This window comes from Columba livia, chromosome 2 (assembly GCF_036013475.1).
Source record: "Columba livia isolate bColLiv1 breed racing homer chromosome 2, bColLiv1.pat.W.v2, whole genome shotgun sequence".
Taxonomy (NCBI): domain Eukaryota; kingdom Metazoa; phylum Chordata; class Aves; order Columbiformes; family Columbidae; genus Columba; species Columba livia.
This window is the reverse complement of record NC_088603.1, coordinates 132,279,604-132,411,108: the sequence shown is the minus strand read 5'-3', so window position 1 is coordinate 132,411,108 and position 131,505 is coordinate 132,279,604. Positions and strand designations below refer to the sequence as shown.

Below are 131,505 nucleotides of genomic sequence, written 5' to 3'. Positions count from 1 at the left end.
TTTGCAGCTTTCAGCATATTTAAAGGGCTACAATTACCTGCTTTGTGGATTATCTTCGGAAATTGCCATGGCATTTGATTCCATTATCTTTGCTAAAGACGCTCTGCTCCCCAGTCGTTGCCGCACCACTCTGTCAATGGCAAGACTCTCATCTGTGTAGAAATACTTTGAGAACATCCTGAAACGTTTCAGAGGCAGCTGAGTTTCGGCCACAGCTGAATACGTAATACAGAGTGTGCATGTCAGTCTAACACAAGGAAATACCATCTTTTCGGCGTGCCACTGGAGCAAGGCTCCTTTGTAGACTCCAGCACGGGGCTGAAATGGAACCTGCCTGCTGGGACCTGCATCCTCCATGAGTTGCACCTTCCCCCTCATTTTCTTTATTACAGATTAGAGCAGCTTTACCCACTTAATACCAAATAGTTACTGATGAGCAGGTCCCTGGAAAGTACACAGTGCAGACACGGATCAGTTATGCTGAGCTGGGAAGCTGAAAAATCAAACCGGTACAGAAAAACTGAATCTCTTCACTGTCAAGGTGGTGGCTCTTTAGTGGTTAACCTTGGTAAATATATTTTAGTACTCTAAGACGTAAGGGTATAGGCCAAATAGAGGACTTGTAAAAAATAAGGAAAATTGACATGAAAAATCATTCAGGATCTGATAGTTTAAAACAAGATTGCTTTTTATTGAACATTTGATCATAGACCAAGGAGCTGAAAAATTTGAAATTTGGTATAATTTTTTAATGATGTGACTTGCCAAATATTACCCAATACAGGCTGTTCTTCTCAAAAATGCATGCATTATTATTATTATTATTATTATCAACATAATAGTATTACAGATACTAATTTATTTTAATTCTTAATTCCATACAGTTACTATCAGCCATAAAATAGTTCTGTTACAATGGCTAGCTTCAGGTTTGAAGCCAATCACACAGAACTATAAATGTAGCTGGTTGAAATATTGAACAATTTGCCCAGATTCTGGCTAATCATGTAGCTGCATGCACACACTTGGGAATAGAAAGTACAAGTGTCTTTGTTCTCCACTGATCTTTGACATCACTTAAAAGTAAAGCTTTAACCTAATGGGAGCTTGGTATGCGATCAGGAGTATACTGCAGTGACACCTGGTGTTTAAAATAGAATTTTTCCCTGTGAAGTGTGACTGTCAATTTATTTTTAATTGGGTACATATTCACTCAAAGACTCGCATTTCACCCTGTGTTCATGGAGCATAGCTTTATATTGAACTAGAACGCGTTGGAGCTAAAGAGTGGCTTGACATTATTTGGTAGAAAATGTATCTGACAGATTTGTTTCAAAAGCTCAAAATTGCAGAGCAATGATCTTTCATGAGTGGCTGTTCTTCCCGGCATTCTCGCTGACGCGACACTTTGTCGCTACTTCTTCTCAGTTGGTTATTACACAAATGAGGTTGACCCTTAATATAACTCAAATAACTGGAATTTCCGTGCAGCCTTTGTGGAAGGACTGATAGGCAAGAACAGAGAACTGCCAGTTCAGGCAGAAACCAGGGAACCCGTGTGTGTCGTGGTGCTGGAAAGCAAATGAGAGCTACGACAGATACTTCTGAAGTAGTCTCTGCTGAAGAGATTATTGACCAAAGTAGTCAAGACCTCTCTGTTTACAGATGTAACTGAAACAGAATGTAAATCACATCATCACTTAATACAATTAAGGATTATTAGGGTAATATAATAATTACAAGGGTCATTATTATTAGGGATTACACTTTGCCACAAGATGAAGAAAAAGTAAGGAAGGTCTGGTAACAATCTGTGCATTCAGATCGTTGGGCCATTTCTATTACGTAAAAGTGTTTTGTGACTGGTTTGGAAAAGCACGTATGTGCTCTACATTTATGTAGTTCATCTTTGAAATTTGGCAAGGACAAAACTCTTAAGGCTGGCATTGTCTTTCTCCTGTGTCCCATAAAACTCTCCAAGTGTTTGGCTGAGATAAAAAGCTAGATTACCCTAAAAGTCTTTGTTTTCCATCTTTATTTTTTTGAGGGAAATGATGGGAGCCTGCAAAACAAACAAACGAAATAAAAAAATAACATAACATAACATAACATAACATAACATAACATAACATAACATAACATAACATAACATAACATACCATAACATAACATAACATACCATAACATAACATAACATAACATAACATAACATAACATAACATAACATAACATAACATAACACACACCTGAACCTGAACTTTAAGGCTCCACTTGCACCTCAAGCCAAACAGCAGAGAACGAAGCCTTCTCCAGCTGATACTCAAAGGCCAGCACTCAAACCAGCACTCAGAGGTGTTTTACCTCTCTTTCCCGCAGCTTGTTGTCAGCAGCAAAGTACAAAGAAAAGAAAACCTGGGCAAAATTAAATCTGGATGGGCTATGAAGGGAACAAGCAGCTGCTGCTCCTAGTAGTGTAATCAGTCTTGTGCTTTTACACTTCGAACTGTCAGAGCAAAGGCCTATAATGAAAACTGTCAGAAAAGGTAGCATGAAAATGAGAGAAGAGCCTCCCATCCTGAGAAAGATTTATGGTTGTTGTGGTCAGTTCTGCGTGGTTCACAGAAGAGCATTTGGAAGTAAAGAACTCAAAGAACTCTCGCGCTGAAAATGTGTGAGCTGGAGGCAACGCCATCATGACATGCTAAAGCAATAGAAACCCCATTCATGAAAGGAAGGTGTCCTGCCCCCTTCAGGCATACATAGGACAAATTTAAAACAAACATGACTATCCTGGTGCCTGAGGTGGCTGGACAGGCATGTTCTCAAGTAATTTTAGGTTAACCTAAAAAATCTTAAAAATATGAATTATTCCTCTTTGGACCTGAGCCAAACAACTTTCCATTTAGTTTTAAAACAAACAAACAAAACAAAACGAACAAACAAAAATCCACAACAAAACATGTACGAAGGACACTTGTGAGGATATTATAGCCCTAGATGCTTAACACAAAATAAGAACTGAGTCTCTGGATCCCCTGTACCACTAGTAGATGCCTTTGGAGGAGTCTCAAAGAGGCAATGTACTGAGAACAAAATGCTTGAAGTAGTCAGGGAGGAACGCAGAGGACAATAGGACAATATGAAGGGTTTGCTGGCCCATTTCAGGGACCAACCTAAACCAGGCAGGTATTTCTGGCAGTCATCTTTCACAGATACAAACCATTCCAGTTAGTTCTGACAGCTTGTGTCTTGAAACCTGCGTGTTGGGTGAGATGATGACAAGTATTATTTGCAGCATGAAAAAATTAGCCTGAAGGAATACTTAGCACATATTCGCTTCTGGAGAAGTGCAAATATGAATTCATTCAGAGACGAAGCAACCATGACTGCATCCATATGGGGAAAACATGTCCTTTCTGTTAAAAATGTCTCTATTTGTGCACCCTTGTCCTCTTGGCAAATCTGCATAAATTCAACGCTTTAAAGCACGTGTCACCTTCATTATAGTATATTGAAAAATGTTGAATGCTATGTAACACTTTTGTCAGCATTGAGAATTGATGTAGAGGAGTGCTTGAACTGGTCAGGCCATGACATCCCTCACTGATTTCAGTAAAGTTTAGATTTCCCTCTAGTGTTTCAGAACTAACAACAGAAACTGCATACTCAGGGACTTGTCTCCAGTGCTGTGTGTGCAATTTCAATACTGTAGGAATAAGAAAGTTGCAGCACTGAAAGCCAGGCATGTGATGAAGTTAAGTCATCTGTTCCTCTGTAAAGTACATTTTCAACAGAGGAAAAAGAATGGGAATGCTATCACATCACAAGGGCTTTTTGCTACTCTGACACTTATTCTTCACAACCAGAGAGAAGAGTTTGAGATAGGTGAACAAACTATAGGAATTTTCTTCAGACAGATTTTGTTTGTTTGTTTAAGTACTCATTCACTGAGGGGGCTGCTAACCCAGCAGCTCCTGTTCTTGGCTCGAGAGATCCAGTTTGGTAGACTTCAGTCATGTTAGGCTTGGGGCCAAGGGATGACCTAGATATCAAAAATCACCTAAAATCTTTTAAGTGCAACCCAGACCTACTGCTGTTTAGTAGCTGCTTGGTTAGCCCCACAAACACATGAATTCACTACATTCCCCACTGTATGACCTACAAGTCCTCTGAGCACTTGTTTGCACACCAACTGAACCATCCCAGCAGTAATCAAATTCAAGTAATTAGGTGCCTGATTTAATTATGTTGGTGCCATTAGGATCCTAGATAGATCCTGTTCTGAGGGCACCGATCCAGCAGGCATGCTCTGAACACACCTAATGCAAATCAGTATCATAGAGTTCAGCACAAAAACAGCCACAGACACATTCAGAGAAGGCAGGACATTTTCTGGTGAAATGCTGGGCAAGGTGATGAGCTCTGTTCCCAGGCAAAGAGACTTTAAACCCACCTCCCTGCTGCCAGAAGACATCTCCAACCACTCTGTTACTTGACATGAGGGAATGTTTTACCTCTCCTGTTGAAAAAGGGCCATGTTATTACATCCACAGCTTGTGGATTTGATATTGCAGGCCTAACCAGTAACTGCTGTTATATGTTTGCCTTTACTTACCACATTGAACAAGTGTTCTGTCTTTCCTAGACAGGTGAAAGCCCTTGGCACAATTGGCTCTGAATCCATCAGCGGTCTCGACAGGGTCCAAGACTTCAACTGCTCTTCTCAATGCACTCCTGAGGGTAGTATCATCCTTGTTCTGTAGGTTTTGGGGCCATGAAGTAGCTTTCCTCATGCACTAGAAAAGTACCTTGGGTGCTTAATTCATGAACTGCTCTCTGCATCGGGGCAGAAATAAAAAGCTTGCCATTAAGTTGCCAATAATTCCCTAACCCATTTCTGTACCTGATGAACAGATTCTGTAGCAAAAGGATGATAAGAGAGGCAATCTCCAGAGTCCATGGTCTTAGACAGCTTTAGTGTACTTACTGTTTATACAACATACATCCACTTGTAATAACAGCAGCTACTGAACAACTTCTGGTCCTCCCTATTTTATTGTGAGCAATATTTCTGCTGCAAGGGATGTAACCCTTGCTCCACTGAGCACAAAATAAATCACATATCCCAGAGACAATTTTGGACCAGCATGGCCATCCAGGGAGACTGCCAAGTCTTTTGCTGCTAATGGGAAGAAGGTGGGTGCTGCAGGGCACAAGAAACTACTGTTTGTGTCTGATGGGGTGGAAGAGCTGGGAAGGGAGGGAAAAGAACAGGAGAAAGAACACGGTTAGGATTTTCATTTTTAAGATTCCAAAGCTGAATCTACAATTAAAATGTTGGTCTTGGGTTCTGGCAGATATGCAGGGCAGCAAGTACCCTCCATACAGATGTCTCAAGAGTTCTGGGAGGTTTTAAGGTCAAAACACTGACTTCAGTTTTCAATAGCCCTGGCAAGTGTTAAGAGGAAAGCCCTGGCAAGTGTTAAGGATCTCAAAAAGAGGGGGAGGCAGCCTACTGCCAAAAGCTCTCTGTTTTGAACTCATTTTCTCTCAGAACCTCAGTTTCTATTGCTGTTCATTAAAGCCGCTATTCCTACACCTGGAAAAACAGCGAGACAAAGGACAGGGATAGGTTGAGGCTCTTCATGTAGAACAATGGTCACTTCTTGCAATCCCACCCCTAGGTTTTCGGCTGTCCAGTTGTAAGTAAAATAATTATTGCCTATGCTTCCCAACTTGAGTTTGTTTTAGGCAGTAACAAAGGCTTTTATTGGCAATTTGGCTTAATCTAGAAACTGAAAACAATGTTCAGTGTTTCTTAAAAACAAACAATGTTCTTACTGTTTGTTAAGGGTTGGGGTTTTTTTTGTCCTCTGGTGCTATTTTGAGTTCTAGCATGTCTATTGTACACAGGCTGGAATGCTCACTCTGGTTGTTTACAATTTCCCTTGTGTTGCCAGGCTTTTCTTCTATGAAGCATAATTTTGTAGGCAATGTACAAAACAAGCCACAGTGTAAATAAACTGAATATGTGTGAAAAACGTTGGCTCAACACCCTTCAGAATTGTCTCTAGCCCTAAAACTGCCATGGGAGCATGAAACACTCATGGCAAGTCAAAAGCACAGTAGGTACATACTTGGATTCAATATTAAAGAGTTGTTTTATTTGTGCAAATCAGGAATTTAAAATATGTCTCTAATTTCAGTGTCTTTAGGATAGACTCTGAGGGTTACCCAGATTTCACTGTGGCTCTGCTGCGCTCACTGCGGTCACAGATGTTGTTGCCACCAACAAGACTGAGACCACTGATTTCAGAGCCAGAGGAGATTTTTTTGGCTGCAGTAGCTAGAAACCAGTTTTGTGGGGCAGCCGTGCCCAGCTGGCCACATCTGGGAGTGAAAAGGGGATAGAAGCGCTCTCTACCATTGTGCTCTCACATTCTCCACAAATGGCTTATCTAGTTTACTCGATGCACGCCTGGGTGTGCTTTATGGTCATAGGATAAATCAAGTAGTTTGCTGAAATTTTAATTAAACTTACCTGGGAGAGAGTTCTCTGGAGAAACAAGCAGAGTGAAGCAATGGTGAGTCCTCTCAGTATCACTTCCCTCACTCTCAAAGTGGATTGGCAGGTGGTGACAACAAAGCATGTCCCCAGCCAGGTAATCCACCACACACACATCAAGTACTTCTACCAGCCCAGTCCTGCACGGTGGTCCCCTCAGCAGATAACTCTTCTGCAAGGAGGTTAGAAGAGTGTGGCCAAGAAGACAACCATAACCAGTCTACGTGAAGAGGGCTGCTACTTAATGGATGCATTATCCTGACCAATGAAAGCTCTAATTCTTCCTATTTAGGGGGCATTTCAACATAAATTTGTTATGTGCATGCAAGTGTATATGTATAACACAAGTGAGATTTAAGAGAAAAATATTGCACAACATAATGTTTAAAAAAATCCTTAAAGCACCGAAGCATATAGTTATACTGTAAATTCCCCCTTCTAGCTTCATGACCAAAATCAGGGTCCAGCAGACAGGAGCATGTGTCATTTTGCTGTGTGCCCCTTTCACAGTTAGAGTTGTCACACGCTCATCCCTGCAAGCCTGGGGACAGCTGCTGAAATCCTCACTGACGGCTACTGCACAGATACACTTTCATTTGTTCTCATAACCACACAGGTGTAAAAGTTCGCCAAGACACACGGCTCTTGTAAATGAGTGTCTCGTCTCTTCCGCATGCTCAACGCCTTCTTCTCAAAGAAAAAATTGACTCATATGTGCCACCACAAATGGACAAGAACACTGTCATGTATTTAAGACCTAGGAAGGTTGTTACAAGTCATTATTAAAACACAATGACAAAGGAAGCTATTAACAAGGCTTATACATTTCTCATTGGGATGGATGTCACTGTCCCCAAGGTAAAACTGCCTGAACTTGAACAGACACTCAAACTCCTTTGAGAGCAGTTTCTAAATGCCCAGAAGTAGTCATTGCTGAAATTACCTCCCCCTGAATCTGAAATGATCAAGACAGCCACAAAAATGCTTAAGTAACTCACACATGGTGCTTTGGCAGTTTGTATGATCAAGCAAGCCATCACAGAAAGCATGGCTTTTTATCTATTTATCAGTTGATTAAGAGATGGTTAATAAAACTGCCCACTTTTCTGATGAGCTGGTGAAAATCATTGTCCAGAACCTCTGAGAACTGGCAGTTGTAGAGTATCTTAGATCTCCTCAAGAAAGACGTCAGCTGCACTGTGACACTGAACACTAGAAAGAACTAGGGCTGCTGCCATTGTGATTTCCCAAACAGAATTTGTACACATGTGATGTGGAACATAGGCAAGATAAATTCAAAACTCAACATCTCCAGTTTTCAGGAAGGCTGCAACAGATCCTGTGTTTCCTAGAGGTGTCAGAGGCATTATCTGTACCGCATGGCTGATCTGCTCACATGCTGGATAGAACTGACTTTGACCACAAGAAGAGATGCTTTGTTTAGCTCAAATTGGTGCATATTTGCTCATGTTAGTCCAGCTTCCTAACCATAATTCTACTCATCTCCCCAAATGCAACCTGTAATTTCTGTTCAATATGCACTTTTCCACTTCAGTGGAAAGCTAAGGGGGATGCTTTTCTTTTAGAGAGGAGAAAGCTTTCCAGGAAGAAATTGCAGTGATTTGCTCGAGGAAGCCACTGGTTTGCCAACTGGCTTGCCAACCTGATGATTTCTAAAGGGAAAGAGAAACGGATTCCTCCTCCTTTTTCTTTATTCCTATGTCTAAAACAAGAAACTTCTAACTACAGTGAGACAACATCAATTTTAAGTCTATCACTGAATCATTCTCCTATTTTTTCACTTGTTAAGAGCTCCCTAACTAGCAGTGACATAGTAAAATAACATTATTTCTCCAGGTACCACTTGGTGTGGTTAAAGAATATGGCAAAACTGAGACTAATTTGCTGTGAATGCTGGTGCACTAGACCATAAGGTTGTGTGTCAGTAGAAAGCTGCATGTGACACACAGATTACAAGCTATTTTTTATTGTCAAACTCAATCCTTCATTCAACTGAATACATTGTCAGAGCCCTAATTATTTCTGTTAGAAATGCTGCAGCTTATTAAAAAAGGGGCATAAAGTCTTTCTCTGTAAATTCTTCATCATCGCATTACAACTCCAAGCCATTTGTGACATATTCCCTCATTTAATTTACAGCCTGTTTCACCCTATGTGGCTCTGATTACAGAATCATCAATCATTATGCAGTATTAGACCTGTGATGAACCATGCACTGGATTTTTTTAGCTCTGGCTTCAAAATAATGCTACTAGTTTCTTCCTCATTATCTCCTGTTCCTCCTAACTGCTGACAGGCAAACTGGAAAATCTTGCCTTTTACTCAATCATCTTTCTCCTTTTCAGCAGTGGGAATTTGGGGCAGATTCAGTAACAATCCTTCTGCCTTCAACTTGTGCTACCAAGTTTCAGGGAAAGGTTTTAATATTCTTCATTATCAAGCAAATGTTCTCTGCATACATTGAAAGCTGTTTCCCTGATTGTAACTCTGAATGGAATTCAAGTTTGATCAACACAAATGTTTCAACAGGCCTGGTCCCTGTTGATGCATGTCTACATACAAAACTTGGAGCTTAATTATACTCCAAGGGAACAAACACACCATAATAATAATATCTCTTGGCATTGCTGGTATCTTCAGGCCAGGTCAGCGTACTAGAATCAGGGTGGCTGGAGCATAATTAAAACTCAAGGATTAGAGACCTGTATTTTCTACCTTGGATAGAAATGCTGACAGCTGAAAGATGGTTTAGGTGCCACATGACTTGTGCTGGAAGCTACGTAAATCCGTGAAGGCGATGTGATCCCAGTGGAGCACAGCCCAAAACAGGTATGTGGAAACACTGGGTCTGGCAGGAAGAGCTGGAGATGGCTACCTGAGTAGCAAAGACCGGGGTCATGCTGCAGGGAAATGTCTATTTGAGTACAAAAAGGCACTGTTTTTAACACTTTATAATGATAGAATTATAAAGCCCACCGAACAAGATTTAGTCAGTCCCTGGGCAAGTAATGATGCGGGAGCAACCTCACATTGCTGGGTGGCAATTCAGACACTGCCTTTACTGAAACCCTGCCCTAGGTTTAACAGCCCAAGGCTATGGTATCTTTCCCACCCAACACACAGGGCAGGTGGAAGCAACCAGTGGCTCACAGCTCGGCTGATGTGGCACATCTGGAATATTGTGTCCAGTTCTGGCCCACTCATTTCACGAAGGACAGGGAACTGCTGGAGAGAGTCCAGCACATGGCAACAAAGATGACTGATGGAGTGGAGCATCTCCCTTATGAGGAAAGGCTGAGGGAGCTGGGTCTCTTTAGTTTGGAGAAAAGGAAACTGAGAGGTGATCTCATTAATGTTTACAGATATATAAAGGGTGAGTGTCACGAGGATGGAGCCAGGCTCTTCTCAGTGACAACCAATGGTAGGACAAGGAGTAATGGATTCAAATTGGAACACAAGAGGTTCCACTTAAATCTGAGAAAAAACCTCTTCTCAGTGAGGGTGACAGAACACTGGAACAGGCTGCCCAGGGGGGTTGTGGAGTCTCCTACTCTGGAGACATTCAAAACCCGCCTGGATGCCTTCCTGTGTAACCTCATCTAGGTGTTCCTGCTCCAGCAGGGGGATTGGACTAGATGATCTTTTGAGGTCCCTTCCAATCCCTAACATTTTGTGATTCTGTGTCACTTGGAGCCAGAGGGATGTGACGGCAGCTTTCCCAGGCAGGCTGCTACCAGCAAACACGTTCTTTGTTGCTGATTGCTGTGTGCCTAGCACAGCACTGACGGAGCTTTCTTGCAAGGCTTTTACACCACTACCCCTGGTTTTGTGCTGCTGATGTCAGAGTGTGTGTTATGTACAGAAGCAAATGCCTTGAGTGATCCACTGGATTAATCAGTGGGAACTTGTACCTCAGAGGACAGTAAAGGCCTTTGGAATCCACATAAAGATACTGAGTAGGACAGATCTTCAAAGATTTGCCTAAAGAAGCCTCTGAGATACGACAAATAAATTACATCATTTGCTGCACATAGACTGGGAGTATAAGAGCCAAATCCTGAGCTAAGAACAACTTCCCTCGAGGTCTGGTTTTGGTATGGGATTTTGGGTGTTTGTTTTTGGTTTTCTCCTAGCATTACTTAATACTTTCTACTTCTCTTTCCTATTTTATGTCTATGTAGGTGGATCTGGATTTTCTGTGAACTAAGAGCTCAGACCTCTTTTGCTTTTATTCTTTTGAGAAAATCACTTTAGTAAATTTCTTTAATTTAATAAGGAGTTCACTGTGCTCATCCATTTTCTGAAACCAAACCCAGCTCTGAAGACCAATTGCTGTTCTCCTGGAACAATTAAAAGAGAAGTCTAGAGCTCAACCTGAGGTTTGTTTGCTTCCATAAATTTAACATAGTATTTTTGAAGGGTTTATAAATTTCTGTCTCATACACAAAGATAAAATAATACTGCTTGTCTTAAGAAATTTTCAGGAAGAATAAAGAGGCTGATCAGTTTTCTTTGAGAAAATTTAAAATTTGGCATTCCAAGATCCTGCTTTATTATACAAGTTGTTGCGTTCAATGCATTTACGGAAGTAATGTGATAAACATCAATATAAGATATTGTTTAGCCACATGGTATTTCTTACTAACATGAATGCAAATAAACCCTAAATTGCAAATACTCTTTCAAAAAAGTTTAACTTGTGGTTTTACTTCTCTATTACTGCCTACTTTTATTCATTGAAATTAATGAGCAATATAAGGCCCTGTTTCCATAAGGGATTTCTCCAAATGAACATATTTTCATTATTTAAGTGATGGTAATGGTGATGTCCCACTCTAACTGGAGTAAGAGAAATACACGAATGGAAGATTTTTCATACCTAGACCACCATCCCATCCCATCATTAACCATTAGAAGATCTTACCTGTGTGGCCATTTTGCAGTGAATAGTATAAGACAGAGATGAGTTTCCTAATAATTGTTCTATTTTTAAATGTAAGCTCTTCATAATCACTGAGCTCTGACTACACAAGAGCACTTTACCTGTTAAGTATCTTCATTTCAGAAAAGAAATACATCTTAAACCTGGGGGCAAGAAGGACTTTAAAACCCAAATGTTCTCGTGGTCATGAGTCCCTAGAGAAGAATAGGGACTACAAGTATAAAAGAAAGCCTCTGGAAGTGGCAACATACAGGGTGGCTCATGCCCATGACCCTAACTGGTAAATTAGAAATTAAGATGATGGAAGTCTCCAATGTTTCCAGATTTCACTGCATGTGTTTTGTGATTACATCATGAAAAATAAATACACACCTAATATCTCTCTTTCTGAGTAACCCAAAGTTGGGACATGTGTCTGGGAAGGAAGAAGAATATTTTGTTATGTTTCAGTGGAACTGAGAGAAACCTTTACAAGAAAACAATATTGAACAGATAGATGATTTGAAGAAAAATTATCCCAGTTTTAAAAACATGCTTGGCACAAACACTTCAGTCAGACTCAACAGATAAATGATATCTGTATGTGTTACCTGCTAACAGCTGAAAAGGTTAATGGAGACATCATTGGCATGAAATGCCAATGATCTGATCTGGTGACACCTAAGGTTGTATTTTCACCCATTCACTAATTCTTGTGGCCAAATGTCTCATTTGGCCACATCAGCACATGTAACTGGGACCCTCCTCCTTTAAAACCGTCCATCTCTTCCTGCTCAATTAAAGAACTATTTCTGTTAATCTTGACTTGGGAGAGAAAGCTTTATTTGTTTCTACCATGAAGAGGGCTATAATACACAGATATTTACAATGTTTTCACCCAAAATAAAATCAAAGAGGTGAAGGGGGCTGCATTCAAGGACTAAAACCACAAATAGATGTGTTTATGTATCACAAAGAAGCAACACAGAGGAAAGAGAAGTTTTGAATTTAAACCTTTTTGAATGGGATGGGGAATCAAAGAGCAACAGAAAGCAGAACTACTAAGGTATTATCCATTCAAAGGCAAGAACACGCATAAAAATGACTACTAAATCCATTGTCACAAATGTCTTTGAGATCAGTGAAGCGGAGATATTTAGTGAGTTGGCATTGCTCAAAACCCACTAATCTCCATGAGCAGACTGAGATTCAAAGCAGACCAGAGAGCAACCTTTTGTTAATCATAATAAAGAATTTGCTGTATTCAAATGAAGTCACAGCAAAGTGGATGTGTGCCAGTGCAGCACCACTATTCCAAGAGAAAGGCAAGCCAGGAAATTATAGACCCTTCATCTCAATGTCTGCAATTTGCAAAATAAAGAGTACAACTGCAGAGTAAGTTTGTGAAATGCATGTGCAAACGGAGTATCATTCTCTCTAATCTAGTTGCAGATAACTAATAGGGATCGATGGCTAACTAACCTCCTTTTTGAAAGAACTGTGCTACACTTTAGTTATTAAATTTAAAATAATCAAAATAATAACTTGTGTGGCAGGCTGCTCACCTAGTGTTCTGTGGCAGAAGGGCTTAATTCTTCTCTAAAATCAGTACCTGTTATTCTGTAAGAACAACTTTGTGCTACTGTAAGAAAATGGTAATACAGGTTCCAAGTCTCCCAAGTTTGGGCTTTGCAGACAGCTGAACTTGTGAACAGCATGAGGGGCAATGTGACCAGAGAAACAGCAACACAGAAAGAAAATTACCCAAATTTTTAACAAGAGCTCTGCCAGGTATCTTCAGGACACTTACCTGTGTCACATGTAATTATCCCAAGCCTATTTAACAAGGGCGTCATATCAGTTTGATTACCTGTTTCTCCCCTGTCCCAGTAAACCGGCAATGAAGAAGAGTTGTGTTCAAGGGAAAATTGCAAGGAAATAAATATTAGAAGCAAAACACTTGGTTTCACCAACATCTCTGCTATCATTCACTACCGTGGCTTTTCCAAGACTCATTTATCAAGGAACAAAGTCATGGGCACAAGGAGTCTCACACGTGCCTTTCCCACCATGTATATGATCTGACTGAGAGCCAACCACTTTATACACGAATATAATGGCCTAGGTGAGTTATTCTTCGAGCTCTCCCTGCTGGGCAGAGTGGCTGTACAGAGGTGATATCCCCTTGAGCTGGGACACCTCTCAAGGTTGCTCCTTGGTGCAGAGAGACCTTTTACCAACCACAGATCTTTGGTAAGTGACCAATATTGCACATAACCTTGTAGTATGGTAACTTTGAGTTTGCCTTGGTAACTACGCTTGCATGTTGAATTGATACTAAGGAAACATTACCAATCCACGTAGCTATTCAATATTAATTATAACCTCTGTATGTCCTTATCCTTAGACATAAACCATTGACCAAATCTGAGACTAAGTCTGGATCCAGCTGCACCAGGACTTCTCTCTGAGAAGTTTAGAAAGCAAGGCAGTCCAGTCTGAACCTCGTGACTCAACAGGAGGGTCTTCCTTGCTCTGTTTCTCTTCCTTACCCTTAGACATAAATCATTGACTAAGTCTGGGGCTAAGATTAGACCTAGCTGCACCTGGGCTCCATATAGAGTTTAGAAAGCAAGGGGGTCCTTTCTGAACCTTGTGACTCAATGGGAGGGTTTTCCATACCTTTTGTTTCTCCGGTCCCTATGTGAAACATTCTAACTCAATTTTCCTCTGTGTATTTCTTCCATGCAGTAATTAATAAGGTGAACTTTGCCATCAAACTTATTGAACCTTGGCAAACCCCTGTTAAACCCAGTTAAATTCCATCAAATTCATTGAACCCTGACAATTTATTATTTTATGTCAATAAAACATGTTGCTACTTCACTCTTTTGAGTGATGTGCATTCCATTCATCCACTACAGCAGCTCAACCAGTTTGTTGTATAAACCCTGGAAAAGAACACTTTGTATTTAGTAACACTTCCAGTACCCAAGGTTTTCTTTTTGCTTACACTAATTAAAATACAACACACCTCTACCAAAGGAAGCCAGCAAAACAGAACAGTTCTAGTGTTTCTAAACAAAACCCAACCATTTAGAAACCAAAATTTAATTAAAAGAACTTAAAAACTCAAGCCAAAACATTACACTTGGGAAAATAATCACAAGAAAATGCTTAAAACACTGCCACTGTAAAATGCAGTTTTACTAGATCTTCCCTCCCAAACCAAAGTCAAAGCCCTGCCCACCCACCAGAGAATTAAATGAGATTTAGTATTTGCAATTTAAGAGGTTTTGCTGTTTCCTGAGGGGGTTGTTGCAGTTGAAGAATTGAACTTGCCACAGCAATTAGTTGCTGCTTTCACTGCATTTTATACCAAGTGTATTCTACCCAAAACCCACAATGTGTTTAATATTACATGCTTTGTGTTGTCTGTAGAACAGGTAACTGCTGGAGTACAAATTGTCCCAACCTAATTCGAGTAACGGGTTCCAGTTAATCAACTTTAGCTCAACAATCATGAGGTGTGCCAAGTTTGGGTCATTTTATGTATTTGCTTATTTCTGAGCTGTTTACTTGTATGAGGTTTCCAAACTTATTTTTTTTCCATCACAGAGGAGGATTACAAAGGTTTTGTGTATTTTTTAAGGAAGCTGAAAGTCTTACACAATCCTCCGATTTCAGCAATGAGGGCTTTAAGATGTTCATTTATAAACCGCTATAAAACCGATTATTGCGGAGGCCGCGGCTCACAGGGGACACGGCGGCCTGCACGGACGCAGCGCCCGGCCACCCCCGCCCGCCATCGCCTCGCAACTGCGCACACAGGGAGGGCGGCGCGACAGCCCAGGCCTTAACGACTCCGCTTCCGAACGCCCGGGCGGTGCCGCGGCCGTCCCGCCGCCCGCAGCCGGGCACTGCCCGCCCGCCCCACCGCCTGCTCCTCGGCGCGACGAGCACCGCCCTCTCTTCACCGCCCCCCGCCGCCTCCCGCGCTGCTGCGCAACGAGCGCCGGGCGGCCGCCGCTGGGCCGCGGTGCGGAGGGCGGTCGGGCGGGCATGGCCACACATGTTTACGGGCCGTGCTCCGCCGGCTCGGAGGAGAAATCTGAGGCAAAAGCTGAACAGGATCCCGGGCGGGAGCATGGAGCGAGGCGGCGGGAGCTCGCCCGGCCCTCGCACACCCGCGGCCGGGTGACTGACTGAGCCGGCGGGAGAGCGGCCGGCGGGTGTCTACCCCGCCTCGTCTTCGGAGGGACGGCGGAAGGCACCTTGCTGGAAGGGAAAAGTCTGTTTTCCAAGCGAGTTCGCCTTATTTCTGCCCTTCCAGCTCCGTGGGGGGGAGGGTTAGAGGTTTTTATGTATTCGGGGTTTTTCACGCGGGAGACCGGGGTGGGAGAGGCAGGAAGAGGCCAGCCGGATTTCCCCGCGGAGAACGGGGCAGCTCGTTCTTGCAAGGGACACGGGAGAAAAGCAGAACAAACAATCCAGAGGTGCCTGTTACAGCTTTTTTTCCTTTTTTTTAATTAGCCCCTAATTAAACGGGCCATCAAAATCCTCATTTTTTTCTGAAGACGCCTACGGAGCTGACTGGAAGGAGCAGCTCCAGAGAAACTTCTATCAGGGAGCTTCCCTGGAAAAAACCCAAAATAACAAACCAACAACAACACAACAAAAACAACGCCCCTAAAAAACAAACACCCCAAAATTAGCTTTAATTAAGTCACTGGAAAATAGGAACATGTACAGCATGGAAAATGTCTCCTACTTTACAGCTAATGACCTTTCAGATGATTAATTAAAAAAAATCTTGGAGGTGTGGGTGGTCCTCAAGTTACCTGGCTGGCTGGTGTATCTCTTACATTTTGATTACAGTGGTATTTACTTAAAGAGACTTTATGGTTAATGTCAGTGGGGTATGCAAGCCAAAAAATGTGGAGTACTGTTTCCAGACCAGAGCATTCATCTCCAACATTAAGAATTTATGTAGATAAAACTACCTTGTCTTAGGTAGCGACATGGTCAAAATCAAATTGTACCTGTTGCTTCATTTACTGGAGTAAATATTCCTGCCACTGACTGACAGATACTTTTTTTTCCTTGGTTCCACAAGATTTACAGTGGAGCTCTATGTGAAAAGTGAGCCTGTATGTAGTGTTTTATGTGGTCTTGTAATATTTATGTTTTCCTGAGCGGCTGGTTTAATTTGTTCTTTCTGAAGGGAACAGCTAGTTATTTTCTTCATAATTGCTGCCTCTGCAAATTCAGCCTTGACTCCTAAGAATCGAGCTGAGTTCTTTGACACTTCATTGACGATGAGGCAGTTGATGCGCCAATCTTACATTTTTGTTAATACATGTTTAACTTGTAGATGAAGTTCTACCTAAATTAAGACAATTAATAAATACACTAACTTGAAATAATACTTCAATTATCATATTTATTTTTCTATATCCTTCCTTTAATTCCAGTGTCATTTTAGGGGCCATTATTTACCACTTTGCTGTTACTGCATATGAGTGAGCACGGACAACTTTGAAACTCCCCCAGGTAGTTTTGTTTTCTTTTGTAAAAAATATTCTAGTGTGTGCTCAAACATTTGCATGCCAGAGGCGTGTGTTTTCTGTGTTTATGCCCTCAGTGTAGACTGATCATGGGATTTTTTTTGTCCTGTGCCGCTTTTTTTAAGGAAAAGTATTTTCTCTCTCTCTTCCCACCCCCCCCCCCCCCGGCCTTGTAGTGGTCATTCTGGGCTAATTAAGTAGGAAATAGTTAATCTTATTTTTTCAAATTTGTCCCTTTGCCCTTCTCAGACTACTTCGTTTGAAAAAAAGGTGAACTGTAATCATTGTATTAGTACCAGCATGAAACTCTGATGAGCTGACCTGTTTTTCTTGGAAACAAAGCCTTTTAGGAGCCATAAACACATAAATTGTGTGAAATTACTTATTGACAAGAGCAAAAGCTTTGGGGGAGGGGTTTTAAAAAAAGCCGTGGTTGACGTTCATTCTCTCAGTCCAAGGATGGACTATGCAAAATTCCTTTATTCAGTTTATTCAGAACTAGTAAACATCCCAGGGCAGTAACTGGCATGATGGCTGTATGAATGTTGCCGCCTCATTCCAATGCATAGCTGGCACTGGAACCTCTTTGGAGCAGAAGGCATAGCCTTGTCTGCAGGGTGGCATTGTGCTGCACAACAGCCAGACGCCCGGCTGACCTTGTGCTCCCTGCTCGGCTGATGAGCGGGGCAGGGGCATGTCGCAGAGGCGACGATTCGCTTGCTGAGAAGGGGGTCAGGAGGTTGCCACCTCTCCTTTTGAGCGGCATCTGGTAGACAATTTTCTGCCTAATATTGTCAATCATTCCCTTGTTCTTGAAGGTGCCTGACTGTCCTCCCAGCTGGAGTGAGAACTTCAATGATCACTATAAAGCAAAACAAATGCAAAGTTTACAAAGGGGGTGTGGAGAAGGCAGGTCCTCAAATAAAGAAGTTGGCAGGGGCTCAAATGCCTGGGATTGTGAGAGAAGTGGAACACACACATGGTTAGTGCACATGCTGGTTTGAATACTAAAGCTCACACAAATACATTTGTTGCACATTAAAAAGTGAAAAGTGAATGACTACTGGAGTGGGTTATGTTTAAAAAAATTGTGGTGATTAAGTGCACAGAACATCAAGGGTTTCTTCGTATTGCTGCTGGACTTTTTTTAAAAGGCATCAGTCTGGGAGGAGGTAGGAGCAGAGGGTATCTTGCCTCTAGTGATAAAAAGCTGGCATTCATGGACAAGGGCAAAACATTCAGAGACTAAAGAAAATAAATCAAGAAATATTATTTCCTTGCAGGCACATCAGGGAAAAAAAAAAGGGGGGGGGGGGCAAACCAGAGCTAGCCAAGGCAGGATTCTGGGTGGTCCAGCAAAATGCACACTGCAGTGTACCTGCCTGCTCCTGTGAGGCGAACTGAAGCACACCCGTACTAGTTAGCGCTTGTTAGCCATGACTAGTGCTTGTGGCTGCTGGCAGCTGCATTGCTGACTGGTTGTCCCTGATGGAACCAGTTCTGGCATCAGCAAGCGAGGAAGTTACAGAGTAGTGCCTCCCTAAGCATCATGGAAGAATCTCCACTTTTTGAAGCAAAAGGGACTCTCTCCCCAATTTGGTGTCAGGCAAGCTTTACCCGCAGTCATGATTACAGGATAAAATAGCAGCAGCTTAATGCAACAAAATGTCAAACAGATAAGTAAATAATTACAGTAATACACTTAACTGAGAGATGGACTGTATAAAATGTTTGGAAAAAGTACGTATCATACAAAAACTCCACCAATTAGTATAGACTAGTTAAGGCAATGCCAGGGAAGGCGATATTTTTTTTTCTGTGGCTGGTGTACAGAACTGCCCAGTGGATTTACTGAAAGAAGGTAGACAATGATTATTCAATGTGAACTGCAAAGCTGACACCATAATTCACCTTCACAGATTGTTCTAGAAGAACTTCTGGAGGGAGATATATATGATTATGTTACTTATCATTCAAATTATATGTCTTTAGAGAGAGAGACGTTTCTTTTTTGGAAATATGAACTGACTGCTGAGGTCAGAGGCGAAGAAGCGTCTGAAACACTTCTGCTGTGTTGGAAAGCTGTATACACAAAGGGAGTGCGAATGTGCACATTAACTTTTAATAAGCTTGGAAATCGTTGACATGTAAACAGTTATTATTACAGCCGGAGCCTGTACTTCCGTTAGAGGCACATTATGCTGTAGTACAATTATGAGATATCTCTGTTTAGCTAAGTGTTACCATATTGCCCTGTATATCACAAGACTTTACTCAATGTCAGGATGTGGCTATGGGCCAGAACTGATCAGCAGTTCACCCCAAGAGTGCTAAGACTAAATATCAGGGAAAAAATGTTGATGGGTGGTATAGGATTATGGCTGGTGTTTGACTCTTAACTGTTTGTAATGTAAAGATACTTGAACTGTATCTACGACTCCTTGACTGTCCTTAGGAAACTTTCTCCACAACTTAACTCTTCTGGGAAGCATTGAAAGGGTAATATGGGTTCAGCTTCAGCTCCATTCAGACTGCAAGTCAGACAGACTGGAAGAAATGGAGCAAACAGTCATTTCTATCTCTTGTTTGTATCAAATATTGTGAGAGAAGTTATTCTTACTACAGCTCCAATCTGGCTCGCCTGGGAAGTGCTAGAAATCTTTAACCAATCTGTTGTAGAGTTGTCAACACTGGCTTCTCATTGCATTTGATAACCCAGCAGGAGTAAAAAGCATTAGCAGCTCAGATTACTAATCAAAAGTCAGCATTCTTCCCTAAACCCCTTACCCGGGTTGGCCTCCCCGCCAGCCCCGTGAACTCTGGACTGCCATTCCCTTATCCCTCCTGACACCAAAACTATTTTGCCTCCTTTCCTTGCACCAGAATTTGCTTACACCCTTCCACGTCACCCTGCCCAGCTTTTCCAGGGCTCACCTGCTGTCCTGCTCTGCTTTGGAAGCTGAGGGGCCATGACACGCTGGAGTCCAGGGGGAGAAGAGGCAGCATCCTGGAGATCCTGGAGGATGGAGCAACCTCCTGCAGGCGGGCAGGCAGGCCTGGGATGTGTTATGTGTCCTTAAGAACCTGTCCGAGCCTCTCTTCTCTTCCTCCTGCCACCATGCTTCCAAAACAGAACACCCCGTTAGTAATTTTTAAAACAATTATTGTTGAACTGGCAACTAAAGGCCTCATTATTGGTCCACAACCTCTGTTCTTTGTTCACCCACCAAACCTCAGGGCAAGAGGCGTCTTGTCGGCTGTACCTGTCAGCGGGTCCCTGACGTACACAGGCAAAAGGGCTGAATAAAGAGTTCAACTAGAGGCTGCAGTGTGACGTGTCATGGAGGTGAACAGACGTGTCTGTGCAAGCCCAATTATCCTTTATCACCACTATTTTCTAGAAGACATCCTTTGGTCTCCATTCAGTGTTTTGCAGTGTTCATGCTAGCACATATAATCCAATTCAGTGTCAACACATTCGGTGCATTTAATTTCTAATTCTGATTCTGTTCTTGCTACAGTTAAAACATACAGGCCTTTGAAAAACTCAAGGACGTCTCTCAGCATTTGTCCCAGTGTGCAGCAAATAGGAATGGAACCGTCAATAAAGTGATTATAATTCCTGTAACTGTGAACACAGGCCACTACAGAAGATCACCATTAGATGTAGATGGTATTCAAATTATACAAAATATTTCAAATACTTACAATACTAGGAGGTATTTGAATGATTTCATTTCTATGCCCTTGAGGTATGAGTATGAAGGAACTGAGAATACCATTTAAACTCATGGTGGAATTCATGTTTAAGGCAAAACTGAAGTGTAACTTTTCGTCATACCTAAACCTTAATTCTGAACATTGTTTAGAAATAAAACTAAAAAGCATTTACTCTTGTTTGGTTTTTGGTTGGTTGGTTATTTGGGTTCTTTTTTGTTTGTTTGTTTGTTTGTTTGTTTGTTTATTCTTTCTTCCACAAATCTTTTATGCAACATCAGCTTCAAAAAATATGATTGATCCACTAATCAGGTATCAAGAAGCTACATACTTGTGCGGTGGCAGGAAAAAAGACTGAACATCTCATGGCAGCATGTGTCAGCAGCTTTGAGTGCTGTTCTGCTGTGAGAGGGCTGACCCACCAGTGCAGCGCAGATGATCAAAGCCACAGTAAAGCATCTGGAAACGTCACTTTTAGATGCATGGAGAAATGCTGCTGGAAGATCTGATACACTGGAATTTGCCAGTGATGCTCTTGTGGATTTTCCCCAGAGATGCAGAGTCTCTGGAAACCTTGAAACGGTGAATGATAACAATGGGCTTGTGGAGTTGGGTTGGGAAAATTGAAACAAATTCTATAGTTACACATGGAAAGTAACTTCATAATTTCATTAAGAATGTGTACTGTATTATCTAGAATTTCTTGCACAGAAAGTACTGCATGCTATATTCTAAAATGAACTATTACTTTTTGACAGGGACAAATAAACCTAGCTTTAGAGGTGAAGCTTGGCTCAGTGCTGACATATGATGTGTACATTTGGCCTGTTGGCATGTCTCTAAACCCGAATGGATGGAGAGAAAGGTATCGAACACTGAAAAGGGCATTACTGTAATTCACTTGTAAACGTAAAAGAATCACAGAATGTTAGGGACTGGAAGGGACCTCGAAAGATCATCTAGTCCCCGCTGGAGCAGGAACACCTATATGTATATATATGGCTCAAAAATAACATATAAATGCAGACTTAAAACTTATTTATAGAGGAAAAAGTTAGGAAAAGCATATGACAACCCTAAGAATAACTAAATTAATTTCAGGAGGCTTTAATAAATGGTACAGAAGCCTGTAAGAAATGTAAATGGTGACTGCAACAACTTCAAACTTGGTTTTGAAACAAAGTGATTTAATTTAAAAAACTTTTTAGAAAGGCATCTTAAAGCTTTAAGTGCAGTAGTACTACAATTTAAACTAGAAATTATTTCCCTACCACTCCCGGGTAGATTTCTCTGCAACAAGCTGTAGATACCTCTGCTTCAATTTTTCCTCTCGAAAAAGCCCAGTCTTTTCTCAGCTTCCCCCCCCGCCCCCGCTCAAGAAAAACAAATAATAATAAATACAGGTTCATTTTGTTTCCATTTCAGATAGTTTTGGGGAAAGGCGAAATAATTTCATGTCACCCAGGCCCGAGACGTCTGGCAGCCTGTCCCGCATGCGGAGGCTGCCGGGCAGCCCCGGCCCTCCCGCTGTTTGAACAGCCGACGCGCCGGCGGGGGCGGGCCGGCAGAGACGGACCGGCAGCCCGCTCCCCGCCGCCGGGCCGAGCTGAAGCAGGTGGGCGGCGGGGGCCGGCGCCGCTCCGCAGGGAAACCCGCCCGCGGGTGCGGGCGGAGGCAGCGCGGCCCCGCGCAGCGCCTGGCGGAGTCGCGGTCGGCGGGAATCCAGTCCGGGTTTTGGTACCGGGGACCAGCGGCAGCGAGGAAGGGCGAGCGGGAGCGGACCCCACGCCGCGCCCGACAGCCGGGCCGGGCGGGCAGGCCGGCGGAGGAGGAGGAGGAGGAGGAGGAGGAGGGCGGCGGGAGCAGGTGGGCGAGCGGCGGGGCGGCCGCGCCGGTACCGGGCCCGCCTCGCCGCGGGCCCCCATGGCCGCGGCGCGCCCGCCGCACACACCCACCGCCTTCCCCCGGTGAGCGCCGCCGCCGCCCCCTTGGGCTCGGCGCTGCCGCTGCGCGCCCGCGGCGGGGCCGCTGCCCGCAGCCGGGGCTGAGCGCGGCGGGAGCCGGGCCGGGCGGGCGGAGGCACCATGCAGGCGCGGCGCTTGGCCAAGCGCTCCAGCATGGGCAGCCGGCGGTTGAGCGCGGGGCCGGCGGCTGCGCAGGCGGACGGGGTCCGGCCCCCCAAGCCCGAGAGCGCCTGGAGGCCGCCCCGGCGGGAGGGCTCTGCCGCGGCGCTGGAGGAGGAGGACGAAGACGAGGACGTGGTGGTGGAGGTGGAGGAAGAAGAGGAGGAGGAGGAGGGCGGCCTGGGGAGTCTCCCCCCGGCGCTGACCGGCCACGGCAAGGGCCCCCTCCGAGGGAGCCTGAAGGTGCGTCCCGGGAGGGAGCGGGCGGGAGCGGGGCGGTGGCGGCAGCCGCCCGGCCCGGCTCGCTGCCGGTGAAGGGGCCCGGGCGGGGGTGCCGGGGCGGTGGGGCGGGGCAGGCCGAGCCGGCCGGTGCCCCGGGGTGGTAGCGGAGGCGGCCGCTGTACCCCGCCCCGGCCGGGCGGCCTGCGGCTGGCGGAGGGGCTGGGAGCGGGCTGGCGGCGGGGCGGCCCCGGGCGCGGCCGGGGTGCTGCGGGGGGGGCCGGGTGCGCACGGGCCGCGCTCGACAAGCCCCACGGGAAGCGCTGGCTGCGGCGGCGGGCCGGCTCCGGAGCCCCAGGGGCTGGCGGGGCGGGCAGCTGCGCGGCTCGAAGGGGGCGTGCGTGGGGAGTCGCTGGTGTCTGAAGTAGTTTGAGTGCTGAGAATAAAAGACTTGGCAGCGTACGATGCGCGGCAGGGGGTGTCCAGGCTGGCCGTTGGCACGGAGGTTTTTTTCACAACTAGAGTCGCACCTGACGGGGTGTGCGGGTTACCTGGTGTTGGGCAGGGCACTGGAGCCTCCTGCAAGGCGGGTGGCCATGGTGAGGACACCTGGATGGGTGAGTTGGGAAAAGTTTCTGGAGGCAGCAGTGCTGTGTGGGGCCAGATTCAAATCCCATGGATGTGTGTGCTCGGGCAGCCTTCTGAATTTGGTGCTTTGTGGAGAAACCTACTGGATGCTCTCAGGCTGAGATCCTAGGGACTTAGGCTTAGTTATTTTATCATAAGGGAACCCTCTGCAATTATTTTTCTTTTGGGATAACCCGGATAGTAGGATTGAGTCCATCTGTAGGTCTGTGGAGGCTCATGTCATAGGCACGCACTGGCTATGGAAGATAAGTGTGTGAAAGTTTAAATGGTATCCATTTGCAGTGATGTTTTGTTTTATAAATCTAGATAGCAATTCTCAGTTAACAAGATCAGGCTTGACCTAGTAGTAGAGCCATGTTACTAACTAAGGTCTTCCCTGCATCCATAGAAGAAAAACAGAAAAGGAAACCAAACCAAACAACAGAAAAATCCCTAAAAGAAAGCAGCAGCAGAAATACAAGTTATCCCCATATTGCTTCAGAGCAAGTTTGATATAGCATTAACAGGATAAATCTGACCCAGGTGGTCATTGGGCCATGTCCGTGTAGCTCTTCAGTGAGTCTGTCAAAGGCCACAGGATGTGGTTGTGGTCTGGATGGGTCACACCGTCCATGCTTCTGTGGCCTGACAGACTGGGTAACTTTGTTGCTGCAAAGCCTTTTGCCACTTGACCCATAGCCTAAGGATAAAGGGCACCATAATGGGCTTCTTGTCCCATCAGTCTCCCCATTGCACTGAAATTCCAAGTGGTAAAGAAGTTTTAGCAAAACTTGCCCTGTGTTTTTACCTACATAATAGGTAAAAAGTGCAAAATTCTCAAATGGAGCACAATAATGGGAAATACTAGCTGGATTACATAGGTATAATCTTCATATAACATGGGTTTTGGAGTGTAATCTGTCAGCCCTCAGCATGTTTTCAAGTAGTAGGTATGTTAATGAAATTAAGGTCACTGGTATTTCTTGCATTTAAGACTAAATGTACATGCAAGAACATCATGCTTGCATGTATGTACTTCTCTGGACGGTAAATCTGCCTCATAAATAAGATGAGTGGAGTAATGTCTATTGAGATACTTCTAGTACATAATAAACTGTCAAGTCACCTGCAGCACTGTAGTTCAGTAACCAGATGCAGGTATTTACACTCTTCGGAAGAACATTTCTAACCATCATGACATGCTTATTTTTTGCTTCTGCTGTACTTTGAGTACTAGAAACTAAGAAAAGTGCTATAATTTAACATTAAAAAAAAAATTCTTTGCTTTCTGTATATTTCTTTAGCGATTGTTAGTGTAGGAGTACATAAAGCTTAATATAAGGATTCTTCCAAGGCAACAGATTAAATGTGAGAAAAGTGGCCATGAGACAAACTTGGAGGACTAACCGCAGTGCTGCAGGAGGGTAATAGGGCTGGCATGGTCTGGCTGTGGTTTGTCAAATGGGATTCCTGCCAGACAAAGAACTGGCGTGGAGTCAGCAGAGTTTTACTCCTAGACCTGCCCTTCTGAGTTGGGTTTTGGGAGCAAAGGGAGTCATAAATTGTTGCCAGTGTCCAGTCCCCTTCAGAACAAGAGACATCCTGAAGAGCTCCAGCATTTAATCAGACTTGAAAGCAAAGTGGTCTAGGTGCTGGTTTGCCAGTATATGCTCTTCAGATAATGCAATTAAAAAGCAGCATGTGAAGTTTTGGTGTGTGATATAGATACAGATGGCGCACACGTACACGTGATGTCTGGCCCTTGGGTGGAATGGCATTTTAAAGCTGGAGGTTTCATGTGCTCTTCATAAAATCATTCCCATGGAGTGGCTGTGATACACAGATGAATGCATCATAGGGTCTGCAACGGAATTAATATTTTTAAAAAGTGCCTGAGAATTCGGTCCACTAGTAAGATGAAAAAGCTACCTGCACCATCAGGTCTCATAGCCGTGTTGTCTCCACCAGAAAGAAGTCCACTGTGTGGTTGGACCACTGGTGGTCTGGTTTTGACCCTCACTCTTCAGCATGGGGGTAAAGGGACAGAAGTATTTTCTAAAATCTTGTTTCTCCAATTTCTAAAGTTTTGGAAGGAGGGAACAGATACCACAAAAAAAGAGAGTGAGAGGGACTGTTGGTCGTGGGGAAGATACAAAAATTGCTTCTTTGTATTGCTGTAGCCACATAGATGTCCAAGTGGAGGACACACTTGTTGCTGTCTCTTACTCCCTGCTGTTCTACCATGAGGCTGGAAGAGGCATGAGTGTGCTGTGTAGCTGGTGGGTAATGGCAGGATAATGAGAGAGACTTCGAGAGCCTGTAAAGCCTTGTTGAGAAGTTCTGGGATTTCTTTTTTTGTCAGAACTAGTTCATTCATCTATATAGGAAAACAAATAACACCCAGGTGCTGATTATACAGATTAATTTTGCATGTGAAACTCTTTCTGTATAACCTGTACTTGCTGTTTTGGCTGCATCTAGATGTCCAGCCACTTGAAATTAGATGAAGAAGAATAAATAGCCTAGTTACCAGTACTTTGTCTTGAAGTGTGGATTAGTTTGCAGTCCTGTTTATTTCATCTTTTGTATGGAGCTTGGTTCAGATACCACAAGCAGCCACGTGAGTACTGCACTGGGGTTAATTTCATCTATGAGAACTGCTCTTTTTGGTGATATGGAGAGAAGGTTATGAAGTGGGGTCCATCTGTGATGTGGAGTTTGTCTGGTACTTACAAGTAAGCCCCAGGGTGAGCCCCAGAGCTACGCTAATTTGCCTGTAAACCACAACAGCGATGTGGCCGAGGATTTGGGCTGGTAATGAACATGGGCTTGTGATAACTTCCCAACATGGTGCAATGTTTTCTCTACTTTTATAAATAGTACATGGATAAGTGTTTTCTTCTGTTTAGCCCAGTTGAGCTACCATGTGATCTCCAGCCCAGTTTCTGTCCCCAGGCTCAGAGTACGGACACAGGACATTTCTAACCCAGCTGACTATGGGGACAGCTCCTGTTCCTCAAGCATTATGTTACTGTGGTCTCTGTCCTTTACCATAAACAATCGTGAAATTAGCTATTCCAGGCAATGGCTTGTGTGCGAGCACTTCTTGGTGGTTCAGAAGGATGCATTTCCTGCAAATGAATTTGTTTCTGCAAATACGCAGCTCCCACAATCATGGGAAATGAGCAGAAGAAATATCTGAAAACTGTGACCCTGACAGCTGTGCTGCAACTCTGGAGGAGCATGAAAGCCCAAACTATATAAACAAGGTTTCAGCTTCATGCCCATTCGGCTCAGTTTTGCCCATCTTGTGAAGTGGAATTTGCACCAAGTACAAAGTACAGAGCACTTGCAAGTCTGTGCTAAAGATTTTGGAGCAGGGATGGCAGATGTTGGTAGAGTTAATCCAGTAATAGGTACGCTCTTGGACATGATGGGGTTTTTTAGGTTGGTTTTGAGTTGTGTTTGGTTGTGTTTGAACTGTTTTGTTGTTGTGGTGTTTTGTTTGTTTGTTTTAAGTTTCAGAGTTTGTCTGAAAGAACTCAGTTGCCTGTTATTTGTGTGCATTGTTTGGCTGGGTTGAATTATCTTTTTGCTCCTTGGAGCCTTTTCTCTGCATTCTTTCTGAAGCCAGGTGTGAATTCATTGTCATCATTTGAATCAAAGTTTCATCTTTACTGTATGAGTGGATTATAGGTTCGTCTTGGGCAAAACAAGCTTATTTTTTGCGTGATTAGCGATGTGCTATTTAATTTAGCTTTCATATGTGCACGCAATTATATTTTAACAGGCAATTTGCAAAATGCACATTTCAAATACTAGATTCACTTAGTGGTGGAGAGATGTCAAAGGCACGTTAGAAACTTGCATACTAACCGAAGAGTAAACTGAAATGTTCCCTCTCAAGTTAATAATGATAAAGGTATTTTTATAAATACTACTAGTTATTATAACACTAGGACTCATGTTCTGGTCTTGGAGCCGGATCCTTTTAGGCTAGGCTGTGTAGTGTAACCCTGTGCTACCCTCTTCTGTGAAGTTGAAGAGTAACACAAGAGGTAACAAATGGATGCTGATGGACTTTGGAGAGCAACTAAAGGGCGAGATCAGGGAGGCAGTTTAACACTAGCAGTTTAGCCGTGTTTTTGTAAATCGATGAAATGTATTAATTTTTATATTTCAAATTTCATTCAGTTTCTTATAGTCCTTGAGTGAAAACCTGGCTGTGAAGTTGGTGTGGAAACTGGACTAGACTTGGGATTTTTTCTTCCTTATTAAAAAAAAAAAAAAAGTTTTATACAGTATAGATTAGTGGAGGCAGAGCTGAGGGTGGTCAGGTTGTAATACGTTTTTCTTCTCCACTCTCCCATAATAAAGAATGAATGGGAGTAATTTCTGAGGATATCTGATGTAACTTTTTTGTTTGTTGGACACAGACCAAGCATAACCACTTTGCCCTTAAAAGGAATTGTATTAGAAAACTGTAACTATGTGAGAATGAAGAGGTAGAGCAGAGCCATTAGCAGTTTTGATCCTTGTTTGCTAGACTGTTTTCAGTGTAGCCTGAGTTCAACTGAGAATGATCAATTGGCTGCCTTGAGGTGTGCAGTGTGTACCAGTAGAGATGTACTGCTCAGTCTTTATCACAGAATCACAGAGTGGCTGAGGTGGGAAGGGACCTCTGGAGGTCTTCTTGTCCAACCCTCCTGCTCAAGCAGGGACACCTGGAGCTGGTTGCCCAGGGCCATGACCACATGACTTTTTAAAATCTCCAAGGATGGAGAATCCACAGCCTGTCTGGGCAACCTGTGCCAGTCAGTGCTCAGTCACCCTCACAGTGAAAAAGTGTTTCCTGACATTCAGAGGGAATCTCCTGTGTTTCAGGTTGTGCCCATTGCCTCTGGCCCTGTCACTGGGCACCACTGAAAAGAGACTGGTTGTTTCTTCTTTGCACCTTCCCTTCAGGTATTTATAGACACTGATAAGATCCCCTCTGAGCCTTCTCTTTTCCAGGGTAAGCAGTCCCAGCACTCTCAGCCTTTCCTCACCATTGCCATAGTCCTTTGCTGGACTTTCTCCAGTATGTCCATGTCTCTCTGGTACTGGGGATCCCAGAACTGGACCCAGCACTCCAGGTGTGTCCTCACCAATGCTGAGCAGAGCAGCAGGATCACCTCCCTCCATGTGCTGGTAATACTTTGTCTAATGCAGCCCAGGACAACACTTGTTGCCTTTGCTGCAAGGGCACATTGCTGGCTCATGTTCAGCTTAGTGTCTACCAGCACCCCCAGGGCTTTTTTACAAAGTTGTTTTCCAACTGGGTGGCCCACAGCATGTACTGGTGCCTGGGCTTGTTCCTCCACAGGTGCAGGTTTTTGTACTTGGTGAACTTCATGAGGTTCTTGTTACCTCATTTCTGCCTGTTGAGGTTCCTCTGGATGGCAACACAACCCTCTGGAGTATGAGCCACTCCTCCAGTTTTGTGTAGTCTGAAAACTTGCTGAGACTGCACTCTGCCATGTCATCCATATAATTAATAAAGATGTTGAAGAGGTCTGGATCCAGTATTGACCCCAGGGGTGCACCACCATTTACTGGCCTCCAGCTAGGCTTTGTGCCACTGATCAACAGCCCTTGGGCCAAGCCACTCAGCCAGGTTTCAGTCCACCTCACTTACTGTTCATCCAGCCTGTGTATCAACAGTTTGTCTGTGAGGATGTTAGGGGAGATGTTGTTACAAGTCTTCCTGAAGTCTAGATAGAGGATATCCACTGCTCTCCCCTCATCTACCAGGCCAGTCATTTTGTCCTAGAAGTTCATCAGGCTGGCCAAGCGTGAGTTGCCCTTGGTGAAGCAATGCTGACAACTCCTGATAATTTTCTTGTCCTTCATATGCCTGGAAATGGTTTCCAGGATTCATAGAATCATATAGTGCTTAAGCTGATCCGTCACCTTCCTGGGGATCAAGGTGAATCTGACCAGCCTGTAGTTCTGTGGGTCTTCCTTCTTTAAGATAGAAGTGGTGGGTTTTTTTGTATCTGAAAACTAAGTATCAAGAAAGTGCTTTTCATAGTCTGGTAATTAACATTTGTAATGTGCTCTATGACAACTGCGGATGCATGGACCATCTGTGCCTTTCCTGTCCCTGTACTGTTCCAACCTTGCTTCTGACCCAAGGCTACAGAGATGCCTAATGGTCCTGTAGGTCACCTTTGAACCCTCTAGTCCTACTCTGTGTTTTCTCAGCTGCTAGGTTAGAAATTTCGGTGATATGAGATCACTAAAGAGATCTTAGCATATTGTGGGATAAATTTGTGCTTCAGGCCGTGCCACTTGGCTGTCTCAAAGATGCGAGTTTTGCTGCTTGGGCAGGAGGGAATGTGCTGGTCCTGGCTGGTGTCTGATCTGTAAGTACTGCTGTGGGTGGAGCAATGATACTTTTATTTCCCCCTCAGAATGAGAGTGCCCATTGGCTTTGTAATAGTTTTGAGTGATTTATTGAATTGCTTATTTCTAAAAACGGTGAGCAACTTGACCATTCCTGTTGCTTGATGCCAGCCTAAAGATTGCAGGATGGTAGGCTAAGAGAGAAATGCTTTTTAGTGTTTTTGTTTATTTTCAAAAATTGAACAGAAAATGTAAAGTGAATAAAAATAACGTGCACTAGCTCCTATGGTGATCAGCTTCAATTTCATGGACTTGTGTTGACATTTTTCAGGGTAGCATGTTGCTTAGCAGAGTGTGTAGGAATTGAATGTTACCACCGCTGCTGAACAGTTTGTGGTGGGATCACTTTCACTGGTCTGACACCGTGCCAAACTTCCCAATCGCAAACCATGATTGCGGTGACATTTGTCTCATTGTATTAAAAAGTACATGTGTGGGTGGTATTTGTTGTTTGACAACAAAACTAAAGAAGGCAGGAAACTGAACAACTTCTGTTGCTTGAACTTTGGATAAAAATACAGATCTTTTAAATCTTATTGTTGCAAAAGATAAAGAATCAAACTTCCATAAAATCCTGAGCCAACTGGAGTTGATGGGGGAAAAAAAAAGGAATGCTAATTTAGGCCAATTTGGGATTTCAGCCTAATAACGTAACCACAAGTGTGAGTCCATTAGTGTTGCAAAACTTTTCCACAACTATTGTAGTAATGTTTAAGTATTGCTTCATACTATAGGACTCTATACACTGGACACAGAATCAGAGAGAACGTAAATGCCTCAATGATTAGATACTGAAGGGTGAAATTATATAGCTCATCATTTTACTATCTTTAATGTATGTTTTTAATATAGTGGGTAAAAGGTAACTTGAGATAGGCAATGCAATTATGACAAGCAGTCATAAGACTGGATGGTTACTTAAATTTTCTTTTTCTGCTTCAGCAGATAAAGTGGCTAATGCCTGCATCATACTGACATACAGAACAGATTTTATGATCATCTTCTATAAACCGGACTGTTTAAAGCTGGTGAGCAAAACATTTGAGCCAACCCAATCTTTTAGATATACATGCATATCCCTTTGAAGTGGCTCGAAAGAGCTATCTTTGAATGAAAAAATGCTTTTGACCTCATATTTCTCAACAAGTCGCTCCTTTTTAATGTAATTGTGACAAATGTAAGTACTGCCAAAGGAAAAAAAAATCTGTTTTTTCACTGTAAAATACTTCTAAAGAGAATACTGCAATGCAGTTCTTGCTGCTTTTACAGTCTAGGTTAGTGGTGGTTCCTCTGTAGGTCATGGTTCATAAAGCCATGGGAAGTGGTCCTCACCTGGCTTACAGAGCTATATGGAAAAAGCAGAAAAATGAACAAGAGTGAAATGGTGGTTGCCAAGGATTTACAATGATATTTTGCTTCAACATGCATGGCCACCACAATTCTCGACAGTTGTCCTTACTTTCTCAGGGCCAGAGGGAAGTGGTTTTTCTTGCAGGTGTTTCTATTTCCACGTGGGTTGGTCCCGCTGCTGGAGCAGCACAGCGCAGCATGCTTTGTGCCTGGGCAAAACGAGACTGTCTTTGTGGAGCCATGGTGGGATGACTTAACGTTTCAAAAAGGGTTAAGTGTTTCCCTGTCCGTCCGTCCTTCCTTTCTCCAGCTGCCAGCCATGCACTGGCTACCTTGGGCTTGTGCCAGAATGCGTTGTGTGTTTCTGTGGGCTACTGTGGGAAACATGTGCAGCAGAGAGGCTGTAGGCTGTGTAACTTCAAGAAGTTCAGGTGCTTGTCAGACATCTCAGTAGTGCAGGGGAAATGATGGGATATCACAGCTAAGACGTGCATAGGGAGGAAAAGGAAGGTGAGAAAGGGAGCAAGCCTTTCTCCTTTAGAGGACAGCATCCATTTGACTGGTTGGCCTGCGCTTGACTTTGAGCTTGGTTGTTTTTCAGGTTCTTTGTGAAGGCTCTTCTCCCTTGAGACATCGTTGTATCCCTCTAGTTTGCAAGTGGTTTGCTAGAGGGCTGGTTTCTAGAGTGGCTGAGGAAAAGAAGGTAATGTTTGGCCTTCACAGGTTTCTACTAGTGTTATTTCATTGCTTCCAGGGATAATGAGATGAAACTCTGTGATACCACTTCTCCGCATGGTCAGACCCAAAAATAAACTCATTTTTTGGCACCCCTCCCACTCTGAACAGGAAAACTGGTAAATGTTTTTGTCTGGAGCCTAACATAGCTTTGGGAGAATCTCTTTACTGGGGGAAACACTCCTTGCTTGTTCATCTCCTCTGAAGGACCAGGCTTTCTGCTTCCAGACTTGAGATCAGTTAGAGGAGATAAGGATGTGTGCTTAATTATGACCTAGTAATAAATATCTCCTCGAGGCTCTCAGCTTCAGGGATCAGCACTGGCCCTTGAAACTTTCATTCACAGTGCCAGTTTCATTCAGAAGTTACAGCAGTTGGATACATCTGTGAACTGCCTTGGTTTAATTTCAATTAAGTCCCATAATTTAAACAAAACAAAACAAAGTGAAGTCTCTTTATTCCCAGGATGCTAAGGCAAACGGATTACATTTCCGTACCCTTTAAACTGATCTAAGATCTGCATTGTCTCATCTTGGCTGTCTACATCCAAAGTCAGACAATTGATTCTGACCTTAGAAATCTGACACCTCTCTGTACCTTATTTGCAAGAGATCTTGAAAATAAAGCAAATCTGTTTTTTATTTTCAGTAGGCGTACTCTGCTCTGTATTTCTATCCAGACAGAGCAGGAGGGCTTTCAAATGCAGATGAACTGAACAAGCTTTTCTTACTGAGGAGCAGTAAGGCAGCATTTCCAAAACCTGCTAAGTGTGGGGAGTCCCCCACTGCTTCTTGTATGTTCTTGTATGTTTTTTGGGAGCTCAGCTTGCTTGATCCTGAAAGAGATGAAAGAAGTGATGATATTTCTCCCTTCGGCTTTGAAACACTTCCATCCTTACTGATCCCAAACCATCAGCAAATGAAAAGACAAACGAGCTGAGCTTCATACATCTTCACCAATGGTCTTGAAATAGTTGAAATTAAATATGTTTTATTTGCACATGAAATTTGGGAAATACAGGCCAGATTGATATTTCTGTCCATAAGACAGTCCATACACAAGGCTGTATGAAACTCCTTAAATCCTGAACTGTTGTGTACAGCTTCCTAATGTAGACAGAATCAAAATTAGGGGCAGCAAAACCAAGAGATGCTGTTCCACTATCTTGTAAGACTTTCTTTGCATCTCTTACAGTTGGGAAAATTGCCATTTCAGAGGAAATAGATGTTCATAGGCGTACCATAGAAAATACTCTGATGTGAGGTTTCCGAGCTTCAGCCAGTGCAGTAATAACATCTGATATTGTTAGCAATCAGGACACATAACCACGGGCGTAGTTATATGCGGTGCTTTTATTTCAGCGCTGGGAAACCAGGGGTTCGCACCCAAAGCTGGCTTCGACCACTGATTCAAACTCCACTACATTTATACAATTTGGTTACATACATATTCATTAGGGTTACAACGTATGTATTGCATATTCATCAGATTACATCGTTATTTCACAAGATCAATTACAACACCTTGGAACTACTCTAAGCATGCGCAGTGTCCTCTGGTGGTCGTTCAGGGGGTCTTCAGGATGAAGTAAGGAGTCTTCTTCACTCCTGAACTTTTCACCTTTTGTCGCTGCACATGCGCACTATTCCTATATTCATTATAAAATCATGTAAAATACTCAGGTTTCTTAGATGCGCATCCTCAGCACATTCTATCCGTTCAAGATAAGATAAGGACTTACTGAGAACTAACAGAACTAATTTTCAGTTCTCTACTCAAACTAAGAGATAAAAACTTGTATACCACCTGTGAAATTTCAAGATAAGGTGAGAGTCTTGGATACAGTTTACAAAAGCAAAATACAGCCAACTATAACATTTTCCCCCTTTGAAAATGCTTTTCTATTCCTAGACAATGCATTTTCAATATGATGATGCTCACTTATTACAGCTTGTAATTACAACCAGTAACCTTATATAAATAAGAACAAAAATGTTAGTTTGAACTTCCCTGCTACCCTGCATTGGCACATTTGTTTTTTATCTCCAGTTACGGGTTTTTTTAAACTTTCCCAGAGGTGACCAGCAAGACCCAGGTGTGTCCGCCTCTTGTGTCCCTCAATGCTCCTCGGCCAGCCCAAGGCACATGTTTCCAGTCCCTCCCCTGTCCTGTGCCTGTCCTCAGCTCGCCCCGCCAGCACTGGGCACCTCTTTTGCCACAGCAGAGGCGAGAGGACCCTTCCCGCCTGCACCATGCTGCCAGAAAAGGTGATAATTGGTTTAGTTCATTTTAACCTCACCGTTTGTGAAACCACTAATTGGGAGAGCAGTTAGGGCTGCCCGTTCCTGGCCAGCCAAGCCCTTTTTAGCCTGGTGCAGTACCAAGGTACTGGGTGTTCACAAAGCTTGAAGTGCAGCAACAGGAATGCTAATGAAAAATGAACCTGTTCTTTGCAAATATTCTGCTTGCCTTCTGTTTGAGGCTTTCCAAGGTGGCTTCTTAATTTTCAGATGTTTAGAGGCAACGTGTTTCTGGGCCAGTGGGATTTGCAGGGCGGTGATGGTAAGTCATCCACTTGTGTGCACAGCATCCAAAATACAGGGCATGGGTTATTTATTTGAGACTTAAATGTTGCAACTAAACTTTGACAGTGTACGTGTTCAATAATTAGTGTTAATGTTTGGTAACTGTTATTAATTGGTGTCTGATTGTCTTAGAAGACATGTCCTGTCCTTTTCTGTATGCACTTACTGGGGCTGTGTATGGGATGGGAAAGGGAGCTTCCATGCTTTCACATCTTCATCCCTTTGTTCATGTGGTGGAGAAAAAAGGGCTCAAATATCTCTGAATCATTTTTGTTTAGACCTGAAAAAGGTGTATGGCAAAGGCCATGGAGTCTCCGTGTTTCTTGTTGTCTCCCTCTGTAATCTTAGAAACCAGTTTTAATAACATCTGTGGTTCTTGTACCAGTTAGTGCAGAATTTCAGATGTCACAAATTGGTCATTTTTCTATTTAGGTTACAACAGGTACCTGGATGGGTACTGAATTTCAAATATGGGAGTGAAAGTTTCTGTCAGTCATCTGCATGGATGCTGTATAATTCAGAACCACCTTAGGCCTGTGCTGGGGTATACGCTTTTTTTGTAGATGGGTTATATTTAGCCAGATAAACAATGTCATACATGTGATAATGAAAGGGTAGAAACTTCTTGCTGACTCCAGTTCTTGCTGCCTAACACCATACCATGAATCCAGGCAACATAAATGTTTAGGTTTGTATTTTAATATCTAGAAAATAAATATTCTGAACAGTTTTGTATATTCAGTAAATTGGTGAAGATAGGGACTTCGTCCTAGCCTGGCTGAATATGAATATTACCTTGCTATATATTGTAAAGAACACTTAGAGCTACCTTAAAATGCATTATCTTCTGTATTATTAGAAAGCAGCAGTTTACAAATGGTTAGAGTGATTAGATTGACATGGCTTATGTATAATGAGCAGCCGCTGGTGAAGCAAATAATTAAATGCAAAGTATACTTGAAAATGCAATAATACATTGAAATTCAGGGCAGGTTATTTCCAAGCATCATTGCAAGAATTTGTCTTATCTCTTTGTATTCCAGTATGAATAGAGATTTCTGGTGAACTGGAAATTCAATGGATTCTTTCCTTCTGGTGAAGATGCTGTTTTGGGATGGCAAAGATTAGAGCCTTTTTACATAGAAGCTCTGTTACAGGAACTGGAAATACTGTACGAAGCAGTGAGAATAAACCAAAACATCTGTCCTTTGGGGAATTTAATTTAAACATCTTTTACTTGTAGGCTGTTATTTTGGTAATAAGTTCAGTGTTTCTCCTTGCTGTTTGTTGTATTTCTGCTGTGAACTTTACTCCTGATTTCTTTCTTGTTCAGGAAAGTGGCTTATCCTTGTCCCTAGAACACAGCCTAGCTGTTCAGGCTGGCCTGAAAAGAGTCTTGCCATTATGGAGCTCTTGTTTCAGCTGAACTTTTAAAATGTGGATCATATTAAATATATACATTTCATGATTGTTTTCTATTAATAGGCTAGGCTAAAATATATTGATTCCTTCTTTTGTTTTCCCCATTGAGCTGCATGGATCAAAAATGTTGCTAAAGCCTTGTTTAAAAAACAATCCTGTGACTTTTGTTTTCTTACCAGATGGGAGCTTTATTGGCAGTCCCTAACACTTAGCATGCTTACATCTATTTCAGAAAACGGAAAGAGATGGTCACAAAGTCAGAATGGAAAAATTGTTTATTAAAAAACAACAATTGTACTGTAGATAGGCTGTTGCTAAACCATTTTGTAGCTATTGGTGTTTAATCAAAGTTAAACTGATAGTAAACATAGTAAATCCGATGGAAATAAAAAATGTTCATTCAGAACTGTGTCCTACTGAACAACCATATCGGGTTAATATTGTATTTAGGCCTAGGACTCACAGTTAAAATTATGTATCTAATGACAATTCAAATTTATCCAGAATTGGAGCAGTGTGTTGGGTGACTGCTGTTGGGGTGGGGTTTTTTGTATGTGTTTTTTAATTAGCATGTTCCGGCCTCCCCCTCACCCCTTCTTCCCCCAGCCTGGAAAGCAGCCACTGTGGCCTGTGGGGATCCTGTTGTTCTTGGAATGAACTGACACTGGGGTTGAGTCCATTTATGGTGGCTCATGTGGCTTATGTAGCTCAAGTAAAGGAAGTATAACTTTACAATTTGAGGGGGAAGAGGAAGTTTGTACAAAAATGGAAACAAGGCAGTGGCATCAGGGTTAAGATAAGGTGGGTTTTTTAACAGCTGGCTTCCAAAAGCATATTCCCAGGGGAATTTTTTTTTTTCTCTTTTTTTATTTTTTATATAGGGAGTTTTGGATACAGTCAATTTTTGTACAGATACTTCCCTCCACCCTCATAAAATATTTTTAATGGTTTTTAGAGATACTTTTTATTGTTGTTGTAAAACAAGCTCTTTTATCTGTATGAACAAAACACAATGGCACTGAATAGGCCGTAGTTGCAAGATTATTTAGCTTACGCAGGCCTCTGGCAATCAGACTGCACATAGCGGAGATTTTCTCAGACATCTCAGTCCTTCCAGACTCCCAGCAGACACATGGGGAGAAGCTGGAGAAGCTGGTGTCCCCTGGGCAGACGAGGGGAGCTGGCTGGGCTCCGGCTGCCGTCCTGCCGCCTGGCAGCCTGACACAACTAACCCCTGTTTGCTGGGCCGCTCCTTGGCAGGCAGACGTGATCACACACCTGGCCAGATCTTGTTCAGTTGGCGTAAATTGCTGTAGCTTCGTTGAGGACACTGCATCGAGTCCCAGGGTTGGAGACAGTGCTGCTGGGCTGAGCGGTCACAGAATCACAGAATGTTAGAGACTGGAAGGGACCTCAAAAGATCATCTAGTCCCATCCACCCACCGGAGCAGGAACACCCAGATGAGGTTACACAGGAAGGTGTGCAGGCGCGTTTCGAATGTCTCCAGAGAGGGAGACTCCACAACACCCCTGGGCAGCCTGTTCCAGTGATCCAGTTCACGCTCACCGCGAAGAAGTTTTTTCTCAAATTTAAATGGAACCTCCTGTGTTCCAGTTTATACCCGTTGCCCCTTGTCTTATCATTAGTTGTCACTGAGAAGAGCCAATGGTCTTTTTTATTGTTGTTCTAAACCGAGCGTAGCTCAGTGCTGGGCAGCTGCCCTCTGCTGGTGTGCTTCCATCGCACCCAGTGCCCCTGCCCAGCTCCTCATCGGTGCCTCGGCCCCCGAGTTGTTCATAAAACCGACAGTGAATTAGGCATGGTGTGTGGTGTGGCAGTTTTTTCAACAGTTGTTGCCATCTGTCTGTGGAGACCATTCCAAAGCCTGTTAAAAATGAGGTCTGTGCTTCTGGTGTGCCCACCTGGATTCACAGGTGCTGCACAAAAAATAAAATAAATTTGAGAGAATGCAGGTGGGAGTCAGTTTTAACATTTGAAGGCATAATTCTATACATTTGGGTCACATACAGGTACATTATGCTAATATTCTTAGGCATTTAATACTTTCCATTGTATAGAAAACAGAGACATCTTAATGCCTGCTAAGTGCTAGTGAACTAGTTGAAAATAAATAACTTCAGTTTTTAAGCAGCAATGCCCAAGAAGCAAGGGAAGATGCTAAAGCCCAGTCAGGTTGTACTCAAGAGATGACATACATAGTCTGTCTAATGTAAGGCTCTGTATTTGCATATAAATGCGATAGGTGCTGATCATTTGACTGGGCAGTTCAATACTGAGCTGTCTGTTTGATCAATATTTTTTTTTTTTTGCTGTTTAGAGCTAAATACAAGCTGAAATTTAACTGAAATTAGAGAAGACTGAAGTTTGACTGCAATGTGAGCTTCTTATCAGGATGTACTTCTGGGCATAACAGAAATCAACTGCAAATAAGTTAAGGCTTAATCTATTGAAAAACTGCAGTCTTCACATAGTCTGTAAAGAAGGAAGAAAAATGTTTCTAAATCCTCAAAATTTCTGGCAATGTTGAGTGTGCTTTAATCTGGGCAGGACTTCATTGCAATGCATGGACTTGATTGAGGTGTGTGGAGTTCAGAACTGGCAACTTGATTTTGAAAAGATACCATCAATACCAGTTTCTTTAGGCAGGTTAAGATGGCTTTTGCAATTAAAAATTATTAATTTTGTGCTGAAAATAGTAACTGTGGTAATCATTTAGCTGCCATGTGGAATATTAAACTTCTTGATTTAAATAATAATAATGAATCAACCCAAAACTTTAAGTTAGAAGTAAAACCTTCAGCCTAAATATATACCATTGTCTTGACAAGTTCAAAACATAAACTAAATCGCTCCTGTTTTAGTTTATTTAAGTTTCTGCTTTGTTATAAGCAAGCAATGACCTTCAGTTTTTGCAGGAAGATTGTCAGAGTCCTGGCTGAAGCAGCCCCTGTCTGTGTCTGCCGGAGCAGGGCTGGCACAGGACAGTGCTGCTGTGCCCCGTGAGTGACTATTTCAGAATGAGCAAGGGAAGACCAGTCTGTGACCCAGCTCTTGCCTTTGAAGAAATTCATAGAAATGGTCATGCTACTAGGTGTTGAAAACACAGAGGAGAGTGAGTGGGGAGGCCAGTGCTTGCTGAGAAGCGGTGGAAGGATTAAAGCCAGATACGACCCCAAAGGTGAGATCCAGGGATTCCAAGCACCAGCATATCGGAACTTTCCTTTGCTCAATGGTGATGGGAGGAAAGTTGCCAAAGGCAGGTGAAGGTAACTGCAGACAGAAACAAAGCTAGTTTTTTAAATCTGTGGATCCTTTATAACTCCTGTCTCTGTGACTGAACCTCCAAGTGATGTTGGTTGCCTGAGGCCAGGTTGCAAAGGACTTGGTTGAAAGTAAGATGAAGGTTGCTAATGGCTTAAGGGTGAAAATAGGCAATGAATTGCAGAGAAAAACAATTAGCTTATTATAAAATGGCTTGTACGAGCAATAATTAATCAGGCGTATGGAAAAAACTCTCTAAGTTTTTATCAGCAGTTGATACCAGGAGCAATAAGGTGGCAAATAGGAGGTGTGATGACAAGAAAAGCAATGCCATTAGGGAACAACATAATCGTGGAGTTTGAGAACAACTAAGGAGAGAAAAATGTGAAGTGTTGGAAGTAAGCTGAAATAAATGGATGTTACGGTGTTAACAGCTGGCTGTCTGCGAGACAGGCTGTGTCTGCTTGAGCTAGACCTTCCAAAAATTTTACTCTGAAACGTGATGGACTTTAGAGGACACTCACAAGCCCTAAAGTGGTTAAAAGAATATAAAGGATTGGGATGAGGGGGTGGAGGGGGGAAGTTAGTGATAAGGTGTGACAGAACAGTTAACTTATCTGGAAAGACATATTGGCATTTGTCCATGTTATCTCTGAACTGTGAGTGATGGAGAAGCAGAGCCTGAAAGCAGAGGGGTGGTGGTCGTTAATCAATGTGTTTGCCACAAAGGGAGAAACCTGATCAGTCCAGTGGCTGTGGCCCTTGTCACTCCCCTCATCAAAGGCTGCTTGTGCAGGTGGTTGGATTTCCAGCAAAAGACCTTGTTACTCTTCCAGGTAAGGCAGGTATCTCAAGTGGAAATGGCTCCTGTAGGCATGGATGAATTGAAATAGAAAAGCTGCCTGTGGAGCAGGAGAAAGCTACTGGAGAGTGGCCACCAAGGGAAACCTGTCTTTCTCACGTGATCTCCTCCTTTTAAAGCAGAAAAGATTTAGAAAGAGGTTAATGTTCCCAAGCATATGTTGAAACTGAGGGAGAAAAAGAAGGTTAGTACAAGCATTGCGTATGGCTGTTTCTTGTGATGTAGCCAAAGGACCTGAACTGCTTGGCAGCAGCTCTGCAACCTGAGCACTTGCTTCTGTGGTATTTGTCATTCCTCACTTCCATACGCTTGCTTGGGGCCAGCTATTAATTATGGCACGCTGACATATGAAAACCAAGCTGTTATTTGAATATATTTGAACTGGATGTGAGTTAATTTTGATACATATGAATAGGTTATCTGGTATCACATTACGAGTATTATGCTCTTTATGTTTGTGGGCTTTATTTGCACAGCTGTAGTCTGAGTCTGCAACCTTTGTCATCACTATTTAGGTCTGTAAAGAACACTTAATAATGTATGGCACAATATGTTTGCTGAAACTGAGTAAAGTATTAACAGTTTCATAACTTGAGATTTTTTTTTTTCACCCTTTGGTAAAGTAATGGATTTAGTGAGTTAAAAAAAAGTCAAAATCACCCCTATGATTACCATGTTCAGTCTGATATTGGAGAGTACGGGAGGAGAGAGTTCTGCTCCTCTCCCATGCTCTCGGTGCTTTCTCTGCTGAGAGTTGTACAGAGGGAGGAAGAAACAGCTGGGTCCTGCTTTGTACGTGTGCGTACCAGCACCCTAATAACTGTGCACCAGCACCCTACTGCGCACAGCGGGTATAGCTGCTCTTGCCCGGTGCAGCTCTGTCCTCTGCACCAGATAAAGTGTAACTCCTGGGGATGGAGGAAAAGATATGTGGTCATGGAAGACCATATGGCAATGGAGGGGATGGAATTCAAGTCTTATACGTACCTTCTTTTGGCATTATATGATTTTTAGGATCCGGATATTGGAACTTGGCTAGTTTGGGGCTTTTTTTTTTTTTTTTCTTTTTTTTGCTTTAGTGCATCATTTCTAAGTCAATTTTGACGAAAACTGAAGGCAGCTCAGCATCTTAAGATCCTCAGACCCTCAGAAAAGGGCTTACTCTGAGCCTAAGTTTTTGAAAAAAATAATCATTAAATCAGAATTAAATTTATATTGTTCATATGTCGTCTCCTAATCCTGTGCGATCACATGCTGACTGTTTTGTCTTCCATGCAGATTTTCTTGGTAATGTGTCATCTGTTTGTGTGTGAAGAAGTGTAAAATGACTAATTCTTCCTACTATTTACATTCATAAAGTAACAATTCTAGTTTTGTTCTTGAAGCAACTGCTAAAAGCCCTTCTGTGGAAACACTAGAATGAGACAATTAAATCATCGGTCCTAAGTATTTGTGCGTTAGCGATGACATGTACTTTACAGAAAAAAACCCACAGAATTACCTTGGCAAGATTCTCTTTCCTGTTGAACTCTTAAAATAGTTTGCAGCATTTTTATGCCTGTCAAGGTTTGAAAGCTATAAACAGGGAGATTTGAAGGGAGAGGAATATATTTTTATTTATTTTTATGCATAAACACACCCATTAATTTTTCTGGACAATGAAAAGGAGGAGGCATAAGCTGGAAGAGTTCACATAGGAGTTTCAGCTTCTTGCTGCTGTTACTATCTGAGGGTGACACAGCCTGGAATTTCTCCATTGTAAAGATCAGCAATAACTTACAAGTATCTAAAAATCCAGTTTGCAAGTCCTAGAAGCTGTCTGAATTTCTCCAAGGATGTGCATGTGGCATGGAAGTGTCTCTGCTCAAGGTGTTTATAAATATCTGAAGGGTGAATGTCAAGAGGATGGGACCAGACTCCTTTCAGTGGTGCTCAGCGATAGGATGAGGGGCAACGGGCACGGACTGAAGCACAGGAGGTTCCATCTGAATATGGGGAGAAACTTCTTTACTTTGAGGGTGCCAGAGCACTGGAACAGGCTGCCCAGAGAGGTTGTAGAGTCTCCTCCTCTGAAAACATTCGAGACCTGCCTGGACACATTGCTGTGCAGTCTACTCCAGGTGAACCTGCTTTAGGAGGTGGGTTGGACTAGATGATCTCCAGAGGTCCCTTCCAACCCGAACCATTCTGTGATTCTGTGGGACAAGCAGTCATCTGGTTGGGATACATTTGGGTTGGCTGTTGTGGGTCGGGTGGAGAGGTTGCTGCCCTGGGGCATCTCCTGGACTTCTGGCAAATTAGCAGTTCAGGCTTCTGGTATTAAAAGCACAGATATCTAGAAATAACTCTGTTAACAGATGCTTCTGATAGGCTTTGTCTCTTCCACACGTGTTCCCATGCATGTGAGAAAGCTGGGGGTCTGGAAGAGCTCGGCTGATGTACAGCAAGGGTGGAGGCTGGTGATGGCCTATGAGATGGGTCAGCCCTGTGAAGCTGAGGAAGCCTGGCTGATCAGGGAAATGGTACTTCAGAGGAAAATTGGGATCCTGGGCTTTGTTTTGCTTGCTGGGAAGACACAGTGTTTTGGTTCTGTTGGCTTTCAGTGTTCTCCACTGCAGCCCTGCAAGTTTGCTTTATAAACACCAATACATTGCATACTGGAGAGGTGGCGTGTTTGTTAAGATACCTATTTGCTCGGGAAGTCTTTGTTCATGGGAAGCAGCAGACCTGAAGACCTGTGAAGGGTGGGCAGTCCAAGTGGCAACCTGGCACCGTTTCTGTGTGTGTCAGTGCTCCCCACCACTGGCTCTCAGTGGTGGGGCTGGCCAGGCTCCTCATGGGGACCCTGCTGGTGTCCCCTGCTCCCCTTTGCCTTCTGGCAGCTGAGCTGGATTGTAGCAAATTGTTTTTCTGCTCTCAGAGAAACCCTCATTTACAAAAACAGCTGTTAAAGAATCCAGTAAGTGGCTGTCAAAAGCACTTTAATTTCTTGGTTGATTTTTATCTGGATAAATTCTGCCTTTTTTCCTGGAATTTTAGGAGGAGGGCTGCTAGGATGTCTTTTGCATAGTTATACAGCATAGATATGTATACATTAAATATATGTTGTATATACAGTGGTTTCTAATATTTCAATTCAAATACCTTTTTGATTTAGCATTAAGAGATAACTGATTGCTTTATCAAATGGGCAAGAATTGCTTATTTTGCTGGATAGTCTTCAGTGCTGTTGAGAAATTAATGGTGGTTTCAGAATTTATGAAGGGCAAAGAAATGGTATTCTCTGATTCAAAGAGCTAATTAGAAGTAAATGCCTATGGGTATCGGGTTTTTCTCCCCCTACATTTTAGGAGCATTAGACGAAAATTTAATAATTGCTTTTAATTTTACAGGCAGCCAGCATCAAGCGCGAAATGACCTTCCCTGCATTCCAACAGGAGGATGTAAAAAGTGACATCAGTCAAAAACTGCCAGACCAACAGTTTCTCCTGTTCACCGCAAAGGAGGAAGACACAAAACCAGCAGAGACCAAAAAACCAAACAGAGCTCATGAGTATGAAAAGGAAAACACTCGTTCTGTTTGTCTTCTGGAACAGAAGCGCAAGGTTGTTTCTTCAAATATTGATGTGCCTCCAGCAAGGTAAGGAGAGTTGTGTGTTGTTTTGTTGTCTGTGTTTTGTTTTAAGCCTTCTTTTCTTTTTTTTGAATGGCATGTTAGAGGCAAGTTTGGTAAGCAGTACAATGAACTGATAAGACTAGTATTTGTGTCTAAGCAGTCCAAAGTCAATCGCAACTCCACTACGTGAGAGATCTGCTAGAAAACACTAGTAGCAGAAACTGAGACCATCTGCAGTGTAGGACTTTGTGTTGCTTTTGCAATGTTTTTGCTTTTATAATGTGCTGCAGCTGAGATACTTCCAGGAGAGGATGTGTCTTAACAGGAAGAAATTGTTGACCCACCTTCACCCTGAGAAGTAATTTTCTAAATTAGACATAGAATCATCTTACCTGCAAGCAATTTTTTGGTTATTATTTTATTTTTTTACTGTCATACCTGCAGCCTTTTTATACTCCTGGGAGTGTGTGATGGCTTAAGCTGCGTGGTGAGGATGTAATATCTTACGTTCCATTATATCTCTGTATAGGTATACAGCTGGGCCATAATGTGTTCTATGAAATGAATTAATAGAAAAAAATAGTGAGGAAAGGCCAATGCAGGACAATAAAATTTGTACAAAATGAGGATTTGGGGATTTTGGTATTACTTTTTAATTTTTTATTCCTTGAGCATCTGTTATGAATGCACATAAATATTTGTGCCTTCAGCATTGACATCTGGGCAGTCACACTTTTAATTATAAACTATAGCATGTTATTTTGAGAAAAATAGTTGTTCTTTGATCTGAGATGTGACACAGCAAGACATTCAAGATTTATTTGTCTATTTTCCTTCATGATATTTAAGTGGAATAATAGTAAGAGAAGGAGGAACTGGGAATTTCATACTGGTTAGTGATTTAAAGAGTAGGGAGTAAAAAATACAGTGTCTGGAACCTTGAACTTTGTGGAAGGACTTCACTGCTTTCAGAGAGAAAGGGAATGATTCCTGTAGGAATGCTGAAGTATGGAAGAAACATATCCAGTAATGCTAAACAGACTCACTTGTATCAATGGTGAAAAACTGACATTGCAAGATGACAAGAGCTGTTTGTATCTTCTTTTTGTTGCTTGCTATTTCGTGTTACATGTTGGCATCAGTCTGTCTGCAAAGATTTTTTTTCCTAACCTGCCAGATAAGTTCAGTTGCATATAATATTCACTGAAATATGAGAGTTTACAGTGCCGCTCTCAAAATATGTAGTTAAATGGAATGTTTTCTTCATTTTTTTTGTTTGTTTACCCTCTGAAAAACAACATAAACTAGCAGGTTCTGCTATATTGTTCAGAACAGGATGACCATTGTTTTCTTCTGATTCTCACAGATGACACTTGTAAAAACTGCAGAGTTCACAAGCATTTTAACAGGATTTTTTCCCCCCACATATATCTGGTAAAAAGCAATGCATTTAAAGCTTGAAAACGTTAGGATACTTGTTTGAGATTTTCACCAGTAATCAGCCCTGGAGAGTGCCCTTCTCATTCATGCTTATGTGTCTCAAAGCAAATAGGATCATCAGAAAAGTCAGGGCAGCAGGGACCTTAGGAAGTAATCTAGACCAGCTTCTCCCTGCTCAAGCCATACGTTAGCATTTCAATTTTACGATTCAGGCTGCTAAGGTATGGGATTTAAGTGCGCTTTTGTGTGGCTTCATGCAGATAAGTCACCTCAAGAAGGCATTGAGCTCCACTTTTCTGTAACTGCAAGATCGTCCTTCCTTGGAGGGAGGGGCATTTTTTCACCAAGATGGAAAGGAGAATGAATAAACATTTTTAATGCCTTATAAAGACTTAATTCTGACACCAGTTGTGAGCATGAGATACTTAAAATGATAGGCAATGGATTTATTTGCAAAGGTGTCTTCTAAAATTGCTTGTTGTTCCTGTGCTTTTTAGTGGACAGAAAATTATCATATTAGGTTGTTGCATGTTTTCAGACATGCAGGTTGAGCTGCTGCATTAGCAGAATTAGAGAATGAAGTACAAAACAAACCTAGAGTCCAAATTTGATAGTATGATTGACATCTCTTGGTCACTATTGCTAAGTTCTAAGGATAAGTTTAAGTTTCCCTTTTGATCTGAGGTGATTTATTGGGCCATTTATCCATAGGGGACAGGAAGAGCATTAGAACATTTGCTTGGAGATGTTACTAAATATTTGTTGTTGTAATGAGGTTAATGCCCAGTCTCTCTTCCTCTTCAGCACAGTTTGATCTCTTAAGTCATATTCTCTGAGAAGTGAGAGTCCAGGCTTTTGACGTTCTCCTGCCTCTTCCTAAGCCACTTCCAGTCTTCTGTTAAGGATGCGCTGATGGAGTTGTGTGTTCCGCAGAGGTGAATTCCTCCTCTGTTCTGCTCCTGGCAGGACTCGCTGGGTCAGCTGTCCCCTCCTCTGATGAGAACATCCATCCGCCTTGGCAGCTTGCTGATTGCCTTCACAGATTATTTTTATATGCAGTTGTGTAAGGTCATCTTGAATTAATCAGATGATGTTTACAGAAGTGTGGGAGAAATAAGGAGTTTAATATGGTCTTCAGTTTCTTATTGCTAAGTACCGTCTCTATACAAAAAACTTCCAGCTATTGTTTTGAAGGAGAAAAATTGTATGGAAATGAAGCTTGCTATTTATTTTGTTTTAAAACCTTAGTGGAGCTGAAAAGGTTACGCTTTACTTCAAAAGACAAAGGGTAATATTAAATTTTGCAGTATCCCACTAAACCCGGGACAATATGTAAGTGATTTTGAGGCAGAAGTTTATAATTCTGCAGAATCTTGATTAACAAGGGCATATGAATATCTCTATGAGAGCTCTGGAAAAGAGCTGGTAACATGGACAAGTATCCTTCACTTTGACCACAAAATAAAACAAAGCCCATCCCATCTTATCTGGTTTTAAGGTTCTCAATGAATAAGAACAAAAATGTTTGTGAGGCACCGTATCTAAAATAACTAACAGTTCAGAAAACACCCGCATAATAGTTGTTGCTTGTGAGGCATTCAGAGACAGGGTTTTCATTATTGCTATGGACCCTGAAATTTTAGAAATGTGAAAACATCTTAACTGAGTCTCTGGTGTTTCAGGTGGTTGATGCTCAGGTGCACTGAAATTACAGAGGATGGAGCTGTGGAGCAGGGCAGGCTGGCGGGTGTCTGACCTGCGTGGTAGGAAACTGGGAAACTAATGGAAATTGTGGGCACTCCAGAATTTTGTTTGTTAAAGAAACCTGGAAAGAAGGAGTGTATCTAAAGAATTAACAACAAAAGAACCTGATCCCACACCTTCCACGTTCCAGGCAAGTGCATAACTGTTTAGCTAATTGGATCTAATTAACAGCCCAACAGTTACATACTTGGCTGGAGCATGGGATCAGGTTCTTTTGTTGTGGTATTTGGAGCCAGGAGCTGAACTGAGGTCTGAGCTGTACAAGGGAGGTGTCTTAACCATCAAAGTCCTGGCATATTCAAGGTGTTTCATAGGGCAGCTCCTTAAAGTAGTAGTATCAGGCTAAGTGTAGCAGACCTGAAATAAGTATATTATTGCATAGAGGAGAATTCTAATATTGAAATTGAACTAAATTTTACAGTTCATTGTTTACATTTTCTGCTTCATTTTGGAAAAATACTACAGACTTTTTCTGTTGTGTGATGTACTGGAAGTGTCTTTTGGAGTAAAACAGGAGACTCTGACTTTTTTTTTACTGATTTCTATGTTTTGGAATGCAAAAATGAAATGAGAGGTTAACAACATTAAATCTTTCCCCTTCTCAGATTTCTTCATTCAGTCATTTTGGACAAAATTTATACGAGTTAAATAGCTTTCCTACTTCTGAAACTCAGATGAGCATAAATGAAACTGTTCAGTTTGAGTAGATGAATTATTTAATATAATAAGGAAATTTGACTTCCTTTCCCTTTAAAGTTTAAAATTGTTGGTAGTTTTGGTGCGTAAAGGACTGCTGCCTTGGAGAAAGGCATCTGACCTCTCGACTATAAACTGCAATTATCTCTGAGAATCGAGATGTTATCTGTACAGCAGAGCAAAATACGCTTTAGATTGACTTCCAGTTCAAACGTGAGCGACAGACCACAGCCCAGATCTCTAAGATCTGAGTAGTGGAAGGTAATTTTCGAAAAAGAGAGTGGTGTCACTGAGGGACAGAAAACACATTGTCTTGTGGGCAGAGGCAAGCATAGGTCTACCAGTCATTTGGGCAGCTACATCTCGGAGGATGAGGATGGACAGGTGGGTGATGGAGGTGAAGGAATGAAGTTTGGTTTTTTTATTTTCAGTAAAATGTGAGAATAAATATCTGGAAGTGTTGGTGGGGTTAAAGGTCTCTCTAAGCAGAAGTGTATTGACCAGCTATAACTGGAAACTCTTCAAAATTTATATGCATTATTGTCAGAAGTGGTGTCCTTTCTGCTGTCCCAGAAAGAAGTAGCTGGAAACATCCAAAAGCTTAAGAGAATCAAAGAAGGAACTAGGCAGGCATCACTCCTACCCCTCTGGTGGGTGGGAGTGCTTGAATAGTTTTGCTTTTGTTAACCTTTTGCTAGGTGACCTCAAAATACTGTGAAAATATGTATTATCCCCTTGCCACATTGTTATATTTTCCCCAGTCCTCCTGTACCCTGTCTTCTCTGAAAAAAAGAGAAATATAAACTTTCTAACTGCCTAACTTTTTCTACGTCAAGTTTGTGCCCTTAAACGACAAGCCAAAGCTAAACCCCAGCTGCTTAAGCACTTCTATAGTGTGAAAACAGCTGTTGTGCAATAAAACTATCCAGTTCCTGTGCTCTTCTGGTTCACTGCTATTCAGCAGTGACATTTGCCATGACAACAAGATACTGGATTTTGCTATATTCTGTTTCTTTTATGTAAAAAATAAAAATTTTATTCATATACCTATACTTTATCTACTAATGAGTTTATAATTTAGTGGAAGAATATGTTAAATAATTGAAATAAAGTAAATTAAATGTCTCTAGGAATTCTTTCCCCCATTGCCTCCTTAGGTCCTTCTAGAATAGCTATAGAAAACTGGGGCAAAATGAATTGCAGCCATGTTTTCTGACCGTCATTATAAATAAACAGTATAGGCAGTGCTGCATTTTCATCACTAGATGATTTTCTTGCCTCATCTCTCCAGGAACATAGCCCTGGGCAGCCTTCTGATTATGGATTGTGGTGTTGATCCATAAGGCCTGTTAGGCATGATTGATTGTGCACTGTGCATTTCAGTGGAAACTGAAACAGACAAAACTCTTGAGGAGCCTCCAAGATCAAAAGCAGCATCTGCTTAACCATGATATCCTCACTAGGAGGACTTCCCAGTCTGCTTGCAGAGGGAAGAACCTGACAATCAAATTGTGCTTTTCTGTTTATCCAGAGGTTGTCTATTGTTATTCTCCTCCATCTGTTTTAGAATGTTTCTCAGTTCTTTTTGAGGGAGCTTCTTTCCTGTATCTCTCACAATTTTGTCAGCAAAGATTGATGGGGCAACTTCAGAGGACATAAACTGTTGGCTACTGAGGCTTTGTAGTCAAACTGGATGAAACCAAAAGGCCAAGAAGCCAAGCTGTGCTTCACAATTACTGACTGTAGCTCTTCGGGCTGCTGTGCTTTCTAGCTCCTCTTCCAACCCAAAAGTATTTAATTGAGGTGTGAGATTTTCTCCAAATTTTTTCACTATCCTATAGGTTGAGTGCTCCCATTCCTTAAGTTTCATTTTCAATGCATCCATGATAGTTTGAAACTTTGCAAACGATTGTTTTTCATGTAATGAGAATTGTTCCCACAGTCATTCCTATATTTCAAGGCTTCTGTAAAAATGTTGGTAGTTGCCAATACTGTGCATTTAAAAGCAGCTTCTCCAAATATCCACGTCAGCTAATTACTGAAGTAGTAAATTGTTGCTTTGTTTTGCTAGACTTCTTTAGTTCAATTTGTGTGCAGCTTGATTGGATTTCACCCAAGCAGTCATTAGAGCTTGATTATGCTTAATATTGATGGTAAACTGCTTGTCATGGTCTGCTGCAAAAAGGTGTGGGGCCTTCCAGGGTCTGACTGTTAATAGGAAGAAGATGCTTATCCAAAGAGCAATTGGAGAATCAGCCTGTTAGCATATTTTGAAGTGAAAAACTATGTATTTCCTGTTGCTGCTCTAAATGCCTTTGATCTGCTTGTGGCATGTGAAATCAGTGTAGCAGAAGCTGCTTTGAAAAATGTAGATTAAATTGCAAATAAAAACTCTGCGGGTAGCTACCGCAGAGCCAGACCAGAACTCCAAAAGTCACCTTGCTCATGTAACTGGAATGTCATCTTCCAGATTACTTGCCTGAGTGTCTGTGGTGTTTGTTACCTTGATAGCTGAACCGACTTCTCACAGTGCTGAGGCAGATGACAGCGCTAGTGACAGCTTGCAGACTGTTGGAAAGTCACCTTTCCAGTGGTGAGATGGGTCAAGTCTCAGGAGTGCTGGGGAACAGAGGATGCACTCAGTAGGACTGTCTCATTCCAAGAGTGGCTGAACATAGGGATGGTTGAGCTTGCTATAAATAAGATCGGATTTCACAGCTGGGTGGTGCAGACATTGGCATTACCATTCAGAATGGCATTACCATTCAGCAGTCCCCACTGCCAGAGAGCCACAGCGATACCTTGGAGGGGATCATGTGTTGGAAAGGGTGTAACATCCCCTGCTGTAGAAAAAAATTACTCTCAAAGTGTGCATAATGTATCTTTAGTTTTCTGTGGACTTCTGTCACTTCTCCCATTTCTCTCCTTTGTATTGTTCTGTGTGCATATCTGAGAATTTCAAGATTTCTTATATTAATACTTAACTGTGTTACTGATGTCCCAACAGCCATCATGTTCAATCAGTTGCAGCCTGTAGAGGAACCAGTTATGTGACTGGCACAGTTTATTGTTTTATCACCAATCTTAGATATGCTGGCTGGCCTATCCAGCAGGATTTACCAACATAATATTCTTGTTAAAGTGTGAATTTTGAATGAGTTAGCATTACAGTATCACAGAATGTTTGGGATTGGAAGGGACCTCAAAAGATCATCTAGTCCAATCCCCCTGCTGGAGCAGGAACACCTGGGTGAGGTCGCACAGGAACATGTCCAGGTGGGTTTTGAATGTCTCCAGAGAAGGAGACTCCACAACCTCCCTGGGCAGCCTGTTCCAGTGCTCTGTCACCCTCACTGAGAAGAAGTTTTTTCTCAAATTTAAGTGGAACCTCTTGTGTTCCAGCTTGATCCCATTACCTCTTGTCCTTGAGGTAGTTTTTTTCCTGGTAACATTCAAAGCAGAGGGAATATTAATCTCACGAATAAGGCAAAGTGCTTTTTCTATTCTTTCCTGATCGTGTTTTCATTTGATAGTGATTTTCACACAGTTTGGTATAATGGGAACTACATGTGGCTGTGGTCTTTGAGCCTGGTTTATTTATTGCACTTGATCCTGTGAGAGCAGGATGTGATTTGAGAGTGATGGACTAGCAAGAACACACATGAAGCTTACTTCTCACTTTCTGTTTGGTGGGGCTTTTTGTAGCAACTGGTCATCACACAGACCTCTTAGTTCATTGTTCCTGGGTTTCCATAATTTTCGGCTTTCACTCTGTTTTCTGATGTGTGCAGTAGCATTAGTATTAGGAGGGGGAACTTCATAACACCGGCTGGTGACGTTAGCCAATGTTATTATGCAGTATTTTAACACGGACTTGCAATGGTGTTCCCAGGGAATGAAATTCCAATGAAAAATAAAAGCAGGAAACTTAGATTATACAATTAAATGTGGTAATGCTAAGTCATCCTTCTGCCTGATATTGGAGTCTGTGTTATTTTAGGTAATTATTATTTTCAAAAGATGATTTTTCTTGTGCATGTATGTACACACATATGTATATATACACATGTAAGTAAGTTTCTCATTTCTCTAGAAAATCTCATATTCAAAGCACTGATGAGAAACCTATGGAAGTATAACTGCTTCTCTTCAAAATCTTCTTCAACTGGTAGCCAAGACAAAAGGCTATATATGTGTGATGGGAGTTGCCAACAGACAATGATCTCATTACCAGGCAAATTTCAATGAATTCCTCTAATGTGGCAGGGAGAAAAAAATGTGTCCTTAATCTGCATTGACCATTAGGCGCTGGTTCTTGAAGAGCTGCATTCAGCCGGCGCCGCTGCTGTATCTGTTGGCCATTGCTGTGAATGCACCGCTTGTTCTCAGCTCTTCAGTTCCCTTAAAAAATGGAGTGTCATTTCAAAACACTCTTCAACAGCAGGCAATATTCAATAAGAGTAATTTCTTTGTGGTTTGTGTTAGCTGTGGCACAAAAATATTCCTCTTCAAGTGCCATCTGTGCTGAGAAAAAGAAAAAAGTCAATGGCTACATGGTTTATAACTTGTGTGTCTGTGAAATGTGCAAGAATGGGTTAACATGTGTATGGCTACAGAGATTGCATACATAAGAGTTATGTTCATAGATATGATTTTATTTAAATGTTATAAAATTAAAATATTCTAGTTTGTGCAGTGGTATTCAACATTGTGTCATTGAGGTCAGTAGAGATATGAAGCCAGCCTTTCTGAGCAAAGTTGTATCACTGATTGTTATTTGTAGTATATTTTTAGAACTTTCTGTCTTAACTCCTTTAGCATCATCTCCATGAAAACATTAATTTTACACATTTTTTTTTAAAGAGGTAGAAAGTGTGACTTTTTGCCATTTCTAGTAATATGCTTGCGTTATGTGCACAATAAAAAATAGGTTTTTTCTTCAAGTATGCTAGTCAAGCTTGCTTTGTAAGGGGTTTTGCAATTTTGCATGGGTCCGTATTTTAAATTTCACCTCAGGAATTCCTGCAGGTGATCTGATACTGTGTCCGAAGAGTGGCCTCGGGCCGTCTGGGCTTGGTACACAGTGAACGAACAGAGACAGGAGCATCTTCAGTGGACCAGAAGGAAGCTGTGAATGAAATATAAACTTCTGCTGTTAGTGGTCCCAGCAGAGAAAGTACAGCCCAACATACCTTGCTGTTCCCTCCATAGAGTAAAAGATGAAATGAGACATTTTGCTAAAATATTTAACGTTCCCAAGCAGATGTATGTTTACGCTTTGTATAGAACCAACATTTAGAAACATAATTTCATTCTTGTTTTGAGAAAAAACATTCAGTGTTAGTGGTAGTGTTTGTGAAATGGTTTGTTTGATAACCACATCTTCAAAATAGCCTCCTTGGGGAACTGAGGGAAAAAGTATAGAATCACATGGCTAAAATACAGCAGCAGAGTGTTTCCTTTAATTATATATCATATTAAATTCTGGGTATCCTGGAGTTGTCCTTGTGCCTCTCCAGGAGCATACCAGCAGCCCACATGTGGCTGGACACCAGCAGCAGATGTACCATCAATATGGTCAGCTTTATAATGAAGTGAAGCCTGTGTTTGGGTAATGCTTTCCCCAGGAAAAGCCCCATTAAAATACTTGGTAGTCTTTTAATTAATTTTATATACGAAGAACATTCTTCATCCCACACTGTGTTCCCAAACTTAAGTTCCCTGCTGTGTCTGTTTGCTTGTCCCCTTTATCTTAATTTGGATTGTCTCTTGTTTTCATCTTGAATGTCCAATTCATTCCTCCCTTGAAGCTGAGGCAGGCAGTGAAATAAGGTTTAAGAAAAGCATTTAGGACTGGCAATAGTGGGGCTATCAGTATGGGGCATGCTCATGTTATCTCTTGCTTCTCAGTGTTGCCTTTTTAATTTTACGTAATGGTGGTTGCTTGTATAGGGTTTGCTGAGCCCTTGACTCCAAGATTACGGATGTGTAATTCTTGTAATAAGTGCAGAGTAGCCATTAAATATAACTTGTATTTATATATACACCTACATATATAATCAGAGAGTAACCATGTGTTTTTGCGACATACTTGTGCACTCACCTCTAATATCCTGAGAAATTTCTTGCTGATATTTAACCTTTGTAGCCTTTCTGCTTCTAGTACGTAGCTAGAGTACTTTTAGATCACAGGAATAATAAAAACAGCAGCAGTAAAAATCTAATCGCTGTTGAAAGCCCTTTAAAACATGTCTCATAAAAAGTCTTGTGGTTACGCTTATTTATATTTTGCGATATATATTTGATGATGATGTTGACAGAAATTCTAAGTATTACAAAGGAAGATACCTTGCTGTCTCTTGCTAATCTCTGAAGCAAATATGTGCAGGGGAATGCAGCAGTTTTGTCATTTTATTGTGTTTTGATCTGAGTAAGAAGCTTGGAGAGAAAATGTACATTGAATGTATAATACAGGTCTTACCAAAATAAACGAGATACGTACTACACCTGTAATAAATCATTAACATTAAAGCAGTGCAAAACTAAGCTTTCACATCTTAATTTAGGACATAATGTGTAACATTAATAAACATGGCTTTTATTGGTCTTACAGATAGAAGCTTTGAATTACATTATGCAGCAAATGTTCTTAGTTCTCTTTGGTTGTTTTTTTTAGCTTTTTCTTGGGGATGTTTTCTTTTTGGCAACCTGTTGTGCAAACATCCAAAGTGTTCACGGTATTAATTGAGTTGCCCATCATTATTATGGCAGAGGAACTGGGAGAGGCAGCGTGTCTGTGGTGTGGAGCTGGGTTTGCAAGCCAGGGAAAAATGTAGTTGCTGTGAAGGAAGCCCTGAGGGGTCAGTAGATGTCCCACGTACCAGGGCTGCCCAGCATGGCTGAAGTTCCTTCTGGGACACAAGGGTTGAGGTCTCAGCAGCTGCTGCCCCTCAGCGCTGTGGTTGCCGCTGGACCTCCACAGCGGCAGATGCCTCCTCGTGTCACCTGTGAAGTCCCCTGAGATGGAGGGGACCGCTTAGATACAGCTGAGGGGACCCTGGCTCCCAGGTAGTTTTTATTCTATGTCTGGTAAAACACAGTCCTCCTGAAGGAGCCCAAATCCATCACAGTCCTTAGTGCCATCTGTGCCTTTTAAATTACTGTTGGCCCCACCACTGTTGGCCTCTCTGCGGCCCTACAAGTATGGCTTATTTACCTGCTATCAAATATATTAGAAACAGGAAATACAGAAGATAAAATCTGTAGTCACACTTCAAAACTGAAAACAACCTGTCCCGTCCATCCCTGCATCAAGGTGCAAATATTACGCAGTACTATGTGTTTCTGCTTTTCTTACCTTCTTTTAAAATTAAAGCTTGTCCAAGCTAAACGTATCGCTTGATGTCATGGGAACTTACAAAGCATCTGGCCTAGATTGCCCTCCTGCCTTCTTGTAAAATCTGTTGACTCACTGTGCTATACAGCCTCCCACCCACCCATCTACTGCTGCCTGTTCTCTTCCTCCCACTTGCTCCCCCTGTGCTGTTCTTCTGTGGGTATGTCTCTGCTCCAGACATCCCTTAGAAACATCAGCCACTCTCCAAACCTCACCTTCTTTCAAATGCTGTACATTTTTCACAGTGGGACTTCTAAAACCTTCCCTTCAGTTCCAATGAGAAATTCACTTTTCGTCCTCTCCAATAGGTACACTTCCAAATACGCTGAAATGACTCTCTCCTCAAGTTTCTATGATATATTCTATAAGCAATGTTTGGGATAAATTGTATTTATTGTGCTGAATGAAGGAATTACATGGTTAAAAGCTCCTGTTCTCATATTAGTCATTGAGTGTATTTGTGTGCCTGGAAGATACTGAGGTCACCTTTGCCTGCCATGCTGCATTGGGAAGGAAGGATTCTGAGAGCAGTGCAGGCTTCTGGAGGGAAAGAGATAGCTGGGGGAAAGCAAATCTGGCTAACAAAATAGGTGAGACCAATCATCACTTTTTCACCACTATTTTAGTGAAGCTATCAACATTTGTTATATAATCTGATTATATCCAATTATTGTTTGAGGGTTGGGGAACAGTGAGCAACAGACTGAAGGTCAAAATCTGCTTTGCTCGGTGGTATCGTCATTTCTGTGATCTAGCCAAAAGTAATGAACTTTCGTAAGGAAGGACAGATGTAGATACATGCTAGGATATGTTTCTATGCAGCACTAAATCACCAACAGGATAATTAACATTTGCTGAGTAATACCTGTGGTGAGCCACAAACAACATGCACATTATTTTCTTTATGCAAGCAGTGACGACAAATTGTTACAGATTTCTGTAAGCACCTAAAGAAAACATCAGACATTGAAGGAGCTTTCTAGTTAAAAACAAACAAACAAAAACCATTAAAAAACCCCAAACAAAACCAACCAAACAAAAAACCCCAAACCAAAAACCCACAAGCCAAGTGAAAGACAACAAAAAGCCCAGAGAATAACCATTATGAATAGTTTGCTAATTTTCTCTGTTCCTAAACAAGTTTTGTCAGTATATATTGTTAAGTCTAATGAACTGGTTTGAGTTTACAGTATACTTGAGCCCAATGTGCATAGTTATTTCTAGACCATTACAGGAGCCCATTCACAGGAGTATGAGGACCCTGATCTGCCAGTTCTGCACAAACTTGAGTGGGTACCTGTTATGGAAATTATGTTTTATGGGGCTGAGTGCACCCTGGTTCCTCCCTGCATAAAAACCCAGGCCCTTTTTAGGCTGTCAGAAGGCTCTGTTCATTACCCAGTAGGGCAGCTACCTCTGGAGGACAAGCTCTGGGGATGGAGCAGGCGATGCCAAGCTGCACACGCAATGGGCTGCTCTTGCAAATAGTGTAGCTCTGCTGAAGCAAATTGGCTGTGCTGCCATACATCTTCACTAATTGATTTCAGCGAAAACAAGGTCTTGCCATCATCTGCAGTACCCAATATGCATAGGAAAAGTTGTGGCATTTATAAAAGTTGTTACAGAAAGCTGCGCTGTGATTGGTAAAGATTTATTTATTTTTATTTATTAAAACATCTGTGTGTGTATGTCCATACACATACATATGTTAAACTTAATGGGAAAGCTGGATATGCTGTCATTACTTCAAAGCCTTGTCTTGTTGATAGAGAGAATTGCTGTTTTTTTTAATGGAAAATACTTGAACAGATTTTAACAACCTTAAATTCATACAATGTTCAGTTTAAAAAATATGCTGAATACTTTCCCATACTCTATCATTTAGGAGATACATGACTGCATGTTTTATTTCTGGTGTGTTGCCAGATTTCCCGTGTCATCATTTATGCCAAATAATTGCTCACTTATTATACTGGTAGCTTAAATATTGTTGCCTCAGAGAGATGTTTAGAAGATATGATAGATATTGGCATATTTTGATTTATAGCATTGGAATGACAAAAATACAGGTGGAAGGTCCTCTGCAGTCATGGAGGTCTTCACTTACCTCTCAGCAAGATCAATTATGTGTATCACTTTTGATAATTATTTGTCTAATATGTTCTTAGAAGTTGGTGATTATTGACAGTTCGTCATTCAGAAGGGCAGTCATTTCCAGGGTTTAAATATTTTTACTGCTAGAATTTTTTCCAGTTACAACTAAAACCTCCCTCACTGCTTTTAGCATCCATTGTTTCCTTCCTGTACTCCAGTAGACATGGAGAACCATACACCCACTTCCTTCTTCTTTTTTTTTTTTTTTGGTAGTTTTTCTCCTCCATTATTTTACATAGTGGAAGACACTCTCTTTTTGGTGAGTGGAAGGGACACCTTTTATCCAATTCTTATTTCATACAGGTTGTATGAATAAAGTTGAAAGTGAGCATCCTGTGGGTGAAGATCCCATTCTGTGGTGGGACAGATGTTCAGGCTCTGATGTTTTGCTGAGGGCAAGGGACTGGGGCACCCTCCAGGGAAGTGGAGGGTCGGATTGGGGATGGGATGGGATGGGGTGGGAAGGGGACTGATGCCAGTCAGGAGACATGCACAGTGGCAGAAACCCTTGAGCTCGTCACAAGCAGGAACTGAAGATTCCTGTGGCTTCTGTGTTGCTCATGAGGAATTTGTGAATCGTGCCCTTCAAGCATCAGCATTTTCTGTGGTTTTATTATTATTTTTTTCCCTCTCTGCCTCTACTCTCCAAATTTAGCATAGAAGGTAAAATAGTGAAGAAGATTAGAGGAGCTCCACAGCTGGTCATGTTGGGTACCTCTGTGAGGTTAGTGAGCAGAATGATTGGGTGAGGCTGCTGGTGATTTCACGTGGTAATAGAAGTAACAGTTCTGAAACTGAATCCAGCATTTGTTTTCTGGGAAAGGGAGCATAATATTTTCCACATTAATGCATCAGATGGGCTCAGCGTTGGACCCGACCCAATCTGCTGTACTTCATGCGTGGCTGGAAGCCCAGAAATGCCCCTTTTATCCACTGAAGGATGGCACTAAAACTAGTTGAGAGAAGGCGTATCTGTTGTTCACTTGTAAAGCAATAGTGTTATCACTGCTGCTAGCTCTGCAATTTAAAGTGAATAGTCTCTTTTTCATAATGCTTAGTATACTTCATCTGTTCCTTCTGCCCCTCTCTCCTTCCCTCTGTGCTCCCCAAAATGTCCACAGGCTCCTGGCAGCAGGGCGTTGCTGGGTGTAGGGAGGCTTGGTTTGAGGATCCAGTGCTCTGAATGTGGCTTGTTGACAGCAGGTATAAAGCAGACACATTGTTTTATGCTTTAAAGGAAAGGGGAGGTTGGTAACTGTCCATCTGTGTGGCTTTGAAACTCGATTACTGTTCGTTGAATAGTGATGCACTAGGTAGGTTTTGACAAACTCCAGATTGCAAAACAGTGGTGACAAAGCATACATTTTGGATTAGCATGTGTATATATATATATGTGTATAGTAGAATCATAGAATGCTAGCAATTGAAAGGGACCTCAAAAGATGATCTAGTCCAATCCCCCTGCCGGAGCAAGAACACCCAGATGAGGTTACACAGGAACATGTCCAGGTGGGTTTTGAATGTCTCCAGAGTAGGAGACTCCACAGTCCCCCTGGGCAGCCTGTTCCAGTGTTCTGTCACCCTCACTGAGAAGAAGTTTCTTCTCAAATTTAAGTGGAACCTCTTATGTTCCAGTTTAAACCCATTACCCTTTGTCCTACCATTTTTTGTCACCAAGAAGAGCCTGGCTCCATCCTCATGACACTCACCCTATGTATATGTATAAACATTAATAAGGTCACCCCTTAGTCTCCTCTTCTCCAAACTAAAGAGACCCACCTCCCTCAGCCTTTCGTCATAAGGGAGATGCTCCACTCCCTTAATCATCTTTGTTGCCCTGCACTGGACCCTCTCCAGCAGTTCCCTGTCCTTCTGGAACTGAGGGGCCCAGAACTGGACACAATATTCCAGGTGTGGTCTCACCAGGGTGGAGTAGAGGGGAAGGAGAACGTCTCTCAACCTACTAACCACCCCTCTTCTAATACACCCCAGGATGCCATTGGCCCTCTTGGCCACAAGGGCACAGTGCTGGCTCATGGTCATCCTGCTGTCCACCAGGATCCCCAGGTCCCTTTCCCCTACACTGCTCTCTAATGGATCATTCCCCAACTTATACTGGTACCTGGGGTTGTTCCTGCCCAGATGCAAGACTCTACATTTGCCCTTGTTATATTTCATTAAATTTTTCCCTGCCCAGCTCTCCAGCCTGTCCAGGTCTCACTGGATGGCAGCACAGCCTTCTGGCGTGTCAGCCACTCCTCCCAGCTTAGTGTCATCAGCAAACTTGCTGATAGTACACTCTAGTCCCTCATCCAAGTCATTGATGAATATATTGAACAGTATTGGCCCCAGCACCGACCCTTGAGGCACTCCACTAGATACAGGCCTCCAACTGGACTCTGCCCTATTGACCACGACTCTCTGGCTTCTTTCCTTCAGCCAGTTTGCAGTCCACCTCACTACCTGATCGTCCAGACCACACTTCCTCAGTTTAGCTATGAGAATGCTGTGAGAGACTGTGTCAAAAGCTTTACTGAAGTCAAGGTAGACCACATCCACCGCCCTGCCGTCATCTATCCACCTCGTTATATCTTCATAAAAGGCTATGAGGTTGGTCAAGCACGACTTCCCCTTGGTGAAGCCATGTTGACTGCCCTAATGACCCTCTTATCCTTGATATGCCTTGAGATGGCACCACGGATAAGTCATTCCATTACTTTCCCAGGGATGGAGGTGGGGCTGACCGGTCTATAATTACCCGGGTCTTTCTTCTTGCCCTTTTTGAAGACTGGGGTGACATTTGCTTCCCTGCGGTCCTCAGGCACCTCACCGGTACATATAAATGTACATACCTGTAGAGCCTTGTGAACATGAATTCAAAAAGTCTGTGGTTTAGATGAGTCTCAGGTCATTTTTATTTTCCCTTCCCCTCCCAAGGATACTTTAATTGTTTTCTGTGGGAATTGGGTTGAAGTCAGACCTGGCGGTGGTTGAACAGATGACCCTCTGTTAGAAGTGAAGGACCATTTCCTACTGAGTATTTTCAGGTGCACCATCCAGTTGAAAAGTTTGACATCTAAAAATTAATCACTCTGAGAACTGCTGCTTTGCTAACTACATTTGATACAAATGGTTTCCCGTGTACTTTCCCTCGGTTTTGTGTGTGCACTGTTAGGTACTTATGTCCTGCAGTGCATCTTATTAGTGTGCTGTATAATTTGGAAGACTAGATGCTTTCTGCTTTATAACTGAACTTCATGTGTGCACAAGGAGATGACAATTTATTTTTGGGAAAAAAAATTACTCAGATGGTGATACCTTCAAAATTTATCAAATCTGCTTAAATGTGTGCAGGGTAACAACTGTGCTGACAATAAAAATAATAATGCTTAGTACAGTGTTTTTAGGATTCAGTGCTGTATAGACACTAACACGTTCTAAAATAACAGATCAGTAAGCAAAACTGCTTGAAAGATGTTCAAGAAGTGATACAGCAGGAGGAAGCGGCTGCCCAGCAAGGCAGGGGCTGTACCAGGGTTAGAAATGGATTTTTCCTCTCTGCCAGGCCTGCCCTTCTTCTGACTCCAACAGCCAGCTGCTGTTTCTAACTTCTGTGCCCTGTTTATACTCCTGTCTGAGGTCCGTCATTCGAAATCCCACCTCAAAGTTAAGTTGAAAATAGGGAAAAATCTCTGACCCAAACCCAAAGCAAAATACCTTCTACTCCATATGAAAGCTTACAGCGCATCTTACAAAATGTGTCATTCCTACCTTGTATGCCTAATGGCCTTAAAAAAAGCCCATGTTTTCTGTTAGATGTTAAAATGCTTTTTCTATTCTCATATTTGGCTTCAAAGGATGATCAAAGGCATACGTTATTAAAAGGTTATTTATTTATTTTAAACCTTTTATCTTTGGGTGATTAACTTAAGACATGTAAAGCACAGCTTTTAAAGGTGTTGAGCACCAAACTTCCAGTTGTCCAGGAGATTTTGAGGTGAGACCTGTGCATGTATTTGTCCGCTTTATGAAAATGTTGAGGTAAGTGAATTTTGTAGGTGGATGCAGTGGAGTCATTAGCCTTGGTAGTGGATTCCAGCTGTCTGTCCTGCTACATGTAGCAGTTTTAGGTGATTGCTAATCTCTGATCAGTCCTTCTGCAAATAAGACTGAGGTGTTGAACAGCAAATTGTAGAAGTGATTTGGGGATGAAGAACTGAGATTTTTATTTTTTTCATCTTGTTAAAGCAGATTTTGCAGTCAGGTTGGTCTTCAAAGAGAAAACCGTTTCACAGCAGTGGAGATTTAAAAGGAGAATAAAAGCATCGGTCATTCTTTTTTTTTTTTTTTGTAACTTAGCTTATGAAGAGCTTAGCATCTGTGATACCAATGCTTGTACCTCACGTAGCCCAAATATAAAAGTGAATAGCAGAAGAAGGGTACATTTTTCAGGTAGGAAAATACATGTTCATAACTGATGTTTTCTACAGCTGAGCCCACAGAAATGAGCTCGGTGACTCCTCTGCCACTAGAAGGTGGGGTTTCAGGGCACCCATAGTGTGTTTTCAGCAGTTAGGTGCTTATCAAGCTAAGCCTCATGAAGAATTACTAAAAATGGGACTTAAGCTCCCAAGTCACTCCAACTCCTGAGAAACACCTCAAGGGAAGTGCACTCTACATAATCTCTTAGCTCTAATGATTAGTTACATCTAGTTTGTTTGCTTTCAATTGCATAAAAAATAAAGGAAATGCCCATGAACGTTGAGGCTTTGGCCGCTTTCTACAGCTGATGCTCCGCAGCCTTTGAAAATCCTTCTTGCATGCTCCTAGGAGGAAGGTGGGAGCTCAGACTTCACTAGTTTCTTTCAAGCACGTTTATTCTCAATGAGATCTTTAAGACAGAGTAAGTCACATTTAGTCATAGTGCACATGAAACTTTTTAGTAGAACATACAGCAAATAATGGTTTGTTTTTATAGATGTAAAGCTCAAACTGCTGAATAGATTTAGCTAAAATGCTCCAGATAACTAATGTGCCAGTCCCTTGGGGTTGAACCCAAACTTGCAAGTGTTTGGGCTGAAGTGAATTTGTTTGAGACGGTTTTTAGAGGAGATTAAAATGATGGGGCGCCTTTTAAACTTTGAGACAAGTTTGTAATTTACAAATATCTGTTACCAATCGCCTATTAAGTAAATTGTGGTTCTAGGAGTGTTGTCACTGAGAGATGGCTGATACCTGGGGAGGACGAGGAGGCAGTGCATGCAGTGAGGGTTCTGGCTTAGCTGTTAGTCTTGCAGCCATTACACCCAGTTGGACAAATCCTGAAAGGTGCAGGGGTGCTAACCCCCCCCTCTCATAGATACTCTTTAAAAATCAGCATAACTGAAGCAGGAGTTGATTTGGTAGCATTTTTGGAAGGTGGTTGCAGGACTTGCTGTGCACCTCTGCACAGGTCGCTCTGCCCTGCCAGCCACAGCGTGAGGTACGCGAGTGTGCTGGGGGTCCTAAGTCCTTGGGTAGTCAAAGCTAAATGGAGGGCTAGATAACTGAGATCCACTGCACTGAATCATGTATTTGTTTTTCTTACTGTGGGCCATTATCTTAAGGCTAGAGATTTGAGAGAGAAGGTGAAGAAGAGTTTCTTCTCAAATCTGTATGTGCCTTATAAGTTTTTGTGCATGAAGGCATTTCTCATCTGTATAATAATTTCAAAACTCTTGTTCTAATTTTCCCACCTTACTTTCAGCTTCCTCAGTTCTTTGCTGCATCGCCAGTTGTGATACAGCTGCAAATTTGGTCACGCTTTAAATGTCCACCAAAGAAGTATCTAAGAGAATGCTTTGTAGAGCGTGATTTGTAGGTTAATTTGCAGAAAAAATACCTTCTGGGAGACTTGAAATGGGCTATACAGTGTGTGTACATCTATTTTATAAATATATCAAAATAATTGAAACAGTACTACAGAAAATATAAATAAATGGCAGTCACAGAAGTTAAAGTGGCTCTGTACGGCGTCAGTGGTTCCTGTAAATTACATTGCCAGTCTTTCATGGTGCTTTGCTTTTGTTCAGTGACACTCTCCAAAGTCCGCATCCTGTTGCAAGGATCAAATAGCATGAAAATGTTTAAAAGGCTCTAATCTCAGCCTGATAAATTCTTGTTTCTTGTTCCACATAGTGGAAACCTCTGCATTCAAAGAAGACAAAATTGGATCTGAAATGTGATGGTCTGCTGTTAGTCAAAGGAAGCGATGCTAAATAAAGGATTCTTCAGCAGAAGAAAACCTTGTATTTAATGGCCGATGTGCTGATCTGAAGTAATGCCTTGGTGTCTTGTGGTTCTTGTTTGTTGATTATCTAGCAGCAAGTATTAGATGAAGTTTGAAGTAACTGAGCACCAAAAAACGCAACATTATTGTATCTTAATGAAACCGGAAAAGCTGTGTTTAACCAAAGTAAACCTCTCCTTCTACAGCAGATGTTAGGGACAGGAGGAGCTTAGATGAGCAGAATTAGCATTCTCCTGATTATACTGGTGCTATTCAACTGGAGAATAAATAAATTTAGAACAGACAATAACTTGGCTCTATTATAAAGTCTTTTTTTTTTCTTGTTGTTTTTTAAACTGCTGTGCTTTAATGAATTGGTACCCTCCCCTCTTTAACCAGGCCAGCACAAGACCTGGACTGATTATCTAGCTTCTTTTTTATTAGTAGTATTGTATGATGCTTCACTGGCACATAGAGAAACTGTACAAGAAGAGAAATGAAGTAGCTGATGAGGAAGCGTCATTTTCTTTGCACGTAGTCCTCTCTCTGCCACTAATCCATCTGTGTTGTTGAACTCCAGTTACTTCTGGCCATCTTAGCTCTTGAAATCTGTCTGGTTATTTCATCCAAAAGCCCTGTATTGCTTATTCTCCACATGCTTTCCTTGTGCTGAGCTCCATGTTTTCTGTGGCTTGAACAACCTGATTAGTTCCACAGGTCTTTAGATATTCCTTAAACTGCCACTTTTGCCCAGTGTTACACAACAGATTGACCACCTCTGTCTGTTTTCAGGCACGCACCTTCTTTTGCAACTAGTGATGGGGCACCTGCCCATCTTGCATCTTACAGTTTAGATCCCTGCAGTGGTTCTTGGCACTGATCTTGTGTTATGCAGATCAAATAAATGTAAATTAATACATATCATTATGAAAAAGCCACATAAACAAGTCTTGAATGCAGTTGTAGTACTTCTAAGAGGTTTTCCAAACCATCCTTTAAAAAGTTGTAAATAAGTTATGGTTTCTGTCTACATATGTGTATATGTATGTGTATATATGTATAAGTATCATTGAAACAATCCCCAGAAAGGATATGTTTTATATTTCATAGATTTTCAGAACGACTTTTACAAAATTAAATTATGTTTAAAAACCAGTAATAACTAATCAAAATATGCCTATCGCTTCGACCGTCCAAGTGGGAATCATTCTGTGCATCTTTCAAAAGCAGCAGAAAAATAAGTCTTCTATGTCAATAGAGTTCTTCCATATTGTAACTCTTCGTTTACGTATTTTCTGCATGGAGAGGCTTATCGAGCAGTAAAGACTGAAATTGTGTGCCATTAGTCATTAAATCGCATTAAATCTTTCTGCTGCTGTGTGCAGGTGGAAAGGAGATGGGCAGGAGCTTAGGTAAAAAGTTTTTTCTCCTAAATTACAAAGCTAAAATTACTTTTTTTTTTTTTTTTTTTTTTTTTTTAAAGCAGAAGCATTACTGACGCATTTTGTTAGCATCTTTTGGGGCAAAGTAGTAGCATAGAGAGGTGAAACCATCTGTTTTTTCATCTAAACTTTCTGCTTAGCCTTTGTCCAGATTAATTCCAAGCATTCCATTTTGTCAAGGAGAAGAGAATGGTTCAAGCTTTTTGGCATTATAAGAAGAGTAAATATTGAAGGGGAAATATGTATCTTCAGACTGTGGTAGAATGATGCTGCAGAAGTCACATCTGGGGGCCAATAACCAAAGACTTTGATGCTAAGATGGGAGATTTCCAAACAGTTCTTCATACTACAAAGTCTGTTTACAAGATTCAAAATCTGCGCTTGGATCAGAAGGGATGTTTTGGCTTATTTTCCTCTGCCAAAATCTTATTTTCTGAAATCTCGAGTGTGTCAACATGCAACTCTTTACATAGCAAGGCTAGGCAGGATTCCTTGAAGTGGAAGGAGATTCAAGGAAGAGCCGAAGTGTTGGTTCAGACTTTGCTTTCCTGTGTCCTGTGTTTGTGTAAGTCCCGAAGTCCCACAGAAATCCTCCCTTTTGATGGGGTCAGGCCTTGCCTTACTGTGCCCTCCTGCTCTTGCACTTGCCACTCACTAAAAGGACTTGGAACTGCTCCACCTGACAGCCACAGTGGGAGATCAGAGGATCACAGAATGCCTGCAGTCCATTCCTTTGGACTTGGTGTTTTGTAGTAGTGTTTGCCTCTGCGATGCTATGGCTGAAGTATGGTTTTCTTAATGCATTTATTCTTTTCTGGGCATATGTGTTTTAGTTTTCTTAATGTTGTATCTTAAAATGTATTTGGGACTTGTATTAGTTTGAAATGATGAGGCTTCCTGCTCATTCGTGGAAAAATTACTCTGCAGTTCAGTGAGCAGTGAACCTCTTCTGTTTTGTTTCTGTGTTAATATCTGAAAAAGGTGCTAGTCCAAGAATGACATCACTATACTAAACGCTAAAAACGCCAAGCAAAGACATAGCCCTGGAGTCCTCTAACCTGAAATGTCCTCTGACCTAAGAGTCTGACTTTCTCCTCTTCTGCTTCTGCACTAGGCAGGTCATGTCAGGCTGGAACGGTCCTTTGCCCCTCTACAACCCCTTTCCTTGTGTCCTCTGACTGATTTCTTCTGCTGGTTCTCCCAGGTGCTCCTCAGGCATTTTCAGCACTTTCAAAATGTGCTGTTTGTGCTTCCCCTGAGGTGCACGGCTAGAGGACCCCTCTTGTGAGCACTTCTATGTTGGCCTTGGGCTGTGGGGCACTGACTTCTGGATGCCACCGCCTTCACTGCAGTCAGGTGTACTGCTCCTGGAGCTTGTCTGTGCTTGCTCTCTTCTCATTTTCTAGTTTTCACGTGCGTCTGAAGACCTATAGTCTTTTTCTTCTGAGGCCTATTTTAATTCTGTATGATGCTGTCTGCAAAGCTCTTCAGATATTACCAGGAATCCACTGTGTGTCGTTTCATTCTCCAAACTGTGGGATTTAGACAGCGTAGTTCAACAGGCAGTGTGAAGCCTAGAAAATCCAGCAATTTGGAATTATGACTGGCAAGCCTGTAAACGTCCTGCAGCCATATTCTGTCACTCTCATATAGAGCAGAAACCTGGTCCCTTGGTTTTGAGCTGAACTACAAGGCAAGAGGTGATACTGTACATTAAAACTACATTACCTAGCTTTGGATACGTCACCTTAAGTTGTTTTACAAGTGGACAGAAAAAAGTATGTAAAATTTCAAATTTCTGCAAGCATGTATTTTCATGTTTTGTGGTGAGTACATAGCGATAAGGTTTAAAAGTGTTCTTAGAACGCAATTTCAAATTGGGTTCATCTTTTTGTAACACCCTGTATTTCTTCCCCATTTCATTCTCATACGTGGGTTTATATCCTATGCCCTTGCGAAGGAGGAAACCTGATCGTGGCGTGGGCTGTTTACCAGACCAGTAGATGCTTTGGGACTGAGAGGTGTTTCCAATTTTGTTTCGTTGGGTGTTACGCTGACTGCATTGGACAACCGAGCTGTGCTTTCTACTGCTATCAGCAATTTTGTAAACTTTGCCAGTAAAATAGTAACTTTAATTATTGAACAGTATGAAATAGACCTAAATGAGGTTGTTAATGTTCACTGTACTTACTGAAGTTACTAAGCTGGTTATGGACCTGGGCTAGCATAGTTAAAAGACTAAACAAATGTGGCTGCCCTTCCTGTTCACCGACGATTAAGAAAACCCCTTGGATTTCTGCAGGTTAGTATCAAAATTGCTCTCTGAGCATTTCATTCCCATACATTATTTCTGTCTATAGGCTTTTTATTAACTGTTTAGTTTGTCTGTTGAGTAATCCAGTATTAACAGGTTCTGACTCATATATTTTTTGTATTTGCGCCTTAAATGTCTGCTGGCTAACTGAACAGGGTTAGAGAAATGAGAGATTTTAGCAGCACAGCTATATGAACATGTACTTTTCCAAACACATCTGTTGGGGACCTGATTTTGAGAGTGGTTTTGTGAGCTAAAGGTCATGAAGTTGCATGTTCAGTGAAAATCAAGTCAAAACATTCATCAGTCCTTTGAAAAGTACTTGTGGATGTTATTCAATGGCAAGTCTCTAATACTTTTTTTTAAAAAAGTATTTTTTGAGCTGGATGGATAAATATGCAGTTTCGTTCTTTTCCAAATAGCAAGATGTATCTTTTGTGTCTGTGGTGGAGCTGTGACTGACCTAACAGGACAAAATCCATGGCTTTAGCGGCACGTCCTCCAGCTTCTGTTCCTTCTACCTAGATTTATGTGTATATAATGATCGTGTTTTTTGGAAAAAAGCTATGTCAAAAAGCAACAGAAATCCTGTGGAGGAGACAGGGAGTGAGTGTGAGCGTGTGCCCGCGGCTTTGCGAGCATGATGTCATTCTCATTTGCACTGCTGGGGGATGAGCTCATCGGGGAGGGGTCTTGCAGATTTACAGCTGTGCCAATTCATCTCTGCTTTGATTAACGTTCTCCACGCTCCCTCCTTGAACTAAACAACAGGTGCTGCGTTATGAATTATTTAAAGACCTGTGAGAGCTTCTACTAAATAAAATGAAGCATCAGTGCAAAACAAAAAAGAGTGAACTCTCTATTATGCTTCCACAATGTTGTTAGAAAATGACATGTCTATCATTCCTAAAAGTATAAGCAGGTATTTTTTTTTCTCCCCCTTTCCTGCTCCTTTACATTTTTGTGCTACTAGTGTTCAACAACAATCTGAGCTGCCTTTTTGCGGAAGGTGGGTATGTAGGCTTCATATGTATACGTATATATGTTTCTTGTTTAGATACAGTGTAGCATTGACAAGGTTGTATTATGCCACCCTATAGCTGGCTTTTCATTTCTAATGGGAATTTAGATCTAAAACTTGGACCATTAGAAAATGCCAAACATAATGTTATATTTCCAGAGGGCGCATTTACACTAATTATTTATTAATTTTCCAAAAAGAATCTGCAAGAGAATATCTGAGAGCTAAATAGGTTTGCCATTCACTGTTTTCGGGAATTTGGCAGCCTTTAATATGAGATAGTTAGGATTTTTCTTACACAACTTTAAAAAAATAATTTTAAAATCCTGCTTCCACTGTGAAGGAAATTGGCCTAAAACAGCTGAAGATCCAGTCTGGGTCTTTTCAGAGAAACCATGCCATTCTGCAGTTGAGTCAGAGCAGCTGTTTGAATATCAGATAAAGTACCTGGGAACTGCTGCTACTGGACTCAGCCTCCTGCATTGCCTTGGGCTAGAGGTGTTAGCAGATTTGTATACTTACATTCCGTTAAATTCCCCTCAGAAATGCATTTAACAGATTTTTCCAGAGGTTAAGATACTAGGTTGAGGTGTCGGGTGCAAGCGGTGAGAGCAGAATTGTGCCTAGCATCCAGAAAAATACTTCGGGACTTCTCTAAGAAGTATAACATGGGATAGTTGTTCAATATTATTTGGGTCTCTCGTAGTTGACTTGTACCTTCTTCTTCAGTGCAACACTTACCTTCTGAGACAAGGATAGGGCAAAATTCTCTGTTTCTAAAGCGCTGATTATTGCTACTACCTGTAAGAGCTTTATAGCATTATTCACTCCTGATGTAATGTACTTTAGCCACTTCCCTTAGATATATCTGTCTTAGTAACTGTGGTAGAGCAAGCGATACAAATACAGGGAAATCTGAAATTAAGTAGAGGTTCTGTTTGAGTTATGACATCTGGTTACTCTTATATCGCTGTGTCCCCCTCCAGATTTGGGTTTGGGAAGAGTCTGGTTGAATACCCTGAAAGTGAACAAACAGCTGGATATTTTGCTGGGGAATAATAGTAAAGGAGCTTGTTGCTGGGGAGGTAACTGAATCCAAAGGCCAAGCTGGCTTTATCAGTAAGTTCACTAAGAAATGGACAGTAAGAAAAACATCATTTTCTAAAAATCACTGCAGCCAGTTATAGTGTAGAAATTCTGCACTAGCCGTCTTCTGCTCTGGAGGGAAAAGAAAAATATTGGCTGTATATAGTATCACAGGTAGATTTTTAATAAAATGCAGATGTGACCCAGGAACTGCCCCAGACCTGGCTCAGGGAGCAGCAGCTGATGGCTGGGGGGATGTGCTAGGACGTCTCAAAGATGCTGGATGCCTCAGTTTAATCAAGCCCAATCTAAACCCCACTGCTAATGGCTGGTGCCTGTTCTCTACTTGTTATTGTGACCAGGTTTCTGTTGACAGTGGCGAGAGTGTGGGTGCATAGTCCGCTTGTATGCATAGTTATAGGTGTCCTGAACTGGAGCTGAATCGCATCCTGTGTCAGCCAACTTTGCATCTGTTTCTAACTGATCCTTTAACTGAAGCTCAGTGTCATGTATCCCAAGGTTTTGGTTTAAAAATCCTCAACAGGAACATTCTAAAACCACATTTATCACTTATAGTAATGGTTTGTAAAACTTCCTGATGCTTTTAAGGCAATTTGTTTTAAAATGCAAAAAGGCGTCTGTGAGAGAATTGCTTCTTGAGAGAAACCCGTACTTCTCTTTGCAGATCCCACAGCTGGAGCAGCACTGGGTGTTCCACTGACAAACACACAGTTCAAGCCATTGCGGTTAAAATATGGGGTTTGAGCAGGGGCACTTGGAGGGAGATGCAGTCCTGCTTTCCTGCTAGCCCTGATAAAGATACAAAATTGATTTCAGAACTGAGACCAAAAAGCATCCCTCAGTTATGGTAGTTAGGGAAACATGGAAACTGCAAATCAAGTATGATTGTGCGAGACTAAGAACAATCAGTGCTCTCAACTATACCCTTTTTTGTTCCCAGGAAACTGAATTAATGTGGCTGAAAGCAATACCTTACTACATTTAAAAACTTAAATACAGGCGTGGCTGTCCTGAATTTGCTACCAAAGCATTCTGAATATTTTTTGTTGCCTGCTGTTTACTATATTTTTTAAGATATTGCTGACTATATGTGTGGTGGGAGAAGATGGGTCTGGGGGTGGAAAGAGGGAAACCACCCCTTGGTTTCATATATTAACAAACTCAACAGAATGTGGTTTTTAAATCTGGGGCAGGGTCTTGATTTCCTGAGGTACTGCCAAGATTTCCAGGTTCCTGCGGATGTCAGAGCTTTGCCTGGGAGATGGGGGATGCAGGTTTGAACTTCCTCTGCTGGCATCACGGCCAATGGTCCAGCGTCTGCGATGAGCAGCAGCGACACAGACACACACAGAGTATTTTAGGAGCTCTTGTTTTGAAAATGATTATTTAAAAGGGACCTGGCATGTATGTTTTGCTGTGGCCATTTCTAGTACACATTTTCCAGAACTGAGTTTTAAATTAAAGGGAACACTTTTTTCCTCGTTTGGAAGTGTAAGGCACTTTATCCACTTAGCTGTTGTTTAATCCTGTGTTTAATTTCCCTAAATAAATGTATAAAATTGAAGCAACTAATCACATTTGCTTCTATAGGGCTGAAGTCTTGATACAGATGCATTTTAATCCTATAGTAAATGCCAAAAAGGCAGTTTCTGGGTGAAAGGAGGTTCTGTTCTAGAGAAAAAAAAAATGCAAAGAATCTTGGCATGAACTGAATTTCACAGGATCAGACCCTTGATATTTATGGCAAGTACAATAAAAGTAAAATCTTTGAAAAAAATACTTAGTTCTTATTAGCTGGCTGTTTGATTTTTTCTGATCTGAGGACTTCTCAAAGCATTTTATGCAGCGCACTGGTGGTACCCTGCTTTTTGGTTGTTTCCACGAGGCTTGGAATAGCCAGTCATGCACAAAACCATTGATTTTAGCACATTTGGCTTAAAAATAGCACAGGGGAAAGGATCACTATGCTAAGGAGCCAAGTGTTGCAGAAACTTCTTGTGGAGTCTTTTGTGTTCCCTGCTGGCTTTTTCTCCAGTGGAAAATTAATGGAAATTAAATCAAGTAGCAACTCACCAGGGCTGTCAGCTGATTTCTGAGTAGAGCAGGTATTTATTTTCTCTTTCCACCAATAACTATATTCTTGTCTCTGCTATAAATGAATTTTAAAAAGCGTTACATAATCAATTGCTATTGCACATTAACAAGCTGTGGTGCGACTTGTTAAGCTTCCCTTGTCAAATTGTATCTTAACTAGGATAAGAAAAAGGCAACGTGTAACTTTATGAAATATTTCTGCAGTGGAATACAGGGGATGAAAAGGGGTACACTTTTCATCATGCCTGGTTTTTGTTTAGTACAGAGGACTGTGGGCTACTGAAACTAAATTTCGGCTAATTAATTCCCCCATCAGTCTAACATGGGTAAATGTAGTCTATAAGTGTGCTGAGATCTGCCAGTCTGTACATACAGCTTTGTATGTATGTATGTATGCACAGCTTGAAGATGCATGGTTTTCCTCGGATAAAGTAGTAAAAATCACAGCTTTCATGGGAAAAAAAAAAAGTGGAAAATGGTTACTCATCTAAAACTTCATTTAAGAGTACAGTTAAAATTGTGACTGAAAAAAAACTTCTCTAAATGTTTGTTGTTTACAGACTTCTGTTCGTAGAAGTTGAAGCTGAAGTGAGGCTCAAGTTCACAAAGATAAATATTGACACTACAGATTTTGCCCCTGTGATGTAGTTTTGGGAACAGGTCTTATTCAGATCATTGCCAGAAATTATTAGAGAAAGTCTCTCCCTTTCATAGCTGTCTCTCCCAGGTTTTGAAGCAAATACCCCTTTTCAGAACTGACATTGTCATAACCCCCAACCCACTCTTAATGACTCAGAAACACTGGGTATTAGTATTGCAAACATTTTTCAGTGTTAGAGAACATATTTAATATACTATAGAAATACTGTTCCATGTTGTGTTTGGTGAGAACAGGTCTTGATTGCTAGATTAAACTTAAGTTACTTGTGAGCATTTTTGTGAAGGCAACTTGTAAAACATGGCATATTTCTCTGGCTTTAGTGAGTCTTCTGTGATTTTTTTCTATAATGGTAGTTTTAAAAAGAATCAACAGAGAACAAAACGTCTTCTGGAGAAACAAAAAATAGGAAGGTGAATCCCAAAACAAAGCCTGCAGTTACTTTTTTGATTACTACATTTGGATTATCCAAAATCTTGACCGTTCACCACAGCAATAATATTGCAGCAAAGTTGCACTAGAGATTTGGGCTTCCCTGTATAACTCATATGCCCTCTAGGCTAAAATGTGAAATCAGGTTTACTTCTGTGCATCTTTGGTTCAAGAGTGATGAGTGAGACTGTGTTGATCACGTTGCTTGATTACAACAATTGATTGTGACACCTTTTTCTTAAAAACAAACAAACAAACAACAACAACAAAAAACACCCAGAAAACTTCTTTTTTGGGAAGTTGTTACCTTAACATTTTCTGAAATCCTGGTTCTTCCAGTTTGCTATGTTGTGTGCCCTAAACTACTGGTTATTGCAGAAAAATCATGACTGTAAACACACATGCAACAACATAGTTTTATTTGCTTTAGATCTTCATTAAATATTTTGAAAAGATTTTATTTTTGACAGGTCTTCCACCATCAAGTGACGGTATCCAGATTCCTCTGAGTCTGGATACCAAAATAACATCTGTCTGCTGGAGTTGACAACACATGAATATGTTTAAAGAGCCCTGACACTTTAGCTTTATGCTACAATTGTCGGTTCTCGCATCAGTAAATGTTTAAATTTGTCTCAGATCTGTTGCTCGAGAGTGAGTTATGCTGAAGGAAGGTGTGAATTACAGAAGTTGGCCACAGATTTTTGCTTTCCTGTTTCTTTTCAATGTATTGGACTGTGTGTTTGCACTCAGCACTATTCAATTTAAAATCTGTGTTTTCTAATTATTTGTCTTTGGCTAAGGCGTAGGTGTTACTTAGGTGTGTGTTTGTCTAAATGACACTAAATTGGGGACAGACTGAATCTCGCCTCCTTTAGTTTAAAACCATTACCCCTTGTCCTGTTGTAACACGCCCTGCTAAAAAGTCTGTCCCTGTCTTTCATAATGGCCCCTTTTAAGTACTGAAAGGCCTCAATAAGGTCTCTCTGGAGCCTTCTCCAGGCTGAACAACCCCAACTCTCTCAGCCTGTCCTCATAGGGGACGTATTCCAGCCCTCTGATAATTCTTTGTGGTCTCTTCTGGCCCCTCTCCAGCAGGTCCATGTCTTTCCTGCACTAGGGGCTCCAGAACTGGACACAGGGCTCCAGGTGGGGTCTCACCAGCACAGAGCAGAGGGGCAGAATCACCTCCCTCGACCTGCTGGCCACGCTCCTTTTGATGCATCCCAAGATACGATTGGCCTTCTGGGCTGCAAGTGCACATTACTGTCTCATGTCCAGTCTTTCATCCAGCAGTACCCCCAAGTCCTTCTCTGCAGGGATCATCAGATGTCAGCCTGAATGGAGAAGGAGGCAAAATAAAATGGTTGAGGATGAAGCCTTTGCTTTTTTACATCCCCTTCCAGTGTTGTTTTGTTGTGGTTTGTTTTTTTTTAACGGGTTTCTGCTTTGGAAAGGTAGGCTTTTGCTACTTTCCGGTACTGCAGTCCTAAAGGCAACGCAGTTGGTGTTGTACTGCCAGGACTCCATGTGCTGCTCTTCATGAGCCAGAAATGACAGTGAGGAGTCATGCAAACATCATCCTTGGAGTTATTTAAAGAACAAGAAGAGCTTTTTAAATACAAGGCGAGGATGCCAATATGCTTGGCTTTCCTAAGACAAGCAGTCAAAGCCAGGAGAGGATCCACAGATGGACACACTGCATAGCAGCCCTGCTGGTTGGTGGGTCCCTCGTGACAGAGCACCCTGGAGCTGGGAGGGCGGGGAGGAGAGCAAGCGTATGGAAACCCTCACAGTCTGAATCTGCCCTTTGGTTTATTGTCAGTTCTTCAAAACATGGCCCTGGTTGCAAACTGAGACCAAAAGAAAACAGTCCTAAAGCATATGATATTGCTCTAATTATATTTTTGATAATGAAATGGTTTTTTTAGAGACTGTGGCATTATAGATGTTTGCTTCAAAGTGGTTTATCATGCTCTGCATATTCTGTTTATAGCTGAATACCTGTTGTTAGCAGATGCAGTTTGTGGGACAGAAACGTGTGACTATGATTTTTTTCTGGTGTTATCAGTTAACAGTTCTGTTTTTATATAGTCCTTTAAAGTGAAGGACAAATATGCATCTGGCGCATAGTTCTCTATCTTCTTCTATATGAAATTAATGAATCAAAAATTCAACTATAACATCCTACTCAAGAGGATGGAAGATGAGATACTGACCAAAAAAATGAACGGTAAAGTGATGCTTTTCTAATTTTCTGTGCACAAGCACACATGCTTTTTCTCTCTGTTCACGATTTACCCCAGTTTAGTTGTGTACATTATTAAAACATGAGTAAAACTTCCAGCCATTGCAGTTAATGCAAGCTCTGTAACTGCTCTGCGCTGTATTTCTTCACTATTAGCCATCGTTGTCATGAATGTTGTTGTAGTTGGCCAAGTTATGAGTCCCATAGTTCTCAAAGTCCCAAGTCAAGCAGTTCTTCCCTATAGACTCATGCCTGAAGCACACTGATATTTTGGAGGGATGTCTCTGTGTGCTGTCAATGATCAATACCTTCCGGATAATGCAAACCAAGGGGTGAGTTGAACCTACTGAAGCTGCAGCCACAGTGGTCAGGGCTCTAACAGTAACATCTTCTTTCCCTGAAAAAAAGGGAGAGTTTTAGATAATTTACAAAACTTTAGACATCATCTGCAGCAGGAGGATAGGCTGCAGTGGTCTGGGGTCACGCTTTTCATCAGCAAGTCATCTTAACGCTAGTGCTGTCATGGGCTTCAGCTTATGTGTTTTGCTACCAGAGCTTGCTGCTGCCAGGAGGAGAACCTGACTTGAGTGCTGGAGCCAAGTGCTTTGGGATGAGTGGAAGGAATAAACTTCACAAATTGAAGATGGTACACCCTGCTGTGATAAACTTGTGCTTCCTTACAGGATGCTGTGAAGAAAGATGCTGGCCTGAATTTGCTCATCCGATAAGATCTGCTTTGCAAACAGAAAAAAAGCCTGTCACATAGAGGACAGAAAGCAATTCCCACTGTCCAGGGGGCCTCTTTGCTGGACAGGTTATCAGATGTGCCTCCATAGTCACCGGTGTCAGCTAGACCATACTGGTGGGATTGGGGGCTGGGAGGGAGCAGAGGTTTTTAAAGCTAGGAGGAGATGAGATGGGTAGTGCATCCTGGAAACCTTTCCTACCTACAGATTTTCCTTAATGTCAGGTTATATAAGGACCATGCACTGGAGGTAAAATAAGGCAAAAATCACCCTAAGCGAGGCGAGGGAATTGGTGACCTAATGAGTTGTGTGTGTTAAGAAGGGATTGTTGGAGGGAAGTAACAGAGAAATAATACAATTAATCTATTTTGAAAAGCCAAAAGGTGTTGGTAGGCAAGAGACTGCAGTTGGGCTGTACTGGCAGTTCCACTGGGGCCTGGCAGCTGCATTGCAGTTTTTATGTCTGTATTGAGATGCACATAGGAGAAAGAATAAGTTCAGTTGCCTTAATTTTTCTGGGAGATTAAAAAAATCAGAAAATATGAATATTCTAAAGGCAGCTTACTCCTTAAATAAAAATAGTAAATTTTCAAAACACAGTAATGTTTTGCAAAGGTAGCGTCTAGCTGCAGTGCTACAGGTTGTACGAAATGTAGTGTATCTACAGGGTAGTAATGTAATGTGCCTCTCTGGAAGTGGTCATGTTTGTGTCATACTAAAACTGCTGTCAGGTGAACGCTGCCTTCAGACAGTGACTCAAGAAGTGACTCTGTGCAGGCTGCATCTCTATTGCTTGAAGGAACTGACACCCGAACTGGGGCTCCAGGAGAGCAGCGAGGAGGGGGCTGTGGTTGTCCCAGGCTGCGGAGAGGGCTCCATCGAAGTGGGTGTTAAACAGGCACCAAACCCTGACTGCCAGCTTCTCACAGGCTGAAGCTGCTCCTTTTCATCTATTTTGTGAAAAGATTGATTTATTTATTTGTTAGTGGTTTTATTTAACTTAGCCTTTGCGTTTTCATTAAATCGTAGCAATTTTGTTGAGTGTTTTGTTTTTGGGTGTGTTGGTGGTTTTGTGGGTTTTGTGTGTGTGTGGTTTGTTTTTGTTTTTTAATCCCAGGAATTTTCTGACGGCTGTAGCAAAAGGCAAGCATGCTGGGGGGAGTCCAGCACTGTCCGACATCTAGAATGGATGGTCTAGACCAGGGGTGTCAAACTCATTTTCACTAGGGGCCACATACATTTATATATAAATTACATTTATATAGTCCTAAAATTACATTGGGCCATTTGAAGGCAACCACTGGGCTGATGTGGCCCCCAGTGAAAATGAGTTTGACACCCCTGGTCTAGATGGTCTAGACTTCATTGTTTTCTTGTCAAAGTCATTCTGCTTTACCTCAATATTCTTGTGGAGAGCGCGGTTATTGTGCCCAGGATCTCGGGGGCAGCCACGTGCACACGCTGCAGAGCACCCAGGCAGGGCTGGATGCTCTTGGGAAGCCCAGACCTGCCCACACACCGGCTGCCGGTGGCTTCTATGGCCACAGGAACCCGGCAGCCCTGGGACACCTTGGCGTGGCTGTGCCCCGTAGGTCTGACTCTGCCCAGAGGCTTCAGAGGCATTTCCTTCCTGCACGTGCACCTCCTTCAAATGGTCTGGCAGATTTTACTTGTTTTGTACTGTCTGGTTTTTTTACATCCACCATTTGAAAAATATCTTCATTTCATATCCATGCAGCGAATATTTAAATCATGAGATGAGAAGGTGGCCGTCCATGAGGTTGTGTTTGGTTCCTGTGGAAGAAATTAGGTTGTTAAGGATCTTTGAAAGTGTTGAACAGTTGTTTTAAAGGCAAGGAGAAGGATTGGTGTTTTGCTTAAATATATTTCATCTTTGTAGGAGGTGGTTCAGAGAGAGGGATGGCTTTGTGCCCTGTTTGTTTCAAGATCAGGTGCCCTTGTTGAGACACTTCATGTTGCTTAGGTCTGGGGATCTTCTGGTGGTGGTACTTCACAGTTCGTAACATCAAGTTCGAATTTCAGGTGCTAAACAAACAACAGAAACATCTCACCTGTAATTGTAAGATTTAAAAAACCGAACAAACAAAACAACAAAACAACCTTCCTGAAAAATCTGAAAGCCCTAATGGTAAAAGCCCTAATGGTAGATTACATCACCTGAAATTAGATTATACAGTGTAGACTGTGTGTAATATGGTTTTACTTACTGCAGAATAGATTTTTAATGTGATGGTACCTATTTCAGTCTGTAATCTAGCATGCTTTTTCCTAAAACAGAGGGACACAATCCTTCTTTAAGTCTTCAAAACCTCGCCAGAATGTCAGAACACCAACTTGTCTTCTGAATCCCCATGGCATAGAATCAGTGAAGGCAGTTTATTGCCACTGAAATCACCTCAGGGGCTTTGCTTTATATTACATATGCTTAACTTGGAGCAACTGTGCGTTGCTATATATTATATCGAATAGCGGCCAGGTCTCCGGCTGACTAAGACATTATCATGCAGAAACTCCTGTTACATTTTCTTCCTCATCAATGGGGTGTATCCTGAACTGTGGCTCGATGAACATAGGAAGAGCTTGGTGTGAAGGAATACGGAAGTTACTGTGTGTGTTCATGTCAAAAAGGAAATGTGTAGAAGGAGTCATCATAGCAAATAAAGCAATGATGAGCAGAAGTTGCACTTCAAGCTTCTGCTCTCTGTTTCTGGTATTGTGAAAACAACAGGACAGTCAGAAAAGCAACTAAATCAAGCCTGCTAAAAAGTAATATTTGTCTCCTGAATACCGTAACTAGATTGCAGCGCTTCTTGCTGTCAAACATGACTGAAGTGCAGACGTGAGGACAGCATACAGAGGAGGGAGATTCTGTGGAAGACTATCCTAGAGCCATAGCTGATAGAAAACTTATTGGAAGTTCTAGAGCATGTTGTCTGTGTTGGTTTGTTTTTAATCTGGTCACAGAGTGTAATGAAATCCACAATTCCTGGAAATGGATGGTATGTTAATCATAGTAACGTCCCTACCGCATCTCCCTTTGAAATAGTCAGTGCTGGTCACAGAGCACCAGACCAAATGGCCCACAAAGCCCCACATATGGAGTGTGAGAGTTTATGCATCCTTGGTATTTGCACTACCTTCTGCCCTCCCTGGAAAGTATCTGGAAATGTTGTTATCTCTGTAATGATCTTTCTTGAGAAAATGAAAACTGAGAAAGGAGAGTCATGACAATCTGGCCTGTAGTCAGGTTGTGTGTAAGTATAAATGTCAGTCATGTTTGTTCCTTTTATTTTAAATAAAACATTTCTGTCACCCTTTCAAGAACAATTAATTAATACCAGCTGATTCCAGCTTCATTAATGGTAAACAGATGATGAAGAGAACAGCAGTGGGGCTGTATTGTTCATTACAGGTGACCGAGCTATCCTTGAAAGTGAAATCAGAGAGGTTTCAACAGAGACAGGGGAATACTGATGTCCTTGTAGAAGATATAACCAAGACCATAAAAAGAACATTTGGAACAGATCTTTTGACATCCACAAATGAAGAAGACAGATTTGTAGGATGATCAGGGAAATGGAAAGAGAACCCATCAGAAGAGCCACACCTGGATGCTCTCCATGGTGTGTGTGTGTGTGTATAGACAAAATAGGTTTGAACTGGATCTCAGAGCTACCATTGTCAACATAGCCCTGCAAAACTGATTCAAGGACATGGTGATGAAGGGAAGGCAAGAGAGGACAAGACAAGCTAGCACTATGCCATCCCTGTTCTGAGACAGGTTTCTATTGGATTGAGAAGGACAAAAACCCAGTCAGTTATGAGATGAACTATGCTGTTTGTCTCTTGGATCACTGCAATAGCAAGGAAGACCCTGGAAGATGCTTTACAGTGCTGTGACCTTTTGGCTCGTGTATACCATAGAAACTATGGCTTAAGGTTTGGAAATTCCACTCTTTGGGCTATAATATCTCACCTTGGAAAGAAGCAGAGGGTCATCTCAGCGGTGTTTCTGCCACTAGTCTCTAGGTCTTTTTCGGCAGTAATGGTGGCTGTGGGCAGCCTTATCCATAATTCATGGCTTTTTTCTCTCTAATTCTCTTTACTTCTAGCTTGAAAAAAATGAGGACTCGGAAAGCTCAAAAGGACTGATTAACAATAAACAGAAACTGGCCCCGTGGGTCTTTTTTGAGACTAATTTGATTTCAGCAAAGTGCTCACCATCTTGTTCACATTAGCAGTTATATGTGGCAGCAGGGCAGTAAGCTCTTGTGGTTCTTTGATTTGATGAGAGGTCAAGGGGATAAATGTAGTGTAGACTTGTAGATTTTTTCAAATGTTTCATGTGCATATATGTTTTATTAGAAAAAATGTATATTTTAATGTGTGGAGGGAAAAAGCGGTTAAATATTGCTTTAAAATTGACTTGCAGCAGGTTTTTATCGATAAATTGTGCTACCCAAACTATCCATATGGATGTGTTACGGCTATATATAGGGATTGATATTACAAAACGTATTTGGGGAATGTTAGAATTAAATCCATAGAAATGAATGTCAGCAAGGTGGTTTGTATTGCATTGAGCAGCACCTGAAGAAAGCATCAGTGCTTAGAAGTGTGGAATTTTCTTTCTGTAAACAGTACCCTGTGCTTGTGAACAAGCTAAACCAGTAACTAAGGCAAAGACTGAACGTGAATATATTCGGTAATATTTTGAATAATTGGTGTGTTGCTTCAGGGTGCTATTGAGTCTTGGTTTGTTATTTATTGCATCAGCAAGTGGCCTTTAAAGTAGAGGAGATGGAACAGAAAATCGTCAAGGTTTGTGGGTGACTGTAAGGGATAACTGTTCTCTGCAGGCTTCTGTTATTACTTTCTGAATTTAATTTTTGCTTTGCACTCATAATCTATCAAGTGATTACCATTTATATGATTGCTCTGTTTTGAAGCAGATGAATTCTATGTTATATTCCTATTTCAGCTTCTGTTGTTGCCCCGAGGGCTCTTTGCCCGTTAAGTTCTCCTGATACATCACAGCTGTTTGAGAAGTAAAAATTATTCGTTGGATCAACTTTTTCAATATATACAATAAATTGTTCCTGTAAACTGCAGCTTATCTCCCTGTCTTGAATTTGGCTTGCTTAACTGTTCCCATTTATGCAGAGCATTTAAAAATCATAGATCCTATCACCAGCCAAAAATGAGGGCAGTGTTTTACTGCCCATCCTCTCCCTCCGCACACCCAGCACGCTGTATCCTGGAGTTGTAAATCCGAAAGCGAGACCTAGAGTTCAGTCCTGTTCCCACTTGGATAGATTTGAAGTTTCAATTGCTTTTAAGAAAGGCAGATGAGTTGCTTAAGAAGCAGTGATAAAAAGGCTTTTATGAAAAAGGCATTTTCCATCTGTTTTGCAGGCTCTGCCTTAAGCAAACTTTTCTGGGGAGTTGTTGGGGGCAAAGCAGCTCTTCCTGCCTCTGGGCTGCAGGGGGGACAGCAGCAGCAGCAGCGTGAGTCCATAGGATGTGTTTGCATCAGACAACAGAAATCACAGAAATTTTGCATCTTTTTTGTTGCCGGTGCAGCTCTGCCAGCACTCCCCAAAGAAGTCTGGTGCGGTGATAGCTACAGAGCAGCCAGGGTCGCATCATTTCTATTATGCAAGATGGAATCACAGAATAGTCTGGGTTGGAAGAGACCTTCAAAGCTCATCTAGTCCAACCCCTCTGCCATGAGCAGGAACATCTTCAACTAGATCAGGTTGCTCAGAGCCCCGTCCAGCCTGGCCTTGAATGTCTGCAGGGACGGGGTATCTACCACTTCTCTGGGCAACGTGTGCCAGTGTTTCACCACCCTCAGTGTAAAACATTTTTTCCTCTTGTCCAGCCTGAATCTTCTCTCCTTCAGTTTAAGACCATTACCCCTTGTCCTGTCATAACATGCTCTTCTGAAAAGTCTGTCCCCATCCTTCTTAATGGCTACTTTGAAGTACTGAAAGGTCTTCCCGGAGTCTTCTCCAGGCTGAACAACCCCAACTCTCTCAGCCTGTCCTCATAGCAGAGCTGTTCCAGCCCTCTGATCACCTTCATGGCCTCCTCTGCCCCTCTCCAGCAGGTCCATGTCTTTCCTGCACTGAGGGCTCCAGAGCTGGACACAGGACTCCAGGTGGGGTCTCACCAGAGCAGAGCAGAGGGGCAGAATCACCTCCCTCGACCTGCTGGTCACACTCCTTTGGATGCAGCCCAAGATACAATTGGCCTTCTGGGCTGCAAGCACACATCGCCGGCTCACGTTCAGTTTTCCATCCACCAGTACCCCCAGGTCCTTCTCTGCAGGGCCGCTCCCAATCCTTCATCTCCCAGCTGGTATTGATACCAGGGGTTGCCCTGACCCAGGTGCAGGACTTTGCACTTGGCTTTGTTGAGCCCCATGTACCCCTGTGAGGAGGAGAGGGGCACGGGAAAGCATACTCTGGGTGACCCTGGGGACGCGCCTGGCTCGAGAAGCAGTCTGCCGACTTGGAGGGGACAGGTGAGACCCCCATGCGTGGGATAGTATGTCAGTCAGCCTTTGGAACCAAATGGCACGTTTCCTTGGTTATCTAAATCTGTGAAATGATTAAAAAAAACAAGTAGATTGTGTTCTGTCAAGTTTTAGTGCTTTTAACAATAATGGCCAGAAAAAATACTTGTGTTTTTGGAGAAGAGGAAAAGTGATGCGTTGTTTGATGCGAGGAAAAGCAAAAGACTTTGAGAAAACTGACTGCATTACACACTACTTTCTCTTTAGTTCTTCTGTTAAACGTATTTTCTATTCCAGGATGCTGAGAACACCCTGTGAATATCTTCTGTCTGATATGACTAATTTGCAGAGACTTTTTATTGTCTTTATACCATTACAGTCCAGATAGAAAATCATTATCTGTGTTAGCGGTGACTCTATCAGCTCATCTTGGGCTCTAACAGACCATTCAGGCTTCCAAAGGTCTTTCAAATAATCGAATTGCAAAATGTACCAGCTTGACCAGGGGGAGGTGGAGAGCTTTAAGATGGCATTTGATGCATTTTTCTTTCTTCCTTGAGAAGTTCAGGTAAATGTGATTTTTAGAAAAAAAAGTTCCTAATTTTGTATAATAAAGATTTTTTTAATAATTAACTTCTGGTAGCTGTCAGTATCCAAAAAATTGCTTGTGTATAACAAGGACAGCAGACACAGATAAAAAAAGGCCAGTTATTCTGTATATGATGAACTACTCTGCAAATGTGACAGTTAGTGTGGAAAAGGTTAATTTTATGTTTGGCGTCGATGAGCAAGGGCAGAAATCCCTAGCTTCTGATTAGTGTATCATATTGTTGCATCTCTGCTTCAGATATCAAACACAAGTCATCTTTTTATAAGTGTAAATAGTAATGCTCCCTTATGTTTTCAGATGTAGCATTATAATACTGTACTGATTTAATATAATATTTGAAAATATTTGCCATTGCGTTTTGTTTTATTGTGAAAAGTTACAGCTTTTACCAAAGAGTGCTGAGGACCTCGGACTGTTTGTTTGGATCATTTTCTTTCTAATTTTTGCTTTTGTCTTTGGCAAGTGAGTTAATTATTAGTCTGCATAATCAACAACCAAACATAATAGCAACCAGCAAGATTGTTTACTTATCTGTACTGTCAGAATTTTGAGTTGTTAGATGGTAACCAAGTATTATTGTAAATATAAAGTATTTTATGGATTAAGAATATTTTGCAGCATGATATTGTAGATCTTTACTCAAGAGAGAAGAGTGATTGTAGTTGCTTGGGGTATCTGGATTCAGAGCCACATGCATGGCTTTTGTGGCTGGTCCCGTATTAGAATTTTGCCCTTGTCATTCATGATGAATTGAAGAAACCTAAAATTTTACCTGTAGAATGTAATTTAGGATTTTTATTCCTTTCAGAAGTACTTCTCTTATTACTAGTGCACTGATTACAGTGATTCATTATAGGATGTATCATATTTTTGGTGTACAAAAGCCTGTAACAACATGTTTATCTGTCAGTATTGATACAGTGCTCAGTATGATGACATCTGTGTGATGTGGCTATAATCAGGTGGTCAAAGTGGGACTTCAGGGGTCTCTATGGGCATTTAGAAGTATGGGGGGGAGAGAGCAATTTAAATATACTGTTATTTTGTCCTAGTTATAGCATATTGATGCACACATATTTTTATGGTACTTCCTTAACAAAAGATCAAGATGTTTTGTGAACCACTGTCTTAAGCTGTTTTATGGGTGGAGAGCAGTAGCCACCTAACATAGTGTATCAGCATGTTTGTGCTTGAGTGCTGCTGTTATTGATCAATCCTAGTTAACATTTTTTATTTTATTTATTTTTTATTTTGTCCCTCTAGTGAGGATAGCAGTAAGAAATAGGTAAGCACATCTCTTTGCCAAAACAGAGAAAAATATAAGGCTTTTAATAAATCAGGGCTTCAGGTGATTATCGCTGAGAAAGTAGGACAAGAAAAGACGAGCTCAGCGATACTGAACAGCAGACGGACATGGCTCTGGAGAAGATGGCTGGATCTGTGACCATCAGCTTCTGTAGCCAAGCTCTGCTTGAAGTGGTTGGAAGCACCCTTATCCTTCTCTTCTCCATGGGATCACCTGCTGGGGCCGCAGCTTCCACCCGTTTGCAGCCTGGTCCTGTTGGCTGCAGGATGCTGTTGCCCCCGCTCCCCCTCTCACCTTCTTGATGGGACCAGAGCCTTGGTGAAGAAACACTGCCTCGTCTGTGGTTACGCCGCGTCGGGGCAGCTCTGGAGCACAAGATGGCACTTTCCATATGCTGAGCCTGAGCATCATTGCTTTGAGCATCGCTATGCTCAAGTTAGAGGTTGTAGGCCAGGGAATTAACTGAAAGCTTCGGCATTGCGAGCAGGGAAAATCAATTTCTGTCTTTTTATTTTTCCTTTGCTTTAAATGAACTTAAGTCGTCCTTTCAAATAAGGTCAATTTTATCAAAAGCACCTGCTACCGCTACCAGTTTCTCTGCTAAGAGAATATTCTCTAGAACCCTTAAAGTGTGGTTGGGTGAAGTACTGACCTAAGATGCAGTCTTCCAAGAGGAAGAATTGCAGGCTTTTTGATCTAAGCCAGGCAAATAATAAAGGATAGACCAAAGACTTCAAAAGTAGAATGAAATATGTATTTTTAAGGATTTTTCAAAGATTCTTTTTAAAAAAACAAAAAGTTCCAGCCACAGATTATGATGTGGCTGATGGAGAGAAGAACTAACAGAGGTGTGGTGTATGTGTGTCCAGATGGGAATGGTGCTTACTGGGGAGCACAAAGGTGGCGGTGGCCAGAATAGGGCCTGGGCACTCATCATGGAGGGAGGTCAGGAAGATGTCTCCTTGCCAGAACATTGCTAGTTGGGAGGAACCACACCATGCTGCAAGCGAGTGGTTTGGGACACTTGTGTAGTCTTGAACTTGTTTTGGACCCTCTTTTGCTCATCTTTTGGAGCTTAAATCCAGCCTTTCCTTGTGGAGAGCTCTGAGAAAGATGTGATAGTTCCTTGACACCATTAAACGATTTTTTAAAAAATGGTAAATTCATCAATGAAACAAAGGAAAGGATTGAATAAGAGTGAGGGTCGTAACTAAGTTGAATTTGAGCTTGGCTATTAAAGAGGACTGTTTTACATACCAGGCTGGCCAGGTTAGAGTTTTGCAGGGATCAAGTGAAACCATTCTTCTGCTGAGGAAACAGGGAGACACGAAGCCAAGAGACATGAGGTGGTGGTAAAATATCCATCCCCAAGCGCCTCTAACTTCGGCTGCTTATGTCTCAACCAGTTCATTAGAATTCAGCTATTGACGTATGTTTGGATTTATGAAGACTTGGAAATAAAGGATCCAAATCTGTTTGGTTTCAAATACAAACTGGGCTGACACAAATATATTGGTCCAGATATTGGGAGGTTGCATTTGGAGATTAGGATGTGGGGTTAGAGGAAAGAAGAAATCTTCATAACTGTGTAATAGGTGACTTTACATCATATTTAGATTTGTTAGCATCTAATAACAGTATAAGAAATGGCAGGGATTATTACTTCACTCTGCAGAAAATCACCTTAGCAATGGTGGAATTAATGGTTTGTGAAAACTGATGTGTAACAGACAAGTTATTCTCCCCTCTGAGTGCCAATACTGTTGCACAGCTGCATGCAGGCTCACTTTCCAGTGGAGAAAGCTGGAAAAGGCTGTGACAGCCTTAAGCCATCGACTTGCACATGATGCTGACTAAATGCAGATGCCTTAAGTGGTTCCTGTCTTCAGTTTTATGCTTTGCCTCTCTCTCAAAGGCTGCTGTTCCCGCAGTGGTGCTGGCCGAGTGATGTATGAAATATGTGTGTTTACATTTATGAGCCAAACTGTAAAAATGTGTTTGGGAGCACAGTCACATAAGCCAACACTTGTAGCTGCTAAAATTCTTGTGGCTGGGAAGTAGGAGCAGAGCATTCCTTGTTTGCTGGATGCAGCTGAGGAGTGGTAAGTGATTCAAAATGGTTAGAGAAAAAGTCCAAGGTTTTATTTATTTGGGCTTTCCCTATTGAAAACCTGTTAAATTGGATCAGGTGAGAAAAAAGCATTCCAGTAATTGCAAGATTGTGGCTTAGCATGGCCACAAATTGGGGGGGGGGGGGGCCGCTCATGGCCTTTCCAGTCCTTTGCCTGGCTGTGAAAACTTTCATCTTGGGCAGATTCAAATGCTGACAGTTTTGGGGCATTATTGAAACAAGAACAGAGCAAAGGGTGGTTTCTCAGAGTGGCACTCTGAGTCATTTTTGAGGAAAAATAAATACATCAGTACGGAAGAGCTGGGGGAAGTTAAATTTACAGACTATTTGGAGAAACTTTGGGATTAGTTCTGGATCTAGACCATGACATTTTGACACAACTTGGCGAATGCTTGCAACAACAGCTGTAGCGTGATTTTGCAGTTCTGCAGAGGCCTGGACAAGAGCATGTTAGTCCTGTTGCCACACACACAGAAGAGCCTTGTTGGAAAGCTGATTGCAAACGCTAGGGATCACCTTCTCCAGCATATTGGGGACCTGTGGTCTTTTTGACCTCATGTGCTGCAGAAGTGCAAATATTAGTGGTTTATCCACAGCTGGTGGAAGGAGTAGGGACAGTTGGTGTAGTCTTGCAGGAGTGGACTACAAAGCAGCCGAATGCTTCTCAGGGAGTGGAAAATAATCTGGCAGGGTTGGTCTCCAGAAAATGTAGCATCTCCATGTCATCCCTCATGTCATCCCTGAGGAAAAGTCTTCTGAGCCCTGAGGAATTTGGCATTCCGAATGAAATACTCCTCTGCAGGCGAGAGGACCTGATGGGTGACAGATTCAGGTATTAGCTGATTACAGCAGATATCCAAGACCTTTCCAGTACTCAATGATAGCCATATGGCTGCTCTGCTCTTTGCAAAATCCTTGGCTGGAAGAAAGGAGGGTTTTTATGGATATAATCAGAACTCAGCAGGAACCATCATCAGCATTTCAGTTCCAGGCAGTGATGTGTTACAAAAGACAGTCGTGAGAGCTAAGCTGTTGTGCGGTATGGGAGAGTGTTCATCGGCATCTGCATGGGTCCTTTCATCAGCCAGAAGGCGGCTGTGAACTGTTTCATGGACAAGTTTGAGCTTTGCTCGCTAAAATATCAAGAGGCTTTGACTGTAGCGTAGTTTCCAGTTAATGAGCCTTTCAGCTGATGAGTGAAATGGGATTCTAGAGAGGGGACTGCAGCCAGCATGTCCTGTTCCTCTTGGTGACATACCCATCAGCAGTTGATGGAAAACATCAGGTAGCTGAACACTTCTCATACTGGGCTTTAAATAAAGGCTCAACCTGATCGGTTAAATAGAGCTCCTGGCACGGCACAGAGGAAATTCTAAAAAAATCCACCATGCAGAATAGAGGGGGAGGGAGGTGTTCTTTTGTAAGAGCAAATTTAGCTTGGTCTCTGGTAAATGAGAAGATGGTCTTGGATGATCAGTCACATGTTTGAAAGGAAATGTTTTCAAGAAGCTGCTTTCATTCCCCTGTCCCACAAGAATGGATAGCAAAAGTCTGCTAAACCTATTGGGTTTGCTAGTTTTATTTTGGTACATTCACTCTTCAGAAATTGTACATTGCCAGGAAACGGGTTACTTTTTTGGGGAAAAAAATGATAGCGTATACATTTTTACAGACAAATAAAATCTTGCATTGTCTTAAGAAAACGTGACTCTTTGAGTAGTGGGTCACTGAAGCCTGGTTTCTGGAGGCATCTGTTGTTCTCCAAATCCTCTTCTCCTTCTGCTGGAAAGCTGGCTGCCCTCCTCTCCATTCCTACCCCTTCCCCATGCCCTCTCCTCTGAGTTAGGGCTGGTTCCAGCAAGGTTGAGCTAAGGCAGTGCCAAGTCCCTCTCTTCCTGCTGCGCCCTCCTGCTGGCACAGGTGCCCATTAAACCTGCAAAAAAATCTTCCCCCCTGCCTCGCCCAACACATACTGGTTTTCATGCCATTTTCGTATTATTTTAAATAACTGGTTTGTAATCTGACCAGGAAAAATTAGGATCAGTCTTTCAGAGAGACTACAGGAAGGTTAATAGCGTTAAGCAGAAGCAACAAAAAAAATATCGCATCCCTTAGCTCCAGTTCATAGTTATTCCTAACCCTACAGTGAGTAGTGTATGCCATTAGTGTTACTAGTAATTTTACATGGGTTTGCATCTCCATGTCTTCATCAAAGAAAAAAGTACACACTTAGCTCTAAGGATAGGAGTAGTTGAAATTCTGAAAAAAAACACAAAACAAACAAACAAACCAAAAAAACAAAAGGAACAGAGCCAGACGTTTGGAGGGGCACAGTAATCCTGACAATTTTATACAAAGATACATTCTCTTTTCCCACTGTTTTTCCTATTTAAACTGGGATGGTTTGCTTAAAGTAGCCACTTGATATGCTTAGGTTGCTAGAAGACAGAAGCTTTCAGAACTCTGCTCCGCAGCTTGCTTTCGTTATTGTGCTGTGCTGGCTTAGTGTTTGGACTGATACTGGAAAAAAAAAAAGCAAACACTAAAAAAAAAGATAAATATTTGCTGATGTGTTTCTTGCCTCCCATTCACTGTGTTGCAGAAAATCTTCAGAAGAACTGGACATGGATAAAGTAACAGCAGCCATGGTACTCACCAGTTTATCCACCAGCCCTTTGGTCCGCAGCCCTCCTGTCCGACCCAACGGTAAGCCTGCAGGGAGGGGGGCCAGGGCTTGTTTCCAGGAGCTGTGACCGTGGTGGAGGGCAGAGTACAAGTGTCCATCTTCTGGCAGTGACCCGTGTGTGCTGGGGATGACACCGAGCTTTGCTCCGACCTAGTCAAGGTCTTTGGTGCAGCATTGGCAAAAATGAGAAGAAACCTTTTTCCAAAGCTGTTGAGCATCTCTAGTTTATGAAATGGGAGGTGTGCGCTGTGGAAGGTCTCCTGACCTCACTGAAATGCTAATTTTCCAAGCAGCTTATTTGCATTTGCACACATACATTAAACGTGACAGCAGTTGTTCTTGTCCCCACCCCAAGGAAATGAGCTCAGATTTTACTCAACGCTACAATGAGGCAAAGCACGTCCAGATCCCAGCCCTCGGCTGAGAGACCGTGCACCACCAATCTGCACAGAGACAGTTCTGTTTCTGCCCATGTACCTCTCAGATGGTCTTACCATCAAATCCATAATCCCTTATAAGACTACTCCATACTTGGTGTAGCAGAAGACACACAAATAAAAATAAATCTAACAAGTTAGTGGTAATAATGAGATTGCTGATGAAACATAATTAATGTGTGCAAGCTTGACTGGGGTTAGAAGAGATTTTTTGAAGTGCTGTATTTGAAGGAGTAATCTTAAATTAGGACACGCTTGCTAGGATGTCTCAGCATTGTTTGTATGACTCTGGCTTTTCTTACTCACTTGTAACTGTTGAACAGACACTAGATGCCCTCCAGTAAATAATTGGAGCATTTTGAGGAATACTTACAGGTGCCATTAATGGGGAAGTAGTCTTTGCATTTCTTCATGGAAGCAGGGACAATCCACTGAGTGATGTTGTTCTTAAAAAGAATTTCTACCAAATGTCCCAGCTTTAAAGATTTTTGAACAAATAGTGTGGCTTTTTTTCATTTTTTTTCCAGTAAACGTAAGGTTTAACCATATAGCTGGAATTCTAGCCGTGAACGCCCATGGCTCCTGTTTGTGTGCTTTCCAGTGTTGAAAACCAGAAGTGTTTATGGAGTTCCACTGCTCTGAGGAGCCCTGGGAAACCTCTGACCGTGACATCCCCAGTGACGGTCCCATCTCAGGGCTGGGGCTTAGCAGCCCCCAGGGAAGGCCAACAACATACTCTACCTGCTCTCCAGCTGCTCCAGCTCACAGCCGAAACCTCAGGTGAAGCTGGATTTGTGCTGATGTGCCCTGCAGGAAGGCAGAGCGGCTGAGGCGTGTACATGTCCCCAGTCACAGGGACCTGCTCTCCTGGGGGACAAGGCAGTATCTGCTGCCTCAGACAGCTTGAGCAGGTGACAGTTGTCAGGAGCAGCTCGCAGCTGTCGATGGGAAAGATCTTCCCAACAAGCCCTTTTGAATTGCTAATAGGTAAATGGTAGCTGTTAACCGCCTTTGATACTTCTCCGTGCAGCCTGCGTGCTCTTTGATATTTCTTTGCATAGCTTGTCTGCTTATTTTCCCGAAACCTGGGAAGACAAGCCTGAAAAAGTAATTCACACGTTTTCAGCAGTCAGAGACAAGTTTTTGAAGCTGTTGTTGGGCACCTCCTCCCTGAATATCTTCGTTTTGTCTGAGTGAAGACTTACTAAAGACTTCAATAAAAGTGTAAAGATTTGGTAATTTATAGCTCAACTGGTGTTGCAAGGCTAGGCTCTGATCTTAGTAATATGAGCTACAAATATACTAATGATTAATTCTTTCTAGAGCCTTTTCCAAAAAAAAAGGCAGTAAGTAGCAGTGTAATTAAAGGAACATTTGTTTAAACAAATGGAATTTTGCCTGGAAGTGAAAAAAATAACATTGGCATTAATATTAAAGTCTGATCTGCGCTAGAATTAGTGGGGATGAACATCTATGTAAACTGGATCAGAGTTTGGCCCTTGTTTCCCTGCAGCTGCGTAATATTTGGTTTGGTTCTCTTTCACGCAACTCCAGCAATGTGAAGAGAGCCTCAAAATAAGAGTAAGTTGCATATATTTATATATTGAACTCCATTACATTGGCAGATTTGTTAGTATTAATGAGAACCAGTGTTCTGTTTTTTTTGTGTTGTCAACCTCGTTAAGTCTTTTCCATGCTACTTAAAAATGTTCTTGATTTACATCTCTTTCTCAGCAAGGTGATAAGAAGCTGCAAACCCTGAGAGTACAAAGTACCACCATAAATGTGTCAGAAAGTAGTAGCCGAAAGAGTGCTGGTTGCTTTGTTTTTCTGAAGAAATGGAGATTTTAAGCTGTGCTAAGGTCACATGTTGATACCAGATGTACTTCTTGGCTTTAGGGGGAGACTCAAGTACAAATACTTAAAAGAAAAAAAACCACCTCCATTACAGTCACATGGAAACTTGAAAGGCTGTAATCAGGAACCCAAACATGGCATTTTCATAGTTAACTTATTAGTTACGGGAAATGCATATATACTCTTTTCTAAAGAGGAATTTCGGGAAGGGGGGTGGGGGTAGGGGAAGAGTTGATGCCATTTCTGCTCTGTGGCCCTGACCAGTAAGTGCAGGCACTTGGCTACTGCCTGCACAAGGAGATACTTTTTATGTACCTGCTTACATGTTGGAGCACTGCATTTTGTTTTGTGAGCAGCTGATAGTCATGATTAAGAGTTTCATCCAAAACCAATAGAATTAGAAGGAAAAAAAAAAATTGGTTTTGGGTAGCAGGTGGTAGACATTATGTTCTTGCTGATGTCATTAGTTAAATTTATCTGTAAGAAATTGAAAAGGAATGAAGGAGTGACTTCTGCAGAACTCTTAAAGACAGGCACTGGCTTGAAAAGACTTGTGCCTCATACTTAAATAAGGTTTCATGAAGAGATAAGGTGTTATTTCCTTTCCAGTTCCAAAGTCAGGTATTGCACAATACTGAAGCATCCACAGCGTCATTGAGAAGAGCTTTCTGTGTCTGAGTTTGGGAGAAACTGCACCTAAACCCTCCCTGCCCATGTGCTGGAGCCCTGTGAGAACCTGGAGCTTCAGGCAGAGCTGCCCACGGTGGCACCGCTGGACACACTTGGGCCATCCCTTTGCTGAGCTGATGACCTACCTACCCCTCTCCTGCCAAAACTCTTCAGGGACTGGGAGGGGAGATGTGCCAATGTCCAGCACCTGAGGAGCTCAGCACGTGAAGGCTGAGCCATGTCTCAGGCTGCGACGGCAGTGCTGTTACTCCCACTGCCACGTCGTGGAGTCACCTGCTGTTCTGAGTGTCTGCTCACCACCCGCTGCCCGGGGAACTGCTGCGGTGAGGAGGGGGTTTCCCAGCCAGTAGGTGTGGAGGAGATGCATCCCACTTCTGGAACCAGACGCCTAACGATACAGCCATGTGAAAAAAAAGGAATATCCTTCCAAGGATACATACCACCGCAATTAGAGATTCAGATTAAGCAGAGGTGTGCGGACTGGGAGATTATGAGAAGACAGAGTGTAATTATGGTTTTCTTCGGTATTTCAGTACTGGGATGATGCTCATGTTTTTGCAGACCTGCGTAGTTTCCTGGGGCTCAGACTGTGTCCCCACTTCCCAGGGGATCTCCTGTTGGCTGTGCGGTGGCTTGGAGCTTGCTCTGGTGCCCCACCACAGTCCCGTGTTCCTCTTGACACTTGAGGATGTATTTGAATGTTTTCCCTGAATCATGCATGCAATATCTGACTGCTTATTGCGGTTTATGCTCCAGCACAGGTTATTTTTCCAAATCTAACATTTCTTTTTTGAAAAATATTTTGGGTTTTGGGGTTTGGTATTGTTTGGGGTTTTTTTAATTTGGCTGGAGTTTGTTTTGGCTAGATTGTTTGGGGGTTTTTTATTTGTTTTGGGGGGGTGTTTGAGATTTTGTTTTTGTTTTTCAATATCTGAAAAATCAGGTGTTATAGGTATTAAAAATGTCATTTTTGTGCAGTGAGATAGATGTGATTGTTCTCTCTATTGTCCAATGCTTTCTCTTTCCTTTATTGAACGTGCAGTTGATGACCAACATGGCATCTGGTCTTGGATAAAAGAGGTCCTTAGCCCTAAGGCATGATACTGATGTAACGATGGCTGTTGTTGTTCTTGACAGAATCCCTAAATGGATCTTGGAAAGAAGGAGGATTTGTGCCTTCTAGTACCAGCAGCAGTGGATACTGGAGCTGGAACGCTCCCAGTGACCAGTCCAATCCATCCACCCCATCTCCACCTCTGTCAGCTGATAGCTTCAAAAGTTTTCGGACACCTTCCCAGCCAGATGACGGTATTGATGAAGCTGAAACAAGCAACCTTCTCTTTGATGAACCCATTCCTAGGAAGAGAAAGGTCAGCCTTACGGTAAATTCCATACCCATGGGCAGATAGGATGTCGCTAGACTTATTTTGCTGTAGGAAAGGAACAGGTCACACAAACAGCTCTGTGTGTGTATCCCCCCTTGGTGTCAAGTTAACGTAAGTACTTAGCCTAGTCACTGGGTCTGGTTCAACCTAGTCACCTACTGCACATGCTGCCATCGGCACCACATATTTGCTGGCAGATGGTGAGGTTCTGCAGAGCCTCCTGCTCAGAAAGCACTGCCGTGATTTCCAGAAGGTGTTGCCTCTTGCCTACTTTGGCAAATTCTTTCTATGCGGGATGCAACAGGCAGCCTTTACATGTCATCACAGAAACTGGAGATGGCCTTAATACTACTTGTTCCCTGGAAGTGCCGTTTGTCTGACAGCATGTCAGATACCTTAATACTGTGAAGCTTTCTCTGTGCAAGCATATGGAGTGAAAAAAGGAGGATCAAACCTGATGGCTTTAGATACAGTATTTGTAGGGGCCAAATTTATCCTCAGTAGGAGTACAAAGGCAGACTAAATAAAACAAAGTGTAAAAAAAAAAAAGGTCCAAAACTAACCCCCAAAAAGCACCATTATGCTGGCAAGTAAGCTCCTCTTGAACAAAAAGAAAACAAAGAGATGGCACTAGTCCAAGTTTCCTTCCCTCCCAACGCAACAGGACAGATCTACATAGCAAGATGAAAAAGAGCTTTTTCTAAGGAGAAAAAACAGAGAGTTTGTTCTCCTTAGTGACTTCTTTCTGGCTCAGTCTGAGACAGTTAATTGCTTCATCACCAGCAGGAAGAAGTTTTAATGATTGTTTAAACCTGTCCAGATTTATCCTTTTGCTCCAAAAGTTGCTTAATTTGCTGACCCACACTGTTCTGCCCTTGTTTGTGGAAAAGAGGTGCAAAATGTTTGTGCTTCTTGCTGAAAAGGGGAAAAAAATGTTTTGGAGGACACCATTGTTATAATAAATCAGAAGCAGAGCTGACTGTTAAACTAAAGAGAGGTGATTTTGGATGGTGTAGGAATGCAGAATGTGCTGGTTTGCCTTTTACTTCTCAGTTAAAGTTGAGCTTATTAGCATCACTCTTATTGCTCAGCTGTGATGAGACAGATGGGTTTGCAGCTGCCATCTGTATTGTTGTCTAAGTTGTCTTTGAATATTTCTATTGATGTACCCACCACAGATCTGTTACACTGTCTGTTCGGGTTCCCAGGGATTTTGCTCTGTATGGCAAATGTTCAATGTGGATAAATAATAACATTACCTGCCAAACTTTGTTTTATAAATGAACTGTGTTTCCTGCATTTTTTTTTAAAGTCTGGTCCCAGCATGGTACTTTATCAGAGTACAGTTTCACATCTTTAGAAGCTGAAATAAAAATGTTCGGGTTTTACCTTCTTCAGGGCTGCAAAAATCAGAAGGAATAAACCTGGAAATAGAGTTATCAGTAACCTTACTTTTACTTATTAAAGTTTCTTCAATTTCATATTTGGAAAATGTCATGTTAGCAACCATGTCCAGTTAAGAAAGCTGCTTGCTTAAAATTTTCCACTAATGTAGTTATTCTCCACTAAACCATTTATGTTCTGTTATTTCCTTAACTAAAACATTAAGCGTAATTAGGCAATTTTGTGACCAGTCAGAAATGGAAGTGTGGTTTACATTCTGTATTTCTACAGAGTGAAATTTCATTTGATTACGTTAAAAACACATGGGTTTTTGCAGAGTCCTAGCATTGACAATAAAGCTAAAAACACAGTGGAGCTAGGAGTTTGGTTTTACCATCAAACTGGAAATTGATGTTAAACCATGCTGTGTTTATAAAGATGTGTATGGCATTCATTATGTCACATCAGAATTCCTAAGATGTAAATGATAAGCATGGTCTTCATCTTGTCGCCATGATTGGTGGTTGGTTGTGGGTTTTTGAGCTGATGATAGTATTTAATATTTTATTATAGAAGTAAGTAAAGTATTTGTCAGAATTGCAAGATAGATTACATTTAATTTTAGGAAAAAAAGAGTTCTGTATCTATTTGAATGGTAGTAGTATTATCAGGTCAAAAAATTATAGAGGGAATTTATGTGCATTTTATTCTGAAGTAGGTTTTCATACACACAGTATGGCCAGATACCTCAAATCTGAAAGCCATTATCATCCATACTTTCAAACAGGAGATGTTAGACAGCCAAGTAGCTATGAGAACATGCAGCTACAATCAACTTGTATTTTTAAAAGCCCATCAGCTGAAATTTTCAAAAAAATTATATTCTAATCATCGTCTTTCTAGCAAATGCTGAAACTTGCCATCTACTGGCACGCAGTTCCAAAGGGTCCAAATTGAAGAAAGCACCAGGTCAGCTTTTGTGCAAGACACAGCAAAGCATGCACTTATTCTAAGGATGTGCTTGTTCCTTTTATTTTTTAATCAAGCTTTATATGAATATATTCATTTCATTTTATGTGTAACTAAAATTATAGGATAAAAATACAGTGTTTTTAACCTCTTCCTCATGTTTTCTTTAATAATGTGTTCTGCAATAACAGAGAAAATTATTTTTGAGAAGTACAAATTATTTAGATTTTTTTTAATTTAAAATGTATAAAGTGAGTTTCATATTGCAGTAAAAGTAGCTTTAAAAAAAGTCTGTACAATTCTGCAACATCTGTGTTGTTTGTTACCACATACTGTGTTTTAAATTAAGACTAGTGTTCTCCAGAGTCTTCAAAATATTGAAGACTGGGCTGGTTATAGCCTCGTTGGCTGTGCTCTAAATCAATGATAATTCAGTTTATGCCAATGAAGTTATATTAAAGAACATAACAATATTAAAATGAGATTATACACATATTATTTTTAAAACATTGAACACAGCCAGATGGCTTCTCATTCTCTTGTCCAAGTGAGGGTCACAGCAGCTTCTAAATGAAATAACAGCAGGTTTTGCCAGCTCATGGGTCAATATTGTAATTGCAGAAGCTATGGTTTTCTGGCACAATATTTTGTCTGTTTTGCAAAATTCATGAGCAGAAACATTCATAAGAGCTTGCTTTAGGAAGATCTTAATTTAAGAAGGTGCCTTCCGTTAAGCGAGAAATCCTCATCAGTTGTTCTTCGACAGCCTCCAAAGAAGCGTAGGAAGTTTTTATACTGTTTACTTTTGTGGCAAGACAGAAACTAGAACTTGAAAGTGAAAGAGCTGTGCCAAAGAGCAGAGAGGTGAAGTTTTGGCACAAGCTGCTCCTGTGGCTTTCCGCTGGGATTCTGTTGAGTTCAGTAGGATGACACTGTTGAGAGAGACTATTACATCATTACAAATTAGGAGTTAAGAGGCTTGCAGCCTTCACAGTGTTTTATAACTGCGTGCATTTTGGGTGGTTTGGTTTTCTTCCTATCTTCCATACAACTAATGTTGCTTTACTCTCCGTTTCCAGAACTCAATGAAGGTGATGTTCAAATGCCTGTGGAAAAACTGTGGGAAGGTACTGAGCACAGCTGCAGGGATTCAGAAACACATACGGACCATCCACCTTGGGTAAGAACACAGTGTCTAAAGGGTTCCCTATGGAAGGGGAGCAGTCGTCCTTGGCCAGGGAGTTGAAGCGGCTTCTTCTTGGCTTTTCTTTCTCTGATCCCTGGGTTTCTGAGGAAATGGTGGAGTAGTGCATTAAGGTGAATGGGAAGTTACTTCAACAGTGAAGCACTTTCCTTCCTGAACGTTTGTGGAATTTGCTAGAAGGTCAAATACGGGTCTAGGTCACACTGCACTTCCCGACCGGCTGCACAGCTCAGTGGCATTTACCTAATATATGTTATCTGTGCGTCACATCCAAGCTGACGCTGTGTAAAAGGCAACAGGTTTCAGGGTTGTGCATGAATACTTTCCAGCCTCGTTTCATGTCACATCAGGTGCTTGTGCTGGTTCTGAGTCAAATTAATGCCAAAAAAACCCCAAACAAACAAAAAAAAACCCCAAACAAAAAACCCCCAACAATAACCTAAGAAACCAAAGAAAAAGAAACAGAGCTGCAATTCCATGTGGGTGTTACTTGAACCGGAAGCAAAAGCGGATGAGTCTGGTATGACACAAGCTTGTTTCAGAGCTTTGGTTTGCAACCAAAGTCTCCTGTGCGATTCCCTGAGTGACCTAGCTGTCTCACATATAGTTACAGTGGGGACTCATGGTCTTTGCCTGTTAGGTGTGTGAAAATACATCTCTGTTGTGTAAATCTGTGTTAGCCAGTGCTTAAAAATCAAAGTGACCATGAGGAAGTAGTCTGGTGTGGGGCTCAGGGGAGTCTTGCGAAGGTCATAGTAATTCCTGTTGGGCTTAGACTCTGAAGAGTGAGGCTACCAGAAACAGGAAATCTCTCTCAAAGTGCAGTTTTCAGTGTTGCTCTTTGTCTTGCATATTGTGGGGACATCCTTTCTGTGGCACAGGGGAGGGAGAAGCAAACAGCAGGACTTCCCTGGAATTTGGAGCTTGTATCTTTGCCAGAGAGAGGGGTTTTGGTGAGCGACTGGCAGAGGTCTGGCAGGTGGTACTTCTGGTAGAGCCCTGCAAATCTGCTCAACCCATGTTCTCAATGACTTTTGTTGAGTAAGGTGGCAAGAGGACCACAGGTAGCAATATATGGGCAAGCGGGCTGACGGACTAACTGGTGAGGGGCTGTTCTTGGGGTGCATGCCTGGAAAAAGAGTGGCCCTGATATGGACATGCAGGCAGGAGGACACATAGGGCTCCCTGATTTCCTATATGGAAGATCCAGGAGAAAATACATGTGTATAAGGTGCGAGTTACATCTGTGTAGCATGGGGATTATAAATGTGCTAAAACAACTGTTTGTTGGGAACTTCAAGATAACACATAATCAGCTGGCAAGTACTGGTTTGACTGGGCTGCGTTGCTGCTAGCACTTGTGCTCAGACATGCAGCAGATAGTGCCAGGGGATGCAGGGGCAGATCAGCATTTACATCTCCTCCTCTTGCAGTAAGTCTGCATCTAGAGAGTAGGACCAGCAAGTCCAGCACTAGCAAGCCAGCCCTTACCTGTCCTTTTTCTGCCTGTGTTTGAGTGAGCTGCATGGTGAGACTGTTTTCTAGCAGCTTCTTCTGTTATGCCAAGGAGAGTTAACAGTGAAACACGGCCATAACTATAATTTGTTTAATTAAGTAACTTATGATAAGATTACACATTGTTTGCCGTAACATTAGTGAAGTGTATCTTGCTCGTGTTTGTTATCTTTACCCGTCCTTCTGTGGCTGCTCTGTCATTTCTCAAGTGAAAGTACGTTGAGATTCTGGGTAACTTCAATAGTTAGGAATGAGAAGCTGATATTTGAGGTGAAGTTAAACATCTACTCCAAGGTCAAAGAATTAATCAAGAATAATATATGTAGAGAAAAATAATCTAATTCCTACTTTTTTTCCCTTCAGACTAGATAATTTTCTTTTCCTCTCCCCCTTGCCTGCAGCCAGAATGCTGATAAAGTACGTTTGGTTGAAACTGGGAATATTAATTTATTGACAGTATGAATATATGTGCTCATGCATCTAGAACATAAAATTTACCTTGGAGTTCTTGCTTCCATTTAATCAGTCCTTCATTCTTTGTCTTGATACAGACGTGTAGGAGAGTCGGACTGTAGTGATGGAGAGGAGGATTTTTACTATACAGAAATCAGACTCAACACGGACTCAGTAGCTGATGGCTTAAGCAGTCTTTCCCCAGTCTCTCCATCTTTAGCATCTCCTCCTTCCTTTCCCACCCAAGACGCAATCCGTCCTGAAACTTCCTGTGCCAAAACTGAGACTAAATTGATGACACCTCTGAGCCGCTCAGCTCCTACCAACCTCTACCTCGTACACACGGACCACGCTTACCAGGTAATGCTAGTGAGGGTGAACTCTGTTGATTACATCAATGCCATTGATGTGTGAAGGAATATCAGAGCATAATGTTTGAGTTTTAAAAAGCCAAGTCTAGTTTTAATGGGCTGAAAAGTTTTCAGGGCAGCCCAGGTGATTCATCCCATTTAAATTTAGATGAGCTAATTGTTTGTTTGCTTGTGCTCCCACCACAGCTGATGGTTTTTGGGGTGCTCTTTATCCAGCCACACAAAGGTGCGTACTTTAGGTTGAGAAGAGTTTCTTTGTGTATCCCATTGCCTACATCCGTGAATTCTCCACTAATGATAGGGCAGTGTGCTCAGATGCAGTCTCCTGCAGTGTAAAAATTCTCATTTAATCAGCTGAATCCCTCCCAGATTGCAGGTCTGCTTGTAAATACCTGTGTGTCTGTAGGTAGGTACCTGGGGGGTGCCAGGAACAATTAATTTCCTGTGTTTGTACAGTGTGAGGTGTCACTTGGCGTACGGGAAGCAGAGCAGGAAGAATGAAAAGGCATATATGGTGTCCTCCTACTCCTACAAGGTAATGCTTTGCAAATGGCAAAAATCCAATCAGATGCAAAAACTCCTGTTCCAAAAACTTACAATTAAGTTCAAACAGAAACCATTAATTGTAAAAGTGCACTAAAATTTGACATGTTTTGGTCTGGATACCATATGAGAAAAGAAGAATAGAGACTTTGAAGTAGTGTGGTCCATGACCTGCATATGCACCGGAGAAACAAACTCTCTTAAATTTATGACATGCAATAACTTTTGTATACAGCATTGTGCAGATGAAACCTTTTTGTCGTGTGTCTGGAGCAGATCCATTAAAAGGGCAGGGGGAACCACACAGAATTAACAGGCTTGTTTTAGACTCTTGTGCATGGCGGAAAGCATGGCTGGAAGCTTGGCATCTCGGGTGGGAGCTGCGTCTGGTAGCACACCAACCTGGGGACTGGTCAAGCCAGATAGGAGGACTTTCTTCTCGGTCTGGCTTAAGCCATGCCTCTCACAGAGTGAGGCACAAAGTCTGGGCTGCTGAGAAGAGTCTCACTTCGTTTGGGATTTGCAGCTGTGACAGTCTTCCCTGCAATTTGGAAACCTCCTCGATGCTTTTTTATAAGCAGCCTTTGGGTAAAGCACTTGTTTAAGGAAATCATAGTTCAAATGTTTAAGCCATTTGGATTGGATTTGAACTGATGTGTTCCATGACACAAGACTACAAGTGTCTGAGCCCTGTCACCTTCTCAAGTTGCTCTGGTTTCAGTACTTCATCAGTGAGAAGTGACACAACCCACAGCGTTCAGGGCTGTAGAGCTGGAAGCAGGAGGTGAGGTGCCTGCTCAGCACTCAGGTTGTCCTTGCAGAGGAGGCAGCTGCTGCGGAGCAGGTTGCTGGCATCCTGCGCGGGAGTCCCTCTAGCCCAGCAAGCAGAGCAATCTCCTGGAGGCAAGGTGGAGATCCAGCTCTCACCAGCAAGAGGAGGAATTGAGCCTGGCTTTTCACTTGAAACATCTAAGCATTCTTGTGACTAATCTGTTGTGTGGAAGGGAATAGGAGAGAAGGTGACGACAGCATCTTTAATACCACCGTATTTCCTGCAGTTTGCTTGCTGGAGTGAGCCGTGTACAGAATTTTAAAACTCTTTTAACTTCTGATATTATCTGTATCAAAACTGAAAAAAGGCATTGAAGGGGAACGTAGTGATGATGACAATCTCTCACCTGAATGAGAGCATGAAAATGGAAATGACTTCATTGGGAGGGAAGAGGCAAAATTCACAGCTCAAGGAACTCTGATGAAGGAGTCTGAATAATGCTCATCCCAGGATTCCTGTTAAAAAAGGGACAAAAATACAGAACCCCAAGCTGAATCGCAAGATCCTAAACAGATCTGTTTATTGTCATTTCTTGTATGGAAAATGGAAAATATAATACTTGCAGCAGACAAGTCCTAACTCTCTTCTCTGACCCAGTCCTATGGATGAGGAAAGATTCAGAAGAGTAGTTGAAGAAATGGTGGAAAGGACAGCAAATGAGGTGAACTGCAATGGAGGAACCCCAAAGAAAGATTATCCTAGAACAGTCTAGTATCTTCCATGGACAAAGTAGCTTTGTAAACAAAGAAGGAGTAAAGAAGAACAAATCCTTTGGGGTTTGAGGAGATCTTCTAACATACAGGCATTATTGATTAGGCTATAGATCAAACTTAATGTAGGAGAGAGAATGGGGGAGCCAGGGAAAACATCAGTGAGTTATTTCGAAAGGGCTATTGAATGTTATTAGTGGAATTGAATGAAAAGCTGGGTTTGAGTCTGATTTCATTTTCATTAAATTGTTTTGGTACTACACAAATACTATAATAACCTTTGCTGATAACAAACTCAGGAGACATCAGCAGTACAGGGATTTATACATCATGCTTACTTGACTGAGTGATCTTAAGAATAGTAGATTTTGGATGCAATTTAATGGCAGAACATGCAAAGTCCTACATCTTAGGAACTAATGAGATTCTTCTGCTATAAACTGGTGTAATCAGAAAATTACGTGAGGAGGAAACCTGTGTTCATTAGGGACAGACAGGTTGGGGAAAAAAGCAGGGTAAGGAGAGGGGCAGATTGCTGGCTGGGAAGAGAGGGGAAGAAGATGAGCAGGTGCTATTTCAGATACAAGGGCAATGTTGACACAAATAAATAAGTGAAGATTATGCACAAATATACTTAGATTGAGGTACAGAAACTCTTCAGTTGATTGTGATGTTAAGGTTGCTCACCTTATGGAAGAGATTGTCTGAAACATTACTCTGAAATACATGGCTGTGCTTGCTGAGCAAAGATGCATGTCTGGGGAAGGAATGAACAAGATGACTGACTGTCTAAATTGATCATGTCTGAGGTAGATATTTAGGCACTGAGAAGAAAGAGTCGAGCACCATGGTATTTAAGGCAACTGCAAATTACAGCAATTTTAAACTTCTCATACTTCACATTTCATTATGAAACTAGTGCCCGTACCTGTTAAACGTAGCTACAGGGGAACTACAGAGGAGCTTTTTCAGCACCTGGGGTTTCCCTTGCAGGCGCTATTCGAATACATGAGGAAGCCGCCGTGCTGAGCCCGGCTTTGTGCTGATAGCCCGGCGGGATGACGATGCCCGCCCTGTGCCTCCAGTCTTCCTGGGCAGGACTGCCGTGGTCAGTCACCCCTTCCCGTTTAAACGAGGTTGTGATGAAGCGCTACTCGTGCTGTCTGGAGTTGCCAAATTTTTCTTGATGCCTTTCAACGAGGTGTTTATGTTTTATGGAGCTCAGCGGACATTTTCTCCACACGTCTGTGTGGATTCTCGTGGAGCCGCCAGCAGGCCCGGCAGCCCACAGAGCGTCGCTGCTGTAGACGGAGGCATCCAGGGCTCTCGGTTTCTTTTCCTTGGAGAGACTCCAGGGGATTGCTTCAGCACTTGTTTACTCTGAAGATTATGTTTAATGAGGACTATCAGGTTGTAGTTTGTCATTGCCCCTCTCTGCCTGGCAGCTCTGGGAAGCTCTCTTCCCTGAAGCCGTGAGGCAACTTCCACAGCTTCAAACACAAACACCGCTTAAAGAAGTGTATTTTATTACTGTAAGGTGCAGACAACTGAAAGGCAGAAGTAAAAGCTCATTTTTTATATCAGGTTCTTGATAAGTTTAAACCAAGGAGCCTTTTTTTTTTTTTTTGTGGTGAAAGCTTGAAATGCAAGAGTCCAAGGGAGCCTGTGCTCATGGTGGCTGCTTGCGCTCCTGTTAGGCAGGGTAACTGCAAAGGTATGAAATTCCTGACTCTGTAAATTAAACAAGATTGCAAAAGGGGTAGGGGAGAATTCCTGAGGGCGCCCAGTCCAATAGGGAAACTGGAGGGAAGGCACAAGCTAAAAGATGCTCAACCATCTGAGCTCAGACTGTCAGGTATCGCACCCCAGGGCAGCACTGGGTATTGCAGCCCAGGTGGGAAGAACATAAAAGTTCAAGGGGCCCAGGGGTCTTTCAAATATTTGCTTTAGCTTAGTCTTTTTAAGAGCTGGTTTTTGAATCCCAGGGATGATTTTCAGCTCCTTGTTTTTAACAGGAAAGACACTTTTAATTGGAATAATTCTTAACAGCATTTATCTGGTAAATGAGAAATTGCAAACCCTTATTGTTGATCGTTACCCCTGTTGTCCAAGAAGCCTGACCAGCTGGTGTTCAGTTGTTTAAACGAGCTGCTGTCACTTTAAATGCTGCCTTGTTTATCACTGTGGAACAGGTGATAATTTGTAATATTTTTTGTTGCTAGCTGGCATTATTTTAAAAGTTCTTTGTATTATGGTGTTTGATTTTGTGTGTTTTTATCAGATCTGGCTTTTAAGGGTTTTGCATGGATTATTGTGAAAGCTATTGTCTTCTTTTAAACAAGGTTTTAAGAACAGTGATGTATAAATATGTCCCTTCCTTACCAGCTTATCCATGATTATCCCTCTAATAAGGGTAAAATGCTTGTCACCATGCAGTTCTTTTCCACGTCGGAAAGTCTCTCATAGATTTACAGTTTGAAGGAGTGAAAGATACCTTGAAATGCTTCGGAAGAGGAAAAGTTCTTCTTACTGGAATAATATTTTCTTTTCACACAGGCCACTCCTCCAGTGAACATTCCAGGGTCAGCAAAATTCACTCCCAATGGCAGTAGCTTTAGCATCTCTTGGCAGTCGCCTCCAGTTACCTTCACCGGCATTCCAGTAAGTGAATGACACCAAAAAGAAAGTTTTTAGAACTTTTTCTTTTGCTTCACACTGCCTCATGATAGAAATAAATTTGACATAACAGGTACTGGAGAGAAACAAATTAAATATGTGCTTCGGTTTTCCAGCATGGCTCATTTTAACACTTTTGCTGCTCTTCAGTACAATCACTTTTTTTTGCGTATATTTTTTAAACTATATGCTTTCAAAAGAATATTCTGGTAGGTGCAGAGCCTCACACAATCTGCTGCTTATGTGCCATTAAGAGATTTCAAATCTAGATGGAAAATCGGCGAGGTGATGGCTATGCTAATAGGCTAATTGGATTCAGGCAGAAGGGCTGTTACCTGAAAGAGTTCTGAAGATGAAGCATATTTGAAAGGCAACTGAAAGCAACAATAAGATGAAATGCAGAGGCTGATTCTGGTAGGCTGCATATATGTAGTCCCCAGTGACATCAGAAAATTCTCTGCTTCACTGGCTTAAGGAGAGAAGCACTGGCTTAAGGAGAGAAGCCAGAGTGGTAGTCAATGGTGCGGAGTCTAGTTGGAGACCAGTATCTAGTGGAGTGCCTCAGGGGTCAGTGCTGGGGCCAATATTATTCAATATATTCATTAACGATTTGGACGAGGGAATTGACTGTACTATCAGCAAGTTTGCTGATGACACCAAGCTGGGAGGAGTGGCTGACATGCCAGAAGGCTGTGCTGCCATCCAGCGGGACCTGGACAGGCTGGAGAGTTGGGCGGGGAGTAACCTAATGAAATTTAACAAGGGCAAGTGTAGAGTCCTGCATCTGGGCAGGAACAACCCCAGGTTCCAGTATAGGTTGGGAAATTACATATTAGAGAGCAGTGTAGGGGAAAGGGACCTGGGGGTCCTGGTGGACAGCAGGATGACCATGAGCCAGCACTGTGCCCTTGTGGCCAGGAAGGCCAATGGCATCCTGGGGTGTATTAGAGGGGGGGTGGTTAGTAGGTCAGAGAGGTTCTCCTTCCCCTCTACTCTGCCCTGGTGAGACCACATGTGGAATATTGTGTCCAGTTCTGGGCCCCTCAGTTCCAGAAGGACAGGGAACTGCTGGAGAGGGTCCAGCGTAGGGCAACAAAGATGATTAAGGGAGTGGAGCATCTCCCTTATGAGGAAAGGCTGAGGGAGCTGGGTCTCTTTAGTTTGGAGAAGAGAAGACTAAGGGGGGACCTTATTAATGTTTATAAATATATAAAGGGTGAGTGCCATGAGGATGGAGCCAGGCTCTTCTCGGTGGCAAACAATGATAGGACAAGGGGTAATGGGATCAAGCTGGAACACAAGAGGTTCCACTTAAATTTGAGAAAAAACTTCTTCTCAGTAAGGGTGACAGAGCACTGGAACAGGCTGCCCAGGGGGGTTGTGGAGTCTCCTTCTCTGGAGACATTCAAAACCCGCCTGGACATGTTCCTGTGTGACCTCATCTGGGTGTTCCTGCTCCAGCAGGGGGATTGGACTAGATGACCTTTTGAGGTCCATTCCAATCCCAAACATACTGTGATACTGTGATACAGAAAATATGTTCAATACATATTACATTTTGATATGAATACAATTGCAGTTTGACACATTTTAATGGAGATCTATTAGATGTAAAGTCAGCTCCGACCCTTTATTCAAAAAAGTGAGTGTACAAGGCCTAATTTCATGAGCAGGACTGCAGGAATGGGATGTTTGCTTAAATACAGACTTACAGTACTCCTAAATGTAACGCAGTGCAGGTGAGAATACTGTAGGGGGAGTTAAAAACCTTTGTGAAGAGTTCAGAAGGATTAGGCTTCTAGTGCCTAGCATGGCAAATCCTAAAAGTAAATGTAAATCACCATTTGTGAGTAGTGGAAAGTCTTCTGTATAATAAATGGAGATAAATATTAATGTAATGTATCCTGATTTTTATTGGAAAGCATTTTTCAGCATAAATTGATATCCTCTAATCATAAACCTTTTCGATACCATACAATTTCATTTAATATTACAGTTTATAAATTTATGAATTTTTAAAGTGTGTTATATAAGGCACATTGCTCATCCAAAGAACCATATAGCTTTTTTTTTTTTTTTCTCCTGACAGTGGATATTAGACATGGCAATAAGAGACGCTATTTCTCTCGCTTCTTTTCATCAAGTGAATCTCCAAAGCTTCTTACTGTCAACCTTTGGCAAATCTTGGAGATTTTGTGCAGAGGCTGCGGCATCCTGCAGGGCTGATAAAAAATGAAAGTGGCTGAATCAATTACACTACACTCTGCCAATGAATATTTATTAAATTCCATCAAGGAACAACTAACAGTGAAAGACATCATGCTGGCAGCAATTTGAACACGAGTGCCTTGACAGAGCGCGCTATCCATAAAGTTCCTCGAGAATTTGATTTCTCAACAATGGGATTGATACAGAGTAATTATGAAACTGGCTCCTTTTGTGGAGTAGCAGAAATTGGTGCCAGGAGTGTTGGGAATCTAAAAATGCAATTAGCCACATTGTAAATCAGACACTTAAGAGGACAGGATTAGACACGTATGCGTTGAGTTTACTTGTTCGAGCAACAACGCTGATCTGTGGCTGTGGCCGTGAGGGTTCTCAAAGGAATTTAGGAAATGCCAAATCACTTTCTGAGAATTGTATGGAGATGCCAATGATTTAAGTACAATTCAAAAATAATCCAAATACAAAAACCTGGGGAAGCGGTGATGGTGGCAGTGTTATAAACTGCTCAGGGAACCATATGAACTGCCTTTATATCTCTAACAACAGTTATAAAGCTATTTAGCACGAAATCCAAAGCAAAACAGAACAAAAAACCTAAGCACAACAAAAACAAGCAAACAAAAAAACTTGCACACATTTGTCTGTTCTGTCATCTGAATTACAAAGGTTTGCCTGCAGTGGAGAATTATTTGCAGTGAGTGAGTGTGCAAATGAAAAGTGATGCTAAAAAATGACATGAAGTGAAAGTTTCGTTTCTCCTGTTTCAAAGTAAATTAGATATTGCCGTATAAAATAGGGCTCTGTCAATTCCCAGCCTTATATGCTGTGTGTAACTGCTTTAGGAAAAATACAGTATAGGGGTTTTTCTCCTTCTCTTACGAGGTTTATTTAATCCCTGACTATGTGACAGAGCCAGTATACCGTAAACTCATGCAATTATATACATATATGGTCCTTGAGATTAGATGCCTGTCTGTAGCACCCAAAGGAACGTTAGAGAGTAAGTCCAAACCATTACTTTTTACCTGACCATTAATATTTAGCCAAGAAATTTTCTAAAATGGCTTTGGGATACTTTTTTTTGCTTGGACAAACCACTGGGCAGTAAAGGATGAGGTACAGATTTGCAAAGATGCATAGGCCTATGTATTTCTTCACATCACTAGTGATGCTGGCATGGGGCCATTCTGTCCTCGGCCTGTTAGAGACCTGCTGAATCCTGGTTCTGAACAGTCTCCTTTCTAGGCCTGTGTGTCAGCAGTTAAGTCTAGGAGGAAATGAAATTTCAAAATATTATTTTGTGGGTTTTGTTGTTTTGGTTTGTTTTTTTTTCCACACTTGCCTCAGGTGTTTCCCCATTCGTTCCTGTGGACATTGAATTTTGATAACACTGAGCACTCCCTGCTGGCTCTCCCAGGAACTGGGGTGTGCAGACAGATATCATGACTTGCATTAAGTCCTCGCTTTTGGGCAGTCTTTAGCCGAGCAGCACCGAAAGGCCTTTGTGAACGTGAGCGTATTCACAGCATCTAACCGTAGGCATTTATCTAGAACAGGGGTGTCCAACTTACTTTCACCAGGGGCCACATCAGCCTCACAGCTGCCTACAAAGAGCCTAATGTAGTTACATTTATACAGTCCTAAAATGACATTCGGCCCCTTGAAGGCAACTGGGAGGCTGATGTGGCACCGGTGAAAATGTGTTTAACACCCGTGATCTAGAAGTCTTATAGCCATTAAGGAGGAGAATTAGGGGAACCTCCAAAGTCGTTAGACATTGTGTTCCGAATCATGCGTAAGTTAGGTTCCCAAGGCAGATGATACTGATTTTTACCTGCCCGCTCATAAAAGCCAAAAAGGTTAAACAGGAGACATCTTTAAACTGAATAATCTGATGTTTACAGATCACGAATCTTCTCTGTAACCACAGTTTCCCCCAGGAGATGTAACTGGAAGCTCCAGGTCCTCCCTTCAAACAAACATCATCGTTTCACGTTCATTCTCTGCATTAGGCAACACTTCAAATGTGAAAAGCCTCCAGGGGCGAGGATTGCCTTCTCACAGCCTCCTGTTCACCTGCTCTTAGTGTCACCTGTGAAGAAATACAGCTAACTGCTGTTGTTTAGACCTCCTGCAAAGCCTCTCAAAATACACGAAGTACAGTGTAGCTGCCTTGGAAACCACCGTGCAGAGACCCCTCTGGAGAATGTCAGGGGAGGCGCGGTCTGCACGCTGCAATTACTGCTCAGACCTGCTCTGTGTTTGGAAGCAATCAGGATAATTGCTTCTAACATCAGAGGCCATCAGAGTACTTCTTTTGGTTCAATGATAACCAAGGACTATGTTGAGTATCAATTAGTAGTGGTAGATATAAAAATGTTCTGTTGTGGGTTTTTTTTAATGTTTAAGGACCCTAACAGAATTGGCTGGAGCTCTGGTTGCTGGTAATGGTTGGAAAACCACACAGTGTGTGGTAGATGCCAAAGACTAGGAAAGCATTATTGCTTTGCATTTTGTCTTCAGTTTTTCAATCATTCTTAAATAAAAGAAGTGATTGATAAAATAGAGGAAAAAAGGTAGCAGACAAGAAGCTGCCCTCAGTAGGACAAAAGGAGATAGTCTGGTCTCTGGATGTATAAAACATGACATGGTAAGCAGGTAGAGAGGGAGGAAGTTTTAAGTTTTGGAGGTATCTTTCATATATCAGTAATGGTCTAAACTTGTTCAGAGTCTGAGCTGCACATGCAGTTAAATCATAAATTTCTGTAGTTATCAGCCAAGAGTAAAAGTTGAAAGTGTGTGTGCACTCCATTGCAAGTATTAGTTAGGGGTTTTGTGCTACTGTGGAGTAGCTAGAAAATAGACTTTATATCAAAAATCAAAGCACATTCAGTAACTCTCTTCAAGTTAGGTCAATTCCCGTTCTACCAGATATTAGGAGACTTCAAAAGGGCAGGAGTGAAAAGTCAGAGCAACACAGGGAACTGTGACAATATCTGCAGTTCCTGGCTGCAGGGGACAGTGACTCTGTGCACCAGATGCCCAAGTGAAGCTTGCTGTGTTCTGTACATAACAAAAAGTGAGCACTTGTAATTTTTTTCTAGTGTTTTAGATGTGAAGTGGTTGTGACCTTTACCCAGGAGTGAAATAAGACCCTAGTAATAAAATTTAGGAATTATTTAAGGCCAAGCTTTATGCCATGTGATTACTCAAATAACGTTGCCAACCCCCAGGCTCATGTAGGAGGCTTATTGGGAAAGTCTCAGAAGACCAAACTACACCCTTCACTGGGGAACATTCACAAAGGAGGACACCTTCTGAGAAGGTTTAGAGTGCAGAATAAAGGAGATAATCCAGGACATCTTGTTAGCAGCCTTGATCAGAAGGGCTGCCTTGGGCTCCCATTAAAACCTCGAGGGCCGCATAGTAGCTGCCCTGGAGCAAACCCCCTTCTCCAAGGCTGTCTCTCCACAGAGAGTGACAAATTACAGACAGAAGCAACACCTGAAATCCCTTTATTTCATAGGGGGTTATTGGTATTGTTCTCAGCACAGCCCAGAGTTTACTTTTCCAGTTATTTCTGCTTAAATTGGAGAAAGTTTTCATGAGAGCTATTCAGAGCTAAGTAAAAATGAATGCATTTTCTGTACTTCCCAAAACCTGAAGTGATGCTGATCTGTATTCTGGTTTGCTCTGTTTGCGTGACTGGAAGTACAGGGAAGCAAAATAGAACAAATATAACGTACCTAATGCTAAATGAACATTTTTCTAAGTAGACGTACAACTTACTTATGTTTGTATCATATATAATAACCTTTCCTGGATATTCTCTCTACCATGCATCATGAATTGCATTTTCTGGGAGAAGTGTTTATACAGCATTCATGTGTGTGTGTTCTTCATAAGCAGCTTTTTTTGTCTATATTGACAGGTCTCACCAACTCATAATCGTCCTGCAGGGAGTGGAGAGCAGAAACAGTCCTACACAGTTCTTTCATCACCGCCTAGAGTAGCATTTGGCTTGAGGTATGGGACCATTAGCTCCTGCTGACAGACCAGCAGCCTCAGAACCTGGAGGGCATTTAGTAAATAAGATGTCAGTGGCCAAAGAAACAGAAAAACCACACCACCAACTGTGATTGCAGTTGTCAGGGAGTTTCTTACTACACCGCTGCAGAGTAACTGTTCTGGACTTATTCCGCTTTTCATTGCCATCAAAGGTAAAGTTTTAGGGAAAAGTGAGTTGTTGCGAAATGATGAAGACAGGCTGTGAAGCAAAACCGTGGGCCTTATGCCAGGCACTTCTGGAGTTCAGATGCAGATCTAAATTGCCCTGTAAAGAGATGCTGCCCAGATTCACTGCTCGAAGCATCCTGAACTTCATTACGCAACTTTGCTTTTTTTCCCTGAAAGGCTGGGCTGTCGTGTGTGTTCATCACCATTCAGTCAGTGTGATATTTGGCTACAAGTGAATTATAAGAATCCGTACTATACAATAAATCAGATTAAAGCAAAGCTTTTTATACCTTGTCTTCCTAGACATGAGCAATGTTCACTTCCATTAAAACTAACTGATACTTGAACAGAATCTGCTTTAAAAGTGTTCAAAAAGTTATGTTAAAAAAATCAAACTGTGAAACTAAATTTCTTACAGTAAAGAAACTTAATTTCTCACAGCCCTAAAGGTGACTGTACCCTAAAACAAAACAAAAGGAAGATTTCATACTTTCCATTTTCTTCATGGCTCTCGGATCATTGTGTATGCTGCAAATCAAGCTTAGGATCTTCCTCATTCCTGGATTGTGCCTATTAATGAATGTTCAGTAGTCAAAAAATATATAGCTACACAAGAGGGGAATCACCAGGTAATTCTTACGTGTGCCATGCAGTGTGTAATACAGGTATTAAGCAATTCTGTCTGTACAGTTACTTGATTCAAAGACTCCAGGACAGTTGGCAGTGCTGTAGCGAGCACTGGGTTGCTTCTTGTAGCATTGCTCCTCAGGTTTGCTGGCTTTTGATGTGTTGAACAAAAAAAAAGTCTAATTTTAACGGTTACTCTGATCGTTTTCTAAACTTGTAAACTTCTGAGTGTGGTTATAAGATGGAAAACATAACAATCATTATAGCTTTAAGAGCAGATACTGCCTGCCTCGTCAACTTCAGGGATGACAGAGCAGGAGCGCATGTGAACGTGCTGCAGCAGAGGGCAAGGGTTAAAACTTGTTTTTAATCACAGTTGTTTCTCAGTGGATGGGCTCAGAGCTGGCAAGCCGAGGAGCTGGGAGCCTTTCCCATTTTGCACAGCTGCTACCTGCTGGCAGGCTGCTCTGCTGCCCAGAGCTATGCACAATATCTGTACCGCAGCTCTGAAGCAAAGAGGACTTACGCCTGATGTGACCTGGGTTGTACTGTAGAACAGCTGTGATTATCCATTACGTGGCTGGAGTACCATTTATCTAGGCTGGGTTTAATCTCTGGCTGAAGTCAGGGCTGCATGATCCTGGGCTCAGGCTTGGAGCAGAGGAGCAGGCTCAGCAGCTGCTGGAGAAGCCCGGTGAGAAGTTCCGGTCACTCAGATCTGTGAAGTTATAGCCCTGTGCCTCCCCGCTTCAGCAGCTCCCGGCTGACTCAGAAACAACCCAAATAAATCCCTTTGAAACACGGCGGGTTCTCTGCTTGCTACACTCTGTTGAGATAGTTGTCGTGATCGGAGGGTGATGGAGCAAAGTTATGAAAGCATCTCATTAATGAGCTTCCCTTTCTCTCTGACAGGAAGCCTAGAGGGGAGGGGAAAAAGTGTCGGAAGGTCTATGGGATGGAGAACAGAGATATGTGGTGCACTGCCTGCCGGTGGAAGAAGGCCTGCCAAAGGTTCATCGACTAAAGAGTGAAATGATGCAAAGGATTTGGGGAGGGGGGAGAACAACGAGCAGAACCAGATTGCTGCAGCTGCACTGTATCACTTCTTATTTTCCCTCCAGTGATGTGGTGTTGGGGTTTTTTCGTTGTTTGTTTGGGGTTTTTTTTGTGGGTTTTTATTTGTTTTTTAAAAAGAGCTTTGTATTTCAAAGTGAAGCACTTGTAGCCAAGGAGAAGCACTAATCAAAACCTGTGTGGAGCAATATAGAGGAAAAAAAAACAAAAACCAACAAAAAACCAAGAACATACAACAAAATTCTTTCTTACTAAGTATGGAAACCAGAGCAGCTATTAGTGTTTTCCTGTAAAAGAAAGGAAAAAGTTAATTTTTTTGCTAACTCTGTGAGCTACTTGCTCCTTAGGATCATTTTTAACCATTTCAGTCTCTGTGCTGTGAATGTCTCTATTTGCTGAAATGAACGATTTTTCTTTTCCTGAAACAAAGATCTTTTTTTGAAAACTTTCTAATAAATACTTCAGAGTTGTATAAGCTACAGTTTACTCAACAAAAGCTGTACTAAGACTGGAGACTGCTAAATAATTCTCCTAATACAAATGATCATGATTATATTATATTTTTGGAAAGGGGATGCGGGGAGGAGTTGGGCTTTTTGTTTGTTTGTTTATAGGAGAAAAGCAAAGTCTGAATTTGCAAGAAGGACAAGCAGTGCTCCTGGAAGATTTTTAAACCAGGCACAGTCCAGTGGAGTGGAACAAAGTAATTTAAGTACCAGATTGGACTTTGATCCTCTAGAGGAAGAAAAGCAGCAACAGCAAGTCACCAGCAGATATTGTCGCAAGAAGTCGGGGGAAGATGTGTGATTGAAACACGTAAGAATTAAATGGGGTCCAGTAGCTTTTCTTATCGCTCTCCTGTTTCCGAGGGAGGACAAACAGCTGGACCAGCACATCTGCTGCTGCAGGAGGCCTGTCAAGAACTGGTAAATGCAGCCACTAGGTTTATCTGTAATAACCTATTCAGGGACACGATTCAGCCCAGCAGTTCTGCTCTTGCTTCCTTTTCTCTTACTTGAGAGATTGTTGTTAAGATGATGGTTTGCTCGGCATTTTTTCCCCCTATTAAAGTTGCTAAGGTTTATTTGATGCAAAAAATCGGTAGAGAAAAGAAAATACCCCTTTTTCCACAGCATCATCTCAGAAAAAGAAGTACAACAGCAAAGGAGCAAGATATTTATGGTAAAAGTCCATTTCTTAACTCATTTTGATATACGCATTTACAAGATTCTATATTTGCAGTACTTGGATAGATTTGGGTACTTTAGTTTCTGTGTCCATTAGAAAGTATACACCAGAATCTGGCAAGCCGGTGTTCTGTCTCAACTTGTATCTGATGACCATTAATTAACGATTATTTCCATGCAAAAATGAAGACACCTTTAAAAAAGAATAAAAAAAGGAAGCAAAATGTTGCCTATTAATAGAGACACATAGAGGCCCACAAATTCCTGGATTGTATTTTTCGTAGCATTTGAAATTAGACCAGATTTATTTTTTTTTTTAATTGCCTAAGCTGGCTCATCCTCACTGAAATAGGGGGACTCTTAAGTATCTAAACTGCTTCCTAAAATCTGGTCTAAAGTTCACTTGGTAGCTTTATTAAGTATGCATTGCTGCTTATGCCAGTATAAAAGCACAAAATAACAATGCAGTTGTTTAGAATGTACATTATTAATTCAGCAAAGTAGTACTGGGAAGCAAAATTTATAATAGGAGATACCCAAGGTTATAAATCTGATTTTCTTTGAACAAGATAATTGGGCAATCACATCCCCAATTCGAGCATGCTATTTCCACAGTTGTTTGCAAATTGTGTCATTTACATGCACAAGTGGCACGATACGCTTGCGTGCATGTCATTACTTGATTTATCTCCCAATTGTGTTCTCCAAGTCATTTTAAAAAAAGACTCTAAAATCTAGTAAGACCCTGAAATATTTGCACATATGCATGCGTATGATCATTTTTATGTATGTATAGTATGATCTATTATACATATGTGTAAAATCTGAAATCAACAGGGATGAGAAATATTCTTTTCTTTATAAAACAAGACACTAAAGATCAGTGGATATGTGGAGCCACTATATTCTTTTCTCTTAGTAAAATGCAGGTCATGGGGGCTTTTTGGATGTTGTATTTTTTCAGTTTCCTTAGTTAAATACCTCACAGTAATTTCATCTTAAAACACCGAGCTTGCTGCTGGTGTATTTACTTTGGTAGAACTTAAAAAATCTGGGACTTTTCCAAGATACTCCTGCCAATTTGACCCCCATTTTTGCAAGCACTCCCAGACTAATTATAAAGTGTTCCATAGTTAATTTGACTATTGTTAGACTGACAGTATTCGCCTATATCTTTGTTGTTCCTCTCATTTTATATTATCCCTTTTTGCTTTGGAGGACTTTTTGGAAATAATGTATCAGATTGTATATTGTTTCTATAATGTCATGGCATTGTGAGCACCTTTCCTGAGGGCACTTTAAGAATTATTGTAATAAGACTATTCTTTATAAATTTCTGCACAGAAGAATGGTTTTGTTGCCAGACCAGATCACCCTCTGTTACAAATTTGATGTGGATTACGTATAGACACAAAAGCCACAAATCATCAAAACATGATAGAAAGTTGGTGTTAACAAAGCTGAGGACAGAAGATACTTGATAAATCCCGCCAGGACGCAGCTAAATTACCGGTATTTTTACACGACCTTTATTCAGCAGTTTATATTAAATCAGTTTTGCATGTTGCGGCTGTGGCATTTTGATTCACATCAGGCGCTCCTCCGGTGCCGGTGTCTGGAGCGTGGCCAGCGCCAGCGAGACGGCGCAGCCGCCGGGACCCGCAGGGAGCGCTCACCGGTGGCTTCGCGCTCGGAACTCTGATTTCTTCACCTCGCACGAGCACGTCGGTGCCGCCGAGATCCCCCTCGCCCTCCTGACACAGCCAGCAAGAACAGACGTGTCAGCAAAGCCTTCCCTGTGCTGGCAGCGCCGAGCGTAACCTGGAGTAGCCTCTTCCACTTCTCAGTCTCGTGCTCTGGTGTTGCTCTAAGCAGCGTTGCTGTCCTCATGATTTCTGCACAGACCTCTCTGAAAGAGTCAGATTTCTTTGATTTTCCAAGGCAGGGCTAACCTGAATGCTTTGATCATTTATTGTCATGGGCACATGCTATTTCCCCTCTTTTTGGTGTCTTTGTGGGAGGTAGGTCATTGTCTCTGACCTCCTGGAGAAGTCAGAAACAGCCTGAGGGCATCACGCAGTGTCTGTGTGCTGCAGGGGTTTGGACGAGGGTTCATTTATGTCAAGAGCCAGAACTTCCCCGAGATATAGAGATGGAAGGGTCTGTTTTATTGGGTTTAACCACTTATTGATGCTGGCAACAGGAATTGCCAACATCAAAGTGGAGATCAACTGTATAGATCCCAAATATTTTTCTTCACGAGTTTTCTCGCTGTAACAAAGCTATTTCCACTTGCCGGTTTACCCTATCCCTCCAAAGATCTGGAAAAGGAGATAATTTTAAAAGTGGGAAGTTCTAATGGCAATTTAAAAAATGTGGCTGTGCTCCAGCAGCTCCTGTATGAAGCTGTCGGATGTTACAGACTCAGATCATCTTAGTCATACAATGGTTTCCACCCTAAACAATGTGCCTGATTCTCTAGTGCCTTGCACAAATATAACAGGATCCTCAAGATGCAAAGTGAGCAAAAACTCTTCCATTCCAATTTGCAGGTTTACACTTAATTTTAACCAATATCAGTCATCACCTAGCAGGTAAGCAAGACCTGTAAGCCCTGCTTGTGTGAATAAGCTGAACAGAATGCCTCTCTGTTGAATTACTTCTTCCAAATTGTTAGCCTGGTCTGCACATTAGCTGTCTAATGGGCTACAGATTATCTTGCACGTGTTTGCTGTCAGTGACTCCCTTTCTTCATTACTTCTCTTCTTCATTTTTGAAGGTAACAAATAGGTATGAAACACAACAGGAGGCAAAGCTTTACCCAAAAATTCTTGTAGAACCTGCATTTAAGAACAGATTCCAGCTCCATGTGATCTCCCACATGTCATCGTCACTGACTTTCTTCTTTCATTCATTCTGATCCAGCAAGCCGGGATGGTTTTCTTTTTCTTGCTGTGGTCTGGGACCAGCTAGAGGGGCCCTGCCAAGAATTCTGGACAGTTGCTGTCGGTGTGGCAATACAAAGTGATTTCTTTCTTTCCCTCTTTGCAAATGTGTTGAAACACCATCCCAGAAACAGGACATGGAATGAGAAGCTGGCTGGCCATGTATAGAGACATAGCAGGTTGCCAGTGAGGCTTGTTGGTTCAAACTTCAGTCATCTGTTGGAGAAAGCTGTGCTGCGCCTTTTCTTAGAAGTATTTTTATAAGCAAGCATTTGTAAAGTCTCATCTTGGTCTTATATTTACACTTTATTTAATCTTCCTGTAAGCTGGTAGCACGGGACCTGGGACCAGTACAGGGTATAGGATTTAATCTGTTTGTCCAGTTTTTTTGGTAGATACCTGTGGGCTGTTGCAAAGCATCATAGTGGGGATTTTGTTTCAGCCTAAGTACAGGAGAGTTTTATGGCACCTTTAGCAAAATAATTAGTGCATTATCAGCAAAAAACTATTCAGGCTGAGAGTTTAACTAGATTCTGTACCTGCTAGATAGATGTAAGCTGCCCTTGTCTGCATCTATGTGGAGCCAGTGTACGGCTATAGATGATAGGGTCCATTTGAACTGTTTTTTCCACCTTAGACTACAGTGCTTTCACATAGACCACAATCTCACTTCTATCCATATGCAGCATTAAAGATGTGCATCTTCCACTTACAACTTTCTGAGTTTACTCTTAATATGAAAAACACTAATCGTGTACTTTGTGCTTCACGCAGACCATTTTAATAGCAACCCAGAAAAGACCCTGAAAACAGAAATTGATCTGTGTCTGATGACGTTAAGCAAAATAAAATACAGGTTGCTCCTGTGCTTGCTCATACTGACAGCAAGAATTCTTTTGGCCAGTCAGCTGGTGAAATGTGAGGGAATGGGTAAATTTAGTAACAAGCCAGTGTTCTGCTTTTTCAAACACATCTGAATACCAAGTATCGTTTCCCTTCCGTGTTTAAATCTGAATGTGAGATCTCTAATACATCCTTGAGGGAAATTAATTTAGTAGCAGGAAGACTTTATTCTTTTCTGTTTCTTCTGAATATGCACAATATTATATGAATGAGGTGGGCTTTTAAGATTAAATTAATATTCTTGATGTAATTCAGTGCTAAAAAGATGGACTCAAACACTTCCAAGTATTTGAACGTTAGTGTTTACCATCGTTACCAATCTTCGAAAGTTTGGGTTTGGCTTCAGAGTCGTTATCATAGTATGTGATACCCTACAGCAGTTGGCACATCATGTGTCATGGTCAGATAAACACAAGTTACTAAAATATTTTTTAAAAATGCCTTGGGAAGACCAAAAAAAAAAGATACAGTTAATACAAATTTCCTCAGGGAATATAAGAGGGCTGTGAAGGCAGGATGTACATTTAGTTGAATGGAAGATGGATAAGAAATAGATTTTTTTTTTCCTATTCTAGGCAAAATTGAAAGAGCAATATGTCACTACTTGAATTATTAAAATCAGAAGTAAGCACTAATTGGTGAGCATGATCTTATTTAATGCTATAGCTTGTGAAGTTCCAAATAGAGAAAAGACATGTTAGATAATATACAAATTTAGAAAATGAGCCTGAACCTTAACCTAATTATAATATACATCTATACATTTGTATAAATCTTTTCAGCATCTACTGTAAATATGAAGGCTTTCTTATATAGTTGCTTGAGCAAAGCATATTTTGTTTCTAATTGGATTTCCTCCTACCAAATTATTTCAGCAAGCAAAAAAGTGATATATTGTGTGATATCCTGGAGGTGTTGTGTACTCCACTTGGCAAAGTGCTCATTTCTACATGAAATGAAAAGAAAACGTGCCACCGCTATTTTTTCTTCATACCTGCAAAGGCATCAGCTTCAGTAAACCCAGGGTTTCATTGAACCATGTTCACTGGTATTTTGAAGGAACATATATGCAAATGCTCAAATTTCTATTTGTACGCAAATAGTTTATTTTTGGTCCATAATAGCTTTTCCTATCAGCTCTTTCTCATGTGTCCAGGGACTCCATTCTGCAAATTCCCAATTAGTTCTATTGAAGTGAATTAGAATCAAAATCTTCAATATTAGGACTTAGAAATGTAAATAGCACCTGGCATCAGTATTTTTAGTATCAGTATTTAACTGTTGTAATTAGTTCCTACAGTGATGCCCACAAATCTTTCAGGGAAGGGCTGCATGTGATCTATACATTAGCAGGTATGGCTGTGCAGAGGTAGAACTGTGGGCAGTCCAACGATAAAATGTAGGCTTAGATTCAGCAGAGCACTCAAGTATTTGTTCAGCTTCACTCACAGAGTTTGTTGATGAGACTGCCTGTGTTTCTAAAGTTAGGCGCACGTTTTTATGCTCTTCTGAAATCAGGCCTGAGCCAGAGCATATACTCTTTGACAGCTTTGTTTGAAATATGCACTTTGTAAGACAATCTATCCTCTTCTGATTTTATGCAATTTATCTTGAATTTAGAAGACCTGACAAATTTAGATTTTTTTTTTTCTTAATTATTTTTACGTTGCAAAGGGAAAGTGAGAAAGACAAGTTTAACTGTACCTTTCAGCATGCGGAACCATTACTTAGGTTTGCAAAAGGTGTCTGTTTGCCATCAAGCTCAAAGGAACTTACTCGAGCACATCAGAAAAACATGCATGTTCTATAAATTGATATAGTTCCAGTTATTCCCTGTATGCTCAACACTCCTCCAGGCAACCAGAGGCATAGGAGCTCTGAGTATGCGAGGAAATAAGTAAGTTTACCTAAAAACTTTAGGAATACTGTGCTTTTAAGCCACAAATTATATTGTCTATGTGTAACTCTTAGTGTTAAAAGAAAATAGACAGTAGCCTTAGTAACAAGGTGCAATACTTACAAAGGGCTAAATTATGGGAACAAGTGGTGTGTGTTTGTATGTTGCTGCAAAATGTGCACTCTTTTAAAATGAACTTTTATAGCACTGGGATCTCATTACCTCTCTGAAATGATAATGTTGGTATAATTTTATAACCGTTTCTTCTACATTATGAAACAAGATTTGCGATTTGCTAAGAACCAAAAAGAGCAGAGGGGAAACTGTAAATTATACAGAATAGCGGTGTGTTGTTTTATATGGCAGAAGTAACCTAAAACACCTGACAAAATCTGGATTACTGAAAGAGAAAAAAATATTGTCATTGGTTACAGAGACAGTTTAGTCCATAATTTCCAGTGATGTCATGAAAATGCCTAGTTTGGTGTTTGGAGAAAATTTTGTCTCTTGCATCTTATGACTGGGTTTTATTTGTTTGTACTCGGTGAACATATTCATGAATTCCCAATACCTGGCTTGAAATCGTATTCTTTTGAAAATAACTTTTTAAATTGAGAGATTTCTTCATTATGCTGTAGTATGAGTGAGGCTGTACAACATGATCTGCTCCAGCTTAAATGGAGAGTTCATGCAAGCAGAAGGTCATACAGAAAATGCTGAGGGTTCCTTGTTTGGTTATGAAAAGGGTTTGAACAATCAAACTAAAGTTCTGCTCACATATTTCCATGATAATTTCTTCTCTCCATCTGCACCGTGGGGTCAACAGAATACAGGTTGCCAAGTATGGTGTATCTTGCTATTTTATACTCTTTTTTTTTGCTGTTGAACAGTGACGTACATGTCATTTTCCCATCTCACTTACTGGTTTTTTCTTATGCTCAAAGTCCAGAATTAGCTGAAAGACTGAAATAATCAGGTCAGTTGAACAGAAGGCTCCTTGGTTTTTTGCCTGTCTGCCTGACTTTAAATTTGAGCTTGTCCTTTAGCCCTTTACCTAGAGCCTTTACTAGAAACATGCTTCAGGCAGTCAGGTAAAACCTGAAACAAAAAATTGGTCAGAGTTGGATAACAAGAGGAGGAAACTCTCTGTCTTGGCCCTTTTTTACTGGTGATGAGGCCGATGGCTTGAGAATAGCAAGTTACACATCACAAACCTGACGGTACTTTGTGTAAATGCTGCCTTTTTGTGTATTGTTCGACTTGTAGCCTCATCACAGTATGTGATACAGATTCTCTTTCATCTGCCAAAACACTGCGCTATTTTAAATGCATAAGGAAAAGGTTCTTCCATCCGTAACCAACACTGGGTTTATTTATTGTTCTATAATACAGTACTTAACTCTGCTCAGTAGTCTTTCTTGCCCAAATGTATCATCTTTCATTAGAAGTATCTTAAGCCAAATATGATCAGATACTGAAATTACAGCAGTTACTTAAAATTAGATTGTGTAAATAAATTGACCATAAAAGACTAGAAACTCCAATGACCTGAACAACATCAATGCAGTCTTTTGTGTTTTCCTCCCTAGTCATGCCAACAGTTCAGTGGAAATTACTTCTAATTAATCTGAGGAGGAGAGAGAAAACTGAAAGTGTTGTTCTGCAATAAGCCACTTATGAAACTTGGGTGTATTTGTCCGTAGCCCAGAGATCCAGTGCTGGATGTTCCATCTCATGTGTTTGCAATATCTAAAGCCATCAGTTACACAAGTCTCTCTTTTTTCTTTTTTAATTACAAGCCTGATAAAAAGTCTTGTTAAGGAGTTAAGAGCAGAATGCAGATAGTGTAGTAACTAGCTGATCCCCCGAAGCATTTCAGGTTTTCTCAGCAGAGCTGCAGTTATTCCCATGAATAAGTGCATTGACAAGGGCTGTTCACACAGGGCACTTGGGTTTTCCTCTGTGTGACTATTTCCACTGTAACTAGGAGCGTGAAATTGTGAATCTCCCTTTCCAAGTGCTTGAGAAGAGAATGTTGCCATTAGGCTTTGTGAGAGGGATGGATGTGAACCCAGGCACGTTGGCAGGGCTGTTGGAAGACATTGGCTCCATTTCTGTTAATACAAAGCAGCACTTTGTGTGTGTCATCTAGTGACAGATTTAAGAGCTGCTAAGCACATGGTGGTCAGCCAACGTAAGCTTGAGCCCCAGGTAAAGGAGGCTCTTTCCAACTCTTTTCCAACTCTTCCTAAGCAAGTGTTTTATGAGTAGATGTTTTATAAAGGCAGCATTGCCCCATCACTTTCTATGGGCATTTCTAACACAGCAGCAGCCACCACTGCGCTTGCAAAGAACCAGACATTGTCAGTCATGGGCTATTGGGAATGTTATTTTAGATTTAGTTCTCTACATTTGACCTAACACTGCAGTTCCACAGCACATTAAGTTGGCATAAGCTCGTGCTACTGTTGAAAGAGCTGTTCCTGCCTCCTGGCAGAGACATTTCTAGAGATAAATGTCCTGGGTTATGCTGACTTGAACCACTCCTAAAAGTGTAGGTCTGTATAAAATGCCTAAAGGCTACAGCAGTGTATGGCTTCAGGGTCTGAATCTCTGCTCTTCCTGTGGCGGGCACGATAACCCTGACATTACCCCACCCTGTCTTGGCTGGAGTCTCGTGCAGGGCCTGGACTCGCACGTACTCCTGCAGCAGCCAGCTCAAGAGAACTGGTTGCTTAGCACTGCTAGAATGCCATTAAACCAGTATTGATTCTGATAGGAAATTGAGTCTGTAGGGGGAAAAAAGAAGAGTTAGATCCATAATTCTACATACAATGAGTCTTAAGACTACCTTCTCTCAACTGTGCCATGGTTTTGCTAAGCAGATACTGCAGGAGTTAATGGACACGGAAAGGAATCTTACTGGTCCTTGGTCCTCCCCTGGCCCCAGGGTGTCCTGCAGCCAGGCTGGTGTCATTCAGGGAGTCTCAGGCCAGGTGAGGTTTATTGTGAGGTGGGGAGATGTGATTTCTGTGCGAGGCCTCTGGGCCACAGGAAACCAGCGTATACTTCTTACCCAGACATGGTAGCAAATAGGAAAGATCATCAGCTGCTTTGTTATTGCTGTTTTTCAGCCTCCTTTTTGTTTCAGCAGCAGTGTAACAGCGGAGGGAACGCCAGGGAGAAGGGAAAGGCTCACAGGGTAACTGAAGGAAGGGAACTGTCAGCATCAATTGCACTACAGTTCTTAAACCATGAAAAAAAACAATCATGTTTTCTTGTCATCTGCTTGTTTCATAAAAGAAAAGCATTTCCATCATAGAAGGGGGTGAATTTAGCACAAGTTAAGCAGCTGTAGGAAAACAAAAGCCCAATTGCCCACTTTTATGAATATGAGATTTTGAATACACTCTGCTGCACTATTTAGATCCACACATCCTTTTGTCTTGCTTCAGTCACAAAAGGGAAATATCTGCCCATGTATATTGTCCTTCCTTTATTTCCTATGAAATACTGTTTTAGACAACATGAAGTTCTTTTTTAAATTTTTTTTCTGAATTATTATTTTTAGAACCAGAGCATTTCCTCTTTCACTCAGTGTAAAATTACTGAGCTTTAATTTGCTCTGCATTGCACTTTATATATTTTTTCACTGGTTGGGCTATGTATTTTTGATATACAAAACAACAAAGGTTTTGTTAATCTAGTTTTAACTAGAAATTAACCGTGAAAGTAAGATGTTTTTATAAAAAGCCAAGTTCCATAAAATACAGCAAATAAGTGGCTTAGAGCAGAGATTTTTTTTATTTTAATGATCTGTTGAGAAATAGCTTCTGAAATTATTTACCATTTGGAAAATTCAATACAGAATGGCCAGCCTGGTTTAAGATGAAATATGAATAAGCAGGAGACAAAGTTCTAGACGTAGAGTTTGCTTATATGCAAAACCTGCGTTTGATATGGGTCTTAAAAAATTAGCCTAATCTAGTTTAAAGAAGCATATAACTGTTGAATAAGACGGTTAAAATGAAAAGAGCTCACAGAAAAGTTGAATTTGGTTTCACTCAGTCACCACAGAGATGGGTTTTCACCGCGCCGATGCCGTGTGGTGAAGCCCCTTGTCTCTGGAGGGGCCGGACTCACACAGGTACCCGACCCCCCTGGGGGTGTGTTTGGACGCTCCTGCTTTCAGCGGTAGCTCTCCAAAGCCTCAAAGACCTGCTACCAGTTTGTCAGCGGTATTTCCATTTGTTTTCTTTTGTTTTTGTTTTTTTTTCCTGTCTTCATCCTCTCCAGTTTTGGAAACCAGCATCCTAAAGACAATCACCTTGTTTCTAAACGAGCTACTGAAGAACTCATCTTCCCCCTGATTTCGGTGTTAAATGTACAGCCCTTATAGTGAGCATGTAGTTTAGCTCGAGAATTTCTAGATGCCAGTTTCAACATTTCAATTGAAGAACAGCTCCTCTACCCCAGCACAGAATCCCTTCAGATCTTGTGGAGTATATCGAAAAATAAAGACCTTTTCAATTCTGCTTTGTCCAAACTCTATTCCAAACCACACCTGGAAAAGCGGAAGTCTGCGGTGACTGGAGAGCAAAGCCCAGGGCAGTGCAGCAGGGAGGCCTCCCAGGAGCGAGTCCTGCATGATAAGTGCCTGCGTGCTCAGACCCGCACAGCCTGGACGTCCTTGACACTCTGTTGTGAAATCCCTGCAAAAGTGCTTTGTCAGCCACCTCGCAGAGTCCTCGGTTCCTTTTCAGAGAGCGAGAGCAGTGACAGGCCTGCTCTGAGGTGGCACTCCGTCCAGCAGCACAAATAACAGTTCTGTTGTCCCATTGGTTTCTGTATTTTCATGTGTGTTGAAGGAAATCTTACAAGACTTTTGCACGTAGATGACACTCCTTAGCAATCTGATTTGATCCTGCCCTCTGGGGTCAGTCTGTGGGGTGGCATGGCAGATCTAGATGAGGTACTTCCACTGCCAGTCACTTGCACGTAGCAAAACATTTTCTTACTAGAAGCAGGTGGTTTTTCTTTGCTTTTTCTTAAGATAAACACAGAACAACAAAATGCCACCATGCAGACCTTTGTTGAGCTCTCACTGTCTCCATGTAGCACCAGCAGCTGGGGAGAACTCCAGAATTCAGAGGACCTTGGCCATAACTCATCAGTCTGTTGCCACTGAAAATGTTTTAGTGCTGGATCAAAAACACTCAGACTTGGGCTCTCCGAAATTCCTCTAAGAATTTTCTTGTTATTTTAGATAAAAAAGTGTTAAAATCCTTGTGTCTGCATTGTGAGCCGAGTCTGCCTGCGGAACCAAGAGCACTTCTCATAGACTTCAGAGATGCAGGGAGTCGTTCTCAGTACAAGTCATGATGCTCCAAACATTTCAAATATTTTTCTTAAAAACATTTGTGAAATTAGCTATGTGTATATTAATGCATAAATGTCTATGAAAATAATTGAATGAAAAGACTAAGGATACTTACACTTGAAATGTTAAAGAAAGACTACTCATTTACTAATTTGCTAAGCATTAGCTCCTGAGTTTTATTAATGCACTAAACCAGGATTGGACAGAGTAACTTTTTCTAAAAGCTGGGAAGGAATATTTATTTCTCAAGTTATTCAAGTCATTCAGGTAAAATCGTTTCTTTCTGGTCACTGAGTTTTAGAAGGAGCACATCTTATCCTCTTGCACTTCTGCTATTCATTGTATGGAAAAAAATGTTATCTGCTTTTTCATTTCCCAGCAAATGATCAGTTCACTAGCTACAGGCAAAGTTTCTTAACTTACATTGCAAATTATGCTTTGATAAATATACTCTCCTCCTTGGGAATCCTGATTATCCGATTATTACATTTTTTCCTAGTTTCAAAAATGTTTTTGCGCAGTTTTCGTGGATACGGTGGAATAAAAATTACCTGGAAGAATCTCAGTCATCTAATAAGTGCATGAACCACTTTTGTTCCTAGTTAAAAATTAAGAAACATGAAGTATCATGAAAAAAGTCAATTCCTTGATGAATATTTATAGAACATCTTGATTAGTAAAAAGCAGTAAAAATCTTTGTTGAAGTTATATTTGGTAGCAAACCACTGTTTTAGTAAGTATCACAAGTGAGAAAGCCATTTTTCTTCCAAAAAAGCACAAATGGAAAACAAGACTAACATTTAAACCAAGGTTTTCTCCTTGTCTTTAAGCCCATCCTGCCCGGTACGTCGCTGTTGTATGTTCAGGGATGCTCAGGATAATAGACATTCCTCACGGGAAGCAGCTAGATTCCAAAGCGTTAACCGAAATAAAAGCAAAAGTGAGCAAACTCATAGGATTTTCTAAATACTAGCTCAGCTATTGAAAAGAAAAAAAAAAGGGGCAAAAAAGCACTACTCACTGCTGAACTAGAATTTCAGCATTTTAAAATAATCACGTTTTAATCTAGCTCATACACCATAGCAAAAAACAGATTTCTGTTGGTTTGCTCATTTGTCTTATAGGGCTTACACTTTGTTACTCAACCTTGGAGTGGGGGACGCCAATACTTAGATGACCAGAGCTGAAGTGGAATCGTGAAATCCCCAAATCTGTTTTACGTTATTACATAAACAACAGTCTTCGAATGAAAAACTACTTAAAATTATCTCAAAAAATCAAGAAGCAAAAGCAGCTACTTCCTTTTTGGGGATGACATTCAGTTACGATTAACTCACGGGCTTAACTGGGCTCCTGCATCTTGGTCAGGTCATGTCTCTTGTTGAAAGCAGATGGTGATGAGACTACATAGCAAAGAACCTTCATTTGATCTTCCTAAAGTGAATGTATGCGTACAAACTATGCATTTTCTTACTGTGTCTCAAACCAATTGAACTCCAACCTTTTCCCCTAGGTTAGGAACCCCCAGACTTCAGGAGTTTAGGTGGCATGGAGGCTCCTCAGGGGTTGTGGTCTCATGGCTGGGACATTGCTCAAAACACTCAACCCTTCATCCCAGGCATTGACTGGACCTCAGGGCTGGGGCGTGTAAGAGATGAAGGAAGGATCAGAGGTGGTTTTTAGTGTACCCTCTGTTGGAAGGGAGTAGGAAAGATGAAAAATGGATGTCTTATTCTTTTAGCTGGTGTAGTTAAATGAAGGGAAAAGGTATTGCATGCCACATTCTTACCTAATTTTTTGCTATGATATATGTCAGCCCAGTCTGGTCAATGAATGGTGTTTCTTACAGCTCATCCTACAGGAAGAAAGTAAAAAAAAAAATAGATGTATTAAGAATATCCTTGCTTGAGAGTCAAGCAAGCCTGGACTCAACAACAAAGAAAGATTTTGTTTATATGCAAACTACTCAAATATTTGATACCAGTATGAAGGCAGCAGTATTCTTATCTGTCCAGAGATGTGCACTCATCTAGGTTATGTTTAATTGAAAACTATTTTTGCAGTATGTATTTGATGGGCTAAGGCCTTTAATTTTATATTCTTTACAAGAATTAGTGTGGAAATTATATTTTCCCATTTGAACTCCCTGCCCATGCTAGTTGTCCATTTGCATAAAGAATATTTCCACTACTTCTTTGAGTTGTTATTTTTTTTAAACACTGTACTTTTAAAAAAAAAAAATGCAGTGCTCTTTGTATGTTCAATAGAAAAACATATTCCCTACCAGGGCCCCTACACCGTGACCCACAGAACCCAATGACTTGACAAGCCATACCTGAGGCCAGGTCTTCAGCGGTCACCAGCTGCCGTATCCCCCAGAGCTGGGACGGTTTCTGTCAGCAGAGGCCCTGTCCCAGGAGGGTGACGCAGAGACGGCAGCTGGAGGGATGCTCAGCCTGGCCAGGGAGGCTCTCCTCTCTGGAGCTGGCACGTGGCCCTCGCCGCGATGTGGCCCGTACCAGCGACAGAAAGACGCTGCTGCATTTCTCTGCGATCTGGAACTGTCCCTGGGGGCCGGTGGAGCTCCAGCCGCGGTCCCTCAAATCACAGCTCCGACTGCACCCGTCGGTCCTTTGCTGTCACTTACTATCACCAAGTTAACTTTTTAAAATGAGAAAGAGCTTCCAACTCTGGCACTAATGGAAATACTGAATACTTTTAATATATATATATATTTGGAAAGTATTTGAAAGAAGTGTTTTGTCTTTTTTTATACGACTTTTAGCCAAATAGAAGTATGCTGATTATTACTTCTGTGGATACCTGTCCACCTGTAAATAAACTCATATATTCAGGTACATGAACCTGAAGAAAAAAATAATAAAGACTGTTCACTGGCTATGCGCTTTGCTAGCTTTTGGTTCCTTTGTACATAAGAGGTAACTGTTTAAATGTTGGGTGGGGTTTTTTTTAATTTAATTCTTGTTCCTCTAAAGAAAGAAGAAGAAAAAAAACTTTTGACTTTGTTTTCTCTTTTCTGAGTCAATACAAAGATTTTCTAACTTTTTACTGCAGAAATGGGTAAATACCTGGTGCTATGTGAATTTGAGTCACACTGGCCATAGCAGACACACCAGTTAGAATGCACTTTTCCCGTGGCACATAATGTATTTTCTCAGAAGGGACTTTCAAAGGACCATCAGATGTTTACATTTCTTCTTGTTGCCCCAGATAGTTTTGAATATTGAAATAACTCCCCAAAATGGAGAAAGTCATGATCCATTACTGATGCGACGAACCCTTAACATTTAGGTATCTATGACAGGTTTGTACAAATACCATTTTAGAGATAGTTGAAATATCAGGCTTTCATACTTTGTAATGCTTTGATGTGACAATAATTATGCTGTTGCTATCTAGTCTAACCTCATTGTAGACCTGTATCCTCCTGTTAATGGTTATGTCATGAACTGCACTGGCTTGAATTCAGCCAAATACTGACTGTTCAGCTGAAATATTCCGACTGTTATGATGTCCACAAAACATTAATTAAATGCACTTGTATCTGACTACCACAGAGTATGTCAAATTATTCATGTAATAAAACCCTTGTGTATAACTTTCAATACTCGTTTGTGTGAACTGCAGTTCTTTTACAGCCATGAATGTCACACGAACCAAGGAGCCGCACAAGTCACTGATGCCTTTGCATTGACTTCATCACAAACGGGAATGAATTCCTTCCCTTCCATCAGACGGCAGATGTTTAGTCACCGTAACATGAGCTAAGGCACATGGGACAGGAACATGGCCCTTGAATTTTAAGTTTTCGCCCTGTGAATTTTGAGTGCAGCCTTCAGCTAGTGACTATGCTTTCCCACTTCCAGGGAGACAGATGCTGTAAAGCTGGTCTTCCCGATGCATTAAGCTGGGGACACTTTTCCTGTCCTGCTCCTGCCTGGCAGCAGCAGAACAGCCTCCCTGTCTGTGCACAACGAGGAACACTCCTGAGAGAAAAAGCTTTGTTTGAACAGGATTTGCCTTTCTCATGGCAAAGCTAATGAAGCTACTGCTTTAAACTTGCAAGTTGGAAACATTCCTGAACCAAGGAGTACTTTGCTTAAAAAAAAAAAAAGGTATAAACTACTACCATTTCTGTCCAAGTTCCCAACTCCCCTTCTGGCTTTGTTAGGTTATATTTAGATTTTCCTTTGGTTAGTGCAGTCCTACCCACCACTGCAAAGCCAACTCCAATATAAATAGTAATGCTATTAAATTTAATGAGCAGTTTAATCACTCTTCTTCTGTTCATATTTTCCTCCCTTCAAGCAACACCTCCTCACCACACACATGCACGCACAGTTGTCCATCCCCAGTAAAGAAGTTCTCTGAACTGATCAGTTCTCTAAGCCAGAAGCGCAGCGATGCTGTCCAAAAACCACCTGCACCCTCACCAACAGTCAGGATTGTCCCCACAGTCCCTTCCCGAACATGGATGTGACCACGGATGTCACCCCGCAGGCACCAGGCGCTGCCAGAGCGAGCAGCCGGAGGAGCCTCCTGGTTTTACCGCCCCGCTCCTGCCAGGCAGGGTCCCAGATCTCTCTCACCTGCGTCATTAGAGCAGGTAACCTAGAGCTGATTCCTCTAGATTAAAAAAGGAAGGGATTTGAAGTCATATAATTATCAAGAAAGCATTTGAGTTGTATTTCGGATTAAATTCCACTGATTAAATGCCACTTTAAGAGATAATGATCTCTGCTGTAACTCAAGTTTCTGAAGACAGGCATACAGACCGTTACAGTTCTCTTTATACAAACAACGTGTTTTCTGCTCTTGTACATTAAAGAGATTTCATTTTATCTCCATATTCCATGCCTACACACCCTCCTCTCCACTCCCACACAGGCTTTGTGTCTTTTTGAGCCAGTTCTGAGCAGTTGGAGCAAGTGACTACCTAAGGTGCATTTATTTCGGAAATATTTCAAATCCTCGTGTATTTCCTTTAGAAAATTTTGAGACAGAATGATTCTTTCTCTGCCTGCATCCGTAACTCCTTCTAACCTCATTTCATTCAGCTAAAATAATTCACTAAATTAATATTTGGGCTTCAAATGCTCTTGGCTGCAAGAAAACATTTTTTGTTGAAATATCCTGTGCATTTTTGACTTCAAATGTGGCCATCATTTTTTTTGTCATGCCAGTACCTTTGAGACCTGTTCTCCAAATGCGGCATCACATAATCATTATGCTATAGTTGGGAGGTCCTAATGGAAACCTGCTGCACCAATAGCAACTTTTTAGCAATGAAAATACCACTTACAGAACAGTAACATTATTTTGGTGCCCCTTAGTTGAATGCATTATTTTCTAGTTTATTTGCTTTAGCTGCCAACTTTTTCTTCTCTCTCCCATTCACTCTTTTTTATTATGCCAAGAAAAATATTTAGGTTATTAAAAATGCCATATTGGTTTGAAGACTAAGCTACGTTTCTCTTTTTGGCTAACAAAATAAAGAGCAAACATTATGCTAAGATTTATGTTCTAAATTTAGCTTTGGAGAAGAGAAAGAGAGAGAAAGAATTTGCACCTTCCTGAACTATATTTTCCTGCTTTCTCCCCAGATGATACCACCATGAACAGATGCAGCTTTTTTATTTCTTTTACAATGTTTGGAGAAAGGGAAGAGTTTTCACACACAATTGTTTCAATGTAAGGCAAACAACAAGCAAATTTCTCATTACTCTTTGTCTCAGCTTTGCCTTGTAATCTCTATAGTACAGTGTCTTGCTCTGAAACAAGACTTCATTGATTTTTTTTTTGCCAGGCTATAAAAAACAAAACAAAATTTACGGTATGGACAGGGAGGAACCACTACTGGAGACTGGGTTAAACAACCAGGCTTGTTTTTAACCAGCCTTCTGGCAAAGCTCCAAGTGTCTCGATCTGACTCTGCAGATCACTGACTCACCAAACTTTAGCTTCAGTATTTGTCTGTAATATGTGGCCGTTCCATTTTGGCTAGAAGCAGACCTGCCCTGCCTCCTCAGACTTTTTAACTGTTGCCTTTGCAGGCTTTTTAGCTTTCCCTCATAATACTATGAGCAGCATTTTTAATATATATTATAATATATGTGTGTGTGTGTATAGTACGTATGTGTGTGTATATACAGGGTTCAGAGATCCTTTCCACAAAATTAGCTTTCAAAATGAGAACATGCAGAAAAATGGAAGATAACTAGAAAACAATCCTTTTTTAGGAGAGATTAGATTAAAATATGTGCAAGCTAAAACTGTATTGCATACAACTGTTCCTGAAAGCAACTCAGCGCTCACCAGTTTTACTGAAACAGGTGGGAACCGCGCACTCTCCGTATCTGAAAAAAATTTTAAGACCATTCACTGGAGGTGCAAACTTATGCGGTGCTGACCTCTTGTGGTAGGCAATGAATCTGCAGTCGCCAAAAATAGCCGGCAAAAGTCACCCCCACGGCGAGGCTGGTGAGGCACCGGGAGGCTGGAGCTGCAGAGCCCGGCTGGGAACACAGAGAACAATTAAAAAGGCGTCCCAGAGAGCACCACTGCCCCATTACATTTTCAACTCCCGAGCACATAAAATCCTACATCTAACACAACACCGAAACACAGTAAATCTATCAGATAACAACAGTTCTTCAACTTGAGAAGGATTTATCTAAACTTTTCGCAAGGCGTTAGGAACAGCTTTAGCTGGGAAGCGTTAGACTAACAGAAATCTCATCACTGATCCTTGCAGATCAGAGCTGTATTGGTGTCATATTTATCACCAATACTGAACTGTCTCGTGTTCAAGGCACGGAGCATCCCTCTCTCATTACTTGTGGCTGAGTGCCTAATTAGACTGAGTGACTA

General features: G+C 41.7%; 1 protein-coding gene across 2 annotated transcripts; it reads left to right on the top strand.

The window, feature by feature from the left end:
* The first annotated feature begins 22,725 nt into the window (after positions 1–22,725).
* On the top strand, positions 22,726–112,777 carry ZNF704 (zinc finger protein 704). Of its 2 annotated transcripts, none has more exons than XM_065053867.1 (9): positions 22,726–23,157; positions 43,837–44,084; positions 89,031–89,134; positions 93,236–93,480; positions 96,915–97,015; positions 99,106–99,367; positions 104,020–104,124; positions 110,297–110,391; positions 112,141–112,777. In XM_065053867.1, exons 1-9 carry the CDS (start codon positions 22,876–22,878, stop codon positions 112,250–112,252), a joined length of 1,554 nt encoding a protein of 517 aa, XP_064909939.1. In that variant the 5' UTR covers positions 22,726–22,875; the 3' UTR covers positions 112,253–112,777. The 2 variants fall into 2 exon arrangements, with proteins under 2 accessions (XP_064909939.1, XP_064909940.1); XM_065053868.1 differs by having other exon boundaries at positions 22,728–23,157; positions 93,236–93,468.
* The last annotated feature ends 18,728 nt before the right edge of the window (positions 112,778–131,505 follow it).

Bases quoted from the DNA above. Each gene is read 5' to 3' on its own strand.
- ZNF704 (XM_065053867.1), top strand. From the start codon at position 22,876: ATGCAGGCGCGGCGCTTGGCCAAGCGCTCCAGCATGGGCAGCCGGCGG. The intron at 97,016-99,105 runs GTAAGAACACAG...GTCTTGATACAG, and splicing joins ATACGGACCATCCACCTTGG to ACGTGTAGGAGAGTCGGACT. The intron at 110,392-112,140 runs GTATGGGACCAT...TCTCTCTGACAG, and splicing joins AGAGTAGCATTTGGCTTGAG to GAAGCCTAGAGGGGAGGGGA.